Genomic DNA, 120,788 nt, shown 5'->3' with positions numbered 1-120,788 from the left:
TATTCAAATGGCGCTAAGTGTTGACATATTTGTATTTATTTGATCGCGATCTGCAGGTGCAGCATATGGAAAGCCAATGAAATGCGAACTCTAAACGGTTAACAGCCCGTTAACAGTCGCCTGTTAAGTTAACATTCAATAAACAGCTCCAACTTGTTTCAGTTATGTTGTGTTAAAAACCTGTTTTCGGAACTCTTCTTCTTTGTTGTGGTTTTTACAGCTTCTCAATTGTTTTATTGGTTAGCGTGTTTTGTTGCTCTTATTGTTGTTGTTGCATTGTTGTTATTTTTGTTGTTGCTGGTGTTATTTTTTTTTCTTTTATTGCTTCGCAGTGCTGGCGAGCAAAGTTAAGCTAAGCACTGGGGCCCCTACTTTTTGCCGCATTAAATGAATGAAGTTGCAGAAAGGCAGGTTACTTGCATTATGCGTTGCTTAGCTGCGAGTCCGTTTTCTGTCTTTTTTGTCTGTCTTTGCTTAGTTTTTTTTTTTTTTTTTTTTTTTTTTTTTTTTTTTTGTCTTTTGCTGCCAGTCTATTTAATACTTTGCCACATTTTTCTTAAAATGGCCAAGTATTTGGCTATTGCAGTTGTGCTTCAACATTTGCATAAATCACAGCCACATGATTGTCATTAAACACCTGTATAGCTGTGTGTATGTGCACATAGACATACCTATATATGTACATATATATAAGTACATGAATATTGCGAATGGTATCAAATATTTGCACGTCTAGTCAAGCTTGACATCTATATGTATGAAATGACAAAAAATGTTTAACATAATAAATACGTGCAAAAATATATACATATGTATGAACATATTAAGCTTTTTAGACAGTCTCTATCGCATACCATATATAATCTATAAAACATAATTTAATAAATTCAGCTTTCATCTAAATTAGAAATAATAGTTCTTGCGCTTAGTCAACGCCAGCCGCTGAAGCCATTTACTTAGTTACCTTTTATACGCTCGCCTGTCTTCTGCCGAAGATGAAGCCATGCTTATTTTTTTAATGGCCTACGAAGTTAAGGCCATAACCGGATCGGCAACGCCGATGAGCAGGTGTCGATGCTAATGCAACGCATTTTCTCTAAAATATGCCAAGCCATTAATGTGACGATTAAAACATTTGTCTAAATTAACTTATCGCCATATCACTTGATTAGCCTGAATCCACCTATGCTACCTAGGCTATTCAAACACTTTCCAGTGACACTTCAATTAACATTATGTTGTAGTCTTAATCGTTAAATGTATGTTAACATAATGTTAGTCGTTTAAGTTCTCTTAACATCAAATTATCTAAACTGAGTTGTTGCTGTGATACTTATAGTCGCTATTTGGGCCACTTAAGAACGACGATCGGTAGCCCCTGGTCTAGTATTTGCATGTTGTTCTGCTCAAGTGAAGGGGCAGAGCTATTTAAATACGATTCTTAAATTCCATTTGCCAATGTGTGGGAATGGTAACAAACACAATCCAGACATATTTTTTTTTCCTTATCATATGCAACAAGCAATTCGAAGCATTCGCGGACTTGTTTAGCACGCCTGCTGCTGCTGTAGTGCAGCTGAATAATCCTTTACGATTCGATTTGAAAAGCCTCGCTCGGTCGCTAGCTCGCTCGCTCGCTCATATAATGACCACAGAGCTCTAGCCTCAGCCTCAGCCATGGAGAGCAATCAGTGGGCAAAGATCAATTACATACAATGGGTCTGCATTGACGGTGACGTATGTTGCGCAAAGGCTATTAACTTTGCTTAATTGAATTAGATTTCGTGTAGGGATAAATGAAAGACACCCTACCATAGAATGTTGCATGGCAGTCAATGCCTTGACTTTCCATTACTCAAATGGGGAGAACTTCTTCCGACATATTTCCACTGCTCGAACACATGTGCATGTGCGCATAGTGTATACCGCCGTCGAGCAGCCTCCAGAGAAGTCGCTGGGATTTCTTGGCTGCTATTTAAGTTGCTTAGCCCAACACCCCGGATAGCTGTGCGCTGTGCGCCGTTGCAAGAGCGTATTACTTGTAGGAGTTTGCATGTTTTAAAACAATTTTAATTGCCTTTGCGTGTTTAGTGATGTTTTGATACGTTTACTGTATTTAGAACAGACTACAGAAACCGAACTGAAGCGCTCTCGTTTTGCTTTATTAAATGGATACTCTTAATTTTTACCCATTTGATTATATCATACAATTTAAGTCTTATTTCCAAATGAAATCATATCTTTTGAATATATAATTAAAATATTTGAATGAGCTATATTTTGTAATTAACAACTTATGTGCAATCCACCTGAATCCATCTCCGAAAATGGACTTTCACGACTTCTTAAGCATTTAGCACTTGATCTGTTTGTAATATAATAATAATTATTTTTCTTCAATTATGAATCAGGAAATATTATGTCTACTTTAAATTTTAATAATTTCCTTTTTCGCTTAAACTTTAAAAGTGTTCTTTTTATTAAGAAAATTTAAACTATAAAATACGTATAATACATGTGATGTCAGTGCCATTTAATAAAGATAAATTTATATACGTTATTCACCAACGTCGCAAAGTCTACGTTTACTTACGTTGAAGTTGGTATTTTTACCTTTATAAGAATGATCCAATTTCGAAGCTATCGACCAACCACCACATAAAATTTAACAGCTGGTTGGCATTCCAAATAGAGCTGACAAAATATCGATATTGGTCCGTTTCGATACTGTCGATTGTTTAACAGTATCGATAATATCGCTACCAAAAAACTATGAAATAAGTAATTCATATATGTTCTTTTATTTAACTTAAGGCAAGATAAAAATTAAAATGAATCAAAGTAAACAAACTGAACAAAAACTTTGATCGTATAAACTACAAACTATAAGTTCAGTATATATATATACTGTCGATGACTGCAATATTCGATTGTTCTACAATAAATATTCAATAGTATTCGGCCATACTATCGAATATATTCAATATAAAAAAATTAAATTAAATAAATGCATATGTAACAAATAAAATAAAGATTTAAAATTGTTTAACGTAATGAGATGCTTCGAAAACAAGTTTGAATTAAATTAAAATAAAATCTATGGCTTTCAGTCTTCAGCCAAGAATCCAGAACTATGATGAAGTAAAAGGAGCATCCTTTGCTTTTAAGGCAGCTCATCGTTCCGTTTTTAGCTGTCCAGCTTTGCTGAACGATCGCTCTGACTCCGTGGATGAAGCAAAAATGCAAAAAAAAAAATTGGGAATAACGTCTATTATTTTACTTTCGTTATGCTATCTTTTGAACTAATTTCAAATTGCAAATTTATTGCTTCATTAAGAACGCTACTATGGACTTGCAGTTCAGCTTAATACAATCTTGCATAGGGTAAATGCATTTTTTAAAGCAGTTCACACGCTTTGATTATTGAGCTTAAATTATCTGTAAAAATTGCCGTTATTTGTTTGACAAATAAATTTGTCATTATGACATTAGAAAGGGTAATCCACGAGGGTAATTTGTAACGACGATCGCGTAGTTTTATAAAGTCGCGAAACTCGGAATCCTCAAATGCATCCTTCCTTCGTCACCAACACCAACGAAAATTTACCTTGAAATAAATACTTATTTTCATACTTTAATTGCCTCTAACATACATATTAACAATTCTCTAGTGACGAATGTGACATTCGTACATAAGTCGCTTTTTAAATGAAATAAATATAATGAATAGCTCTTTTTTTCCAGTTTTAATCTGGGTCGAAGGTGACATGTCGAACGCAAACGTTCACAATTACCATTTTATTGACTTGTATTTTTAAACATTTTAAATTAGATATCCAAACTAAGTATGTATTAGATTGTATTCTCAAATATTTGAAAAATTCATAAAACAAATTTTTGCTTAATTTTTTATAATTTCATGATTTTTTATTGCCCCTCAAAGTCTAACCTTGTATGAATGCAAAATAAGTTATCTTGGAAAAATTATGGTTTTAATTAGATAATAATAAAAATGTTTATATATCAATTTGAAAGATAAATTGTTTATTAAATACAACTATTAATATGAAAAAACCCTATAGATTTATAAATAACATTTGATTTCAACTAAACCATTTGCCGTTAAAAATAGTCATGCTTCTAAGCCAACGTAATAAAAAAATATTTCAGACATATGAAATCTTTCCTTTAACATTAAAAATATTTAAAAAAATATAAATTACAAAATTAAAATGAAAATTTTATGTTATTATTTTCTTTACTTCAAACATATAATCATTTCATACCATCATATTCAAAATCACATTTCAGATACACTTATCTTGCGCAAAGAAATACATCAGTGTTAAAAGTATTACTTTATCTTGTACCACAAGGCACAAACTATACAAAATATATAAAAACTAATATAGTTTACTTTTTACTTGTATATAAAAATGTTTTAAACTTTAAATTTAAAGTTTAAATTTAAAATTTAAAATTTAAAGACATAATCAGAAATATGTAATATTTGAATTGAAAAGCAATTGGCTAACACTAAACGCCTTATAAAAATGCAATTTTTTAAAATCAAATAAAACTATATTGTGCTATTAAAAAACAAAAGACTTTCTTTATATTACATTTTATATCATAGGATCGATCGATTTATTTTTGAGATCAACTGAAATCGAAAAATTGAAAAAAGTTGTAGCGAAAATAGAAATCTCCTTGTTAGAAATATTGTGGTCCTGAAAAGGACCGATTTGTTGGATGTTGCTTGTAATATATACAAAACAGAATAGCGAAGCAATTTAAGCGCGCTCGCCACGGATACGTCTAGCCAGTTGAATGTCCTTGGGCATGATCGTGACGCGTTTGGCATGAATGGCGCACAAATTTGTATCTTCGAATAGGCCAACCAAGTAGGCTTCGCTAGCTTCCTGCAGAGCCATTACAGCTGAGCTTTGGAAACGAAGGTCAGTCTTGAAATCCTGAGCGATTTCACGGACTAAACGCTGGAACGGCAACTTGCGAATAAGCAATTCTGTGCTCTTCTGGTAACGACGAATTTCACGCAGAGCAACTGTACCAGGGCGATAGCGATGAGGTTTTTTCACACCGCCAGTAGCTGGCGCACTTTTACGTGCTGCCTTAGTAGCCAACTGCTTACGAGGAGCCTTGCCTCCAGTAGATTTCCGAGCGGTCTGCTTTGTACGAGCCATTTTTCACAATTCAACCTTACACTGACACAATTCAAAACACAATGATCGGTCGAAATTATTCCACATTCTTATATAGAAAAGTGGTGGTGCGTTAGAAAGAGATCGACATATTCATGATCGACAAATAGTGATCGTGTTACTCTACTCTGCTGTTGTAAATGTTGCAAGGGTAGTGTGTGAGCGGGATGCAAGCATTATGTGCTCTCTCAAGTTTTCGGATATCTCGGTATAAATAGCAGTGAGTCTGGTCATAGGCATTAGAGTCAGTGCTGTCATAATTTTTCGAGCAAATAGAGCCAGATTGGCAAAAAAAAGAAGCTAAAAGAAGCTAAATTCAGGAAAAAATAAGCCAAAATAAAAGCTGGGTTTAAAAAACACTATTTTCTTAATTAAATTCATTTATGATTATTCATTTGTTTTTAATTGTTTGATTCCTTCAACTATATCTCCACTTTCAAGAGAAATATTCAAATCAGGAACGTCGAAATCATCACTCCACTCTCAACAGAGACGTATTTAATAACGACACCTAAGACCATTAACGTAGAAATTATAGATATATGTATATGCATATACATATATACAAATTATAAAGTATTCAATCTTTTAAAGAGAGGTCAGGTGTTTAATAAATAATTGTTATTTACCAAGCCGCTTTGTCACTTGATTTGTCCAAAACCAAAATAAATTTAACGCTTCCAATCTTATTTCTTCCAGAAAATGAGGAGCCAACGAATGTTTAATTATGTTGTACATTTAGTACGGTGTAGTTTAAATCGCTAAACGCTCATGCAGTCGCATAATTTTGTTTGGCGGAGAGTTACTAGGTTGTTGATGAGAGCAATTAATGTGTGATTTGCCACATAGAGGAAAAGTGCTGTTGGTTGTTGCTGTGGTTTTTGTTGGAGTTTGCCCAAAATCAATTTTTTCTTTCTGTGCCCATCCAATTCGTGCACGTTAGTGTTTTTTTGTTGACACACGAGACCTGTTGCTCATACCACGAAATGATTTCTATAGATTGTATGATATAAAATCATGTATCGATACTTGTATTCATGATTTTTTGTGTTGACAGCGATAAGAACAAAATAAATCAAAATAAGTAAATGAAAATTAAATAAAGCTAAAATAGAGCTAAATTAATTTTTTTAAAGCCAGAATTCCCGCAACCCGCCGTTTTCAAATTTTTCCCGCATTGGGACTTCAAATAAAGCCAGATCTGACGGGAAAAAAGCTAAAATGACACCCCTGATTAGAGTATTTCTGACATTCGTGAAGTGCGTATATATATATAAAAAGTGAAAAATGACTGGTCGTGGTAAAGGTGGCAAAGGCTTGGGTAAAGGAGGTGCAAAGCGTCATCGCAAAGTGTTGCGTGATAATATCCAGGGTATCACGAAGCCAGCTATCCGTCGTTTAGCTCGTCGTGGTGGCGTGAAGCGAATCTCTGGACTAATCTATGAAGAAACCCGTGGCGTTCTCAAGGTCTTTTTGGAAAATGTTATTCGCGATGCTGTCACATATACCGAACATGCCAAGAGGAAGACAGTCACAGCCATGGATGTTGTCTATGCATTGAAGAGGCAAGGTCGTACACTGTACGGTTTTGGCGGTTAAGAAAAAACGAGTACAACAAGCAACTTATTTTCACAACAATCGGTCCTTTTCAGGACCACAAATATATTCCATTAAAAGAGCTGGAAAATATGAAATTCAATAACTATTCGATTCTCGTTAATAAAACTCAGAACACGCGATAAGTGCAGCATCTGTTGTTATTTAGCTCGAAACAGTTCTCGGCCTTATCGAAGTGAAGTATTTGTTGCTAATTATTTTTCTGAATTGTGAAAAATGATAAAAACAGTGTGGAATGGAATGGCACGCAAGCCAAGTGGAAACAAGTGAATTAGTGAAGAAGAAACAAGTGAACTAAAAAAGCAAAGACACAAGCTGTGAAGTGCAGTGAAAAAGTGGCATGGACAAGAAAGAAAAAAGGAAGCACACACTAAAAATACAAAATAAAGAACGTGATAAAAAGGTCTGCCGGCAAATCTGCCGGAGCCTACAAAAGAAAAGAAAAACAGTGCCTGTGCATATGCACGAAATACAAAATCTGTGCATAAATAAAAACGAAAAAAACAAAATGTCAGAAAAACATAATACATCTATGTCATCACTAGATGAATATCTAGATGACGAAAGTGAGTCAGTGATGCAATATGATGACAATTATGAAAATTATGAAAGTGAACAAATCACTTTAAACAGAAAACAACATGCGCAAATGATGGAAGAACTCATTCTAACAAGAGAACAGATAAAAATACAACAACAAGTGATCCAACATCAAAAAGAACAATTACAAATCTTCAATAATATAGCAAATATGCAAACAAACACAACAAGCAACAATGAAAATCAAAATCAAAATCACAACATAAACAACATACTACAGGGCAACAAATTTGCCGCTCTATATCAACACGAAGAAGACGATAAAAACATCAACAACGACATTGAATACCCACCACTGGACACAGCCTCCAGAACCTCGAAGAAACAAAAAAGGAAAGCGACATCACCAGTATCAACAGCAACAAAAAACAAAAACAAGAAGCAGCAAAACACCCCCCCAAAAGCAGATGACAACAACGACGACAACAATGACGACAACAACGACGACAACAACAACAACATCAACAACGAACCAACGCAGACAACCAACATCAAAATTCCGGCCATCACAATCTATAACACGACCCCCAAGGAAATGGAAGATATGCTACTGCCCAAGATACCAAAAAGTAATTATAGACTAAATATAATAAATAAAAACATAATCCTAGTTAATGTATATAACTTAACAAACTTTATGCATCTCAAAGAAATGCTAACAAATAACAACAAAAACTACTACACATATACCCCTAGCTCCCTCAAACCTTACAACCTCATAATAAAAAAACTACCCCCAGCATGCTTTACACAAGCAGAAGTAAAAACAGCATTAATAGAAGCAAACAATGAAATAGAAATACTAACACTAAAACCATTTAAAGACAAATTCTGGCTACTCCAAATTAAGAAATCCCCAAACATAAAACAAATATTTAATATAAAAAACATACTAAACTGTAAAATAGTAATAGAACCATTTAACACACACAACAAAATACACCAATGCCACAATTGCCAAAGATATGGACATGTTGCAAGTAATTGCAAAATGCCATATCGATGCATGAAATGCACCAGCACACATAGCCCAGGCAACTGCACAGTAACCAAGGAGGACCCAAATAGCAAAGTAGTATGCGTCAACTGTAAGGGAAACCATACAGCAAACGCCAAAGTATGTCCAGTCAAAATAGAAATACTAAATAAATTACTAGCTAAGAAAACTAACACAATAACAATAAACAAAGCCACAACAGCCTTAAATAGCCCCATTCAACAAAACCTCAAATTTTCATCCCTATTCACAACACCAAGTCCACAAACCAATAGTCAGGCACTCCCAAGCAATATAACAATAACCAACCAAAAACTTAGAGAGCACATAGCAAAGAAATTAAATACCCAAAAACCCACCCTCTCATTAGATGGACTAAATAGAGACATGGAAACCTTCTTTGGCAAAAACATATTAGACTGCATTCATATAATGCAAAAACTAACTAAAAAATACCCCACAAATAATACAATAGACCCAAATGAAAATAATAAGATCAAACAAGCCCTATTGCTAGATTTCCTAATTGAAATAGCACAATGAATAGTAAAATAATTTTTCAAAACGTTAACTCATTAATCTCTGTACACAAAAAACACGAACTGAACATATACTTAAACAAACACAAGCCCATTGCCATGCTAATTGCGGAACATAGAACAAACACAAAAAACACACCCATCCTCACAAACTACCAATTCATTAGACAAACATTACACGCATCACATGCAAATATAGCAGCCCAAAGACGTAATATTGCAGACCCCGGCACCTCTGTAGCCATATGCCTGAAAAACGGACTGCAATATAAAATAATAGATATTCCACAGCTTCAATACATTGAAGCTGTGGCAATACAAATATCACTCCGAATCCCAAATAACAATATACAGCACCTTATATTAGCATCCCTATACAAACGCCCAGGCAATCCACTATTGCTTAATGACCTTAAACTAATTAAGGACACATTAAACAGTAGCAATGGTAAAATAATAATAGGATGTGACCTAAACGCAAAACACCCAACCTGGCACCTACCAAACCGCAATCCAAAACATTCAAATAATCAGGGAATCACATTATACAATTGGTTACTAAGCGAACCAAACTTTATAATCCACCCCCCAATAGAACCAACCCGAACAAACAGTAAAACAGCCTCCTCCATAGACTTCTTTATAACATCCACAGACCTAGCCATAACATCCCACAACATCTGCCACACTACTAATGACTTTCCCTCTGACCACCTAGGGATACAAATAAACATACAAACAGATCAAAAACACATACTAAAAAATAAACCAGAAATAACCCACAACTATAATAAAATAAACACACTAATGTGGAATAAAATAATATTAGAAAACTTAAACCCAATACAAAAAAACAATAACCTAACTACACGAGAAATCGATGCATACATAGAAAATCAAAGTACAGCATTCAACATAGCAATAAACTCCCCAATAGCCATCCCAAAAATCAAAACCCTCCCTACCAAACCAAATCCTACAATAAAACTAAGCCCACACTGCCTAGCACTAATGAAACATAGGCAAAACATTAGAAACATACTGCACAGACGACTACTACACTTAACAAGTAACGAAAAGGCCTACCTGCGTAATCTAATAAAGAAACTCAAATTCGAAATAACTAAACAAATTGAAATAAGCAACATGATAAACATCGAATATAAATTAAAACAAATAGACATCTGTAAAATAGGATTAAAAAAACTGCAACAGTTAAACCCCCAAAAACCAAAAACACAAATCCTAAAAAATAATATCACATTAACAACAATAGAAAAGAACAAAATAGACTTACAAATCCCAACAGAATGAAAAACCACATTTGAAAAAATAAATGCATTAGCTTGGCAATACGAACAAGTACATAGACAAAACGATACAATAAACAACAACCCAACACACAACCAACACACTAGACACATTAACAATAAAATCACCCAACTAACAGAAACACATACTAGTCCAATAGTCCAATTTACAACAACGCAAAGCGCAGAAGGCAATTGGGCAGGTGCCCAAGAAATTGGATTCACCAATGCAGTCCAATTGCTAGAATGGCTACGTTCCAAAAATAACAAAAAAACTGCGGGCCCAGACGGTACCAGCAATTTCCTCCTAAAACACTGCAACCTCCTAGTACTAAAACATATTGCAATTCTTTTTAATCACTGCTTCAATATAAACTACTTCCCGGTTGCCTGGAAACGTAGCAAAATCATACCAATACCAAAGCCAAAAATGGATCCCCATAATCTAAAAAGCTATAGACCAATATCAATCCTGTCCGCTATCAGTCTGCTATTTGAAAAAATGTTACTACAACTAATAAAAAAACACATAGAAACACACCAAATACTCAAACCATTCCAGATAGGCTTCAGAGAAAACCTATCAATTACCAACGCACTCTCAATAGCCAACCTTTTCATACATAACAATATTGCACAAAAACGAACCGTAATAGCCTGTGCACTAGACATGGAGAAGGCATTTGACACAGTATGGACGAACGGACTCGTTTACAAAATGGACAGACTACATTTCGACAAGAACATAACACGGACAATACTTAACTACCTGACAGATCGCACCTTTTACGTAATAGGACCGGGCGGTACAGAGAACTCAATGATAAGAACAATAGCAGCAGGTGTCCCACAGGGCTCACTACTAGCACCCATCCTCTTCAACATATACCTAGCAGACATACCAGAATACATACATCCCCCTAATATGAGAAATACCCCACGCATACAACCTATCATCTATGCAGATGACATTTTATTACTATCAGCAGGTGCATGGGCAGCGACAGCCGAAATGAACCTGAACAGATATCTAACCCAATTAAACAACTACTTCATAACTTGGAAAATAAAAATAAATAATGAAAAAAGCACTGGTTGCATATTTAAAGGACCTAAAATAAAAAGTGTCAAAAAAAATGCACGAAACTTCACACCCAAAATATACATAGACCAAAATAGCCAAATCAATATAGAAACGGAATTAAAATACTTGGGCGTCATCTTTGACACAAAACTCAAATTTCAAAAACACATAGAACACATACTAAAAAAAGCAAAAACACAATTCCGTAGCATAGCCCACATCTTCAAGCAATTAGAGACTACCCCATACTTGCCAAATAGAAAACTAACTAAAATACGCACATTAGCATATAAAAAAATCATACAACCTGTCCTAACTCATGGTTACGTGGCTTGGTTCAATATAAAATCCAAACAAATGGAACAGCTAAGAATATTTGAAAGAAAAATGTTGCGGTACACAATAGGGAAAAGCGCACGCAACCCCCACACCCAACATTACATACAAAACTCTAAGCTATACAAACAAACAAAAATGAAACGCATAGACGTACATAATTTTAACATACTAGAAAAATTCATAGAAAAAAACCGAAATTCTACAAACCATCTAATCCAAAGCAGCATAGAACAGAAAAGAATTCCCTTCATACTTCGATCTGAACTATTGACAATAAACCACATAGATAGCCTAAAAGGAAATGGAATAATATATGACTCGAATAATAAGCTTATATTCTATCATAGAAAAAACCTATCCATCAACCCAAACGATGGACTTGTGTATAACACTGATCAATAATTAGATTACATTATATTACATTATTAATTAGTTTTAAATAGTCATTAACAGTAGGAGTAAGTAGTTATCTAGTTGTAAGTAGTAGTAAAAAAAAAAAAAAAAAAAAAAAAAAAAAAAAATATATATAACTAATAATCTAGGTTTTTATTTCTATTAGAGACTTTCCTAAAACATACATAAAATCTAAGCAAGCTTCCAAATATAACACACTTATGAATCTCAAACACAAAACAACATGTAAACGAAAAAGATTCTGGCCTAAAAAGCTTAAAGCGAAAGGCAATACATAATCAAATCCTAAATTAAGAGTTATCTTGTATTAGTCACACAAGAATAAACCTATAATTAAGTACTACAAATTGTTAGTATTAAGATACCACTTTGACAATAAAAAGATAAAAAAAAAAAAAAAAAAAAGAAGATTTCTGTCAAACATTTGGGAAGTGAGTAAAAGTGAACTTGAGTGAATAATACAATAATAATAATGCCGCCTAAGACAAGTGGAAAGGCAGCCAAAAAGGCTGGCAAGGCCCAGAAGAATATTACCAAGAATGATAAGAAGAAGAAGCGCAAGAGGAAGGAAAGTTATGCCATCTATATTTACAAAGTGCTAAAGCAGGTCCATCCTGACACTGGAATCTCGTCGAAAGCAATGAGCATCATGAACAGCTTCGTGAACGACATTTTTGAGCGTATTGCTGCTGAGGCCTCTCGTTTGGCACACTACAACAAACGTTCAACGATTACCAGTCGGGAAATCCAAACTGCAGTCCGTCTTCTGTTGCCCGGAGAGTTGGCCAAGCACGCTGTCAGTGAAGGAACCAAAGCAGTAACCAAGTACACTAGCTCCAAGTAAATCTTACCTCGGTGTATGCAAAAGGCCCTTTTCAGGGCCACAAATCTTTTTTCAAAGAATATTAAATATTTCAATGAATATTCTTACTGTGACAAAATGTACCAAATGTGCCAACAATGCCCAACAAGAACGAACAACTATCAAATCTAACTCTCTGTGAGTATAGAGCAATATTCTTATCACAAAAACTTTTTTTTTGTATTTTTATACCCTGAACCCATTTTCAATGGGAAATCAGGGCAGAAAGAGGCGTGGCAGACCCCACAAAGTATATATATTCTTGATCAGGGCGACGAGTTGAGTCGATTTGGCCCTGTCCGTCTGTCCGTATGTTTGAACGCGTCGATTTCAGAACATATAAGAGCTAGAGACTTAAATTTGTTTTAATGTTCGTATTTACAGCGTGGATATCACTAAAAATCGATAACTCATCCCGTTCTTTTTTTTTTCGATAAAAAACCTTATCGAAAATCAGTTATTAAATTATATCTCCTACATCTTTAAAGATAGAGTCTCCAAATTTTAAATGTATACTTGTATGCATTTTATACAATTTCGGTTTTTGATCAAATTTACAGCCACCCCCTCACCCACATTTTTGCAAAAGGCGTATTTCAAATACTAGAGACTTGTATTTTGGTAAGTGCACGCATTGCATTGATATAATCACGATTTGAAAGTTTCATGACGATCGTATGCCCACAAAAAAAGATATTAAACAATTAAGTTCTCATAGTAAGCGCACACTGCAGCCCATGCGTTTTGCTTGTGTGTATGTGTTTGTGTATGTATGTGTGTGTGTGTGTGTGTGTGTGTGTGTGTGTGTGCGAGAAAAATTATTAAAATAGTTATAGCTTGAAAGGTTCAGGGGATCTCGTAGTCGAGCAGTCTCGACTAGAGCTTTCTTACTTGTTTTATCTTCTGATCTTTAGAGTAACGAACGAACTTCGATTATAATTTAATAAGTTTTGTTTAAATTGGCGTTCTTTTTCATTGGCTTATAGATACGCTTATGAAAGTATTTTTTCTCTGAGAAATATGTAATAGTAGTCCTGAAAAGGACTTTGATTAATTGCGAATTTCATAGTTTTGAAATTTCTGCCGAGTAATTCCGAAGTGAAATTACTTCTTTGTTGCGGACGCAGCTTTTGCTTTTGGCTTCTTAGCAGCTGCTTTTTTCGGTGATGCTGCCGAGACAACCTTTTTAGGCTTAGCACTTGTAGTTTTAGGTTTCGGTGTTTTTGGCTTTGCTGCGCTCGACTTTGCCGCCTTTGCTGTTGTGGGCTTTGCTTTAACGGTTCCTACTTTCTTTGCATCTTTGGCCTTCGCTTTCTCTGCTTTCTTTTTGTCGGTACTCTTTTTGGTCACCACAGCCTTTGATAACTTCTTATCAGCAGCGCCCTTAACTTTTTTGGTGGCAGATATACTCTTCTTTTTGGCTGCTGTCGATGCAGTTACCTTCTTAGATTTCTTCTCTATAGAGGATGCCTTTGGCTTGGGCTCCTTTTTAGAAGATGCCGACAGCTTAAATGAACCAGATGCACCCTTCCCTTTTGTTTGGATCAACTTTCCACTCGCAACCGAATTCTTCAGGTACTTCTTAATGAATGGAGCCAGCTTCTGGGCATCGCACTTGTAAGTGGCACTGATATATTTCTTAATAGCCAAGAGGGATGAGCCTCCACGTTCCTTTAGATTTTTTATCGATGCATCCACCATCTGCTGAGTTGGTGGGTGTGTTGGAGGGACCGCTGCTTTCTTTGCCTTAGATACGGATGCAGATGCTGGCTTTTTAGCAGCCACCTTCTTCTCAGCTGAGGCTGTTTGGGGAGTCACGGGGGACGCGGATACTGCAACTGCGGAATCAGACATTTTGTATTATTCACTTTATAACAAACGAAACAAAACGTTTTATTTTTTGTTAATTGGAAAATATTATGAATTTTGGTGACCCGTTTGAATGAGAATCGAGGAGGAAGGCCGAACGAGAATGTTTGTGCCATTGAATGTACGATACGCAAAAGTTTACAATTACCATTTTATTGACTTGTATTTTTAAACATTTTAAATTATATATCCAAACTAAATATGTATTAGATTGTATTCTCAAATGTTTGAAAAATGCATAAAACAAATTTTTGCTTACTTTTTTATAATTTCATGATTTTTTATTGCCCCTCAAAATCTAACTTTGTATGAATGCAAAATAAGTTATCTTGGAAAAATTATGGTTTTAATTGGATAATAATAAAAATGTTTATATATCAATTTGAAAAATAATAGTTCATTAATTTGTTCATTAAATACAACTATTAATATGAACAATCCTTAATAGATTTATATATAAAATTTGATTTCAACTAAACCATTTGTCGTTAAAAATAGTCATGCTTTTGAGCCAACGCAATAGAAAAATCATTCGTAAAAATAAAGTCTAATAATAAAAATGTTTATATATCAATTTAAAAGATAATAATTTATTAATTTGTTAATAAAATACAACTATTAATATGAAGAAACCCTATAAATAACATTTTATTTCAACTAAACCATTTGTCGTTAAAAACAGTCATGCTTTTGAGCCAACGCAATACAAAAATCATTCGTAAAAATAAAATCTAATAATAAAAATGTTTATATATCAATTTAAAAGATAAGAATTTATTAATTTCTTAATAAAATACATCTATTAATATGAAGAAACCCTATAGATTTATAAATAACATTTTATTTCAACTAAACCATTTGCCGTTAAAAACAGTCATGCTTTTGAGCCAACGCAATACAAAAATCATTCGTAAAAATAAAATCTAATAATAAAAATGTTTATATATCAATTTAAAAGATAATAATTTATTAATTTCTTAATAAAATACATCTATTAATATGAAGAAACCCTATAGATTTATAAATAACATTTTATTTCAACTAAACCATTTGCCGTTAAAAACAGTCATGCTTTTGAGTCAACGCAATACAAAAATCATTCGTAAAAATAAAATCTAATAATAAAAATGTTTATATATCAATTTAAAAGATAATAATTCATTAATTTGTTAACAAAATACAACTATTAATATGAAAAAAGCCTATAGATTTATAAATAACATTTTATTTCAACTAAACCATTTGCCGTTAAAAATAGTCATGCTTCTAAGCCAACGTAATAAAAAAATATTTCAGACATATGAAATCTTTCCTTTAACATTAAAAATATTTAAAAAAATATAAATTACAAAATTAAAATGAAAATTTTATGTTATTATTTTCTTTACTTCAAACATATAATCATTTCATACCATCATATTCAAAATCACATTTCAGATACACTTATCTTGCGCAAAGTATTACTTTATTTTGTACCACAAGGCACAAACTATACAAAATATATAAAAACTAATATAGTTTACTTTTTACTTGTATATAAAAATGTTTTAAAGACACAATCAGAAATATGTCATATTTGAAATGAAAAACAATTGGCTAACCACTGTAACACTAAACGCGTTATAAAAATGCAATTTTTTAAAATCAAATAAAGTTATATTGTGCTATTTAAAAACAAAAGACTTTCTTTATATTACATTTTATATCATAGGATCGATCGATTTATTTTCGAGATCAACTGAAATCGAAAAATTGAAAAAAGTTGTAGCGAAAATAGAAATCTCCTTGTTAGAAATATTGTGGTCCTGAAAAGGACCGATTTGTTGGATGTTGCTTGTAATATATACAAAACAGAATAGCGAAGCAATTTAAGCGCGCTCGCCACGGATACGTCTGGCCAGTTGAATGTCCTTGGGCATGATCGTGACGCGTTTGGCATGAATGGCGCACAAATTTGTATCTTCGAATAGGCCAACCAAGTAGGCTTCGCTAGCTTCCTGCAGAGCCATTACAGCTGAGCTTTGGAAACGAAGGTCAGTCTTGAAATCCTGAGCGATTTCACGGACTAAACGCTGGAACGGCAACTTGCGAATAAGCAATTCTGTGCTCTTCTGGTAACGACGAATTTCACGCAGAGCAACTGTACCAGGGCGATAGCGATGAGGTTTTTTCACACCGCCAGTAGCTGGCGCACTTTTACGTGCTGCCTTAGTAGCCAACTGCTTACGAGGAGCCTTGCCTCCAGTAGACTTGCGAGCGGTCTGCTTTGTACGAGCCATTTTTCACAATTCAACCTTACACTGACACAATTCAAAACACAATGATCGGTCGAAGTTATTCCACATTCTTATATAGAAAAGTGGTGGTGCGTTAGAAAGAGATCGACATATTCGTGATCGTGTTAAATGCTATGCGCTCTTGCTCTGCTCTGCTCTACTCTGCTGTTGTAAGTGTTGCAAGGGTAGTGTGTGAGCAGGATGCAAGCATTATGTGCTCTCTCAAGTTTTCGGTATAAATAGCAGTGGCTCTGGTTATAGGAATTAGAGTATTTGTGACATTCGTGAAGTGCGTATATACATATATACATAAAAAGTGAAAAATGACTGGTCGTGGTAAAGGTGGCAAAGGCTTGGGTAAAGGAGGTGCAAAGCGTCATCGCAAAGTGTTGCGTGATAATATCCAGGGTATCACGAATAGAGCTGGAAAATCATCGATGTTTGTCGCCATCGATGTTTCCGATGTTTTTTGAAGAAAACATCGATGTTACATCGATGTTTTCGATGTTTGCGCGGAATATTCAAAATTGTTGCTTGGTGTGAAATTGTTTATATTCTTTCAGGATACAGAGCTTAATAAAATTAATAATAAACATTTTTGATTTATTTATAAACTTCATTTATATTCAACTTATCGTCTAATTAATAACAAAAACAGTACTTTCATTTCATTTAAAGCATTTAGGATACATAATACATAATAATTAAGTCTATTTGAGATCCATAAGTTTCATGTTTTTATTAAGGAACAATAATTTATTTACTATCCTGGATTTCAAAGAACAGCGGCGATCGGATATAATTTGCCCAGCTTTACTAAAAGTCCGTTCCGACTCGCACGATGACGCCGGAACACACAAAAATTTCCTAGCCATATTTTTCATGGCGTTTGAATCGGTGGGACAGCCCTTAAAATTATTTTTTTTAATTTTGAATTTTAGTAGTTTATCAACAAATTTCATCTTACCTTCCAATATTCCAGTGAATTGCATTCCTCTGGTGCAATAGAATTTTCCAAATGCTGCCTCAAGATGATTATGGCACTACTCTTTGAGGTCGACACTTTGCTTTGTAGCTTATTCTTCATAAACGAAAACCGTACCGGCTCTGGTGTTGTTGGAGTTGGTTGAGAAATTCGCGTTGCTTTGGACATTTCCAGCGACAGCTCATCTTCAAGGGCTTTTGAAGCCTGTTCAGCATTTGAGACAGACAAAAACCCTTCTTTTTTGAAACGAGGATCTATCATTGTTGCAATTCTCGGTATGGTGCGAGACTCATACGAGAAAAGGCGTGCAGGGAAACGTTCTTTCAAAAACTGTATAGCACTTTTAGCCTCTGGCTGATCCTTAATGTGTGAATGAAAAATATCGATAGTAGCAAGCGAACATCGATGTATTTCAAAAATACAAAAACATCGATGTATCGATAGTACAATCGATGTATTTTCCAGCTCTAATCACGAAGCCAGCTATCCGTCGTTTAGCTCGTCGTGGTGGCGTGAAGCGAATTTCTGGACTAATCTATGAAGAAACCCGTGGCGTTCTCAAGGTCTTTTTGGAAAATGTTATTCGCGATGCTGTCACATACACCGAACATGCCAAGAGGAAGACAGTCACAGCCATGGATGTTGTCTATGCATTGAAGAGGCAAGGTCGTACACTCTACGGTTTTGGCGGTTAAGAAAAAACGAGTACAACAAGCAACCTATTTTCACAACAATCGGTCCTTTTCAGGACCACCAATATATTTCCTTAAAAGAGCTGAAAAATATGATTCGATTCTCGTCATAAAGTTTATACTTATCTTTCGCTACTAGTCTAGCTGCAATATATATTGGAACAGACGAACAATGATGTATATATTTTGTATCCGACCAAGAAAGAGTACGATGTATTAGCAGAAAATATTCTATGCACTCAGATCGACCAGCAGGGCAGCCAACTTAGCCTTTTACCGGCCAGATCTGGTCTTTTTCAGAAAAATTTTTAATCTAGCTGCTGGCGGGAAATTTGACATTTTTAAAAATCAAACCATTAAAAAAAATCAAGTCTCTAGCCTCTTATGTCTTCTTAGATCGACGCGTTCATATATACGAACGGACTTAGCTCGTCGCCCTGATCAACAAAATATATCATTTTATACCACAATTTCCCATTTTCAATGGGTTTAGGGTATAAAAACTGAAATGGCTATATTTCTGGCTATTCTTGAATTTGATCTAGCCGTTTCTAGCAGGTTTAAAAGGATAATTTAGTATTTTCTTGCCCGGAAAAGTTGGCAGCACTGTCGACCGTCGACCAGCAGTATTTCAACGTTTCGACACGTGAATGACTATGAATGAAAAAATGACTGTACCTTTGTACCATCACGCATGATTGTTTTATTTGAAATTTTTTTCTTATATTAAATTATATTTGTATATTTATTTAGACTAATACATGAAAAATCGCATCTCTTTTGCATATTTGGTCGTCCTGAAAAGGACGTTTGGTTTTGGTTTAGATGTGCATTAATTCGTAATTTAAGCCTTCTTTTCGGTCTTCTTAGGCAACAGAACTGCTTGGATGTTAGGCAACACACCGCCCTGGGCAATAGTGACGCCCGAAAGGAGTTTATTCAACTCTTCATCGTTGCGGATGGCCAATTGCAGATGGCGAGGGATAATTCTGGTTTTCTTGTTGTCGCGGGCTGCATTACCAGCCAACTCCAAAACTTCAGCGGCCAAATATTCCATAACAGCCGCCAAGTAAACTGGAGCACCGGCACCAACACGCTCGGCATAGTTGCCCTTGCGAAGAAGCCGATGAATACGACCAACGGGAAACTGCAGGCCAGCGCGGTTTGAGCGCGACTTTGCCTTTCCCTTCACTTTTCCACCTTTACCGCGACCAGACATTATATTCCTTTTATTCTTCTTACACTTTTTCACTCAACAAACAAGAATCGAATGCCCAAAACCCGAAAAAATGTCATTTTATACTTTTTTACCTACCTACTTTTTCAGCTAAAGAGGGTGAGTTGTTCTGTGCGCAAACATGAAAACGTTGTTCGAAAAATCCTACAAACGTTAACCAACCTGGCAATTTCTGTCAAATATTTGGGAAGTGAGTAAAAGTGAACTTGAGTGAATAATACAATAATAATAATGCCGCCTAAGACAAGTGGAAAGGCAGCCAAAAAGGCTGGCAAGGCCCAGAAGAATATTACCAAGAATGATAAGAAGAAGAAGCGCAAGAGGAAGGAAAGTTATGCCATCTATATTTACAAAGTGCTAAAGCAGGTCCATCCTGACACTGGAATCTCGTCGAAAGCAATGAGCATCATGAACAGCTTCGTGAACGACATTTTTGAGCGTATTGCTGCTGAGGCCTCTCGTTTGGCACACTACAACAAACGTTCAACGATTACCAGTCGGGAAATCCAAACTGCAGTCCGTCTTCTGTTGCCCGGAGAGTTGGCCAAGCACGCTGTCAGTGAAGGAACCAAAGCAGTAACCAAGTACACTAGCTCCAAGTAAATCTTACCTCGGTGTATGCAAAAGGCCCTTTTCAGGGCCACAAATCTTTTTTCAAAGAATATTAAATATTTCAATGAATATTCTTACTGTGACAAAATGTACCAAATGTGCCAACAATGCCCAACAAGAACGAACAACTATCAAATCTAACTCTGTGAGTATAGAGCAATATTCTTATCACAAAAACTTTTTTTTTTGTATTTTTATACCCTGAACCCATTTTCAATGGGAAATCAGGGCAGAAAGAGGCGTGGCAGACCCCACAAAGTATATACTTGATCAGGGCGACGAGTTGAGTCGATTTGGCCCTGTCCGTCTGTTTGAACGCGTCGATTTCAGAACATATAAGAGCTAGAGACTTCAATTTGTTTTAATGTTCGTATTTACAGCGTGGATATCACTAAAAATCGATAACTCATCCCGTTCTTTTTTTTTTTTTCGATAAAAAACCTTATCGAAAATCAGTTATTAAATTATATCTCCTACATCTTTAAAGATAGAGTCTCCAAATTTTAAATGTATACTTGTATGCATTTTATACAATTTCGGTTTTTGATCAAATTTACAGCCACCCCCTCACCCACATTTTTGCAAAAGGCGTATTTCAAATACTAGAGACTTGTATTTTGGTAAGTGCACGCATTGCATTGATATAATCACGATTTGAAAGTTTCATGACGATCGTATGCCCACTAGACTTGGGTAGCTCATGAGGGAGTGAGCTTAAATGAATGGCTCACTGAACTGAGCCAGTGAGCCAGTTCCTTCTATATGGCTCATTTTGGCTCACTAGCTCATTTTGGCTCACTAGCTCATTTTGGTTGACATTTTTGCTCACTCGCTCATTTTGCGTTCTTCTCAATCACAAAGTTAACGTTTTTTCCCACGAATCGTGTATTTCATCAAACTTTCAATGTCGGTAATTAGAATTCACAGCGAAATTTGGACTCATTTTGAGGACATGGGAACGCAACAGGCTAAATGCAAGATTTGCAAAAGTGTCTTAAGCTGCAAGTCACAAGGCAATTTGAATAGACATTTAAAAACCAAGCATCCAGCAGCTCTTGAGACCGGTATACGAAAAATCGTGGAAGGCTCAGTTGTTCTGGAAAAAACAACAAAAATTCCGGCGAGCAAATCTTCGCAGATTGACAGGCAATTGTCAAAATGCCGAGGAATACATTCATTGAAATGACGACCCCTTAATATGGTGGAACCATTACTATACGCTTATATGTTAAAACGGCTCTGCATAGTCACTACATCTGTGCCCTGTGAGCGCAGGTGAAACAGTGCGAAAGAGAATGTCTTTACTGAAACCGAAGAACGTCGAAAGCCTGATGTTGTTGCATAACAACATGTAAATTTTGAGTAAGTATTTTTTTAATTCACAAACCGTATACTTAATCGATTCCTTTTTTTATAGTATATATAATCTCTCATACTTCCCAATGTGTGGATCTGGAATGCGTTTAATGTCTCATACTTCCCAATGAATGGATCTCGAATGCGTATTTTTTTGTTTTAATTTTCTGTTATATTTTATCTCATAATTTTGTTATTTTTGTATTTTTTATTATTTTCTGTTATATTTTATCTCATAATTTTGTTATATTCCCAATGAAGGGAGCTAAAAAATATATACTTTAAGTTTGTTCTGTTAGTTTTAAGAAACAAATTTTAAATGTGTCATTTTTTTTTTAAGTTTAAATGTAACGTATTTTGACAGTTTTTTGTTCAAGTTGCTTGCGATCACTATCAGCTCACGAGCAATCAGCAGGTGAGCCAGTGAGCCATATGAGTGAGTTGGCTCACTTCACAAAAAAGAGCGAGTGAGCTGGTTCACCTCAATGAGCTGCTTTTACCCAAGTATAATGCCCACACAAAAAGATATTAAACAATTAAGTTCTCATAGTAAGCGCACACTGCAGCCCATGCGTTTTGCTTGTGTGTATGTGTTTGTGTATGTGTGTGTGTATGTGCGAAAAATTATTAAAATAGTTATTGCTTGAAAGGTTCAGGGGATCTCGTAGTCGAGCAGTCTCGACTAGAGCTTTCTTACTTGTTTTATCTAACGATCTTTAGAGTAACGAACGAACTTCGATTATAATTAAATAAGTTTTGTTTAAATTGGCGTTCTTTTTCATTGGCTTATAGATACGCTTATGAAAGTATTTTTTCTCTTGGAAATATGTAATAGTAGTCCTGAAAAGGACTTTGATTAATTGCAAATTTCATAGTTTTGAAATTCGTTTCCGCAGAGTAATTTCGAAGTGAAATTACTTCTTTGTTGCGGACGCAGCTTTTGCTTTTGGCTTCTTTGCAGCTGCTTTTTTCGGTGATGCTGCCGAGACAACCTTTTTAGGCTTAGCACTTGTAGTTTTAGGTTTCGGAGTCTTTGGCTTTGCTGCGCTTGACTTTGCTGCCTTTGCTGTTGTGGGCTTTGCTTTAATGCTTCCTACTTTCTTTGCATCTTTGGCCTTTGTTTTGTCCGCTTTCTTTTTGTCGGTGCTCTTTTTGGTCAGCACAGCCTTCGATAACTTCTTATCAGCAGCACCCTTTACTTTTTTGGTGGCAGATATACTCTTCTTTTTGGCTGCTGCCGATGCAGTTACCTTCTTAGATTTCTTCTCTATGGAGGATGCCTTTGGCTTGGGCTCCTTTTTGGACGATGCAGACAGCTTAAATGAACCAGATGCACCCTTCCCTTTTGTCTGGATCAACTTTCCACTCGCAACTGAATTCTTCAGGTACTTCTTAATGAAAGGAGCCAGTTTCTGGGCATCGCACTTGTAAGTGGCACTGATATATTTCTTAATAGCCAAAAGTGATGAGCCTCCACGTTCCTTTAGATTTTTTATCGATGCATCCACCATTTGCTGAGTTGGTGGGTGTGTTGGAGGAGCCGCCGCTTTCTTTGCCTTAGATGCGGATGCAGATGCAGGCTTTTTAGCAGCCACCTTCTTTTCAGCTGAGGCTGTTTGGGGAGTTACAGGGGACGCGGATACTGCAACTGCGGAATCTGACATTTTGTATTATTCACTTCTTTACTTTTCACTTTATAACAAACAAAACGCAACGTTTTACTTATTGTTTAATTGGAAAATATTATGAATTTTGGTCACCCGTTTGAATGAGAATCGAGGAGGAAGGCCGAACGAGAATGTTTGTGCCATTGAATGTACGATACGCAAAAGTTTACAATTACCATTTTATTGACTTGTCTTTTTGAACAGTTTAAATTTTATATCCACACTAAATATGTTTTAGATTGTATTCTCAAATGTTTGAAAAATTCATAAATTTAGTTTTTACTCACATTTTTATAATTTCATGATTTTTTATTGCCCCTCAAAGTTGAAGTTTGTGTGAATGCAAAATAAGTTATATTGGAAAAACCATGTTTTTAATTAGATAATAATAAAAATGTTAATATATAAATTTAAAAGATAATAATTTATTAATTTGTTAATTGAATGCAACCATTAATATGAACAAACGCAATGGATTTATATATTAAAAATGATTTCAACAAAACCATTTGCCGTTAAAAACAGTGGCACTTTTGAGCCAACGCTAAACAAAAATCGTTCAGAAAAATAAAATTTTCTCCTTAACATTATAAATATAGTAATAAATATAAATTTAAAAATTAGAATGCAAATATTATATTAATATTTTCTTTACTTACTTCAAAAATAAAATCATTTCATACCATCATATTTAACATTACATTTCAGATACACTTATCTTGCGCAAAGAAATACATCAGTGTTAGAATATTATTTTTATCTTATGAGACACACAAGGCACATAAGGCAAAAATTATACAAAATATTTAAAATCCTTTTACGTGTATATCAAAATGTTAAAAAAAAAAAAAAAAAAAAAAAAAACACACACACGATCAGAAATAAGTCAGATCTCAATTGGAATGCAATTGGCTAACTACTGAAAATGTTTAATTTACACCAAACGCCTTATAAAAATGCAACTTTTTTGCTAGTTCAATAAAGCTATATATATTGTTCTGTAAAAATAAATAAATAAATAAAATATTTTCTTTATACGTATAATAGAGTTTTCAATTATGATTTCCACAAAACCATGTGCCGTTAAAAACAGTGGCACTTTTGAGCCAACGCTAAACAAAAATCGTTCAGAAAAATAAAATTTTCTCCTTAACATTATAAATATAGTAATAAATATAAATTTAAAAATTAGAATGCAAATATTATATTAATATTTTCTTTACTTACTTCAAAAATAAAATCATTTCATACCATCATATTTAACATTACATTTCAGATACACTTATCTTGCGCAAAGAAATACATCAGTGTTAGAATATTATTTTTATCTTATGAGACACACAAGGCACATAAGGCAAAAATTATACAAAATATTTAAAATCCTTTTACGTGTATATCAAAATGTTAAAAAAAAAAAAAAAAAAAAAAAAACACACACACGATCAGAAATAAGTCAGATCTCAATTGGAATGCAATTGGCTAACTACTGAAAATGTTTAATTTACACCAAACGCCTTATAAAAATGCAACTTTTTTGCTAGTTCAATGAAGCTATATTTATTGTTCTGTAAAAATAAATAAATAAATAAAATATATTCCTTACACGTATGATAGTTTTCAATCATATTCGAGATATATTTTCAATTTATATATTGTAGGACGATCGATCGATTTATTTTTGAGATCAACTAAAATCTGAAAATAGTAGTTTAAGCGAAAATAAGATTCTCCTTGTTAGAAATATTGTGGTCCTGAAAAGGACCGATTTGTTGGATGTTGCTTGTAATAAATACAAGATAGAATAGCGAAGCAATTTAAGCGCGCTCGCCACGGATACGTCTAGCCAGTTGAATGTCCTTGGGCATGATCGTGACACGCTTAGCATGAATGGCGCACAAATTTGTATCTTCGAATAGGCCAACCAAGTAGGCTTCGCTAGCTTCCTGCAGAGCCATTACAGCTGAGCTTTGGAAACGAAGGTCAGTCTTGAAATCCTGAGCGATTTCACGGACTAAACGCTGGAACGGCAACTTGCGAATAAGCAATTCTGTGCTCTTCTGGTAACGACGAATTTCACGCAGAGCAACTGTACCAGGGCGATAGCGATGAGGTTTTTTCACACCGCCAGTAGCTGGCGCACTTTTACGTGCTGCCTTAGTAGCCAACTGCTTACGAGGAGCCTTGCCTCCAGTAGACTTGCGAGCGGTCTGCTTTGTACGAGCCATTTTTCACAATTCAACCTTACACTGACACAATTCAAAACACAATGATCGGTCGAAGTTATTCCACATTCTTATATAGAAAAGTGGTGGTGCGTTAGAAAGAGATCGACATATTCGTGATCGTGTTAAATGCTATGCGCTCTTGCTCTGCTCTGCTCTACTCTGCTGTTGTAAGTGTTGCAAGGGTAGTGTGTGAGCAGGATGCAAGCATTATGTGCTCTCTCAAGTTTTCGGTATAAATAGCAGTGGCTCTGGTTATAGGAATTAGAGTATTTGTGACATTCGTGAAGTGCGTATATAGTATATACATAAAAAGTGAAAAATGACTGGTCGTGGTAAAGGTGGCAAAGGCTTGGGTAAAGGAGGTGCAAAGCGTCATCGCAAAGTGTTGCGTGATAATATCCAGGGTATCACGAAGCCAGCTATCCGTCGTTTAGCTCGTCGTGGTGGCGTGAAGCGAATTTCTGGACTAATCTATGAAGAAACCCGTGGCGTTCTCAAGGTCTTTTTGGAAAATGTTATTCGCGATGCTGTCACATACACCGAACATGCCAAGAGGAAGACAGTCACAGCCATGGATGTTGTCTATGCATTGAAGAGGCAAGGTCGTACACTCTACGGTTTTGGCGGTTAAGAAAAAACGAGTACAACAAGCAACCTATTTTCACAACAATCGGTCCTTTTCAGGACCACCAATATATTTCCTTAAAAGAGCTGAAAAATATGATTCGATTCTCGTCATAAAGTTTATACTTATCTTTCGCTACTAGTCTAGCTGCAATATATATTGGAACAGACGAACAATGATGTATATATTTTGTATCCGACCAAGAAAGAGTACGATGTCGTATTAGCAGAAAATATTCTATGCACTCAGATCGACCAGCAGGGCTGCCAACTTAGCCTTTTACCGGCCAGATCTGGCCTTTTTCAACTATCAATTGCAGAAAAATTTTTAATCTAGCTGCTGGCGGGAAATTTGACATTTTTAAAAATCAAACCATTAAAAAAAATCAAGTCTCTAGCCTCTTATGTCTTCTTAGATCGACGCGTTCATATATACGAACGGACTTAGCTCGTCGCCCTGATCAACAAAATATATCATTTTATACCACAATTTCCCATTTTCAATGGGTTTAGGGTATAAAAACTGAAATGGCTATATTTCTGGCTATTCTTAAATTTGATCTAGCCGTTTCTAGCAGGTTTAAAAGGATAATTTAGTATTTTCTTGCCCGGAAAAGATGGCAGCACTGTCGACCGTCGACCAGCAGTATTTCAACGTTTCGACACGTGAATGACTATGAATGAAAAAATGACTGTACCTTTGTACCATCACGCATGATTGTTTTATTTGAAATTTTTTTCTTATATTAAATTATATTTGTATATTTATTTAGACTAATACATGAAAAATCGCATCTCTTTTGCATATTTGGTCGTCCTGAAAAGGACGTTTGGTTTTGGTTTAGATGTGCATTAATTCGTAATTTAAGCCTTCTTTTCGGTCTTCTTAGGCAACAGAACTGCTTGGATGTTAGGCAACACACCGCCCTGGGCAATAGTGACGCCCGAAAGGAGTTTATTCAACTCTTCATCGTTGCGGATGGCCAATTGCAGATGGCGAGGGATAATTCTGGTTTTCTTGTTGTCGCGGGCTGCATTACCAGCCAACTCCAAAACTTCAGCGGCCAAATATTCCATAACAGCCGCCAAGTAAACTGGAGCACCGGCACCAACACGCTCGGCATAGTTGCCCTTGCGAAGAAGCCGATGAATACGACCAACGGGAAACTGCAGGCCAGCGCGGTTTGAGCGCGACTTTGCCTTTCCCTTCACTTTTCCACCTTTACCGCGACCAGACATTATATTCCTTTTATTCTTCTTACACTTTTTCACTCAACAAACAAGAATCGAATGCCCAAAACCCGAAAAAATGTCATTTTATACTTTTTTACCTACCTACTTTTTCAGCTAAAGAGGGTGAGTTGTTCTGTGCGCAAACATGAAAACGTTGTTCGAAAAATCCTACAAACGTTAACCAACCTGGCAATTTCTGTCAAATATTTGGGAAGTGAGTAAAAGTGAACTTGAGTGAATAATACAATAATAATAATGCCGCCTAAGACAAGTGGAAAGGCAGCCAAAAAGGCTGGCAAGGCCCAGAAGAATATTACCAAGAATGATAAGAAGAAGAAGCGCAAGAGGAAGGAAAGTTATGCCATCTATATTTACAAAGTGCTAAAGCAGGTCCATCCTGACACTGGAATCTCGTCGAAAGCAATGAGCATCATGAACAGCTTCGTGAACGACATTTTTGAGCGTATTGCTGCTGAGGCCTCTCGTTTGGCACACTACAACAAACGTTCAACGATTACCAGTCGGGAAATCCAAACTGCAGTCCGTCTTCTGTTGCCCGGAGAGTTGGCCAAGCACGCTGTCAGTGAAGGAACCAAAGCAGTAACCAAGTACACTAGCTCCAAGTAAATCTTACCTCGGTGTATGCAAAAGGCCCTTTTCAGGGCCACAAATCTTTTTTCAAAGAATATTAAATATTTCAATGAATATTCTTACTGTGACAAAATGTACCAAATGTGCCAACAATGCCCAACAAGAACGAACAACTATCAAATCTAACTCTCTGTGAGTATAGAGCAATATTCTTATCACAAAAACTTTTTTTTTGTATTTTTATACCCTGAACCCATTTTCAATGGGAAATCAGGGCAGAAAGAGGCGTGGCAGACCCCACAAAGTATATATATTCTTGATCAGGGCGACGAGTTGAGTCGATTTGGCCCTGTCCGTCTGTTTGAACGCGTCGATTTCAGAACATATAAGAGCTAGAGACTTCAATTTGTTTTAATGTTCGTATTTACAGCGTGGATATCACTAAAAATCGATAACTCATCCCGTTCTTTTTTTTTTCGATAAAAAACCTTATCGAAAATCAGTTATTAAATTATATCTCCTACATCTTTAAAGATAGAGTCTCCAAATTTTAAATGTATACTTGTATGCATTTTATACAATTTCGGTTTTTGATCAAATTTACAGCCACCCCCTCACCCACATTTTTGCAAAAGGCGTATTTCAAATACTAGAGACTTCTATTTTGGTAAGTGCACGCATTGCATTGATATAATCACGATTTGAAAGTTTCATGACGATCGTATGCCCACAAAAAAAGATATTAAACAATTAAGTTCTCATAGTAAGCGCACACTGCAGCCCATGCGTTTTGCTTGTGTGTATGTGTTTGTGTATGTATGTGTGTGTGTGTGTGTGCGAGAAAAATTATTAAAATAGTTATAGCTTGAAAGGTTCAGGGGATCTCGTAGTCGAGCAGTCTCGACTAGAGCTTTCTTACTTGTTTTATCTTATGATCTTTAGAGTAACGAACGAACTTCGATTATAATTTAATAAGTTTTGTTTAAATTGGCGTTCTTTTTCATTGGCTTATAGATACGCTTATGAAAGTATTTTTTCTCTGAGAAATATGTAATAGTAGTCCTGAAAAGGACTTTGATTAATTGCGAATTTCATAGTTTTGAAATTTCTGCCGAGTAATTCCGAAGTGAAATTACTTCTTTGTTGCGGACGCAGCTTTTGCTTTTGGCTTCTTAGCAGCTGCTTTTTTCGGTGATGCTGCCGAGACAACCTTTTTAGGCTTAGCACTTGTAGTTTTAGGTTTCGGTGTTTTTGGCTTTGCTGCGCTCGACTTTGCCGCCTTTGCTGTTGTGGGCTTTGCTTTAATGGTTCCTACTTTCTTTGCATCTTTGGCCTTCGCTTTCTCTGCTTTCTTTTTGTCGGTACTCTTTTTGGTCACCACAGCCTTTGATAATTTCTTATCAGCAGCGCCCTTAACTTTTTTGGTGGCAGATATACTCTTCTTTTTGGCTGCTGTCGATGCAGTTACCTTCTTAGATTTCTTCTCTATAGAGGATGCCTTTGGCTTGGGCTCCTTTTTAGAAGATGCCGACAGCTTAAATGAACCAGATGCACCCTTCCCTTTTGTTTGGATCAACTTTCCACTCGCAACCGAATTCTTCAGGTACTTCTTAATGAATGGAGCCAGCTTCTGGGCATCGCACTTGTAAGTGGCACTGATATATTTCTTAATAGCCAAGAGGGATGAGCCTCCACGTTCCTTTAGATTTTTTATCGATGCATCCACCATCTGCTGAGTTGGTGGGTGTGTTGGAGGGACCGCTGCTTTCTTTGCCTTAGATACGGATGCAGATGCTGGCTTTTTAGCAGCCACCTTCTTCTCAGCTGAGGCTGTTTGGGGAGTCACGGGGGACGCGGATACTGCAACTGCGGAATCAGACATTTTGTATTATTCACTTTATAACAAACGAAACAAAACGTTTTATTTTTTGTTAATTGGAAAATATTATGAATTTTGGTCACCCGTTTGAATGAGAATCGAGGAGGAAGGCCGAACGAGAATGTTTGTGCCATTGAATGTACGATACGCAAAAGTTTACAATTACCATTTTATTGACTTGTATTTTTAAACATTTTAAATTATGTATCCAAAATAAATATGTATTAGATTGTATTCTCAAATGTTTGAAAAATGCATAAAACAAATTTTTGCTTACTTTTTTATAATTTCATGATTTTTTATTGCCCCTCAAAATCTAACTTTGTATGAATGCAAAATAAGTTATCTTGGAAAAATTATGGTTTTAATTGGATAATAATAAAAATGTTTATATATCAATTTGAAAAATAATAGTTCATTAATTTGTTCATTAAATACAACTATTAATATGAACAATCCCTAATAGATTTATATATAAAATTTGATTTCAACTAAACCATTTGTCGTTAAAAACAGTCATGCTTTTGAGCCAACGCAATAGAAAAATCATTCGTAAAAATAAAATCTAATAATAAAAATGTTTATATATCAATTTAAAAGATAATAATTTATTAATTTGTTAATAAAATACAACTATTAATATGAAGAAACCCTATAAATAACATTTTATTTCAACTAAACCATTTGTCGTTAAAAACAGTCATGCTTTTGAGCCAACGCAATACAAAAATCATTCGTAAAAATAAAATCTAATAATAAAAATGTTTATATATCAATTTAAAAGATAATAATTTATTAATTTGTTAATAAAATACATCTATTAATATGAAGAAACCCTATAGATTTATAAATAACATTTTATTTCAACTAAACCATTTGCCGTTAAAAACAGTCATGCTTTTGAGCCAACGCAATACAAAAATCATTCGTAAAAATAAAATCTAATAATAAAAATGTTTATATATCAATTTAAAAGATAATAATTTATTAATTTGTTAATAAAATACATCTATTAATATGAAGAAACCCTATAGATTTATATATAAAATTTGATTTCAACTAAACCATTTGTCGTTAAAAACAGTCATGCTTTTGAGCCAACGCAATACAAAAATCATTCGTAAAAATAAAATCTAATAATAAAAATGTTTATATATCAATTTAAAAGATAATAATTCATTAATTTGTTAACAAAATACAACTATTAATATGAAGAAAGCCTATAGATTTATAAATAACATTTTATTTCAACTAAACCATTTGCCGTTAAAAACAGTCATGCTTTTGAGTCAACGCAATACAAAAATCATTCGTAAAAATAAAATCTAATAATAAAAATGTTTATATATCAATTTAAAAGATAATAATTCATTAATTTGTTAACAAAATACAACTATTAATATGAAAAAAGCCTATAGATTTATAAATAACATTTTATTTCAACTAAACCATTTGCCGTTAAAAACAGTCATGCTTTTGAGTCAACGCAATACAAAAATCATTCGTAAAAATAAAATCTAATAATAAAAATGTTTATATATCAATTTAAAAGATAATAATTTATTAATTTGTTAATAAAATACAACTATTAATATGAAGAAACCCTATAGATTTATAAATAACATTTTATTTCAACTAAACCATTTGCCGTTAAAAATAGTCATGCTTCTAAGCCAACGTAGTAAAAAAATATTTCAGACATATGAAATCTTTCCTTTAACATTAAAAATATTTAAAAAAAAATATAAATTACAAAATTAAAATGAAAATTTTATGTTATTATTTTCTTTACTTCAAACATATAATCATTTCATACCATCATATTCAAAATCACATTTCAGATACACTTATCTTGCGCAAAGAAATACATCAGTGTAAAAGTATTACTTTATCTTGTACCACAAGGCACAAACTATACAAAATATATAAAAACTAATATAGTTTACTTTTTACTTGTATATAAAAATGTTTTAAAGACACAATCAGAAATATGTCATATTTGAAATGAAAAACAATTGGCTAACCACTGTAACACTAAACGCGTTATAAAAATGCAATTTTTTAAAATCAAATAAAGTTATATTGTGCTATTTAAAAACAAAAGACTTTCTTTATATTACATTTTATATCATAGGATCGATCGATTTATTTTCGAGATCAACTGAAATCGAAAAATTGAAAAAAGTTGTAGCGAAAATAGAAATCTCCTTGTTAGAAATATTGTGGTCCTGAAAAGGACCGATTTGTTGGATGTTGCTTGTAATATATACAAAACAGAATAGCGAAGCAATTTAAGCGCGCTCGCCACGGATACGTCTGGCCAGTTGAATGTCCTTGGGCATGATCGTGACGCGTTTGGCATGAATGGCGCACAAATTTGTATCTTCGAATAGGCCAACCAAGTAGGCTTCGCTAGCTTCCTGCAGAGCCATTACAGCGGAGCTTTGGAAACGAAGGTCAGTCTTGAAATCCTGAGCGATTTCACGGACTAAACGCTGGAACGGCAACTTGCGAATAAGCAATTCTGTGCTCTTCTGGTAACGACGAATTTCACGCAGAGCAACTGTACCAGGGCGATAGCGATGAGGTTTTTTCACACCGCCAGTAGCTGGCGCACTTTTACGTGCTGCCTTAGTAGCCAACTGCTTACGAGGAGCCTTGCCTCCAGTAGACTTGCGAGCGGTCTGCTTTGTACGAGCCATTCCTCCACAATTCTATTTTACACTCTCACAATTCAAAACACAATGATCGGTCGCCGCCATTCCGTATTGCTTATATAGCAAACTGGTGGTGCGTTAGAAAGAGATCGACATATTCATGATCGACAAATAGTGATCGTGTTACTCTACTCTGCTGTTGTAAATGTTGCAAGGGTGTGTGAGCGGGATGCAAGCATTATGTGCTCTCTCAAGTTTTCGGATATCTCGGTATAAATAGCAGTGAGTCTGGTCATAGGCATTAGAGTATTTCTGACATTCGTGAAGTGCGTATATATATATAAAAAGTGAAAAATGACTGGTCGTGGTAAAGGTGGCAAAGGCTTGGGTAAAGGAGGTGCAAAGCGTCATCGCAAAGTGTTGCGTGATAATATCCAGGGTATCACGAAGCCAGCTATCCGTCGTTTAGCTCGTCGTGGTGGCGTGAAGCGAATTTCTGGACTAATCTATGAAGAAACCCGTGGCGTTCTCAAGGTCTTTTTGGAAAATGTTATTCGCGATGCTGTCACATACACCGAACATGCTAAGAGGAAGACAGTCACAGCCATGGATGTTGTCTATGCATTGAAGAGGCAAGGTCGTACACTCTACGGTTTTGGCGGTTAAGAAAAAACGAGTACAACAAGCAACCTATTTTCACAACAATCGGTCCTTTTCAGGACCACCAATATATTTCCTTAAAAGAGCTGAAAAATATGATTCGATTCTCGTCATAAAGTTTATACTTATCTTTCGCTACTAGTCTAGCTGCAATATATATATTTTGTATCCGACCAAGAAAGAGTACGATGTATTAGCAGAAAATATTCTATGCACTCAGATCGACCAGCAGGGCAGCCAACTTAGCCTTTTACCGGCCAGATCTGGCCTTTTTCAGAAAAATTTTTAATCTAGCTGCTGGCGGGAAATTTGACATTTTTAAAAATCAAACCATTAAAAAAAATCAAGTCTCTAGCCTCTTATGTCTTCTTAGATCGACGCGTTCATATATACGAACGGACTTAGCTCGTCGCCCTGATCAACAAAATATATCATTTTATACCACAATTTCCCATTTTCAATGGGTTTAGGGTATAAAAACTGAAATGGCTATATTTCTGGCTATTCTTGAATTTGATCTAGCCGTTTCTAGCAGGTTTAAAAGGATAATTTAGTATTTTCTTGCCCGGAAAAGTTGGCAGCACTGTCGACCGTCGACCAGCAGTATTTCAACGTTTCGACACGTGAATGACTATGAATGAAAAAATTACTGTACCTTTGTACCATCACGCATGATTGTTTTATTTGAAATTTTTTTCTTATATTAAATTATATTTGTATATTTATTTAGACTAATACATGAAAAATCGCATCTCTTTTGCATATTTGGTCGTCCTGAAAAGGACGTTTGGTTTTGGTTTAGATGTGCATTAATTCGTAATTTAAGCCTTCTTTTCGGTCTTCTTAGGCAACAGAACTGCTTGGATGTTAGGCAACACACCGCCCTGGGCAATAGTGACGCCCGAAAGGAGTTTATTCAACTCTTCATCGTTGCGGATGGCCAATTGCAGATGGCGAGGGATAATTCTGGTTTTCTTGTTGTCGCGGGCTGCATTACCAGCCAACTCCAAAACTTCAGCGGCCAAATATTCCATAACAGCCGCCAAGTAAACTGGAGCACCGGCACCAACACGCTCGGCATAGTTGCCCTTGCGAAGAAGCCGATGAATACGACCAACGGGAAACTGCAGGCCAGCGCGGTTTGAGCGCGACTTTGCCTTTCCCTTCACTTTTCCACCTTTACCGCGACCAGACATTATATTCCTTTTATTCTTCTTACACTTTTTCACTCAACAAACAAGAATCGAATGCCCAAAACCCGAAAAAATGTCATTTTATACTTTTTTACCTACCTACTTTTTCAGCTAAAGAGGGTAAGTTGTTCTGTGCGCAAACATGAAAACGTTGTTCGAAAAATCCTACAAACGTTAACCAAGCTGCCAGTTTCTGTCAAATATTCGGGAAGTGAGTAAAAGTGAACTTGAGTGAATAATACAATAATAATAATGCCGCCTAAGACAAGTGGAAAGGCAGCCAAAAAGGCTGGCAAGGCCCAGAAGAATATTACCAAGAATGATAAGAAGAAGAAGCGCAAGAGGAAGGAAAGTTATGCCATCTATATTTACAAAGTGCTAAAGCAGGTCCATCCTGACACTGGAATCTCGTCGAAAGCAATGAGCATCATGAACAGCTTCGTGAACGACATTTTTGACCGTATTGCTGCTGAGGCCTCTCGTTTGGCACACTACAACAAACGTTCAACGATTACCAGTCGGGAAATCCAAACTGCAGTGCGTCTTCTGTTGCCCGGAGAGTTGGCCAAGCACGCTGTCAGTGAAGGAACCAAAGCAGTAACCAAGTACACTAGCTCCAAGTAAATCTTACCTCGGTGTATGCAAAAGGCCCTTTTCAGGGCCACAAATCTTTTTTCAAAGAATATTAAATATTTCAATGAATATTCTTACTGTGACAAAATGTACCAAATGTGCCAACAATGCCCAACAAGGAAGAACAACTATCAAATCTAACTCTCTCTTTGTGAGTAAAGAGCAATATTCTTATCACAAAATTTTTTTTTTTTTTTTTGTCTTTTTATACCCTGAACCCATTTTCAATGGGAAATCAGGGCAGAAGGAGGCGTGGCAGACCCCACAAAGTATATATATTCTTGATCAGGGCGACGAGTTGAGTCGATTTGGCCCTGTCCGTCTGTCCGTATGTTTGAACGCGTCGATTTCAGAACATATAAGAGCTAGAGACTTCAATTTGTTTTAATGTTCGTATTTACAGCGTGGATATCACTAAAAATCGATAACTCATCCCGTTCTTTTTTATCGACAAAAAACCTTATCGAAAATCAGTTATTAAATTATATCTCCATCTTTAAAGATAGAGTCTCCAAATTTTAAATGTATACATGTATGCATTTTGTACAATTTCGGTTTTTGATCAAATTTACCACCACCCCCTCACCCACATTTTTGCAAAAGGCGTATTTCAAATACTAGAGACTTGTATTTTGGTAAGTGCACGCATTGCATTGATATAATCACGATTTGAAAGTTTCATGACGATCGTATGCCCACAAAAAAAGATATTAAACAATTAAGTTCTCATAGTAAGCGCACACTGCAGCCCATGCGTTTTGCTTGTGTGTATGTGTTTGTGTATGTGTGTGTGTGTATGTGCGAAAAATTATTAAAATAGTTATTGCTTGAAAGGTTCAGGGGATCTCGTAGTCGAGCAGTCTCGACTAGAGCTTTCTTACTTGTTTTATCTTACGATCTTTAGAGTAACGAACGAACTTCGATTATAATTTAATAAGTTTTGTTTAAATTGGCGTTCTTTTTCATTGGCTTATAGATACGCTTATGAAAGTATTTTTTCTCTTGGAAATATGTAATAGTAGTCCTGAAAAGGACTTCGATTAATTGCAAATTTCATAGTTTTGAAATTCGTTTCCGCCGAGTAATTTCGAAGTGAAATTACTTCTTTGTTGCGGACGCAGCTTTTGCTTTTGGCTTCTTTGCAGCTGCTTTTTTCGGTGATGCTGCCGAGACAACCTTTTTAGGCTTAGCACTTGTAGTTTTAGGTTTCGGTGTTTTTGGCTTTGCTGCGCTTGACTTTGCCGCCTTTGCTGTTGTGGGCTTTGCTTTAATGCTTCCTACTTTCTTTGCATCTTTGGCCTTTGTTTTGTCCGCTTTCTTTTTGTCGGTGCTCTTTTTGGTCAGCACAGCCTTCGATAACTTCTTATCAGCAGCACCCTTTACTTTTTTGGTGGCAGATATACTCTTCTTTTTGGCTGCTGCCGATGCAGTTACCTTCTTAGATTTCTTCTCTATGGAGGATGCCTTTGGCTTGGACTCCTTTTTGGACGATGCAGACAGCTTAAATGAACCAGATGCACCCTTCCCTTTTGTCTGGATCAACTTTCCACTCGCAACTGAATTCTTCAGGTACTTCTTAATGAAAGGGGCCAGTTTCTGGGCATCGCACTTGTAAGTGGCACTGATATATTTCTTAATAGCCAAAAGTGATGAGCCTCCACGTTCCTTTAGATTTTTTATCGATGCATCCACCATTTGCTGAGTTGGTGGGTGTGTTGGAGGAGCCGCCGCTTTCTTTGCCTTAGATGCGGATGCAGATGCAGGCTTTTTAGCAGCCACCTTCTTCTCAGCTGAGGCTGTTTGGGGAGTTACAGGGGACGCGGATACTGCAACTGCGGAATCTGACATTTTGTATTAATCACTTCTTTACTTTTCACTTTATAACAAACAAAACGCAACGTTTTACTTATTGTTTAATTCGAAAATATTATGAATTTTGGTCACCCGTTTGAATGAGAATCGAGGAGGAAGGCCGAACGAGAATGTTTGTGCCATTGAATGTACGATACGCAAAAGTTTACAATTACCATTTTATTGACTAGTCTTTTTGAACAGTTTAAATTTTATATCCACACTAAATATGTTTTAGATTGTATTCTCAAATGTTTGAAAAATTCATAAAATTAGTTTTTACTTACATTTTTATAATTTCATGATTTTTTATTGCCCCTCAAAGTTGAAGTTTGTGTGAATGCAAAATAAGTTATATTGGAAAAACCATGTTTTTAATTAGATAATAATAAAAATTTTAATATATAAATTTAAAAGATAATAATTTATTAATTTGTTAATTGAATGCAACCATTAATATGAACAAACGCAATGGATTTATATATTAAAAATGATTTCAACAAAACCATTTGCCGTTAAAAACAGTGGCACTTTTGAGCCAACGCTAAACAAAAATCGTTCAGAAAAATAAAATTTTCTCCTTAACATTATAAATATAGTAATAAATATAAATTTAAAAATTAGAATGCAAATATTATATTAATAATTTCCTTACTTACTTCAAACATATAATCATTTCATACCATCATATTCAACATTACATTTCAGATACACTTATCTTGCGCAAAGAAATACATCAGCGTTAGAATATTATTTTTATCTTATGAGACACACAAGGCACATAAGGCAAAAATTATAAAAAAAATATTTAAAATCCTATTACGTGTATATCAAAATGTTTAAAAAAAAACACACGATCAGAAATAAGTCAGATCTCAATTGAAATGCAATTGGCTAACTACTGAAAATGTTTAATTTACACCAAACGCCTTATAAAAATGCAACTTTTTTGTAAGTTCAATAAAGCTATATATATTGTTCTGTAAAAATAAATAAATAAATAAAATATTTTCTTTATACGTATAATCGAGTTTTCAATTATGATTTCCACAAAACCATTTGCCGTTAAAAACAGTGGCACTTTTGAGCCAACGCTAAACAAAAATCGTTCAGAAAAATAAAATTTTCTCCTTAACATTATAAATATAGTAATAAATATAAATTTAAAAATTAGAATGCAAATATTATATTAATAATTTCCTTACTTACTTCAAACATATAATCATTTCATACCATCATATTCAACATTACATTTCAGATACACTTATCTTGCGCAAAGAAATACATCAGCGTTAGAATATTATTTTTATCTTATGAGACACACAAGGCACATAAGGCAAAAATTATAAAAAAATATTTAAAGTCCTTTTACGTGTATATCAAAATGTTTTTAAAACAAGTAAGAAAGCTCTAGTCGAGACTGCTCGACTACGAGATCCCCTGAACCCTTGGAGTAATAGATAGCTTACACAAGAAACACGCACACACACACACAGGCATACATACACACACAGGCATACATACACACACAGGCATACATACACACACACGCATACAGACACACACACACACGCATACATACACAAACGCATACACACATACATACACATACACACACACACACACACACAAACACATACACACACATACACAAACACATACACACACAAGCACCCACGCATAAACACGCATGGGCTGCAGTGTGCGCTTACTATGCGAACTTAATTGTTTAATAACTTTTTTTATGGACGTACGATCTTCATGAAACTTTCAGATTATGATTATTATGGATATGCATGTAATTGCCAAAGCACAAGTCTCTAGTATTTGAAATACGCTTTTTACAAAAGTGAGGGTGAGAGGGTGAATTTAAGGGTGCGGGGTAAATTTTAACAAAAACCGAAATTGTATAAATTGCATGTAAGCATACATTAAAAATTTGGAGACTCTAGCAATAAAGGTGTAGAAGATATAATTTTATAACTGGTTTTCGATAAGGTTTTTTATCGATAAAAAAAGATCGGGATGAGTTATCGAATTTTAATGATAAACTTGATATGCGCGCTGTAATTACGGACATTTTAAAAAAAATTTGAAGTCTCTAGCTCTTATATCTTCTGAAATCGACGCGTTCATACATACGGACAGACGGACAGACGGACAGACGGACAGACAGACGGACAGGGCCAAATCAACTCAGCTCGTCACCCTGATCAAGAATATATATACTTTGTGGGGTCTGCCACGCCTCCTTCTCCCTGTTACATACATTTCAACAAAACCATTATACCCTGATTTCCCATTGAAAATGGGTTCAGGGTATAAAAACACACGATCAGAAATGTCAGATTGAATCGCAATTGGCTAACTACTGAAATTGGCTAACGCCTTATAAAAATGCAACTTTTTTGCTAGTTCAATAAAGCTATATTTATTGTTCTGTAAAAATAAATAAATAAATAAAATATATTCCTTACACGTATGATAGTTTTCAATCATATTCCAGATATATTTTCAATTTATATATTGTAGGACGATCGATCGATCGATTTATTTTTGAGATCAACTAAAATCTGAAAATAGTAGTTTAAGCGAAAATAAGATTCTCCTTGTTAGAAATATTGTGGTCCTGAAAAGGACCGATTTGTTGGATGTTGCTTGTAATAAATACAAGATAGAATAGCGAAGTAATTTAAGCGCGCTCGCCACGGATACGTCTAGCCAGTTGAATGTCCTTGGGCATGATGGTGACGCGTTTGGCATGAATGGCGCACAAATTTGTATCTTCGAATAGGCCAACCAAGTATAAGCAATTCTGTGCTCTTCTGGTAACGACGAATTTCACGCAGAGCAACTGTACCAGGGCGATAGCGATGAGGTTTTTTCACACCGCCAGTAGCTGGCGCACTTTTACGTGCTGCCTTAGTAGCCAACTGCTTACGAGGAGCCTTGCCTCCAGTAGACTTGCGAGCGGTCTGCTTTGTACGAGCCATTCCTCCACAATTCTATTTTACACTCTCACAATTCAAAACACAATGATCGGTCGCCGCCATTCCGTATTGCTTATATAGCAAACTGGTGGTGCGTTAGAAAGAGATCGACATATTCATGATCGACAAATAGTGATCGTGTTACTCTACTCTGCTGTTGTAAATGTTGCAAGGGTGTGTGAGCGGGATGCAAGCATTATGTGCTCTCTCAAGTTTTCGGATATCTCGGTATAAATAGCAGTGAGTCTGGTCATAGGCATTAGAGTATTTCTTAGAGCTGGAGAACCATCGATAGAGACGGTACTCGATGGTTTTACCAACGATGGTTCAAACCATCGATATTATCGATGGTTCCATCGAAAATTTTTTTATATATTAAAATCAAAAATGTTTATTATTTAAGCGGTCAAAATGGGACCAAACTTCCGAAACGCATTTTTTTCGTTTGCGATCGATGGGAGCAGCGGCGTTAGGTGGACTTGAAGTTGTTGAAGGCGTAGGGGCAACAACATCTTTTTCTAAGAAATTACAGAATACATTACATTACATTACTGGACGTAGCGACAAATTTGTCCATATTAAATGAGGAAATGCCAGTTGATAGATTGATATGGTTCGCTACAGTGTTGAATTGCAATAGTTATTTTGTAAATCTAAAAACAAATAAAATAAGAAGACAAGATTTCTGACTTACGCGTGCACACTTTCCACTCAAATTAAATTGTCGATATATTGACCATCGAGAAATTTCCATCGATGTATCGATCAAATAAAGTTCCATCGATTATATCGATAGTTCCATCGATGGTTCTCCAGCTCTACTATTTCTGACATTCGTGAAGTGCGTATATAGTGATGGCAAAAAAAATTCATTGTTCGATTATTTAATCATATGATTTATTTTAGGTGCTTTAACGATTAATTGCAATTAACCGCTGAAAAATGAAAAAATCGATTAATCAAATGATTTTTTTTTAATGCGCTTATTATTTTTTTTATTTATTTTTTATGAACTCCTTTTAGAAGCAATAATAGCAACAAGAACAGTAAAGAATATACATAAATGTTTATTTATTTAAAATTGAGTTAAGAAATAGTAGTTGTGAAAGGTGCTCTGTTGTTAACCTGTTCCTTTTTTCGGTTAATGTGGCACCCGCCTTGGAAAAAAGACGTTCCGCTGGTACCGAAGTGCCTATTAAGAAACAATACCGACAAGCTATAACATATAGCTTAGGGTATGCAGTACGCATCTCCTCCCAGGCGTTGGCGACATTACGCTTCAAATCAAAAACAGGAGCATTTAAAAAAAGACTGAGCTCGTCTTGAATTTGAAAATGGTTACCGTCTTTCTTACTGGTTTTGTGGGCCAGTGTCTTGTGGTGGGTCCATAAATCGAACTCAACTTCGCTAATAGATGAGCCGTCACTAGTGCTTCCTAAACTTTCATTTATATCTGAAAGCTCCGCCATTTCTTGTCGTATGCGCTTCATAGCCGAAGCCAAGGCAGTATGATCCTGAAAATGCATCCTTTTGAAGCGAGGATCCAGCAACGTTGATGCAGCCAATAAATACGACTGTTCCATGGTACCAAATCGACGATCGAACTGCGCAATTATAGCTGCTTGGAGCTTTTCCGCCGTTGGTGACTTGCAATTTACCATCATTATTTTTTGGCGTCCGCAATGGACAATCGGTATAACAAGGCTCAAAGTAGCGTATTTCTCACCGCTTATCTGAGTGGTCATGGCTTCCAGTGGCTTAAGCAAAGTAAGAATTTCTGTAATGTCATCTTTATCTCTCGTTGATATCATTTGCGGGGCATCTGAAAAATTCAAAACCACTTGGCCGATGTAATAAATCAACTGAACGAAGCGTTCCAACATATAAAATGTTGAGTTCCACCGTGTTTTCACATCCAAAAGAACTTTTAAAACATTTGCCTTTGGGACGCCAGCAGAAAGCTGCAACTGTTGCAAGTTCTCTTTGGATTTTCCACTGCGTCTTAGCCAAACCACTATGTTACGGCATTTGGTAATTAATTCCGATGCTTCCTTTATATCCAAAGCATTCGTGCACACTAAATTTAAAGTATGCGCAAAGCATGGAAGATGTTGGGACTTTCCAAAGCTTTGATGTATTGCTTTAACAATATTTGCGCCATTATCTGTCACCACTGCCGTAACCTGGTTTTTTGAAATTGAAAACTTTTCCAACGCCGTCAATAGTACCTCAGAGATATGCTCAGCAGTATGGGCTTCATATAATTTAAAAACTCCAATTGTAGCTGATATTTGCTTCTTTTCAAACAAACCATGAACAGTTACGCCAATCACACCGGTCAAATTTATGTCAGTCCATATATCTGTTGTTAGTGATAAGCCTGATATTTGACACACCATGTTTTTAAAAACTTGAGCCTGCTTTTCGTACATTTTTTGCATCTCAGCCTTGATTGTGTTCCTTGATGGCACTTTGTAAAGGGGATGATGATCCTTCATCCATTTTAAAAAACCATTTCCTAAATTTATTTTTAATATTAGTGAGACTGTCGTAATATTTATATATTATAAGACATAATTACCTTCCACGTGGGAAAATGGCAAATTATCCATTGCAAGCATCTCGACAATTGACTTTGTCATCTCGGTATGCTTGGCGCCACCCGATGCAAAGCTATGCACGTTTAGAAATGCAGATTGAATGCTTTGCTGCGAATGCACTTTTGGTTGCGAGATTGTGCTGATCATTTCATTGTTGTCCCCCTCAAGTTCAGAATGTTCATAGCCGATTTTTGGGAGCTTAATATTGTTAAATTTAAGTATTTTCATTATTATAGACAACTGAAAACTCACCTTGAGGGACGCGAACTCTTTCGTATGTTTCAGTTTTAAGTGCTGAAACATATTGGTTGTATTTTTACAATACTTCAATTGTTTTTGGCACAATTGGCAATTCACATCCGTGTCATTTAATTTTGAATAAAATCTCCACACTTTACTTAGTTTTGGTGCCATAATGACGCTTCGCCACTAACTTTTGCGCGCCAATGTTGCTTACAGCGATGCGATTTTTTGAGCAAATCATCGATTATCTCGATTATTCAAAACCCATTTTGCGATACAATTAAATCGTGAATTGAAACAAAATAATCGATTATTGCGTATCATATGATTAATCGTGCGTATATATATATAAAAAGTGAAAAATGACTGGTCGTGGTAAAGGTGGCAAAGGCTTGGGTAAAGGAGGTGCAAAGCGTCATCGCAAAGTGTTGCGTGATAATATCCAGGGTATCACGAAGCCAGCTATCCGTCGTTTAGCTCGTCGTGGTGGCGTGAAGCGAATTTCTGGACTAATCTATGAAGAAACCCGTGGCGTTCTTAAGGTCTTTTTGGAAAATGTTATTCGCGATGCTGTCACATACACCGAACATGCCAAGAGGAAGACAGTCACAGCCATGGATGTTGTCTATGCATTGAAGAGGCAAGGTCGTACACTGTACGGTTTTGGCGGTTAAGAAAAAACGAGTACAACAAGCAACTTATTTTGACAACAATCGGTCCTTTTCAGGACCACAAATATATTCCATTAAAAGAGCTGGAAAATATGAAACTCAATAACTATTCGATTCTCGTTAATAAAACTCAGAACACGCGATAAGTGCAGCATCTGTTGTTATTTAGCTCGAAACAGTTCTCGGCCTTATCGAAGTGAAGTATTTGTTGCTAATTATTTTTTTTTTTGAATTGTGAAAAATGATAAAAACAGTGTGGAATGGAATGGCACGCAAGCCAAGTGGAAACAAGTGAATTAGTGAAGAAGAAACAAGTGAACTAAAAAAGCAAAGACACAAGCTGTGAAGTGCAGTGAAAAAGTGGCATGGACAAGAAAGAAAAAAGGAAGCACACACTAAAAATACAAAATAAAGAACGTGATAAAAAGGTCTGCCGGCAAATCTGCCGGAGCCTACAAAAGAAAAGAAAAACAGTGCCTGTGCATATGCACGAAATACAAAATCTGTGCATAAATAAAAACGAAAAAAACAAAATGTCAGAAAAACATAATACATCTATGTCATCACTAGATGAATATCTAGATGACGAAAGTGAGTCAGTGATGCAATATGATGACAATTATGAAAATTATGAAAGTGAACAAATCACTTTAAACAGAAAACAACATGCGCAAATGATGGAAGAACTCATTCTAACAAGAGAACAGATAAAAATACAACAACAAGTGATCCAACATCAAAAAGAACAATTACAAATCTTCAATAATATAGCAAATATGCAAACAAACACAACAAGCAACAATGAAAATCAAAATCAAAATCACAACATAAACAACATACTACAGGGCAACAAATTTGCCGCTCTATATCAACACGAAGAAGACGATAAAAACATCAACAACGACATTGAATACCCACCACTGGACACAGCCTCCAGAACCTCGAAGAAACAAAAAAGGAAAGCGACATCACCAGTATCAACAGCAACAAAAAACAACAAGTAAGAAAGCTCTAGTCGAGACTACTCGACTACGAGATCCCCTGAACCCTTGGAGTAATAGCTATTTCAATAATTTTTCGCGACTTTCAGCTTACACAGGAAACACGCACACACACACACACACACACACACACACACGCACGCACGCACACACGGGCATACATACACACACATACATACACACACATACACACACACACACATACACAAACAATTACATACATATACACATACAAGCATATACACGCATGGGCGGCAGTGAGCGCTTACTATGAGAACTTAATTGCTTAATAACTTTTTTGTGGACGTACGATCTTCATGAAACTTTTAGATTATGATTATAACATGAATACGCATGTAATTGCTAAAGCACAAGTCTCTAGTATTTGAAATACGCTTTTTACAAAAGTGAGGGTGAGGGGGTGAATTTAAGGGTGGGGGGTTAATTTTAACAAAAACCGAAATTGTATAAATTGCATATAAGCATACATTAAAAATTTGGGGACTCTAGCAATAAAGGTGTAGAAGATATAATTTTATAACTGGGTTTCGATAAGGTTTTTTATCGATAAAAAAGATCGGGATGAGTTATCGATTTTTAATGATAAACTTGATATGCGCGCTGTAATTACGGACATTTTAAAAAAAATTTGAAGTCTTTAGCTCTTATATCTTCTGAAATCGACGCGTTCATACATACGGACAGACGGACAGACGGACAGACGGACGGACGGACAGACGGACAGACGGACAGACGGACAGACAGACGGACAGGGCCAAATCAACTCAGCTCGTCGCCCTGATCAAGAATATATATACTTTGTGGGGTCTGCCACGCCTCCTTCTGCCTGTTACATACATTTCAACAAAACCATTATACCCTGATTTCCCATTGAAAATGGGTTCAGGGTATAAAAACAAGAAGCAGCAAAACACCCCCCCAAAAGCAGATGACAACAACGACGACAACAATGACGACAACAACGACGACAACAACAACAACATCAACAACGAACCAACGCAGACAACCAACATCAAAATTCCGGCCATCACAATCTATAACACGACCCCCAAGGAAATGGAAGATATGCTACTGCCCAAGATACCAAAAAGTAATTATAGACTAAATATAATAAATAAAAACATAATCCTAGTTAATGTATATAACTTAACAAACTTTATGCATCTCAAAGAAATGCTAACAAATAACAACAAAAACTACTACACATATACCCCTAGCTCCCTCAAACCTTACAACCTCATAATAAACAAGTAAGCAAGCTCTAGTCGAGACTACTCGACTACGAGACCCCCTGAACCCTTGGAGTAATAGCTATTTCAATAATTTTTCGCGTCTTTCAGCTTACACAAGAAACACGCACACACACACACACACTCACACACACACACACTCACACACACACACACTCACACACGCACGCACGCACACACAGGCATACATACACACATATACATATGAGAACTTAATTGATTAATAACTTTTTTTGTGGACGTACGATCTTCATGAAACTTTCAGATTATGATTATAACATGGATATGCATGTAATTGCCAAAGCACAAGTCTCTAGTATTTGAAATACGCTTTTTACAAAAGTGAGGGTGAGGGGGTGAATTTAAGGGTGGGGGGTTAATTTTAACAAAAACCGAAATTGTATAAATTGCATATAAGCATACATTAAAAATTTGGAGACTCTAGCAATAAAGGTGTAGAAGATATAATTTTAAAACTGGTTTTCGATAAGGTTTTTTATCGAGAAAAAAAGATCGGGATGAGTTATCGATTTTTAATGATAAACTCGATATCCGCGCTGTAATTACGAACATTCTACAAAAAATTTGAAGTCTCTAGCTCTTATATCTTCGGAAATCGACGCGTTCAAACATACGGACAGACGGACAGACAGACAGACGGACAGGGCCAAATCAACTCAGCTCGTCACCCTGATCAAGAATATATATACTTTGTGGGGTCTGCCACGCCTCCTTCTGCCTGTTACATACATTTCAACAAAACCATTATACCCTGATTTCCCATTTTCAATGGGTTCAGGGTATAAAAAACTACCCCCAGCATGCTTTACACAAGCAGAAGTAAAAACAGCATTAATAGAAGCAAACAATGAAATAGAAATACTAACACTAAAACCATTTAAAGACAAATTCTGGCTACTCCAAATTAAGAAATCCCCAAACATAAAACAAATATTTAATATAAACAAGTAAGAAACCTCCAGTCGAGACTGCTCGACTAGGAGATACCCTGAACCCTCCAAGCTGATATTCTAATCATTCTGCACTTCTTTTATGCACACATACATACACATGCATCCACACGCACGCATAAGCCTGCGCTCTGCTAACTGCGCAGTAAGCAGCGACTGCGCTTGGGCTGCGCTGCAGTGTGGGCAATATTATGAGAATTTATTTGTTAAATAATTTCTTTTGTAGACATACGATCTTAATGAAACTTTTAGAGCGTAGTCATATGGTGAATATGTGTGTATATTCCAAAGCCCAAGTCTCTAGTATTTGAAATACGCTTTTTACAAAAGTGATGGTGAGGGGGTGAATTTAAGGGTGGGGGGTAAATTTTAACAAAAACCGAAATTGTATAAATTGCATATAAGCATACATTAAAAATTTGGAGACTCTAGCAATAAGGGTGTAGAAGATATAATTTTATAACTGCTTTTCGATAAGGTTTTTTATCGATAAAAAAAGATCGGGCTGGGTTATCGATTTTTAATGATAAACTTGATATGCGCGCTGTAATTACGGACATTTAAAAAAAAATTTGAAGTCTCTAGCTCTTATATCTTCTGAAATCGACGCGTTCATACATACGGACGGACGGACGGACGGACGGACGGACGGACGGACGGACGGACGGACGGACGGACAGACAGACGGACAGGGCCAAATCGACTCAGCTCGTCGTCCTGATCAAGAATATATATACTTTGTGGGGTCTGCCACGCCTCCTTCTGCCTGTTACATACTTTTAACAAAACCATTATACCCTGATTTCCCATTTTCAATGGGTTCAGGGTATAAAAACATACTAAACTGTAAAATAGTAATAGAACAATTTAACTTACACAACAAAATACACCAATGCCACAATTGCCAAAGATATGGACATGTTGCAAGTAATTGCAAAATGCCATATCGATGCATGAAATGCACCAGCACACATAGCCCAGGCAACTGCACAGTAACCAAAGAGGACCCAAATAGTAAAGTAGAATGCGTCAACTGTAAGGGAAACCATACAGCAAACGCCAAAGTATGTCCAGTCAAAATAGAAATACTAAATAAATTACTAGCTAAGAAAACTAACACAACAACAAAAAACAATAAAACAATAAACAAAGCCACAACAGCCTTAAATAGCCCCATTCAACAAAACCTCAAATTTTCATCCCTATTCACAACACCAAGTCCACAAACCAATAGTCAGGCACTCCCAAGCAATATAACAATAACCAACCAAAAACTTAGAGAGCACATAGCAAAGAAATTAAATACCCAAAAGCCCACCTTCTCATTAGATGGACTAAATAGAGACATGGAAACCTTCTTTGGCAAAAACATATTAGACTGCATTCATATTGTTGAGCTATCGAGATTTTTCGAATAGCTTTAAATTATTAAACGATTGAATTTACTTAATGATTAGTTTATTAGCGATTATTAGAGTTTACAGAGTTTATGTGATAGACGCGAGCAAGCGACTAGGCTGTCGTGCTGTCCGCTACTATGTTTGTAATAGTCAATCTAACACTGCATCTGCTCTAAACAAGAGTTAATTGCATACTAACTACAATGTACGCGAGCCGGCGGATTAAGCTGAGCCGGTGCGTGGGTGAAAAGACAACGCAAAAGGGAGAGCGTGATCTCCGTTATAAATTCTCTTAAATGATAACATATTTTATGAACTGCCGCTCTTAATTACAATGAAGCGATGATTGCTGAGCCCAACATCCTCCCCCCGTTGAAGACTTAGTCTTCAACAGAATCCTTAAGGGGCAGCAAGCACAGCTTATTTGTAGCTCTTCTAATCTCGCCAGCTTCAGTTTTTAGTAGGGCTACCCGTGCAACGCCATCACTTCCAGGGATAAGTTCGATTATTCTGGCTAGTGGCCACTTAAGTGAAGGTAGATTCTCATCCTTCACAAGAACTATGTTGCCAACAGCCAAGCCAGGTTTGGAGGTTCTCCATTTCGCTCGCTGTTGTAACAAGTTGAGATATTCGTCCCGCCAACGAGTCCAGAACACCTGCTGGAGATAGCTTACGCGCTGCCAAGCATCCAAACGATTAAAATTGAGCCCTGTCAGGTTTGGCTCACTGAAGGACGAAGGAGGGCCACCGTTGAGGAAATGCGCAGGAGTCAACACGTCTATGTCTGATGGGTGCTCTGAAATCGAAACTAAAGGGCGTGAATTAACGACAGCAGCGATGTTGCAAACCAGTGTGCGAAGCTCATCGTAAGTTAGGACGGAGGACCCAACACATCGGTAAAAATGATGCTTCGCTGTCTTCACTGCAGCCTCCCACAAGCCACCAAAGTGAGGCGATCGTGGAGGGATGAAATGCCATTCGATTGAGTCTGCCAAACAGAAATCCTTCACAGCCTTCTGGTGGGTGTCTGACAGAAATAGACGCTTCAACTCCTGAAGCTGATTGCGGGCACCAAGAAAGTTTGTGGCGTTATCCGACCAGATTTGACTTGGCTTTCCTCTGGTGCATATGAAACGTTGAAGTGCATGCAAAAATGCCGCGGTAGTTAAATCCTTGACTAACTCCAACCAAATAGCCTTCGTAGCAAAACAAATAAACACACAAACGTAGCATTTCACAGGCGCCTTGTTTCGTGACTCAGGCTTGTAAAAGAAGGGTCCGCAAAAGTCGACTCCAGTCACTCCAAAGACCCGATAGCCGTCGACTCGATCCTTGGGTAGATCTGCCATTATGTGTTCAACGAGTCGAGGCCTTGCACGAAAGCAAATTACGCATCTCTGAATTACACTGGCTACAGTTTTTCTACCACCAATTTGCCAGTATTGGGAACGAACCAACGCTAGCACTGCTCGGGGACCAGCGTGCAAGTTTCGCTGATGGAAATGCATTATGATGGCTCTAGTTACTGGATGAACCTTGGGCAAAATAATTGGATGGCGACTATCAAAATTTAAAGTTGAGTTTTTGAGACGGCCATCGACACGTAGCAGCCCAATTTCATCAAGGAACGGTGACAGCGAGGCTAGACTGCTGGATGACGGAATCATTCCTTTATTTCGAAGAGCATTTATGTCGTCTGAGAGATGTGTTCGTTGAATCATTCTTAACAGTATATGAGTGCCGTACCGGATGTCTGCTAGGGTTATTCCTGGACCATGACTTTTTTTAATAAACTTTGATACGTATGCAAACGTACGCTGCAAGCGGCCGAAAGAATTCACAAACTTGCAGTCCATAGAGACATCATGGACTGCGTCCTTTACAAGAAGCACAGTTCTTCGACGCTCAATTGAAGTTCTTTCTGGAAGTGCTGAGACTGGCCACTGAGATCTGGGCTTGCACAGGAAACCTGGACCGTTGAACCAATGTAATGATGCATTTAAATCCGAGGGCAATGCACCCCGAGATAATATATCCGCGGGATTCAGTGTTGTAGGTATATAGTGCCATTCCATTGCTGATGTGAGATCTTGTATCGTGGCGATGCGATTTAAAACAAAAACGTTAAATCGTCCGGGCTCGTCATTGATCCAAGAAAGCGCAACAGTAGAGTCAGACCAACAATGAAACTCGCCTGCGAAAATGCCTAAGCGAGCCACTTCATTCATTAGACGCGCAAGCAACTCTGCCCCGCATAGTTCCAGCTTGGGAACCGTGAGCGTTTCTAGAGGCGCAACTCGAGACTTAGAGCAAAGCAACCTGCTGATGGTATGCTGACCTCTGGATACAATATAAATGCAAGCTCCGTATGCCTCGATGCTGGCATCGCAGAATCCATGGACCTCAACCTTCGAAATGTCTAGCCATGCAGTGTGACATGCAGACGGGAGACTCTCATCCCAATCAAGTTTATGCCTCCAGAGTTGTTGCAAGAAGATTTTAGCTTTCGTTATTACTGGGCCGACCAGGCCGAGGGGATCATAAAACCTAGCAATAGACGAGAGAACAGAGCGCCTGGAGGGCTTAGAGGCTGAATTCAGGGCTAGATATGAGAAAAGAAGTTGATCAGATGCCAGATCCCATGCAAGGCCAAGTGTCTTTGTAATGTCGCTGCCATCATTGAACCTAATGAGCGATTCCTTGTCGCAGTCTGTTACGCCGTCCAGTACCATGGGATGGCTTGAACACCACTTCCTCAATTTAAGCTTCCCACATGCCAAGATTCCAGCTGTCTCTTGCATAACAAGTCTTGCTTCTTCGACTGAATTTCCTCCACTAATCAAATCATCAACATAGAAATTGCGAAGCAGTACGTCGGACCCGACTGGGAATGCGTTCCTTTCATCTACGGCAAGCTGATGCATGGCGCGCACAGACAAAAATGACGCTGGTTTTGTTCCATATGTTACCGTATCAAGCCTGAAAACTTCCAACTCATCATCTGGCGAATTCCTCCATAAAATGCATTGTAGATAGCTGTCCGGCTCAGGTACTTTCACGCAACGATACATTTTGCAAATATCGCCGGTGAGTGCAACTGGATAAGATCGGAAGCGCAATAATATTTCGACTAATTTTGGCTGAATTACGGGACCTGACATTAGAATGTCATTCAACGAATGCCCAGTTGTTGTAGATGCAGATCCATCAAAGACGACGCGAAGCTTGGTAGTTGTGCTATCATCCTTCAAAACGCAGTGATGAGGAAGAAAATATCTGCATAGATGCAATGAATCTAGAGGAACGAGTGACATATGACCAAGTTCAAGATACTCTTTCAGAAATGCTGAGTATTGAGACTTTATATGCGGCAAACGACTCAATTTCTTCTCCAAATTGAGAAACCGATGTCGCGCTTGCTCATAAGAATCTCCAAGAAGCTCGCAACTAAGCTTAACAGGCAGGCGTACTGTATATTGGCCACTAGCCAATCGATTGTAATACCTCGCAAAATGCGCTTCGCAATCTGAGTCTTCCTTGCTGAACTTTACAATGGAATCGCTGCAGCGCTCAACTTCCCAAAAGCGACGAACTAGAGTGTCCAACTTGATATCAGCACAGGAGTCTGTAATCGGATCCAAAGGCGTCTTTGAAGCTATTAGCACGGAGTTGTGGTTGCGAGCCTCGCCACCTGATACAACCCAACCAAGACGAGTCTTCTGTAACAATGGAAGTCCAGGCATCAACTTGATTTGTCCCACACAGAGCAAATCATAAAACAGGCTAGCTCCGATAAGCAGATCTACTCGTTGCGGCCTATGGAAAGCTGGATCTGCCAGCACTATATTTTGCGGTATGCTCCAATTGCTCGTATTCACATTAGAACTGGGCTGCCTGCCAGTTATATTTGTAGCTACCATAGCCGTTATGCTAGTTGTATATTCAGATGCATGAGCTTGAAGAGTGAGGCAAATGCTGCTGCCATCCATGGCAACATTGGAGTCGCCTACGCCGCATACATATGCAACAGATTTTGTTCTCTTAAGTTGCAGGAGATTCGCAAATCTGGCTGTAATGAGATGTAGTTGAGAGCCTGAATCTAAAAGTGCACGACAAGGAACAAGCTCGCCAAACCGATTCCTTGCCAGAACCACTGCGGTAGCCAGGAGCACAACATCGCTGTGCCGATTCTTGGATAAGAGAGTAGTGGCTGGTGCTGAGGGCTGAGGGATGGTCTGTACTCTTGATGTTGAAGATTGTTGATGGGGCGGAATTGCTGCCTGCGATGTGCTGGAGTGGCCGAGATGAAGAAGCGTATGATGCTTGACTCCACAGACCCGACAACTGCGCGAGCCACATTGTCGCGACTGATGACCTCCCTTGAGACAATTCAAACATAAGCCAGCCTTTCGGACCTCATTCAGGCGAAGACTAGGAGACAAGTTTGCGAATCTTGGGCATTTGTAGATTGTGTGCTCAAGATCATTACAAAAATTGCAACTGTGCGTACTGTGGCCGGTTACGAGAAATGCTGATCTACTGGTAGCAACCTTACTGCAAGAATTCATCGGCTTACTTGACGAATAGTTTGTAAGAGCAAATTTCATCGATTCCAAAGTACGGCAACGAAGCTCAAGAAATGAGGAGACTTCTTCATATCTGGGTATCTGAAGAGCCGTCTCTGAGTTGTCCAATTTCTCTTCCCATTTAGCTTGTGAGGCCTCATCAAGCTTCTGTAGCAGTATCTGAGCAATCATGGCACTGGCTATCTGCTCTGTTGTGCCCAGACTACTGAGCGCACGCATATGGACATTGAAGCTGTCAGATAGCTCACGCAGCTTGGTTATGCATCCATTTTCTACCCTTTTGAGACCTAAGATCTTTACGATGTGGGCCTGGAAGATTAAACGTCGATTATCATATCTCTGCTTTAATAAATTTATGGCAATTGTATAATTATCATTAGAAATTTCCAAAGAGCGAACCGTATCCAACGCTGCGCCATCGAGGCAGGACCGGAGGTGCTGAAGTCTTTCCATATTGCTGATTTCTGGCCGACTTTCAATGATTGTAGAAAACATTGAGTAGAAATCAGCCCAATTAGCATATCCACCGCTGAACGTAGGTATCTTTAATGGCGGCAACGCAGGTGCAGTCTGCAATCTGGGAGCGGATGCGCGAGGAGGGTCACTTGGACGACTAAACGTGGAACTGTGATGCACTTGAGCAGTACGACTTTGCACTTCGGACATTATTGTTGACTGCATGACCATTATTAAATCATCAAAGTCAGTGCGCAAATTGCTGGACATCTCAGTAAAGTCGAGCTCCTCTAGACTTTCATGGGCCTTGCTAAAAGAGTGGCTTAGCTTGTCGATATGCTCCAGTAGAACATTTAGAGTGCTGTCACTGTGATCGGCAAGAGCATCTGAATCGACCTTGGATTGTAGCTTTTTTACGCGTTCAAACACCGACTGTACCTTGAGCTTATAAAACCGCACGCGATCTTCGGGAGCAACTGCACTAGCATCTAAATTCGCCATGACGAGTACAGCAAGAGTAACACGATAGAGTTCAAAGTCGTTGGTGCGAGCGCGATTGCAAGAGTAAAGTAAATGTATATATGCTATAGCGCAGACACAAACTTGGAATAAGTCGTATTTGTCGAGCAGAGTACTTGCAACTTTAATAAACTGGCAAAGAATTATATTATGATACTCAAATAATATACACGTATGAATTGTTGCACACCGGTACGATTATTATGGACGCGCTCGTATCGCAGCCGTGGCGAAAGAGTGCAATGTCAACGAAGAATAACGGCAAGCATGTAATTACACTGTGCTTATGCAAACTTAATCACTTATAGATTGAAGCTATAGAACACGCAGTCACTAACCATAGACATAGTTCAGAAATTAGCAGATTCTTTATTAGATTGTCATTTGCAGAAGTTTTCGCATGTGTACTACTTTTACGGGCGCCAGTGTATTGCAGACCGAACGAAAGAGTGTCTGGCGAATTGGCAAAGTAACGGCACGCAACTAATCGCTATATACACTGCTTATGTTCACGGGTGTATGTATGTATGTGATGCTGTCAATATATATATATGCAAATATGTAGAAAGAAACGAAAAGAGATCACGTCGGGGTCACCAAATGTTGAGCTATCGAGATTTTTCGAATAGCTTTAAATTATTAAACGATTGAATTTACTTAATGATTAGTTTATTAGCGATTATTAGAGTTTACAGAGTTTATGTGATAGACGCGAGCAAGCGACTAGGCTGTCGTGCTGTCCGCTACTATGTTTGTAATAGTCAATCTAACACTGCATCTGCTCTAAACAAGAGTTAATTGCATACTAACTACAATGTACGCGAGCCGGCGGATTAAGCTGAGCCGGTGCGTGGGTGAAAAGACAACGCAAAAGGGAGAGCGTGATCTCCGTTATAAATTCTCTTAAATGATAACATATTTTATGAACTGCCGCTCTTAATTACAATGAAGCGATGATTGCTGAGCCCAACACATATAATGCAAAAACTAACTAAAAAATACCCCACAAATAATACAATAGACCCAAATGAAAATAATAAGATCAAACAAGCCCTATTGCTAGATTTCCTAATTGAAATAGCACAATGAATAGTAAAATAATTTTTCAAAACGTTAACTCATTAATCTCTGTACACAAAAAACACGAACTGAACATATACTTAAACAAACACAAGCCCATTGCCATGCTAATTGCGGAACATAGAACAAACACAAAAAACACACCCATCCTCACAAACTACCAATTCATTAGACAAACATTACACGCATCACATGCAAATATAGCAGCCCAAAGACGTAATATTGCAGACCACCTCTGTAGCCATATGCCTGAAAAACGGACTGCAATATAAAATAATAGATATTCCACAGCTTCAATACATTGAAGCTGTGGCAATACAAATATCACTCCGAATCCCAAATAACAACATACAGCACCTTATATTAGCATCCCTATACAAACGCCCAGGCAATCCACTATTGCTTAATGACCTTAAACTAATTAAGGACACATTAAACAGTAGCAATAGTAAAATAATAATAGGATGTGACCTAAACGCAAAACACCCAACCTGGCACCTACCAAACCGCAATCCAAAACATTCAAATAATCAGGGAATCACATTATACAATTGGTTACTAAGCGAACCAAACTTTATAATCCACCCCCCAATAGAACCAACCCGAACAAACAGTAAAACAGCCTCCTCCATAGACTTCTTTATAACACCCACAGACCTAGCCATAACATCCCACAACATCTGCCACACTACTAATGACTTTCCCTCTGACCACCTAGGGATACAAATAAACATACAAACAGATCAAAAACACATACTAAAAAATAAACCAGAAATAACTCACAACTATAATAAAATAAACACACTAATGTGGAATAAAATAATATTAGAAAACTTAAACCCAATACAAAAAAACAATAACCTAACTACACGAGAAATCGATGCATACATAGAAAATCAAAGTACAGCATTCAACATAGCAATAAACTCCCCAATAGCCATCCCAAAAATCAAAACCCTCCCTACCAAACCAAATCCTACAATAAAACTAAACCCACACTGCCTAGCACTAATGAAACATAGGCAAAACATTAGAAACATACTGCACAGACGACTACTACACTTAACAAGTAACGAAAAGGCCTACCTGCGTAATCTAATAAAGAAACTCAAATTCGAAATAACTAAACAAATTGAAATAAGCAACATGATAAACATCGAATATAAATTAAAACAAATAGACATCTGTAAAATAGGATTAAAAAAACTGCAACAGTTAAACCCCCAAAAACCAAAAACACAAATCCTAAAAAATAATATCACATTAACAACAATAGAAAAGAACAAAATAGACTTACAAATCCCAACAGAATTAAAAACCACATTTGAAAAAATAAATGCATTAGCTTGGCAATACGAACAAGTACATAGACAAAACGATACAATAAACAACAACCCAACACACAACCAACACACTAGACACATTAACAATAAAATCACCCAACTAACAGAAACACATACAACTAACTAAAACAAACATACATAATTTACAACAACGCAAAGCGCAGAAGGCAATTGGGCAGGTGCCCAAGAAATTGGATTCACCAATGCACTCCAATTGCTAGAATGGCTACGTTCCAAAAATAACAAAAAAAACTGCGGGCCCAGACGGTACCAGCAACACTGCAACCTCCTAGTACTAAAACATATTGAAATTCTTTTTAATCACTGCTTCAATATAAACTACTTCCCGGTTGCCTGGAAACGTAGCAAAATCATAGCAATACCAAAGCCAAAAATGGATCCCCATAATCTAAAAAGCTATAGACCAATATCAATCCTGTCCGCTATCAGTCTGCTATTTGAAAAAATGTTACTACAACTAATAAAAAAACACATAGAAACACACCAAATACTCAAACCATTCCAGATAGGCTTCAGAGAAAACCTATCAATTACCAACGCACTCTCAATAGCCAACCTTTTCATACATAACAATATTGCAAAAAAACGAACCGTAATAGCCTGTGCACTAGACATGGAGAAGGCATTTGACACAGTATGGACGAACGGACTCGTTTACAAAATGGACAGACTACATTTCGACAAGAACATAACACGGACAATAGGACCGGGCGGTACAGAGAACTCAATGATAAGAACAATAGCAGCAGGTGTCCCACAGGGCTCACTACTAGCACCCATCCTCTTCAACATATACCTAGCAGACATACCAGAATACATACATCCCCCTAATATGAGAAATACCCCACGCATACAACCTATCATCTATGCAGATGACATTTTATTACTATCAGCAGGTGCATGGGCAGCGACAGCCGAAATGAACCTGAACAGATATCTAACCCAATTAAACAACTACTTCATAACTTGGAAAATAAAAATAAATAATGAAAAAAGCACTGGTTGCATATTTAAAGGACCTAAAATAAAAAGTATAAAAAAAATGCACGAAACTTCACACCCAAAATATACATAGACCAAAATAGCCAAATCAATATAGAAACGGAATTAAAATACTTGGGCGTCATCTTTGACACAAAACTCAAATTTCAAAAACACATAGAACACATACTAAAAAAAGCAAAAACACAATTCCATAGCATAGCCCACATCTTCAAGCAATTAGAGACTACCCCATACTTGCCAAATAGAAAACTAACTAAAATACGCACATTAGCATATAAAAAAATCATACAACCTGTTCTAACTCATGGTTACGTGGCTTGGTTCAATATAAAATCCAAACAAATGGAACAGCTAAGAATATTTGAAAGAAAAATGTTGCGGTACACAATAGGGAAAAGCGCACGCAACCCCCACACCCAACATTACATACAAAACTCTAAGCTATACAAACAAACAAAAATGAAACGCATAGACGTACATAATTTTAACATACTAGAAAAATTCATAGAAAAAAACCGAAATTCTACAAACCATCTAATCCAAAGCAGCATAGAACAGAAAAGAATTCCCTTCATACTTCGATCTGAACTATTGACAATAAACCACATAGATAGCCTAAAAGGAAATGGAATAATATATGACTCGAATAATAAGCTTATATTCTATCATAGAAAAAACCTATCCATCAACCCAAACGATGGACTTGTGTATAACACTGATCAATAATTAGATTACATTATATTACATTATTAATTAGTTTTAAATAGTCATTAACAGTAGGAGTAAGTAGTTATCTAGTTGTAAGTAGTAGTAAAAAAAAAAAAAAAAAAAAAAAAAAAAAAATATATATAACTAATAATCTAGGTTTTTATTTCTATTAGAGACTTTCCTAAAACATACATAAAATCTAAGCAAGCTTCCAAATATAACACACTTATGAATCTCAAACACAAAACAACATGTAAACGAAAAAGATTCTGGCCTAAAAAGCTTAAAGCGAAAGGCAATACATAATCAAATCCTAAATTAAGAGTTATCTTGTATTAGTCACACAAGAATAAACCTATAATTAAGTACTACAAATTGTTAGTATTAAGATACCATTTTGACAATAAAAAAAGATAAAAAAAAAAAAAAAAGACAAGTGGAAAGGCAGCCAAAAAGGCTGGCAAGGCCCAGAAGAATATTACCAAGAATGATAAGAAGAAGAAGCGCAAGAGGAAGGAAAGTTATGCCATCTATATTTACAAAGTGCTAAAGCAGGTCCATCCTGACACTGGAATCTCGTCGAAAGCAATGAGCATCATGAACAGCTTCGTGAACGACATTTTTGAGCGTATTGCTGCTGAGGCCTCTCGTTTGGCACACTACAACAAACGTTCAACGATTACCAGTCGGGAAATCCAAACTGCAGTCCGTCTTCTGTTGCCCGGAGAGTTGGCCAAGCACGCTGTCAGTGAAGGAACAAAGGCAGTAACCAAGTACACTAGCTCCAAGTAAATCTTACCTCGGTGTATGCAAAAGGCCCTTTTCAGGGCCACAAATCTTTTTCCAAAGAATATTAAATATTTCAATGAATATTCTTACTGTGACAAAATGTACCAAATGTGCCAACAATGCCCAACAAGGAAGAACAACTATCAAATCTAACTCTCTCTTTGTGAGTAAAGAGCAATATTCTTATCACAACATTTTTTTTTTTTGTCTTTTTATACCCTGAACCCATTTTCAATGGGAAATCAGGGCAGAAGGAGGCGTGGCAGACCCCACAAAGTATATATATTCTTGATCAGGGCGACGAGTTGAGTCGATTTGGCCCTGTCCGTCTGTCCGTATGTTTGAACGCGTCGATTTCAGAACATATAAGAGCTAGAGACTTCAATTTTTTTAATGTTCGTATTTACAGCGTGGATATCACAAAAAATCGATAACTCATCCCGTTCTTTTTTATCGACAAAAAACCTTATCGAAAATCAGTTATTAAATTATATCTCCTACATCTTTAAAGATAGAGTCTCCAAATTTTAAATGTATACTTGTATGCATTTTATACAATTTCGGTTTTTGATCAAATTTACCACCACCCCCTCACCCACATTTTTGCAAAAGGCGTATTTCAAATACTAGAGACTTGTATTTTGGTAAGTGCACGCATTGCATTGATATAATCACGATTTGAAAGTTTCATGACGATCGTATGCCCACAAAAAAAGATATTAAACAATTAAGTTCTCATAGTAAGCGCACACTGCAGCCCATGCGTTTTGCTTGTGTGTATGTGTTTGTGTATGTGTGTGTGTGTATGTGCGAAAAATTATTAAAATAGTTATTGCTTGAAAGGTTCAGGGGATCTCGTAGTCGAGCAGTCTCGACTAGAGCTTTCTTACTTGTTTTATCTTACGATCTTTAGAGTAACGAACGAACTTCGATTATAATTTAATAAGTTTTGTTTAAATTGGCGTTCTTTTTCATTGGCTTATAGATACGCTTATGAAAGTATTTTTTCTCTGAGAAATATGTAATAGTAGTCCTGAAAAGGACTTTGATTAATTGCGAATTTCAGTTTTGAAATTTCTGCCGAGTAATTCCGAAGTGAAATTACTTCTTTATTGCGGACGCAGCTTTTGCTTTTGGCTTCTTAGCAGCTGCTTTTTTCGGTGATGCTGCCGAGACAACCTTTTTAGGCTTAGCACTTGTAGTTTTAGGTTTCGGTGTTTTTGGCTTTGCTGCGCTCGACTTTGCCGCCTTTGCTGTTGTGGGCTTTGCTTTAATGGTTCCTACTTTCTTTGCATCTTTGGCCTTCGCTTTCTCTGCTTTCTTTTTGTCGGTACTCTTTTTGGTCACCACAGCCTTTGATAACTTCTTATCAGCAGCGCCCTTAACTTTTTTGGGGGCAGATATACTCTTCTTTTTGGCTGCTGTCGATGCAGTTACCTTCTTAGATTTCTTCTCTATAGAGGATGCCTTTGGCTTGGGCTCCTTTTTAGAAGATGCCGACAGCTTAAATGAACCAGATGCACCCTTCCCTTTTGTTTGGATCAACTTTCCACTCGCAACCGAATTCTTCAAGTACTTCTTAATGAATGGAGCCAGCTTCTGGGCATCGCACTTGTAAGTGGCACTGATATATTTCTTAATAGCCAAGAGGGATGAGCCTCCACGTTCCTTTAGATTTTTTATCGATGCATCCACCATCTGCTGAGTTGGTGGGTGTGTTGGAGGGACCGCTGCTTTCTTTGCCTTAGATACGGATGCAGATGCTGGCTTTTTAGCAGCCACCTTCTTCTCAGCTGAGGCTGTTTGGGGAGTCACGGGGGACGCGGATACTGCAACTGCGGAATCATACATTTTGTATTATTCACTTTATAACAAACGAAACAAAACGTTTTATTTTTTATAATTTGGAAAATATCATGAATTTTGGTTACCCGTTTGAATGAGAATCGAGGAGGAAGGCCGAACGAGAATGTTTGTGCCATTGAATGTACGATACGCAAAAGTTTACAATTACCATTTTATTGACTTGTATTTTTAAACATTTTAAATTATATATCCAAACTAAATATGTATTAGATTGTATTCTCAAATGTTTGAAAAATGCATAAAACAAATTTTTGCTTACTTTTTTATAACTTCATGATTTTTTATTGCCCCTCAAAATCTTGCTTTGTATGAATGCAAAATAAGTTATCTTGGAAAAATTATGGTTTTAATTGGATAATAATAAAAATGTTTATATATCAATTTGAAAAATAATAGTTCATTAATTTGTTCATTAAATACAACTATTAATATGAACAATCCATAATAGATTTATATATAAAATTTGATTTCAACTTAACCATTTGTCGTTAAAAACAGTCATGCTTTTGAGTCAACGCAATACAAAAATCATTCGTAAAAATAAAATCTAATAATAAAAATGTTTATATATCAATTTGAAAAATAATAGTTCATTAATTTGTTAATTAAATACAACTATTAATATGAACAATCCCTAATAGATTTATATATAAAATTTGATTTCAACTAAACCATTTGTCGTTAAAAACAGTCATAATAATAAAAATATTTATATATCAATTTAAAAGATAATAATTCATTAATTTGTTGATAAATACAACTATTAATATGAAGAAACCCTATAGATTTATAAATAGCATTTTATTTCAACTAAACCATTTGCCGTTAAAAACAGTCATGCTTTCATTCGTAAAAATAAAATCTAATAATAAAAATGTTTATATATCAATTTAAAAGATAATAATTTATTAATTTGTTAATAAAATACAACTATTAATATGAAGAAACCCTATAAATAACATTTTATTTCAACTAAACCATTTGTCGTTAAAAACAGTCATGCTTTTGAGCCAACGCAATACAAAAATCATTCGTAAAAATAAAATCTAATAATAAAAATGTTTATATATCAATTTAAAAGATAATAATTCAATAATTTGTTAACAAAATACATCTATTAATATGAAGAAACCCTATAGATTTATAAATAACATTTTATTTCAACTAAACCATTTGCCGTTAAAAATAGTCATGCCAACGTAATAAAAAAATATTTCAGACATATGAAATCTTTCCTTTAACATTAAAAATATTTAAAAAAATATAAATTACAAAATTAAAATGAAAATTTTATGTTATTATTTTCTTTACTTCAAACATATAATCATTTCATACCATCATATTCAAAATCACATTTCAGATACACTTATCTTGCGCAAAGAAATACATCAGTGTTAAAAGTATTACTTTATCTTGTACCACAAGGCACAAACTATACAAAATATATAAAAACTAATATAGTTTACTTTTTACTTGTATATAAAAATGTTTTAAAGACACAATCAGAAATATGTCATATTTGAAATGAAAAACAATTGGCTAACCACTGTAACACTAAACGCCTTATAAAAATGCAATTTTTTAAAATCAAATAAAGCTATATTGTGCTTTTTAAAAACAAAAGACTTTCTTTATATTACATTTTATATCATAGGATCGATCGATTTATTTTTGAGGTCAACTGAAATCGAAAAATTGAAAAAAGTTGTAGCGAAAATAGAAATCTCCTTGTTAGAAATATTGTGGTCCTGAAAAGGACCGATTTGTTGGATGTTGCTTGTAATATATACAAAACAGAATAGCGAAGCAATTTAAGCGCGCTCGCCACGGATACGTCTGGCCAGTTGAATGTCCTTGGGCATGATCGTGACGCGTTTGGCATGAATGGCGCACAAATTTGTATCTTCGAATAGGCCAACCAAGTAGGCTTCGCTAGCTTCCTGCAGAGCCATTACAGCTGAGCTTTGGAAACGAAGGTCAGTCTTGAAATCCTGAGCGATTTCACGGACTAAACGCTGGAACGGCAACTTGCGAATAAGCAATTCTGTGCTCTTCTGGTAACGACGAATTTCACGCAGAGCAACTGTACCAGGGCATTAGCGATGAGGTTTTTTTCACACCGCCAGTAGCTGGCGCACTTTTACGTGCTGCCTTAGTAGCTAACTGCTTACGAGGAGCCTTGCCTCCAGTAGATTTCCGAGCGGTCTGCTTTGTACGAGCCATTCCTTCACAATTCTACTTTACACTCTCACAATTCAAAACACAATGATCGGTCGCCGCCATTCCGCATTGCTTACATAGCAAACTGGTGGTGCGTTAGAAAGAGATCGACATATTCATAATCGACAAATGGTGATCGTGTTACTCTACTCTGCTGTTGTAAATGTTGCAAGGGTAAAGTGTGAGCGGGATGCAAGCATTATGTGCTCTCTCAAGTTTTCGGATATCTCAGTATAAATAGCAGTTAGTCTGGTCATAGGCATTAGAGTATTTCTGACATTCGTGAAGTGCGTATATATAATATATACATAACAAGTAAGAAAGCTCCAGTCGAGACTGCTCGACTAGGAGATACCCTGAACCCTCCAAGCTGATATTCTAATCATTCTGCACTTCTTTTATGCACACATACATACACATGCATCCACACGCACGCATAAGCCTGCGCTCTGCTAACTGCGCAGTAAGCAGCGACTGCGCTTGGGCTGCGCTGCAGTGTGGTCAATATTATGAGAATTTATTTGTTAAATAATTTCTTTTGTAGACATACGATCTTAATGAAACTTTTAGAGCGTAATCATATGGTGAATATGTGTGTATATTCCAAAGCCCAAGTCTCTAGTATTTGAAATACGCTTTTTACAAAAGTGTGGGTGAGGGGGTGAATTTAAGGGTGGGGGGTAAATTTTAACAAAAACCGAAATTGGATAAATTGCATATAAGCATATATTAAAAATTTGGAGACTCTAGCAATAAAGGTGTAGAAGATATAATTTTATAACCGGTTTTCGATATGGTTTTTTATCGATAAAAAAAGATCGGGATGAGTTATCGATTTTTAATGATAAACTTGATATGCGCGCTGTAATTACGGACATTTTAAAAAAAATTTGAAGTCTCTAGCTGTTATATCTTCTGAAATCGACGCGTTCATACATACGGACGGACGGACGGACGGACGGACGGACGGACGGACGGACGGACGGACGGACAGACAGACGGACAGGGCCAAATCAACTCAGCTCGTCGCCCTGATCAAGAATATATATACTTTGTGGGGTCTGCCACGCCTCCTTCTGCCTGTTACATACTTTTAACAAAACCATTATACCCTGATTTCCCATTTTCAATGGGTTCAGGGTATAACAAGTAAGAAAGCTCTAGTCGAGACTGCTCGACTACGAGATCCCCTGAACCCTTGGAGCAATAGATATTTCAATAATTTTTCGCGTCTTTCAGCTTACACAAGAAACACGCACACACACACACACAGGCACGTACGCACACACAGGCATACATACACACACACGCATACAGACACACATACACACACACAAACGCATACATACACAAACGCATACACACACACATACACATACACACACACATACACAAACACATACACACACATACACAAACACATACACACACAAGCACCCACGCATAAACACGCATGGGCTGCAGTGTGCGCTTACTATGAGAACATAATTGTTTAATAACTTTTTTTATGGACGTACGATCTTCATGAAACTTTCAGATTATGATTATAACATGAATATGCATGTAATTGCCAAAGCACAAGTCTCTAGTATTTGAAATACGCTTTTTACAAAAGTGAGGGTGAGGGGGTGAATTTAAGGGTGGGGGGTAAATTTTAACAAAAACCGAAATTGTATAAATTGCATATAAGCATACATTAAAAATTTGGAGACTCTAGCAATAAAGGTGTAGAAGATATAATTTTATAACTGGTTTTCGATAAGGTTTTTTATCGATAAAAAAAGATCGGGATGAGTTATCGAATTTTAATGATAAACTTGATATGCGCGCTGTAATTACGGACATTTTAAAAAAAATTTGAAGTCTCTAGCTCTTATATCTTCTGAAATCGACGCGTTCATACATACGGACAGACGGACAGACGGACAGACGGACAGACGGACAGACGGACAGACGGACAGACGGACAGACAGACGGACAGGGCCAAATCAACTCAGCTCGTCACCCTGATCAAGAATATATATACTTTGTGGGGTCTGCCACGCCTCCTTCTCCCTGTTACATACATTTCAACAAAACCATTATACCCTGATTTCCCATTGAAAATGGGTTCAGGGTATAAAAAGTGAAAAATGACTGGTCGTGGTAAAGGTGGCAAAGGCTTGGGTAAAGGAGGTGCAAAGCGTCATCGCAAAGTGTTGCGTGATAATATCCAGGGTATCACGAAGCCAGCTATCCGTCGTTTAGCTCGTCGTGGTGGCGTGAAGCGAATTTCTGGACTAATCTATGAAGAAACCCGTGGCGTTCTCAAGGTCTTTTTGGAAAATGTTATTCGCGATGCTGTCACATATACCGAACATGCCAAGAGGAAGACAGTCACAGCCATGGATGTTGTCTATGCATTGAAGAGGCAAGGTCGTACACTGTACGGTTTTGGCGGTTAAGAAAAAACGAGTACAACAAGCAACTTATTGTCACAACAATCGGTCCTTTTCAGGACCACCAATACCTTAAAAGAGCTGAAAATTGTGAAATTCAATTATAATTGCCCTTAATATAGACCCGCTATAAAAGTTCTCTAGCTGCGAAATAAATGAGAACAGACGAACGATGATGTCCATATTTTTTGTATCCGCCCAAGAAAGAATTCGATGTAGTTCAATTAGCAGAAAATGTAATTCTTGTATGTATTCAAAGAATACTACACACCAAATTTGTAATTTAGAGACCAGAGACCAGCGACCAACTTTTGAACATGAATGATTATAAATAAGACTGTACTATACTGTAAATGACTGTACAGTGACGGTAGTCACACATGTGACATGTCTGCATATTTTGAATTGCTCACTTATTACTTATTAAATTATATTTTTAGACTCATTCACGAAAGTGAAAGAGTATATTGGTTTTGTGCAATGTCCGTATGAACGCAATCTATTTCGGCGCTATTGAAGCTAGAGACTTGAAATTTGAAACACATACTCGTGTATATCTCCGATTTATAGTGTTAAAATTTTCCCGATCCGCCCACTAGGGGTGTGGCAAATCGGAAAATGTATTTTCCGATATACCAGAAATCATGTTTGTTGAAGAGCTAGAAAGCTGAAATTGGTTTGTAGGTCCGCGTCAACCACATAAAATCACGAGCTATGGCGGATATATCTCCGCCCGTTGGGGCGTGGCAAATCGGACGAAACTGTATCTCCTAAAGTTATAAACCTAGAATGCTGAAATTTTGCACGTAAGCTGATGTTTCAATTCTATAAAGATAGGGGAAAAATTATATCTACGCCTACTAGGGGCGTGGCAAATCGGACCTGAAAATATAGTGATTTTTCGAATTCGGCTATTGATGCTAGAGAAATGCTGAAATTTGGTATATATACGTGGGTTGTCCACCCAAGTCCAGCGAGCTATGATAGATATATGTATGTCCGCCCATAGCGGACGTGGCAAACCGCAAAAGTTTATATCTCCTACAGTTTAAGAGCCAGAAGCTTCAAATTTGGATAGTTGAGTTACTGGTAGCCTCCTCTATCGATGCCCAAAAAATAATTTTTAATCCTCTTTAGGGGCGTGGCATATTGAAAAATACCTTATAATTTTCACATTTTTGGAGCGTAAGAATTCAAATTTTGCATTTAGGTAACCGGTTGCTCGTTCTAAGAACTGGCTAAAAATGAGGAGTCTACGGCCACTAGGGGCGTGGCAATCGGCATTTACAGTGCCCGAATTGCGACATTTATGTATATGCGTCAGCCATCTATTTATGCATTTGTACATATAAATAAGCTTAATAGATATTCATAATACGAAAAGAAACATTTTTATGAATTAAAAAAAATATAAAAGAAGCTAAAATAACAAGTAAGAAAGCTCTAGTCGAGACTACTCGACTACGAGATCTCCTGAACCCTTGGAGTAATAGCTATTTCAATAATTTTTCGCTTCTTTCAGCTTAGACAAGAAACACGCACACACACACACACACACACACACGCACGCACACACAGGCATACACACACATACATAAATACACACACACACACACACACACACACACACACACACACACACACACACACACACACACACACACACACATACATACATACATACACACACACACACACACACACACACACACACACACACACACACAACCGGTTACATACATATACACACACAAGCATAAACACGCATGGGCGGCAGTGAGCGCTTACTATGAGAACTTAATTGCTTAATAACTTTTTTTTGTGGACGTACGATCTTTACAAAAGTGAGGGTAAGGGGGTGAATTTAAGGGTGGGGGGTTAATTTTAACGAACACCGAAATTGTATAAATTGCATATAAGCATACATTAAAAATTTGGAGACTCTAGCAATAAAGGTGTAGAAGATCTAATTTTATAACTGGTTTTCGATAAGGTTTTTTATCGATAAAAAAGACCGGGCTATCGATTTTTAATGATAAACTTGATATGCGCGCTGTAATTACGGACATTTAAAAAAAATTTGAAGTCTCTAGCTTTTATATCTTCTGAAATCGACACGTTCATACATACGGACAGACGGACGGACGGACACACAGACGGACAGGGCCAAATCAACTCAGCTCGTCACCCTGATCAAGAATATATATACTTTGTGGGGTCTGCCACGCCTCCTTCTCCCTGTTACATATATTTCAACAAAACCATTATACCCTGATTTCCCATTGAAAATGGGTTCAGGGTATAATAAACAAAGGCACAACAGCCTTAAATAGCCCCATTTAACAAAACCTCAATTTTTCATCTCTCTTCACAACACCAAGCCCACAAACCAATAGTCAGGCACTCCCAAGCAATATAACAATAACCAACCAAAAACTTAGAGAGCACATAGCAAAGAAGTTAAATAACCAAAAACCCATCCTAAATAAATAAAGATATGGAAACTTTCTTTGGCAAAAACATATTAGACTGCATTTATATAATGCAAAACCTAACTAAAAAATACCTTACAAATAATACAATAGACTCAAACGAAAATAATAAGGTCAATCAAGCTCTATTGCTAGATTTCCTATTTGAAATAGCACAATGAATAGTAAAATAATTTTTCAAAACGTTAACTCATTAGTCTCTGCACACAAAAAACACGAACTGAACATATACTTAAACAAACACAAGCCCATTGCCATGCTAATCGCAGAACACAGAACAAACACAAAAAACACACCCATCCTCACAAACTACCAATTCATTAGACAAACATTACACGCATCACATGCAAATATAGCCCAAAGACGTAATATTGCAGACCCCGGCACCTCTGTAGCCATATGCCTGAAAAACGGACTACAATATAAACTAATAGATATTCCACAGCTTCAATACATTGAAACTGTGGCAATACAAATATCACTCCGAATCCCAAATAACAATATACAGCACCTTATATTAGCATCCCTATACAAACGCCCAAGCAATCCACTACTGCTTAGTGACCTTAAATTAATTAAGCACACATTAAACAGTAGTAATAGTAAAATAATAATAGGATGTGACCTAAACTCAAAACACCCAACCTGGCACCTACCAAACCACAACCCAAAACATTCAAATAATCATGGAATCATATTATACAATTGGTTACTAAGGGAAACAAACCTTATAATCCACACCCCAATAGAACCAACCCGAACAAACAGTAAAACAGCCTCCTCCATAGACTTCTTTATAACATCCACAGACCTAACCATAACATCCCACAACATCTGCCACATCACTAATGACTTTCCCTCTGACCACCTAGGGATACAAATAAACATACAAAAATAAACCAGAAATAACTCACAACTATAATAAAATAAACACACGAATGTGGAATAAAATAATATTAGAAAACTTAAACCCAATACAAAACAAGTAAGAAAACTCTAGTCGAGAGTGCTCGACTAGATACTACCCTGAACCCAACAAATAAAAATGCCCATTTAGTATGGCTGCAATTTCAATTTCGATGTATTTAAAAATATAAATAAAATACTAAACTCATTTAATAAAATATAAAAATATTTTGAAACAATTAAAAAAGTTAACATCAGTTGCACCGATCGGGATTCGAACTACAACTTCTCGATCGAGCGTCATGCAGCTAACACACTAGAACTAGAACACTCCTGCTAGTGGCGCTGGCAAAACTCAAATAGATTTACTGCTGCTGCACCATCTACCAAAACTAAACGAAACTAACAGCTGATGTGATTCAACGAATGTTTTTGTTGTTAACAACAATAGAAAAGAACAAAATAGACTTACAAACCCCAACAGAATTAAAAACCACATTTGAAAAAATAAATGCATTAGCTTGGCAATACGAACAAGTACATAGACAAAACGATACAATAAACAACAACCCAACACACAACCAACACACTAGACACATTAACAATAAAATCACCCAACTAACAGAAACACATACTAGCCCAATAGTCCAATTTACAACAACGCAGAACGCAGAAGGCAATTGGGCAGGTGCCCAAGAATTTGGATTCACCAATGCACTCCAATTGCTAGAGTAGCTACGTTCCAAAAATAACAAAAAAAACTGCGGGCCCAGACGGTACCAGCAATTTCCTCCTAAAACACTGCAACCTCCTAGTACTAAAACATATTGCAATTCTTTTTAATCACTGCTTTAATATAGACGATGACGAAGTCAGAAGGAAAGGAAGTGCACTGTTTGCTTAGCGATCTGTGGAAATAAGAATTTATTGTAAACTGGTCTTAAGCCAATTAAATTTAAAAACTCACCAAAGACAAGCCCACAATAGTGGCCCCATTGATATTAGTGGCTTCACAAGTCGCTGATCGTCGTAAAGTGCAGTGAAAATAATTTTTGCTGACTATTTGCAAAGTAGGGCTTCGCTGCCCGGCTTGCATGTGCAAGCAAAACAGCTGTTTTTGCATCTCCAAGCGACTGATCGCGAAAGCTCGTTAAAGCTTTCTGAGCTTTAAGCTCAACTTACAAAAGCTGCCAGAATGGTTCTTGACCAAATTCTTCGGGATGCACTCTTGAAAGCTGTCAAAGAACCTTCAAACCCTGAAATGGAAATAACTTTGCAGCCTACAGTGCAGGTACCCAAAAGCGATCCTCCTAGCGCAAATGGAGCAATGCGCTTTCAAAATGTTGAAATTAAGCGCAAAAATTCTCAAATTAAGCGCAAAATAATTTCTACTGCCTCTCCTACTCTTACGAAGAAAAAATCTAACCTTGGCAAGAATAGTGAAAGCTCTAACATTCTACAATCTGCCTATAGCGGCAGCTCTAATCGATTTGGTTTGCTTGCGCAAACTCCAGTGGATATGGATGCTGAGGACAGCACTGATTTGATGTGCGAGCTGGTTAGCACCAGCAATCAAGCTGCTATTGCTGCGTCGATGCGGGCTGCTGCCATAGTCGGCAGCTCTGACGCCCCCATTAAGGCACAGCCAAACCCCCCACCAATTGTGATGGAAGGCATCAATAATGTAAATTTATTGATGCAAGGCATAGAAAAAGTAGCGGACCTGAAAAATGTCGAGGCCAGGACTTCTTTGGGTGGTGTCATGAGGCTTTACACGGCTGATGCTGCTACCTTTCGCAGCATTGTTAACTGGCTGGAGAATGAGCAGTATGAGTTCCACTGCTACCAATTGAAAGAAGACAGGCCGGACAGAGTCTGCGTTAAAGGCTTGCACCATAGCACCTTAATTAGCCAGATTAAGGAGGAGCTAGGCAAAATTGGCCACAATGTCATTGATGCCCATACGCCACAACGACGCAGTGAGCCAGGCACTCCTAAAGATTGCCCAGTTAACATGTTCTTCTTGAACATCGCTGCCGCTGCCAATAATAAGGCGATCCTGGCAGTTAAGACACTCTGCCGTACGAGAGTTTTAATTGAACCGCTTCGTAAACGGACTGCCGTAGTGCAATGCCACAGATGCCAGCAGTTCGGCCACACGGCTAAGTATTGTCGCAAGACGCACATATGCGTGAAATGTGCCGGAGAACATCCTTCCAAAGACCGCAGTCGACCACGCAATGAGCTTTGCACCGGCTTCTACTGTGGGGAGCAACACCCTGCAAACTATTCGGGATGCTCCAAGTATCAGGCGTACCTACAACGTTCCAGACCCAGAATTGGAGTTGGTGGCAGAAGCGTGAGCAATGAGCGACCCCTAGCTATTCCTAGAGGCAGACCGGTGGCCACTCCTCAAAGCGGGGTCTCATATGCGGATGTAGCTAAGCAACAGCAGCAGCAGGCCCAACATCAACAGCAACAGCTGCCGCTTAAGGACAGAAGCCGCAGCCGCCAAAGGACAACGAGGGATCCACATCATCCGATGGCCAGCGGCAACTTTGATGCCATATTGCAAGCGCTTAACGAAAGCATTAGCTCTCTCCGCTCACTCCAAGAGAAGCAGATGGAGCTAATGATGATGATGCTGAAACAGCAACAACAACAGACGCAGCCATTTACATACATAAACACACACAAGCATAAACACGCATGGGCGGCAGTGAGCGCTTACTATGAGAACTTAATTGCTTAATAACTTTTTTTTGTGGACGTACGATCTTTACAAAAGTGAGGGTAAGGGGGTGAATTTAAGGGTGGGGGGTAAATTTTAACGAAAACCGAAATTGTATAAATTGCATATAAGCATACATTAAAAATTTGGAGACTCTAGCAATAAAGGTGTAGAAGATCTAATTTTATAACTGGTTTTCGATAAGGTTTTTTATCGATAAAAAAGACCGGGCTATCGATTTTTAATGATAAACTTGATATGCGCGCTGTAATTACGGACATTTAAAAAAAATTTGAAGTCTCTAGCTTTTATATCTTCTGAAATCGACACGTTCATACATACGGACAGACGGACGGACGGACACACAGACGGACAGGGCCAAATCAACTCAGCTCGTCACCCTGATCAAGAATATATATACTTTGTGGGGTCTGCCACGCCTCCTTCTCCCTGTTACATATATTTCAACAAAACCATTATACCCTGATTTCCCATTGAAAATGGGTTCAGGGTATAATAAACAAAGGCACAACAGCCTTAAATAGCCCCATTTAACAAAACCTCAATTTTTCATCTCTCTTCACAACACCAAGCCCACAAACCAATAGTCAGGCACTCCCAAGCAATATAACAATAACCAACCAAAAACTTAGAGAGCACATAGCAAAGAAGTTAAATAACCAAAAACCCATCCTAAATAAATAAAGATATGGAAACTTTCTTTGGCAAAAACATATTAGACTGCATTTATATAATGCAAAACCTAACTAAAAAATACCTTACAAATAATACAATAGACTCAAACGAAAATAATAAGGTCAATCAAGCTCTATTGCTAGATTTCCTATTTGAAATAGCACAATGAATAGTAAAATAATTTTTCAAAACGTTAACTCATTAGTCTCTGCACACAAAAAACACGAACTGAACATATACTTAAACAAACACAAGCCCATTGCCATGCTAATCGCAGAACACAGAACAAACACAAAAAACACACCCATCCTCACAAACTACCAATTCATTAGACAAACATTACACGCATCACATGCAAATATAGCCCAAAGACGTAATATTGCAGACCCCGGCACCTCTGTAGCCATATGCCTGAAAAACGGACTACAATATAAACTAATAGATATTCCACAGCTTCAATACATTGAAACTGTGGCAATACAAATATCACTCCGAATCCCAAATAACAATATACAGCACCTTATATTAGCATCCCTATACAAACGCCCAAGCAATCCACTACTGCTTAGTGACCTTAAATTAATTAAGCACACATTAAACAGTAATAATAGTAAAATAATAATAGGATGTGACCTAAACTCAAAACACCCAACCTGGCACCTACCAAACCACGACCCAAAACATTCAAATAATCATGGAATCATATTATACAATTGGTTACTAAGGGAAACAAACCTTATAATCCACACCCCAATAGAACCAACCCGAACAAACAGTAAAACAGCCTCCTCCATAGACTTCTTTATAACATCCACAGACCTAACCATAACATCCCACAACATCTGCCACATCACTAATGACTTTCCCTCTGACCACCTAGGGATACAAATAAACATACAAAAATAAACCAGAAATAACTCACAACTATAATAAAATAAACACACGAATGTGGAATAAAATAATATTAGAAAACTTAAACCCAATACAAAACAAGTAAGAAAACTCTAGTCGAGAGTGCTCGACTAGATACTACCCTGAACCCAACAAATAAAAATGCCCATTTAGTATGGCTGCAATTTCAATTTCGATGTATTTAAAAATATAAATAAAATACTAAACTCATTTAATAAAATATAAAAATATTTTGAAACAATTAAAAAAGTTAACATCAGTTGCACCGATCGGGATTCGAACTACAACTTCTCGATCGAGCGTCATGCAGCTAACACACTAGAACTAGAACACTCCTGCTAGTGGCGCTGGCAAAACTCAAATAGATTTACTGCTGCTGCACCATCTACCAAAACTAAACGAAACTAACAGCTGATGTGATTCAACGAATGTTTTTGTTGTTAACAACAATAGAAAAGAACAAAATAGACTTACAAACCCCAACAGAATTAAAAACCACATTTGAAAAAATAAATGCATTAGCTTGGCAATACGAACAAGTACATAGACAAAACGATACAATAAACAACAACCCAACACACAACCAACACACTAGACACATTAACAATAAAATCACCCAACTAACAGAAACACATACTAGCCCAATAGTCCAATTTACAACAACGCAGAACGCAGAAGGCAATTGGGCAGGTGCCCAAGAATTTGGATTCACCAATGCACTCCAATTGCTAGAGTAGCTACGTTCCAAAAATAACAAAAAAAACTGCGGGCCCAGACGGTACCAGCAATTTCCTCCTAAAACACTGCAACCTCCTAGTACTAAAACATATTGCAATTCTTTTTAATCACTGCTTTAATATAGACGATGACGAAGTCAGAAGGAAAGGAAGTGCACTGTTTGCTTAGCGATCTGTGGAAATAAGAATTTATTGTAAACTGGTCTTAAGCCAATTAAATTTAAAAACTCACCAAAGACAAGCCCACAATAGTGGCCCCATTGATATTAGTGGCTTCACAAGTCGCTGATCGTCCAGTGAAGGTAAAGTGCAGTGAAAATAATTTTTGCTGACTATTTGCAAAGTAGGGCTTCGCTGCCCGGCTTGCATGTGCAAGCAAAACAGCTGTTTTTGCATCTCCAAGCGACTGATCGCGAAAGCTCGTTAAAGCTTTCTGAGCTTTAAGCTCAACTTACAAAAGCTGCCAGAATGGTTCTTGACCAAATTCTTCGGGATGCACTCTTGAAAGCTGTCAAAGAACCTTCAAACCCTGAAATGGAAATAACTTTGCAGCCTACAGTGCAGGTACCCAAAAGCGATCCTCCTAGCGCAAATGGAGCAATGCGCTTTCAAAATGTTGAAATTAAGCGCAAAAATTCTCAAATTAAGCGCAAAATAATTTCTACTGCCTCTCCTACTCTTACGAAGAAAAAATCTAACCTTGGCAAGAATAGTGAAAGCTCTAACATTCTACAATCTGCCTATAGCGGCAGCTCTAATCGATTTGGTTTGCTTGCGCAAACTCCAGTGGATATGGATGCTGAGGACAGCACTGATTTGATGTGCGAGCTGGTTAACACCAGCAATCAAGCTGCTATTGCTGCGTCGATGCGGGCTGCTGCCATAGTCGGCAGCTCTGACGCCCCCATTAAGGCACAGCCAAACCCCCCACCAATTGTGATGGAAGGCATCAATAATGTAAATTTATTGATGCAAGGCATAGAAAAAGTAGCGGACCTGAAAAATGTCGAGGCCAGGACTTCTTTGGGTGGTGTCATGAGGCTTTACACGGCTGATGCTGCTACCTTTCGCAGCATTGTTAACTGGCTGGAGAATGAGCAGTATGAGTTCCACTGCTACCAATTGAAAGAAGACAGGCCGGACAGAGTCTGCGTTAAAGGCTTGCACCATAGCACCTTAATTAGCCAGATTAAGGAGGAGCTAGGCAAAATTGGCCACAATGTCATTGATGCCCATACGCCACAACGACGCAGTGAGCCAGGCACTCCTAAAGATTGCCCAGTTAACATGTTCTTCTTGAACATCGCTGCCGCTGCCAATAATAAGGCGATCCTGGCAGTTAAGACACTCTGCCGTACGAGAGTTTTAATTGAACCGCTTCGTAAACGGACTGCCGTAGTGCAATGCCACAGATGCCAGCAGTTCGGCCACACGGCTAAGTATTGTCGCAAGACGCACATATGCGTGAAATGTGCCGGAGAACATCCTTCCAAAGACCGCAGTCGACCACGCAATGAGCTTTGCACCGGCTTCTACTGTGGGGAGCAACACCCTGCAAACTATTCGGGATGCTCCAAGTATCAGGCGTACCTACAACGTTCCAGACCCAGAATTGGAGTTGGTGGCAGAAGCGTGAGCAATGAGCGACCACTAGCTATTCCTAGAGGCAGACCGGTGGCCACTCCTCAAAGCGGGGTCTCATATGCGGATGTAGCTAAGCAACAGCAGCAGCAGGCCCAACATCAACAGCAACAGCTGCCGCTTAAGGACAGAAGCCGCAGCCGCCAAAGGACAACGAGGGATCCACATCATCCGATGGCCAGCGGCAACTTTGATGCCATATTGCAAGCGCTTAACGAAAGCATTAGCTCTCTCCGCTCACTCCAAGAGAAGCAGATGGAGCTAATGATGATGATGCTGAAACAGCAACAACAACAGACGCAGCAGCAGGGGCAAATACTGAATTTGCTCACAGCTCTTCAAGCGCAGAAGACACCATAATGATGCCGCTGCGCATCCTTGTGTGGAACGCCGATGGTGTTGCCACGAATCTGCAGGAAATAGATTGTTTCGTGCGGCGACACGAGATTGATGTCTTGCTGATCAGCGAGACACACTGCAAGGAGCTGCAGGCACCAAAAATATTTGGCTTTGAGGCATACACTGCTAACGACCCGAGTACCGGCAACGCCAAAGGAGGAGCTACTATTTTAATCCGGTCTACTCTGGTTCACTTCCCGCTAACACCAATAGCCACCACAAAAGTACAGCTTGCGTCAGCAGTTATCCAAACGGATCTCGGCCCTATCAACTTTGGGGCAATTTACTGTCCACCGAGGTTTGTCTGGACTGCAGATGAGTTTGAGGCGATTCTGGAGCAGCATCGTTTTAAATTCGTCATTGCCGGAGACTGGAATGCGTCCCATTGGCTTTGGGGAGCAGGAAAGTGCAACCAAAGAGGCCATGCGCTTGGAAACCTCGTCCTGAGCTCAGAGATTAACGCTCTGGCGACAGGGGAAGCTACGAGCTATCCGTACGGCAGCAGAGGCTCACCAGGCTACATTGATTTTGTTCTGTTGTTGTTGAATGGCCTCTGGCACAGCGCCCCGGCGACCTGCAGCCGACAGGATTCCGGTAACCAGAGAAATTCTGCTGCTCATTGCCGAAAAGAGGCGCATACGCGCTAGATGGATGAGATCTTGTCACCCCTTGGACAAAGCCGAGTGGAATCGAGTAAGGAGTAGGCTCCGCCATGCACTCGCGGAGCACAAATCTGCATGGTTTGATGAGAGACTTGCCAATACTGGGGTTGCAAGTGACGCAATGCACTCTCTCTGGAAGGCCACGCGCGGTGTTAAAAGGCGTTGCGTAAGGAAAGCGCCTCTGGCCGACAGTAACGGGACATGGTGTCGGACGGACTTGGAGCAAGCAGAGGTGTTTGCTGCACATCTTGCCGAGCGCTTCCAGCCATTCAATCTGGCCAGCCTGCAAGAAGTCCAGGATACTGACGACCAGCTGACTCAAGCGCTTCAAATGGATCTGCCTATTGAGCCATTCGACCCAAGTGAGGTAGCGGAAGTTATTGCAAGCCATCTGCAATGCCACTCTGAAGGCATCGCCCAGACATGTGGTTTGCTTCATAGCGTTGGTGTTCAATGCTATAGTAAGGCTGCAATACTTGGATTAATCACCATGATCCACAAGCCGGAAAGAGAACCATCTTCTTTCAGGCTGATAAGTCTCCTCCCTTCGATATCGAAGGTGTTGGAAAGACTTATTGCTGTTCGGCTGGTGAGGATTATGGAAGTTCGAGGAATTATCCCAGAGCACCAATTTGAATTCCGTGCTGGTCACAGCACAGTGGAGCAGCTGCATAGAGTTGTCGACCAAATACTAATGGCGTACGAGAACAAGGAGTATTGCAACACACTCTATCTGGATATCCGGGAGGCGTTCGATCGAGTGTGGCACACCGGAATGCTGTTGAAAATCAAACGGAGTCTCCCTGAGTCATTTTTTGGACTGCTCAGGTCGTATCTTGAGGGAAGGCGATTTGCGGTACGCTTCCATACGGCTATATCCACTGAGCGCGATGTGGCAGCTGGTGTACCACAGGGTAGTGTCCTTGGCCCTCTGCTTTACTGCCTGTACAGCCACGACATGCCACAGCCTGATAGCAGCCTGTATGGTGCATCAATGCTGGCCACCTTCGCAGATGAAGTATGCATTACATACAGGTCCCGATGTGAGTACGATGCAGCGGATGGCATCCAAGATTTTGCGATAAAATTTGCGGACTGGGCGGAACCGAATCCGTCATAAAAATGTTTTAAAGACATAATCAGAAATATGTCATATTTGAATTGAAAAGCAATTGGCTAACCACTGTAACACTAAACGCCTTATAAAAATGCAATTTTTTAAAATCAAATAAAGCTATATTGTGCTTTTCAAAAACAAAAGACTTTCTTTATATTACATTTTATATCATAGGATCGATCGATTTATTTTTGAGATCAACTGAAATCGGAAAATTGAAAAAAGTTGTAGCGAAAATAGAAATCTCCTTGTTAGAAATATTGTGGTCCTGAAAAGGACCGATTTGTTGGATGTTGCTTGTAGTATATACAAAACAGAATAGCGAAGCAATTCAAGCGCGCTCGCCACTGATACGTCTGGCCAGTTGAATGTCCTTGGGCATGATCGTGACGCGTTTGGCATGAATGGCGCACAAATTTGTATCTTCGAATAGGCCAACCAAGTAGGCTTCGCTAGCTTCCTGCAGAGCTATTACAGCTGAGCTTTGGAAACGAAGGTCAGTCTTGAAATCCTGAGCGATTTCACGGACTAAACGCTGGAACGGCAACTTGCGAATAAGCAATTCTGTGCTCTTCTGGTAACGACGAATTTCACGCAGAGCAACTGTACCAGGGCGATAGCGATGAGGTTTTTTCACACCGCCAGTAGCTGGCGCACTTTTACGTGCTGCCTTAGTAGCCAACTGCTTACGAGGAGCCTTGCCTCCAATAGATTTCCGAGCGGTCTGCTTTGTACGAGCCATTCTTCCACAATTCTATTTTACACTCTCACAATAGGGTTGGCAAAATATCGAGATATCGAATTTTTGCTTGTTTGTGGCAATATCGATAGTTCCCGCCCGATCTATCGATAGTAATGGTCATTTTGAAAAATTTTGCAACATTCCATTTAACAAGAACTCGAGATAGAAATTTGGTTAATAAGCTTGTTGTTAAACTTTTTTAAGTAAACATTTATATTAGTTTAACGACCGTTTGTTCTGGTGATTTTTAATATGGATCAATACGTATTTAATCTGAAGAATAAGGGTAATTACATTATTTATTTATTTAAAATCCAAATTTCTAATACGTTTGCATATGTGTAATGCATATACATACATGCACATATGTATATATGTATATAGATGACAAGGAAGATGAAATCAGCCATTTCGATGAAGAAAACACTGCAGTGAAAAGGCAGAGAGTTGGAAAATCTAAAGTATGGACATTTTTCAAAAAATCAATAGATGGTAAAACAGCAAAGTGTCTGCAATGCGGAAAAATTTATAAAACTAGCGGGAACACTTCCAACCTCTACGACCATTTGAAGCGGTCGCATCCAACATTAAATGTAAGCGACTTGCCAAATTCCTCGGCCAAGATTGATCAATTTATTAGCATTAACTATGATTCGACACCCAAACGTAACTCAGACCTTAATGAAGCAGTTATGAAATATATTGCTAAAGATATGCGTCCGTTTTCAGTAGTCGAAGATAGTGGATTTAGAGCTATGCTTCATGTATTTGATCCACGGTATAAATTGCCATCACGTGCGACCATGCGCAATGTACTCATGGCAAGGCAAGTTGAGGAAAAGACCGCAAAATTGTTTGAAATTTTAAAGCACGTGAAGCATTGTGCCATTACGACTGATCTTTGGACCTCTCCAGCTAATGAGACGTATTTAACAGTCACTTGCTCATTTATCTCAAAGGACTTCGATCTGCGCACAGCCGTGTTATCCACAAATAAGTTAGATTCAGAGGCAAATCATTCTTCGCAGAACATTGCGGAATCGCTAAAAGCTATTTTTTTTAAATGGAACATATCTTCAAAAGTAATAGCTATAGTAACGGACAATCCAAGCGCAATGATAAAAGCATGTGAGCTGTTGCACAAACGAAATATACCATGCTTTGCACACACAATAAATTTAGTTGTGCAAGATTGCCTAAAACTGCATTGCTTGGCTTTTTTATTATCTAAATGTAAAAGCACTGTAACATTTTTTAAAAATAGTACAATTATGTACAACAAACTTAAAGAAGCCCAAAAAAAAAAAAAAATACAGCCTCAAACAGGAAGTTCCCACCCGTTGGAACAGCGCCTATTACATGATAGATCGAATTTTAAGTATGTATGATGCTATCAATAGTGTATTTTTGATGGTATCTAAAGCACCACCTCCGTTTACTGCGGACGAAATTGACCTTCTAAAGGATTTGGCAAAGCTACTGTCTCCATTTGAGAGTGCCACAAAATAGATCTCATCAAGCACCACAGTGACCATATCCCTTAAAATTCCGATCACTTGTGGACTAATGCACAATTTAGATAAAATTAAAAATAATTTAACCACAACAGAAGGATTGGAAGCGTACACATGCTTAATCGATGGTATCAAAAATAGGATGTCTAATTATGAAGAGCGTTCTCTGCCACGAATCGGTACATTGCTAGATCCACCATATAAAAAGCAAGGCTATCGTTCACCTTTAAATGCTGTTCAAGGGGAAAAGCTTCTCGAAAATGAACTCGCTTCCCTAGATTCCCTTGATTCAGACCAACCAGAGCCATTAACGCTCACTGAAAGAACCACGAAGACTAGCCAAACTCTCTTTGAATTTGTGCAAAATAACATTCAAGCCGTGCCTCGGACTTAGGGTCAAACGCTATATTGGAGCTTCGTCAATACCTTTTAAAGATGAATTCAGAAGAAGACGTGGATCCTTTAAAATATTGGAAGGTAATTGTATTAATTTTTTAACACATTTTAAAATTAAAATACGTTTATTAATTTTAGTACAATGAAGGTGCACTAAAAGTTCTTGCGGAAAAATTTTTATGTGTACCAGCTACTTCGACGGAATCGGAGAGGATGTTCAGTAAGGCTGGGCTTGTTATAAGCAATCGACGGGCTTCCCTAAAGGCAAACCATGTTGATATGCTTCTATTCTTACAAAAAAATGACTGGATTAATTAAAGTTGCTTAGTTCTATTTTTTTTCTTTTCAAGAAGTCTAATGGATCTCATTTGTTTGATATAGTTTGTAATTTATAAGAGATTTGAAGTGCTTTGTAGTTTTTAAGAAACTTACAGTGTTTTGTAGATTATAAGAAGTTTGTAGCTTATAAGTTTATTGGATCAAAGTTATCTTTTAGTTTATTTACTTTGTTATAAAGTTCAACGAATGAATTAAATTTTGACTAATTATAATTTAATATTATTTATATAACCTATTCGATTTGCCTTGAGTTAAATAAACGTACTTTGTTCAAATATTTGAGTTGTTCCATCAATAACACTTTTTTAGCGATAGTATCAAATTTTCTTTCTTAAAATATCGAAAATATCGAATGGGACCACTATCGATATTTTGCCAGCTCTATCTCACAATTCAAAACACAATGATCGGTCGCCGCCATTACGCATTGCTTATATAGCGAACTGGTGGTGCGTTAGAAAGAGATCGACATATTCGTGATCGACAAATAGTGATCGTGTTACTCTACTCTGCTGTTGTCAATGTTGCAAGGGTAGTGTGTGAGCGGGATGCAAGCATTATGTGCTCTCTCAAGTTTTCGGATATCTCGGTATAAATAGCAGTGAGTCTGGTCATAGGCATTAGAGTATTTCTGACATTCGTGAAGTGCGTATATATATAAAAAGTGAAAAATGACTGGTCGTGGTAAAGGTGGTAAGGCTTGGGTAAAGGAGGTGCAAAGCGTCATCGCAAAGTGTTGCGTGATAATATCCAGGGTATCACGAAGCCAGCTATCCGTCGTTTAGCTCGTCGTGGTGGCGTGAAGCGAATCTCTGGACTAATCTATGAAGAAACCCGTGGCGTTCTTAAGGTCTTTTTGGAAAATGTTATTCGCGATGCTGTCACATATACCGAACATGCCAAGAGGAAGACAGTCACAGCCATGGATGTTGTCTATGCATTGAAGAGGCAAGGTCGTACACTGTACGGTTTTGGCGGTTAATAAAAAACGAGTACAACAAGCAACTTATTTTCACAACAATCGGTCCTTTTCAGGACCACAAATATATTTCCTTAAAAGAGCTGGAAAATATGAAATTCAATAACTATTCGATTCTCGTTAATAAAACTCGGAACATGCGATAAGTGCAGCATCTGTTGTTATTTAGCTCGAAACAGTTCTCGGCCTTATTGAAGTGAAGCATCTGTTCCTAATTATTTTTCTGAATTGTGAAAAATGATAAAAACAGTGTGGAATGGAATGGCACGCAAGCCAAGTGGAAACAAGTGAATTAGTGAAGAAGAAACAAGTGAACTAAAAAAGCAAAGACACAAGCTGTGAAGTGCAGTGAAAAAGTGGCATGGACAAGAAAGAAAAAAGGAAGCACACACTAAAAATACAAAATAAAGAACGTGATAAAAAGGTCTGCCGGCAAATCTGCCAGAGCCTACAAAAGAAAAGAAAAACAGTGCCTGTGCATATGCACGAAATACAAAATCTGTGCATAAATAAAAACGAAAAAAACAAAATGTCAGAAAAACATAATACATCTATGTCATCACTAGATGAATATCTAGATGACGAAAGTGAGTCAGTGATGCAATATGATGACAATTATGAAAGTGAACAAATCACTTTAAACAGAAAACAACATACACAAATGATGGAAGAACTCATTCTAACAAGAGAACAGATAAAAATACAACAACAAGTAATCCAACATCAAAAAGAACAATTACAAATCTTCAATAATATAGCAAATATGCAAACAAACACAACAAGCAACAATGAAAATCAAAATCAAAATCACAACATAAACAACATACTACAGGGCAACAAATTTGCGGCTCTATATCAACACGAGGAAGACAATAAAAACATTAACAACGACATTGAATACCCACCACTGGACACAGCCCCCAGAACCTCGAAGAAACAAAAAAGGAAAGCGACATCACCAGTATCAACAGCAACAAAAAACAAAGACAAGAAGCAGCAAAACACCCCCCCCCCCCCCCCCCCCACCCCAACAACGACGACAACAACAACAACAACATCAACAATGAACCAACGCAGACAACCAACATCAAAATTCCGGCCATCACAATCTATAACACGACCCCCAATATAATAAATATATAAATAACATAAAAAAAACATAATCCTAGTTAATGTATATAACTTAACAAACTTTATGCATCTCAAAGAAATGCTAACAAATAACAACAAAAACTACTACACATATACCCCTAGCTCCCTCAAACCTTACAACCTCATAATAAAAAAACTACCCCCAGCATGCTTTACACAAGCAGAAGTAAAAACAGCATTACTAGAAGCAAACAATGAAATAGAAATACTAACACTAAAACCATTTAAAGACAAATTCTAGCTACTCCAAATTAAGAAATCCCCAAACATAAAACAAATATTTAATATAAAAAACATACTAAACTGTAAAATAGTAATAGAACCATTCAACACACACAACAAAACACACCAATGCCACAATTTCCAAAGATATGGACATGTTGCAAGTAATTGCAAAATGCCATATCGATGCATGAAATGCACCAGCACACATAGCCCAGGCAACTGCACAGTAACCAAGGAGGACCCAAATAGTAAAGTAGAATGCGTCAACTGTAAGGGAAACCATACAGCAAACGCCAAAGTATGTCCAATCAAAATAGAAATACTAAATAAATTACTAGCTAAGAAAACTAACACAATAACGAAAAACAGTAAAACAATAAACAAAGCCACAACAGCCTTAAATAGCCCCATTCAACAAAACCTCAAGTTTTCATCCCTATTCACAACACCAAGTCCACAAACCAATAATCAGGCACTCCCAAGCAATATAACAATAACCAACCAAAAACTTAGAGAGCACATAGCAAAGAAGTTAAATAACCAAAAACCCACCCTCTCATTAGATGGACTAAATAAAGATATGGAAACTTTCTTTGGCAAAAACATATTAGACTGCATTCATATAATGCAAAAACTAACTAAAAAATACCCCACAAATTATACAATAGACCCAAATGAAAATAATAAGGTCAAACAAGCCCTATTGCTCGATTTCCTAATTGAAATAGCACAATGAATAGTGAAATAATTTTTCAAACTCATTAGTCTCTGTACACAAAAAACACGAACTGAACATATACTTCAACAAACACAAGCCCATTGCCATGCTAATCGCGGAACATAGAACAAACACAAAAAACACACCCATCCTCACAAACTACCAATTCATTAGACAAACATTACACGCATCACATGCAAATATAGCCCAAAGACGTAATATTGCAGACCCCGGCACCTCTGTAGCCATATGCCTGAAAAACGGACTACAATATAAACTAATAGATATTCCACAGCTTCAATACATTGAAACTGTGGCAATACAAATATCACTCCGAATCCCAAATAACAATATACAGCACCTTATATTAGCATCCCTATACAAACGCCCAAGCAATCCACTATTGCTTAGTGACCTTAAATTAATTAAGCACACATTAAACAGTAGTAATAGTAAAATAATAATAGGATGTGACCTAAACTCAAAACACCCAACCTGGCACCTACCAAACCACAACCCAAAACATTCAAATAATCAGGGAATCACATTATTCAATTGCTTACTAAGCGAACCAAACTTTATAATCCACCCCCCAATAGAACCAACCCGAACAAACAGTAAAACAGCCTCCTCCATAGACTTCTTTATAACACCCACAGACCTAGCCATAACATCCCACAACATCTGCCACACTACTAATGACTTTCCCTCTGACCACCTAGGGATACAAATAAACATACAAACAGATCAAAAACACATACTAAAAAATAAACCAGAAATAACTCACAACTATAATAAAATAAACACACGAATGTGGAATAAAATAATATTAGAAAACTTAAACCCAATACAAAAAAACAATAACCTAACTACACGAGAAATCGATGCATACATAGAAAATCAAAGTACAGCATTCAACATAGCAATAAACTCCCCAATAGCCATCCCAAAAATCAAAACCCTCCCTACCAAACCAAATCCTACAATAAAACTAAACCCACACTGCCTAGCACTAATGAAACATAGGCAAAACATTAGAAACATACTGCACAGACGACTACTACACTTAACAAGTAACGAAAAGGCCTACCTGCGTAATCTAATAAAGAAACTCAAATTCGAAATAACTAAACAAATTGAAATAAGCAACATGATAAACATCGAATATAAATTAAAACAAATAGACATCTGTAAAATAGGATTAAAAAAACTGCAACAGTTAAACCCCCAAAAACCAAAAACACAAATCCTAAAAAATAATATCACATTAACAACAATAGAAAAGAACAAAATAGACTTACAAATCCCAACAGAATTAAAAACCACATTTGAAAAAATAAATGCATTAGCTTGGCAATACAAACAAGTACATAGACAAAACGATACAATAAACAACAACCCAACACACAACCAACACACTAGACACATTAACAATAAAATCACCCAACTAACAGAAACACATACTAGTCCAATAGTCCAATTTACAACAACGCAAAGCGCAGAAGGCAATTGGGCAGGTGCCCAAGAAATTGGATTCACCAATGCACTCCAATTGCTAGAATGGCTACGTTCCAAAAATAACAAAAAAACTGCGGGCCCAGACGGTACCAGCAACACTGCAACCTCCTAGTACTAAAACATATTGAAATTCTTTTTAATCACTGCTTCAATATAAACTACTTCCCGGTTGCCTGGAAACGTAGCAAAATCATAGCAATACCAAAGCCAAAAATGGATCCCCATAATCTAAAAAGCTATAGACCAATATCAATCCTGTCCGCTATCAGTCTGCTATTTGAAAAAATGTTACTACAACTAATAAAAAAACACATAGAAACACACCAAATACTCAAACCATTCCAGATAGGCTTCAGAGAAAACCTATCAATTACCAACGCACTCTCAATAGCCAACTTTTTCATACATAACAATATTGCAAAAAAACGAACCGTAATAGCCTGTGCACTAGACATGGAGAAGGCATTTGACACAGTATGGACGAACGGACTCGTTTACAAAATGGACAGACTACATTTCGACAAGAACATAACACATAACACAATACTTAACTACCTGACAGATCGCACCTTTTACGTAATAGGACCGGGCGGTACAGAGAACTCAATGATAAGAACAATAGCAGCAGGTGTCCCACAGGGCTCACTACTAGCACCCATCCTCTTCAACATATACCTAGCAGACATACCAGAATACATACATCCCCCTAATATAAGAAATACCCCACGCATACAACCTATCATCTATGCAGATGACATTTTATTACTATCAGCAGGTGCATGGGCAGCGACAGCCGAAATGAACCTGAACAGATATCTAACCCAATTAAACAACTACTTCATAACTTGGAAAATAAAAATAAATAATGAAAAAAGCACTGGTTGCATATTTAAAGGACCTAAAATAAAAAGTATAAAAAAAATGCACGAAACTTCACACCCAAAATATACATAGACCAAAATAGCCAAATCAATATAGAAACGGAATTAAAATACTTGGGCGTCATCTTTGACACAAAACTCAAATTTCAAAAACACATAGAACACATACTAAAAAAAGCAAAAACACAATTCCATAGCATAGCCCACATCTTCAAGCAATTAGAGACTACCCCATACTTGCCAAATAGAAAACTAACTAAAATACGCACATTAGCATATAAAAAAATCATACAACCTGTCCTAACTCATGGTTACGTGGCTTGGTTCAATATAAAATCCAAACAAATGGAACAGCTAAGAATATTTGAAAGAAAAATGTTGCGGTACACAATAGGGAAAAGCGCACGCAACCCCCACACCCAACATTACATACAAAACTCTAAGCTATACAAACAAACAAAAATGAAACGCATAGACGTACATAATTTTAACATACTAGAAAAATTCATAGAAAAAAACCGAAATTCTACAAACCATCTAATCCAAAGCAGCATAGAACAGAAAAGAATTCCCTTCATACTTCGATCTGAACTATTGACAATAAACCACATAGATAGCCTAAAAGGAAATGGAATAATATATGACTCGAATAATAAGCTTATATTCTATCATAGAAAAAACCTATCCATCAACCCAAACGATGGACTTGTGTATAACACTGATCAATAATTAGATTACATTATATTACATTATTAATTAGTTTTAAATAGTCATTAACAGTAGGAGTAAGTAGTTATCTAGTTGTAAGTAGTAGTAAAAAAAAAAAAAAAAAAAAAAAAAAAAAAAAAAAAAAAAATATAACTAATAATCTAGGTTTTTATTTCTATTAGAGACTTTCCTAAAACATACATAAAATCTAAGCAAGCTTCCAAATATAACACACTTATGAATCTCAAACACAAAACAACATGTAAACGAAAAAGATTCTGGCCTAAAAAGCTTAAAGCGAAAGGCAATACATAATCAAATCCTAAATTAAGAGTTATCTTGTATTAGTCACACAAGAATAAACCTATAATTAAGTACTACAAATTGTTAGTATTAAGATACCATTTTGACAATAAAAAAAGATAAAAAAAAAAGACAAGTGGAAAGGCAGCCAAAAAGGCTGGCAAGGCCCAGAAGAATATTACCAAGAATGATAAGAAGAAGAAGCGCAAGAGGAAGGAAAGTTATGCCATCTATATTTACAAAGTGCTAAAGCAGGTCCATCCTGACACTGGAATCTCGTCGAAAGCAATGAGCATCATGAACAGCTTCGTGAACGACATTTTTGAGCGTATTGCTGCTGAGGCCTCTCGTTTGGCACACTACAACAAACGTTCAACGATTACCAGTCGGGAAATCCAAACTGCAGTCCGTCTTCTGTTGCCCGGAGAGTTGGCCAAGCACGCTGTCAGTGAAGGAACAAAGGCAGTAACCAAGTACACTAGTTCCAAGTAAATCTTACCTCGGTGTATGCAAAAGGCCCTTTTCAGGGCCACAAATCTTTTTCCAAAGAATATTAAATATTTCAATGAATATTCTTACTGTGACAAAATGTACCAAATGTGCCAACAATGCCCAACAAGAACGAACAACTATCAAATCTAACTCTCTGTGAGTATAGAGCAATATTCTTATCACAAAAACTTTTTTTTTGTATTTTTATACCCTGAACCCATTTTCAATGGGAAATCAGGGCAGAAGGAGGCGTGGCAGACCCCACAAAGTATATATATTCTTGATCGACGAGTTGAGTCGATTTGGCCCTGTCCGTCTGTCCGTATGTATGAACGCGTCGATTTCAGAAGATATAAGAGCTAGAGACTTCAATTTTTTTTAAATGACCGTATATACAGCGCGGACGACGAGTTTGCTTTTAAAATTAGATAAATCATCCCGTTATGTTTTTATCGAGTAAAAACATTCATGTTCAAGTCAGATGCCACTATAGCTAATTGTGAATGATTTTTCTTTTTTTTTTTTTAATTTCTAAAATATTCAATATAATATGATAATATATACATTTCAACAAAACCATTATACCCTGATTTCCCATTGAAAATGGGTTCAGGGTATAACAAACATATCACCCGTACAATACATAGCTATCTAAACAATCGGACATTTCAAGTAATCAGTCCTGACGAATCCGAAAGCTCAATAATAAGAAATATAGCAGCAGGCGTCCCACAAGGATCCCTACTATCCCCTCTTACTTTACAATATTTTCCTATCTGACATCCCTGTATACATACCACATCCAAACTTCAGAATCTTACCCAACATCCAACCATTAATATATGCTGATGACATCCTTATACTATCCTCTAATGCCTGGCTAGCAACAGCCGAAATAAATCTAAACCACTATTTAACACAACTAGTCAAATACTTCACGTCTTGGAAAATAAAAATAAACTCAAACAAATCAATGTGCTGCAAACTAACTGGCCCAAAAATAAACAAATTACATAAAAACGCAAAAAACTTCACACCAAATATATACATAAATAATACACAAATAAAAGTAACAAATGAAATAAAATACCTAGGCGTAATATATGACACCAAATTAAAATATCAGAAGCACATAGAGTACATAATAACTAAAGCAAAAAAAACAATATTTCTGTATAGCTCACATATACAAACAAATACAAAATCAACAACACCCTCTGAACTCCCTGAACGCTCAAATTACCAAAATCCGTACCCTCACTTACGAAAAATGAATTCAACCCATGCCAACACATGGCTTTGCAGCATGGTTCAACATAAGCTCTCAACAAATGGAACAATTAAGACTTTTTGTAAGAAAGTACTTCGATACTCAGTAGGAAAACTAGCATATTATCACCAAAGACGTTACATACCAAACGATAAACTTCACAAAATAATAAAAGTAAACAGAATAGATAGACAGAACTTCCAAATATTAGAAAAACTCATAGAACGAAGTAACAATAGATCAAACCAACTAATAAAAAGTAGCCTAACCCAAAAAACAATCCCGATAAGGCTACTCTACATGAATACATAACAGTCAACTATATAAATAATCTGAAACAATTAGGCATTATATATGATTCACATAAAACCCTAATATATAATCACAGAAAAATAAACGCTATCAACCCAAACGATGGTCTTGTATTAAACATCAAACAATGAATTCTCAACAATCATATTATAAATTACCTGTCTGAGTTTGTGTTCACCCAACAATCTACAATCAACAATCGTCATAACTCATCCTAAGCAAATTAAGCTATTAGGTAAAATAGTTATCTGCAATACCAGAAACTAGTAGATAACCTATCACTATCGCAAGGTATAAATGTTGGGCTATCCGTTATAAGATAGCCTTTTTCAGACCGTAATAAAACCTTTTATATGTTTATTTAGGTTTATTGAATAAGTAAAAATCCATAAATATAATCTTTTATTGACACCTACCACCTAAAAAATAGTACATATATAAGGCCGTTACGTTCATACAATAAAGTAGTAAGAAAATAGCACTTGAAAATAGAGCAACGAGTCTCGTCTTTCACTATTTGATACTCATCTCCGTTGTCCAACTGGTTCAAGTACTTGTTGTGACGCCCGTAGTCACTGGTTCTGTACTAGAGGCTTACAATTAAACACAAACACAACTACCTAGTCTTGGTTTTGTACCAAGGTCTAATAGATACTCAACATTTTGGAGACCCCGACGTGATGGAAGACGAATGAACAAATACACTTGACTGTGTTGGTGTTTAGTTTTGTATTGATCTTTTTTCTTCTGAGCCTTGGTTTATATACCCAGACTCATGCATTATTTCAACCCTTAAATCTAGTGCGTCTACGATCGTACGATCTTCGTATATTCATATGTTCCCATACTTATCATATTTCTATGCATGTGCATGAACAACGAATCTTTAGAAATCATAGCGTTCATTTGGCGAACCCTATTTCTAAAGCAACCGGTAGACTTGGTCAACTTAACGTCCAACATCTTCATAACCAAACAAAAACACAGTGGATTCATTTGGCGAATCCTATATCTTCGAAGTGATCAACAAGTGATCAAACTAAGCGCTGAATCGGCCTCAACTCAATCAACCAGACTCACCAGGAGCATAATCTTGGCGACAAGTCAGCATAGGCATCAGCACCACAGCATCATTCTGATTCATCAAACATCAGAAACAAGAATTAAAAAAAAAGAAACGAATTAATAAAAAATAGAACAAATAAAAATTTATAATGGAGGGTTTAATTAATAACCAAACCACGCTTAGTGAGGAGATCCAAGCTCTAATTAGGAACTATAAAAAAGATCCTCAGAAACGGAGGTCAAATGCAACATACTTCCATAATAAGGCTGCTCATTTAAATCAGCTCTGGACTGCTTTCAATCAAGGAAATGAAAAAATAAGGAATCTAATGACAGAAAATCCTGTGGAGAATTCTTATGTAAGGGAAGGTTACTTCTCAAAGATCAAGGACATTGTAATTAAATATCAGGAGGAATTTTCCAAAAATTTGAACGAGCTAAGCCCTTCAGATACAGCACGTTCGGACTTGATACCTCTCCAAAGGCATCAAACCGCGTTACTAGCAGCGCTACAATGAATGATTGGTCAGATAACACAAGAGTCACAGGCCCGATTCAGGCCCCTTGTAAAAGAATATTGGGAAAAAATAAACCATATTCACTTCGAGATCTTCAGACTGTTCGAAGATCCAACAGAAAAAAAAGATTCGAAGATACAACATGGAAAATTATTTGAATGCAGAGGCAGCCATATTCCAACTTCTATCCACACCTATTGATGTGAAGCCATCAATTAATGCTGCAGCTGCCCAAACTCAAGTACAACTACTAAAGGTATCCATACCACAATTCAACGGATGCTATTTAAAATGGCAACAATTTTATGATTTATTCACTAAAATGATTCATGAGTCAACATTGCCAACAGTACAAAAAATGTGGTACTTAAAATCGAACCTCTCTGGAGATGCTGAAAGACTGGTTAGACACTTGGATCTAACAGAGTCCAACTATGAAACTGCCTGGACGATGCTGAAGGAGCGTTTTGACAACAAGCGAGTTCTGACTACAACGACTCTACACAAACTTTTGGATCAACCGTCAGTGACAAACGATGCATCATCAATAAAGAGCTACGTTGAGAAACGGCGGCATAGAAGTTAACAATTGGGATCCACTTTTGCTAGTGCTACTGGCAAGAAAATTGGATAGGACTACTCATATACTGTATGAGCAATCCATTAAAGACACAAGAAAACTACAACCCATCAAGGAATTCTTAGCCTTCTTAGAACAAAGATTCTTGGCACTGGAAGCTATAGGAGGGAAACAATACGTCCCCCTAAAGAAAAGCCAAGGATATGCGCGTCTGCCTCAACAGAAAAGAGTAAAGGCTGTCAATTCTGTGATTCAGCAGAACATAGAATTTATCGATGTGACAAGTTCGCGTCAAAATCTGGAGACGCACGTTTAAAATGGGCACTTAACTAAAAACTGTGCCTAAACTGTCTGCGGCCCAATCATATGGCAAAATCATGCTTCCTACGCAACTGCATGAAGTGCAACAAAAAACATAACACGTTGCTACACCTGGAGAACAAAGATGACGTCAAAATAACTGCCGCAGCACATAGTACAATAAATAATTATTTGCTACTCGCCACTGCTCGAGTCGAAGTGCATGGAAACAACGGAAAATATGGAAGTTTCAGAGCACTCCTGGATTCAGGCTCTCAGATAAACATGATCTCCGAAAGAGCTGTAAAAACATTATCACTTGCAGTCAAAAACTCAACCATGCGAATCGAAGGCATTGGAGGAGACCCAAGTTCAATGAAATCAAGGGTCAATGTTCTCATAAAATCTCAAAATGGAAGTTACACGACACAAGTAGAGGCGTTCGTGTTAGAGTCAACAGATCAACTTCGACAGTCGCCACATGCTCTGTAGCAACTACAACTGATGACCAGACTAATCTATTGGAACGATTTTTGAAACTGGATAATCTGGAAACAACACAGCCCTATTGGACACCAGCAGAGTCACACTGTGAAACACATTTTAAAGAGAATATACAAAGGGCAGTTGACGGAAAATTGATAGTAAAATTACCTTATTCTGAAGATGTGTCAGAACTGGAAGAGTCCCGGGAGTTAGCTATAAGGCGTTTCTTAGCATTGGAAAAAAGACTGTGCCGTGATCCAGACCTACAACGCAACTACGTGGAATTCATGAAAAATTACGAAAAACTCGGCCACATGAAGGAAGTAACACCGCAGATGGTTCCGAAATCGCATTATTTTCATAGCGCTTGCATATAAGTTCCCACGCCGAATTGTAGCTAGCAGATGATCCACTTAACAAATGGCTCACTACCATTTGGGCATCTCCTTTGAGACATGATTTCAGGTAGTTCAGCTTCCTTGTTTCGCTGATATCCTTCCTTTTGTGAATCATGTCGGAGAACAAATTGAAGAACGTTGGCCACTCTTTGAGACTTCCATTAAATTGAGGAAGATCCGTTTTCGGTAGCTCTGGAACTTCTTCCTTTCTGATATGCAAGTCGTGTAATTTTCTGTCAAGTCTAGATAACAGTTCATCGACGTTGCATTCCAGTTCTTCTATTTCGTCGCTGCAGGAGGAATGCTCTCCATATCTTGCCTCTAAATCTGCTAGCGCTGACTGGACTTTTTTCCATCGGAAGGATAATCTGCCTTTATAGGCAAGAATTTCTTCGCTGTTGTTGCTCTCCAGGATAGCAGTTACTTCTGCCATTTCTTTCCTTACTTTTTGAGCTTTTTTGTCCACAAGTTCTACCAGATAATCCATTGAGATTGAACCACTTCTTGAAAACAGTACAGTAATTTTTTGTTCCCTGGATACCTCAGTTTGCATGCGCCAATTCTTGCTAGTGGATGGTTTGTCGGTATCTATATCGAGGTCGGCAGCTTCGACCTTCATCAGGAGCTCTTTGTAGATCCTGACTTTTTCCATCAATTCATCGTATATATTCTGTGTACAATACGGATGATAGTTTGGGACACCGAGTTTAATTAGCGTCGAGTGATTGGCAGTGAATTTTTCTGCAAACCTATCTACGACTGCTAACGCATCCTTATCAGCTATGGCCTTTAAAATGGTGTCATACAAATTTGATTGCTTCTTTAGCGTTTCCATAACTTTTCCTGACAGCATCTTGTTGCGGTTGTTGTAGTTTTTGTATATTAGTTGTCACTTTTCTCTTTGGATTAACCCGTTGGAGGTGTTTTTGTTTTGATCGCCTTGTTGATCTTGCTGTGCCTCTACTCACAGCGTGGAGTGGTAAGCCAAAGAAGAAGCAACTTTTCTTATTTAATATACAACTGTCACAACATTTGGTATTTGGTAGACTTGTGGTACGGATCGAAGGACCATGAACGAATACGCTTGACTATGTTGGTGTTTAGTATTGATAGTATAGTATTGATCTTTATTCTTCTGAGCCTGGGTTTATATACCCAGACTCATGCATAATTTCAACCCTTAAATCTAGTGCGTCTATTGCTGAGTGTGTAAGGCTCAGCATTGGTCTATTACATATTCTTATCTTATCGCAGAGTTTTTAAGGCTCCGCGTGGGTCTATTAGCTATTCGTATCCTATCGCTGAGGTTGTAAGGCTCAGCGTTCTTCTCTTACATATCTGACTCTGGGGTTGCAAGGGTTGGTGTCCATTTGTCTATTTATAGAGTCCGTACATGTGACCCTTATCTTTTCCCAGCGCACTACCTGCTAGTCGTTGAAAGCGTCGGAGGCATGTATACGATCTTCGTATATTCATATGTTCCCATACTTATCATATTTCTATGTTCATGCATGTGCATGAACAACGAATCTTTAGAAATCATAGCGTTCATTTGGCGAACCCTATTTCTAAAGCAACCGGTAGACTTGGTCAACTTAACGACCAACATCTTCATAACCAAACAAAAACACAGTGGATTCATTTGGCGAATCCTATATCTTCGAAGTGATCAACAAGTGATCAAACTAAGCGCTGAATCGGCCTCAACTCAATCAACCAGACTCACCAGGAGCATCATCTTGGCGACAAGTCAGCATAGGCATCAGCACCACAGCATCATTCTGATTCATCAAACATCAGAAACAAGAATTAAAAAAAAAGAAACGAATTAATAAAAAATAGAACAAATAAAAATTTATAATGGAGGGTTTAATTAATAACCAAACCACGCTTAGTGAGGAGATCCAAGCTCTAATTAGGAACTATAAAAAAGATCCTCAGAAACGGAGGTCAAATGCAACATACTTCCATAATAAGGCTGCTCATTTAAATCAGCTCTGGACTGCATTCAATCAAGGAAATGAAAAAATAAGGAATCTAATGACAGAAAATCCTGTGGAGAATTCTTATGTAAGGGAAGGTTACTTCTCAAAGATCAAGGACATTGTAATTAAATATCAGGAGGAATTTTCCAAAAATTTGAACGAGCTAAGCCCTTCAGATACAGCACGTTCGGACTTGATACCTCTCCAAAGGCATCAAACCGCGTTACTAGCAGCGCTACAATGAATGATTGGTCAGATAACACAAGAGTCACAGGCCCGATTCAGGCCCCTTGTAAAAGAATATTGGGAAAAAATAAACCATATTCACTTCGAGATCTTCAGACTGTTCGAAGATCCAACAGAAAAAAAAAGATTCGAAGATACAACATGGAAAATTATTTGAATGCAGAGGCAGCATATCTTGCCTCTAAATCTGCTAGCGCTGACTGGACTTTCTTCCATCGGAAGGATAATCTGCCTTTATAGGCAAGAATTTCTTCGCTGTTGTTGCTCTCCAGGATAGCAGTTACTTCTGCCATTTCTTTCCTTACTTTTTGAGCTTTTTTGTCCACAAGTTCTACCAGATAATCCATTGAGATTGAACCACTTCTTGAAAACAGTACAGTAATTTTTTGTTCCCTGGATACCTCAGTTTGCATGCGCCAATTCTTGCTAGTGAATGGTTTGTCGGTATCTATATCGAGGTCGGCAGCTTCGACCTTCATCAGGAGCTCTTTGTAGATCCTGACTTTTTCGATCAATTCATCGTATATATTCTGTGATGATAGTTTGGGACACCGAGTTTAATTAGCGTCGAGTGATTGGCAGTGAATTTTTCTGCAAACCTATCTACGACTGCTAACGCATCCTTATCAGCTATGGCCTTTAAAATGGTGTCATACAAATTTGATTGCTTCTTTAGCGTTTCCATAACTTTTCCTGACAGCATCTTGTTGCGGTTGTTGTAGTTTTTGTATATTAGTTGTCACTTTTCTCTTTGGATTAACCCGTTGGAGGTGTTTTTGTTTTGATCGCCTTGTTGATCTTGCTGTGCCTCTACTCACAGCGTGGAGTGGTAAGCCAAAGAAGAAGCAACTTTTCTTATTTAATATACAACTGTCACAACATTTGGTATTTGGTAGACTTGTGGTACGGATCGAAGGACCATGAACGAATACGCTTGACTATGTTGGTGTTTAGTATTGATAGTATAGTATTGATCTTTATTCTTCTGAGCCTGGGTTTATATACCCAGACTCATGCATAATTTCAACCCTTAAATCTAGTGCGTCTATTGCTGAGTGTGTAAGGCTCAGCATTGGTCTATTACATATTCTTATCTTATCGCAGAGTTTGTAAGGCTCCGCGTGGGTCTATTAGCTATTCGTATCCTATCGCTGAGGTTGTAAGGCTCAGCGTTCTTCTCTTACATATCTGACTCTGGGGTTGCAAGGGTTGGTGTCCATTTGTCTATTTATAGAGTCCGTACATGTGACCCTTATCTTTTCCCAGCGCACTACCTGCTAGTCGTTGAAAGCGTCGGAGGCATGTATACGATCTTCGTATATTCATATGTTCCCATACTTATCATATTTCTATGTTCATGCATGTGCATGAACAACGAATCTTTAGAAATCATAGCGTTCATTTGGCGAACCCTATTTCTAAAGCAACCGGTAGACTTGGTCAACTTAACGTACAACATCTTCATAACCAAACAAAAACACAGTGGATTCATTTGGCGAATCCTATATCTTCGAAGTGATCAACAAGTGATCAAACTAAGCGCTGAATCGGCCTCAACTCAATCAACCAGACTCACCAGGAGCATCATCTTGGCGACAAGTCAGCATAGGCATCAGCACCACAGCATCATTCTGATTCATCAAACATCAGAAACAAGAATTAAAAAAAAAGAAACGAATTAATAAAAAATAGAACAAATAAAAATTTATAATGGAGGGTTTAATTAATAACCAAACCACGCTTAGTGAGGAGATCCAAGCTCTAATTAGGAGCTATAAACAAGTAAGAAAGCTCTAGTCGAGACTGCTCGACTACGAGATCCCCTGAACCCTTGGAGCAATAGATATTTTAATAATTTTTCGCGTCTTTCAGCTTACACAAGAAACACGCACACACACACACACAGGCACGTACGCACACACAAGCATACATACACACACACGCATACACACACACACACACGCATACATACACAAACGCATACACACACACATACACATACACACACATACCCAAACACATACACACACAAGCACCCACGCATAAACACGCATGGGCTGCAGTGTGCGCTTACTATGAGAACTTAATTGTTTAATAACTCTTTTTATGGACGTACGATCTTCATGAAACTTTCAGATTATGATTATAACATGGATATGCATGTAATTGCCAAAGCACAAGTCTCTAGTATTTGAAATACGCTTTTTACAAAAGTGAGGATGAGGGGGTGAATTTAAGGGTGGGGGGTAAATTTTAACAAAAACCGAAATTGTATAAATTGCATGTAAGCATACATTAAAAATTTGGAGACTCTAGCAATAAAGGTGTAGAAGATATAATTTTATAACTGGTTTTCGATAAGGTTTTTTATCGATAAAAAATATCGGGATGAGTTATCGAATTTTAATGATAAACTTGATATGCGCGCTGTAATTACGGACATTTAAAAAAAAAATTTGAAGTCTCTAGCTCTTATATCTTCTGAAATCGACGCGTTCATACATACGGACAGACGGACAGACAGACGGACAGGGCCAAATCAACTCAGCTCGTCACCCTGATCAAGAATATATATACTTTGTGGGGTCTGCCACGCCTCCTTCTGCCTGTTACATACATTTCAACAAAATCATTATACCCTGATTTCCCATTGAAAATGGGTTCAGGGTATAAAAAGATCCTCAGAAACGGAAGTCAAATGCAACATACTTCCATAATAAGGCTGCTCATTTAAATCAGCTCTGGACTGCTTTCAATCAAGGAAATGAAAAAATAAGGAATCTAATGACAGAAAATCCTGTGGAGAATTCTTATGTAAGGGAAGGTTACTTCTCAAAGATCAAGGACATTGTAATTAAATATCAGGAGGAATTTTCCAAAAATTTGAACGAGCTAAGCCCTTCAGATACAGCACGTTCGGACTTGATACCTCTCCAAAGGCATCAAACCGCGTTACTAGCAGCGCTACAATGAATGATTGGTCAGATAACACAAGAGTCACAGGCCCGATTCAGGCCCCTTGTAAAAGAATATTGGGAAAAAATAAACCATATTCACTTCGAGATCTTCAGACTGTTCGAAGATCCAACAGAAAAAAAAAGATTCGAAGATACAACATGGAAAATTATTTGAATGCAGAGGCAGCCATATTCCAACTTCTATCCACACCTATTGATGTGAAGCCATCAATTAATGCTGCAGCTGCCCAAACTCAAGTACAACTACTAAAGGTATCCATACCACAATTCAACGGATGCTATTTAAAATGGCAACAATTTTATGATTTATTCACTAAAATGATTCATGAGTCAACATTGCCAACAGTACAAAAAATGTGGTACTTAAAATCGAACCTCTCTGGAGATGCTGAAAGACTGGTTAGACACTTGGATCTAACAGAGTCCAACTATGAAACTGCCTGGACGATGCTGAAGGAGCGTTTTGACAACAAGCGAGTTCTGACTACAACGACTCTACACAAACTTTTGGATCAACCGTCAGTGACAAACGATGCATCATCAATAAAGAGTTTCCACATTATTCAAGAAACGTTAGCTACGTTGAGAAACGGCGGCATAGAAGTTAACAATTGGGATCCACTTTTGCTAGTGCTACTGGCAAGAAAATTGGATAGGACTACTCATATACTGTATGAGCAATCCATTAAAGACACAAGAAAACTACAACCCATCAAGGAATTCTTAGCCTTCTTAGAACAAAGATTCTTGGCACTGGAAGCTATAGGAGGGAAACAATACGTCCCCCTAAAGAAAAGCCAAGGATATGCGCGTCTGCCTCAACAGAAAAGAGTAAAGGCTGTCAATTCTGTGATTCAGCAGAACATAGAATTTATCGATGTGACAAGTTCGCGTCAAAATCTGGAGACGCACGTTTAAAATGGGCACTTAACTAAAAACTGTGCCTAAACTGTCTGCGGCCCAATCATATGGCAAAATCATGCTTCCTACGCAACTGCATGAAGTGCAACAAAAAACATAACACGTTGCTACACCTGGAGAACAAAGATGACGTCAAAATAACTGCCGCAGCACATAGTACAATAAATAATTATGTGCTACTCGCCACTGCTCGAGTCGAAGTGCATGGAAACAACGGAAAATATGGAAGTTTCAGAGCACTCCTGGATTCAGGCTCTCAGATAAACATGATCTCCGAAAGAGCTGTAAAAACATTATCACTTGCAGTCAAAAACTCAACCATGCGAATCGAAGGCATTGGAGGAGACCCAAGTTCAATGAAATCAAGGGTCAATGTTCTCATAAAATCTCAAAATGGAAGTTACACGACACAAGTAGAGGCGTTCGTGTTAGAGTCAACAGATCAACTTCGACAGTCGCCACATGCTCTGTAGCAACTACAACTGATGACCAGACTAATCTATTGGAACGATTTTTGAAACTGGATAATCTGGAAACAACACAGCCCTATTGGACACCAGCAGAGTCACACTGTGAAACACATTTTAAAGAGAATATACAAAGGGCAGTTGACGGAAAATTGATAGTAAAATTACCTTATTCTGAAGATGTGTCAGAACTGGAAGAGTCCCGGGAGTTAGCTATAAGGCGTTTCTTAGCATTGAAAAAAAGACTGTGCCGTGATCCAGACCTACAAGGCAACTACGTGGAATTCATGAAAAATTACGAAAAACTCGGCCACATGAAGGAAGTAACACCGCAGATGGTTCCGAAATCGCATTATTTCATTCCGCATCACTGTGTGTTGAAACCAGATAGCAGTACCACAAAACTACGAGTTGATTTGACGCTTCTGCTAAATCATCGACAGGCAAGGCCCTAAATGATATACTGTACGCTGGGCCTACGGTACAAAGTGAATTATTTTCAATTCTACTGCGTTTTAGAACTCATAAATATGTTTTTACCGCGGACATTAAAAAGATGTATCGTCAAATACGGATGAACTCAGCAGATCAGTTTCATCAGATGATTGCCTGGAGAAACTCACCTCAGGAACAGTTTAAGTACTACCGACTAAAAACTGTCACATACGGCACAACATCAGCCCCATTTTTAGCGACAAAATGTTTGCAGCATTTAGCAAATTCAAGCAAGGATCAATATCCAGTCGGATCAAAGGCAGTGGAATATGACTTTTATGTTGATGACTTCTTAACGGGAGCAGACTCAATAACGGAAGCCACAAGGGAATAACTGTACGCTTGTTATGTGCGAAATCTAAGGTAGCACCATTATCAAGGCAATCACTGCCTCGTCTGGAACTCTGTGCAGCACTATTAGGAGCGGAACTTACTGCTCGAGTACGAAAGGACCTTAATATGAAGAGTAGCTGCAATCCAGCATATTTATGGACAGATTCAAGAATTGTACTATCATGGATAAATTCACAATCATCAAGTTTGGAAACTTTTGTCGCAAATAGAGTTGCAAAAATCCAGGAATTGACTATAGCAACTCAGTGGCGTCATGTCTCCTCACAAAACAACGCTGCAGATATACTGTCACGAGGAACATTAGCAAAGAATCTGGATTCAATGACCTTGTGGCTACACGGGCCATTATTCCTTCATGGATCACCATCAAAATGGCCAGAGCCGTTCGTCAAAATGCCCAGCGCTAACGAAACATTGCACAGTGGTTTCGCCAGAGGCCAAAAATACAAAATATGAAAGTTAAAATTTTCCAAAAAAAAAATTGAAACCACCTCAGAATAAACCATATTTTTGGTGAACTAGTTTATTTTGCTCAGTTTCAATGGCTCTTTTTGCAAAAATTGTTAAAAGAGCGAAGAACTTGTCGTGCAAATGCAACCCTGCATTGAGCTTGAAGTTAAAAGAAAAAGTAAAAGGCTCAATATAAACAAATATTTTAGTAAAACGATTGAAATCAAAATGAATATTGGAAAGAAAGGTATGTTATTTTATTATACGTGTTTAAAAACGTGTTTAAAAACATTATATTTACTAATAATTCGTTTGTTTTGTCAGTGCCTCCATATGTGTTTTGTCGTCTATATTAATGATTTTCAGGTAAAGTTTTAATTGTGATCCCCCCTTCACCCCCTCTAGCGACTTTTTTTGTGGTATTTATTGATCTTTTAAGATTAAAAAACTTTTAAATTTAGGTGCCAGAATCTGCCAGGCTTCGTGGTAAAGTTCGCAGAACATAGCCTCAAATTTAGACTTTTTTAAGGTTATATGAATGCTTTGTTGTTTTGATTGTGCTGTTGAGTCATAAATGTTTGTAGATATGTGCCGTACTGTCCATTTTGTATTATTTTAACGATGCTTTAATTTGAATCGGATTGTTTTATTTAAATTTTTGCACTAGGCACTTCTGTTCATTGCGAATTTAAACGCATGTATTTGTTTGATTTGTGGTGCGCTGAATCCGGATCAAATGAAGAGAAACCCGCAAAGGCTTGCGGTCTGTTTCACCGTAATATTGAAAGCAAAGGGTGTAAGTTTGACCCGACATTAATTGGGAAATGGGGTTTCGATGGAAGTACCGGCCATAGTGAGTACAAGCAAAATTTTTCAAATGATGATTTGGACGACAAAAGCTTGTTTGTAACATCATATGTACCTCTCCAAATGTTTTCTCAAAGGGACAATAAAATTATTTGGAAAAACCCCCGACCGTCATCGACCTGGTACTGCAGGCCAATAAGATTCCAATTTAAGAAAGAGATAGCTGAATTCTCAATTAAAGAAGAGAGGTATTTTAAGGAACAAATTAGTTTACTAAAGGCAACAGAATTATATGTTAAACAACAAAAAATACTTATCGATCATAGTTTGCATCTCACTATGGTAGACGGTAAAGTGTGTAATGCAATAAGCGAATCATCCTCAGCCAAATGCTATATATGTGGAGCAAAGCCAACTGACATGAATAACGTCTAAAAATGTTTGAATAAAGAAGTTAAGGAAAGATATTATGAATTCGGCTTATCCCCGCTACATTCTTATATAAGATTCTTTGAATACTTTTTGCATGTGTCATACAAATTAGAAGTCAAAATGTGGCAAGCAAGAGATGCAGAAACGAAAGTTAAAGTGTTGGAAAGAAAACAGAAAATTCAATCGCAGTTTCGCGAAAAAATGGGCATTATAGTGGACAAACCTAGAGATGATAGTAGAGGAACGTCCAACGATGAAAATATCGCAAGGAAATTTTTTTCAAACCCTCTTTTAAGTTCCGAAATCACGGGGATAAATGAAAATTTAATTTATAGATGCGCAACTTTACTGCAAGCAATTGCATCGGGCTATAAAATTAATGCTGAAAAATTCAAGATTTTCGCGTTAGGTACAGCTAATGAACTAATAACTGCCTATCCTTGGTATTATTTGCCTGCTACGATACATAAAGTCTTAATTCATGGTGCTGCTGTTATAGAAAATGCTTTATTATCGATTGGCGAGCTTTCGGAGGAAGCTGCTGAATCTAATAATAAAGAAATTAAGAAATGTAGACTGCAGCACAGTCGAAAGGTCTCACGCACTTTAACAAACACAGATGTTATGAATACCTTACTCTTAAGATCAGATCCATTTATAACAGGTCAAAGACAGCTCCCCAAGAGAGATAAGTCGATTTTATTACCATCTGTGCAGGAATTATTAGACAATTCCTTTTAATTTGATATTATTATTTATTTTGTATTAACCAATTGTTATTATTTTTTTAAGTATATATTTTTAATTTGTAAATTGTAAAAAGTAATTATGGCCGCTGCTTCATACAAGCGGAACCAGTGTTTCGTGTTATATTGTTTTTATTTTTATGTTATGTTGTTATTGGTTTATGTTGTATACAAGTCCATCATTGGGATTGATGGTCTGACTCTTGCGATGTTAGAATATTAGGTTGTTCTGTGTATCGTTATGATACCCTTATTTTTAAGCTCATTTAAGAAATTTATGGTGAGATGGTCTGTGGGGCACGCTAAGGGCATTATTTTTTGTTTCTGCTTTTGCAATCCAGGCATTTGACGACAGTAGCAAAATATCGTCTGCGAAAACTAATGGTTGGATGCGTGTTGTTGAGTTTGACCGCTGAACGAATTCTGGGAGGTCAGCCAGGTATAGGTTATATAATATTGGGGCTAGTAAGGAACCTTGTGGGACACCTGCAGTTATATCACGAATGAGTGATGTCTCAGAGCTATTTGAGCAGGCTACATAGAATGTGCGGGAGCTTAAGTAGCTATGTATAATACGTGTAGTATTTATGTTAAAGTTATATTTATTGCTCATTTTGTAGATAGGTCCGTTTGTCCAGACTGTATCAAAGGCTTTTTCGAAATCAAGTGCGCATGCGATGGTGGCACATTTTTTTAAGAGGTTCTATATATGAATGAGTTTGCGACTGCCGGTGAGTTGTTTATAGAGAGGTTGTCTCTGAATCCAAACTGGCTTGAGTATCTCATTCATTTCTATGTGTTTTTTAATCTGCATCATTAGCATTTTTCAAATAAGAGGCTAATGGCTGAAAGTATTGATATGGGCCTATAGCCCTGTAGGCTTTGGTGGTTTTGCTTAGGCTTAGGGATCGGCATTACTTTAATGCGTTTCCAGGCAGTGGGAAAGTAGCCGATATTGTAGCAGTGGTTGAATAGTATTGCAATATGTTTAATTACAATCATATTGCAATGTTTGAGTAGAAAATTACTACTACCGTCAGGACCTACGGTTCTTTTTGCTATTTTTCTGCTTTACCCATTCAAGAAGTTGCTTGCCGTTTGTAAAGCCAAGTTCTTCAGAGCCTTCCCAGTAACCTTCTGCACTGCGTGCGTGATCGAAGGCTACGATATGGTTCGCACTCAAGGGAGATTTCATTAGCTTTGTGGCTTCCCTGTTCACGTATTCGGAATGCTGTCTGAGCAGGGGGCTATTGCTTGACATGGTGTCATTTTGCTTGTGAATTTGCTCAAACGACCATGCAAGTGCATTTAATTTATTGAAATTGGTTTTCAGGATGGGGGAACTTCAATATCTATTTTGCTTTGTTCATCCGTTGTTAAGTGGATGTCTTTATTTAGGGATGCTTGTAATTTTTCTTGTGGGCTTATACCTTTTAGTGTTTTCAAGCTAATGTTGCGGGGGCTGATATGCCTAAGCTTACATTCTATGTGCCCTAGGGCGCTGTAAGCTTTTTTATTTCTCTACGTAGTTCGGACTTTTCATTTGCTGATAGGGAAAGTTGCCGTCTGGTAATGTATCTTTGAATGACTTTTTTGCTTTTTATAAGGTTAAGACATTCTGCAGTGAGTTCAATTCTATTGTTGGGTCTGGTGGGGGAAATTTCGCACTATTATAGGGTCATTGTTCATCAAGCAGTGCCGGCCTAGCTAAATGTTCAATTTAACGGATGGAGTATTAGGTCAGGTTGCCTTTCCAGCCATTTGAGGAGTTGGAACCCGTGAGTGTTTAAGTGGGTCGGGTTGAAATATGGCTCGTTCCAGCTTGGATGCTTGGCATTTAGGTCGCAGCCTATTATTATTTTCCCACCCGCTAAATTTACTGTCTCTTATTTTGTTGAGATCAGTGATAAGAAGGGGGTGGTTTGGACGGTTGGTTTTATAGAGGGATACTGCAATTAGGTGCTGTATGCCTCTGTTTGTGCTCTTATAGGGTATTTTTATAGCCATAGCCTCAATATATTTTAATTGAGGAAACGGGATGGTCTCGAATTTCATGCCATTTTTTGTGCAAATGGCGACAGATGAGCCACAGTTATCGGGATTGGGGCGTTGAGCTTGTTCTAGGTGCTTTGCACGCTCATTTTGTCTAACGAATTTGTAGTTATCGAGATTTGTATAGTGCTTTTTGCTGAGACGGTGCTCTGCAATGAGGATTATATCTGGCCTATGTTTGTTTAAAAAGGTGTTCAATTCGTGTCTCTTGTGTAGAGACACAATAGAATTGATATTTTGGAAAATGATTTTGATGTTAACCATTATTGGGCTATTTGGATAAGGAAGTCTACGATTAAGGCTTGCTTAATCTTCCTAGCTTCCATATCATTTTGTGTTTGGCCTAGGGGGTACTTTTTTATTATTGATTGCATAGTGTCTAAGCACTCAAAGATGTCCTTGCCGAAGATTTCGGAAGAATCTTTATTTAATCCTTCGAGAGTGAAGGTTGAAGGTTTGGGATTAAGCTTCTTTGTCAAGTGCTCTCTAAGTTTTGGGTTTGTTACTGAAATATTTTTTGGGAGCGGGTTTGGTTTTTAGTTTGGGTGGGTGAGGCTTTAAAAAGCGACGAAAATTGAACACCTTCTCTTATATTGCTTATGGGCTTGGTCATATTTACCATGAATTTGGGAGCTGGCTTATTTTTCTTTCGTTCCAAGAATGAAATTCGGATTGGGCAGATTTTTGCGTTAGCCGTGTGCTTGCCTTTGCAGTTCACACACTCGACTTGGCTTTTTACATCATCTTTGATGATGTTACAGTCTCCCGGGTTATGGGTTTTCGTGCATTTTATGCAGCGGAAGGGCACTTTGCAGTTGCTAGCAACGTGTCCGAATCTTTGACTGTTGTGGCACTTGTGAATTTTATTTTTTATTTTTAGAGGCTCAATTATAACTTTACAGTTTAATAGGGTCTTTCTATGGAAGATGGTTTTTAAGTTTGGGGTTTTTGTGAGCTGGACCAGCCAGAAACTATGTTTAAAAGGTTTTATAGCCATTATATGAAGATCGGAAACTGCCTCTTCTAGGGCAGACTTAACCTCCGCTTATGTGAAGCTCTCATGGGGTAATTTTTTAATTAAAACATTATATGGCTTCAGTTGAGTAGGGGTGTACGAAAAGAAGTTCTTTTTGCTAGCTACTAGTAGCGTTTTAACGTTCTTAAAGTCTTCAATGGTGTATACGTTTATGTGCGTTATATTTTTATTTATTATGTTTAATTTATAATTTTCTTTTTTTTTAATGTTGTTGCAACATACCCGTCAGTTCCTTAGCTGGTGTGTTGTAGATGGTTATTGCAGGAATTTTTTGGTTCTTCTTAGGTGAGTCGTCATTGGCGTTGTCAACCTCCATGGTGTCTGTTGGTTTGAGTGGTCCGGCTTGTTTTTGCTTCCTGCCTTTGGTCTTTTTTGAGGGTTTTCCCATTTTTGCGTCCAGCGCTGGGAAGTCTTTGTCCTCGTTTGCGTTAGTCTCATGCAAGTTGTTTGTCTCCTCTATGTTCTCTTCGTTTGTTTCTTCCACTTGCTCTGCTAGCGAAGCAAATCTGATCCCACTCAGCGTCTGTATGACGGCTGTGGTGTGAAGCGGGTTAGATTGATTTAATGTAGTCGTTGTTGTCGTCTTTGGCTTCTTGGGTGTCTGGACGGTAGTTGCTTTTGCTATTTTCTCCCTTAGGTAGGCGAGCTCTTCCATTATTTTGTTAAAATCCTCCTTGTTGATCCACATCATCTTTGAGGTTGATGCTAAGGCTTCGCATTCGTCGTCGGTATACTCATCGAAGCTGAGAGGCGACTCGGATGAGCAACGGCTATGTGTCCTATGGTTTTCCATTTTGTTGCTAGTGTATTTGATTTTCGTTATATTTTTTGGTTTTTTGTTTTGTGCACATTCCGTTTTTAGTTTCTCGTAAGGCACTTGTTGAACATTGTGTTCGAGTCGTAGCAGAAGGCTTGTTTTATTTTTGTGCACTTTTTTGTTTGTTGCTAATTGTAACTTTTTATTTTTATTTTTATTTTTTATGTCCATATCACAAGTAACAGGTTAGCAACTTAAATTGAGTAACTTGCACTACACTTTCAGTCCTTTTCACTGGCACTGACTGGATAGATACACTTTGCACATTTATTTTCAAGCAATCGTCTGCTTTGTGCGAGCCATTCCTCCCCAATTCTATTTTACACTCTCACAATTCAAAACACAATGATCGGTCGCCGCCATTCCGCATTGCTTATATAGCAAACTGGTGGTGCGTTAGAAAGAGATCGACATATTCATGATCGACAAATAGTGATCGTGTTACTCTACTCTGCTGTTGTAAATGTTGCAAGGGTAGTGTGTGAGCGGGATGCAAGCATTATGTGCTCTCTCAAGTTTTCGGATATCTCGGTATAAATAGCAGTGAGTCTGGTCATAGGCATTAGAGTATTTCTGACATTCGTGAAGTGCGTATATATATAAAAAGTGAAAAATGACTGGTCGTGGTAAAGGTGGCAAAGGCTTGGGTAAAGGAGGTGCAAAGCGTCATCGCAAAGTGTTGCGTGATAATATCCAGGGTATCACGAAGCCAGCAATCCGTCGTTTAGCCCGTCGTGGTGGCGTGAAGCGAATCTCTGGACTAATCTATGAAGAAACCCGTGGCGTTCTCAAGGTCTTTTTGGAAAATGTTATTCGCGATGCTGTCACATATACCGAACATGCCAAGAGGAAGACAGTCACAGCCATGGATGTTGTCTATGCATTGAAGAGGCAAGGTCGTACACTGTACGGTTTTGGCGGTTAAGAAAAAGCGAGTACAACAAGCAACTTATTTTGACAACAATCGGTGCTTTTCAGGACCACCAATACCTTTAAAGAGCTGAAAATTGTGAAATTCAATTATAATTGCCCTTAATATAGACCCGCTATAAAAGTTCTCTAGCTGCGAAATAAATGAGAACAGACGAACGATGATGTTCATATTTTTTGTATCCGCCCAAGAAAGAGTTCGATGTAGTTCAATTAGCAGAAAATGTAATTCTTGTATGTATTCAAAGAATACTACATACCAAATTTGTAATTTGGAGACCACCGACCAGCAACCAACTTTTGAGCATGATTATAAATGAGACTGTACTGTACTGTAAATGACTGTACAGTGACGGTAGTCACACATGTGACAGTCTGCATATTTTGAATTGCTCACTTATTACTTATTAAATTATATATCTACGCCTACTAGGGGCGTTGCAAATTGGACCTGAAGATATAGTTATTTTTCGAATTCGGCTATATTTTGGACACTATTGATGCTAGAGGCCTGAAATTTGGTATATATACGCGGGTTGACCACCCAAGTCCAACGAGCTATGGTAGATATATGTCCGCCCATAGGGGGCGTGGCAAACCGCAAAAGCTTATATCTCCTACAGTTTAAGAGCCAGAAATTTGGATAGTTGAGTTACTGGTAGTCCTCTATCTCTATCGATGCCCCAAAAATAATTTTTCAACCTCTTTCGGGGCGTGGCGTATCGAAAAATACCCTGTAATTTTCACATTTTTGTAGCGTAAGAATTCAAATTTTGCATTTAGGTTACCGGTTCCTCGTTCTAAGAACTGGCCAAATATGAGGAGTCTACGGCCATGTGAGACGTGGCAATCGGCATTTATAGTGCCCGTATTGCGGTATTTATATGCGTCAGCCATCTATTTATGTATTTCTTCACATAAATAGGCTTAATGGGTATTGATAGCACGGAAGAAATCATTTTTATAAAATTAATAAAATATAAAAAAGCTAAAATAACAAAAAAATTTGCAATTTACAAAAACGAGTTTTCTGCGGGATTTGAACTCGCACCCAAGCCGAATAGCATGTTCATGTCAAAATAGCTAAAATAAAGATTGCCGGCGCTTCTGCCTACAGCTCCACCGCATCGTTTCGAAGAACAGTAGTTAAAACGAAATCACATTAGTGTTATGACGCCACATAGCAATGAAAAGCCAGTGTAGCGGCTGGAAATTCAAAAACAATGCAATGACAAATCAATCGCAGCGAGATTCTTAGAATATGCTAGAGTACGCATTTATGTGTACATAAAAAATGAGCGCGTGTATAAGGCAGGAATGCTTGATTAAGTGCCATTCATTCAAGCTCCCACCTTCCCAATAAATATATTATAAAATAAAAAACGAAAAATTAAGATTGTATGTCTAGAAAAGAAATTATTCAACAAATAAATTCTTATAATGTTGCCCACACTAGAGCGCAGCACAGGCCAGTCGCTGCTTACTGCGCAGTTGGCAGAGCGCGTTCTAATACGCTCGTGTGTATGTATGTAATGTGGCATGAGAAGCGTTGTCGAGCGGTGTGGCATCCTAGTTACACAATAGCAACAGGATGGCAACTCCATAAAAAGACGAGGGCAGTGATTGAGAAGGCGTTGATGAAACAAGACGTGCTGCTAAGAAGACATTTTAAGAAGAAAGACGTACACGCTGGTGATTAGAAGTCAAGTAGTCACAGTGTTCCAAAGTTGTTAAAGTCTCAATACTCTGTTAATTTCAACCACAAATACTCAATCTAACTAATAAATACACAATTATATACAATATAATTGTTACATGGGGGCTCAACCGCTGAACTGACTAAAAGAGTACGAAAAGTTGTTATATGGACGCTCAACCGATGAACGGCTAAACGGATGAATAAAAAGTATTAACGAAGGAAAATGCAGCGCTCAACCAAGAAGAAAGTCGACAAAAATCAAATGCAACATCGAATGGAGGTGGAAGCAATGAATCGGTCTTTTACGGCAAATGACGAAATTGACACGCAGCAACAGGAAGGTGCAAGAGAGACAAAAGTAATGGGCACAAGCGGCACGCTAAAAAACTCAGACCAAACGCGACATACAGGCGCCGAAGAAGAAGATTCGGGAAGCACACACACAATGGTGCGCAATAGCGAATTAGGTACGCTGATCAGAATGTTAACGACGAAATTTGAAGAGACTGAAAACAATCGAATAAATATATCGGTCGATAGTTTTGCAAAAGTGGTACCAGACTACGATGGAATATCGATACCAATTCGGCAGTGGCTGCAAAACTTTGAAGAAAATGCAGATGCTTATCAGCTGACTGAACAACAAAAATATGTTAATGCACGCAATAAGATGACAGGCACAGCAAAATTATTTATGGAAACCATTACAGTTGCTAATTATGATGATTTGTGTATGGAATTGATAGAGGAGTTTGATCAACAGCTGAGCAGTGCAGAAATACACAAACGTTTAAGAAGTCGTAAAAAGAGGCAAACTGAAAATTTTCATGATTATGTGTTAGAAATGCGTAAAATCGCTGCACTAGGCAAAATCGAAGATGAATCAATTATAAGCTACATAGTGGATGGACTAGAAGTGCGAGATGATTTGAAATATCCATTATACAGTTCAACGTCGTTCAAGCAATTGAAGAAGTGCTATGATTTAATAGATGCTGTGGCCAAAAAGAGCCGTAATAATCGCCGTTACGATGTGTCGACCAGTGATCAAGCCAAAATAAACGACAGAGTGAAAAAAATGCATTGGTTCAATTGTGGATCAACGGATCATAAAAAAGCCGATTGCCAGGCAGGTATTAAATGCTTCAAATGTGGTGGATTCGGACATGTATCGAAGGAATGTTCGGGAGAGATGAAAGCAGTAAACGTAGTCGTTAAAACGTACAACGATAACCGAATGAAGGAAATGCAAATTGAGGACAGCAAATTCAGATGCTTGATAGATACGGGCGCCGACGTATCAATAATGACGCGAGGAAAATACGATGAACTTTTTCAAGATCGTCCGCTTCAGAAACGCTGCGCAAAACTATTTGGACTGGGCAATGTTGCTACGGAGGTACTAGGTGATGTTACTGCCAAGGTCGAAGTGGATGGATTAAGTACAGAACATACATTTTTAGTTGTCCCTAATTCTAAGTTGCAAGTCGATATTCTAATTGGCTATGATTTTCTACAGAAATTCTCAGTCATGTTCAACACTAATGGGTACACTTTTACAGAAAATAGAGAAATAGAGAGCAGCGCTGATAACTACAATATTTTGAATGTGATCAGCTCCAAAGATGAAATAGATGTCGAACCGAGATATGCGGCAGAAGTTGCAGAACTTATAAGGAACTACAAGCCTATAGATGAACCACGGAGGTGTCCAATAAAGCTGTGTATTCTACCAAATGGGCCGAATATCGCGTTTAGAGAGAGTCCCAGTCGATTATCAGCAAGCGAACAAAAATTTGTACAGGATCAAGTCGATGAATGGATGCAACAAGGAATCGTTCGTCAATCTACCTCTGATGTGGCTAGCAGAGTCGTATTAGCTAAAAAGAAGGATGGATCGCACAGACTCTGCATAGATTATCGCAAGCTGAACACGCTTGTGTTAAAGGATAGATTTCCAGTACCAATAGTTGAGGAAGTTTTGGAGAAAATGCAGAGCGCAAAATACTTTACGGTTATGGACCTAAAAAACGGATTTTTTCATGTTGATGTGGACGAAGAAAGTCGCAAGTATACAGCATTTGTCACGAAACAAGGTCTTTTTGAATTTAACAAAGCGCCTTTTGGATTTTGTAATTATCCAGCAGTCTTTGTCAGATTCATAAATTTCATATTTCAAGAATTTATAAATTTAGGAATAATGGAGATTTATGTAGACGATATTGTGGTGTTTGGCTCAACAGCGGAGAAATGCTTGGAAAACGTGAAGATCGTTTTGGAGCAATCACGTCAGTTTGGATTGCAGATCAAATGGTCCAAATGTCAATTTCTTAAGAAAAGAATAAGTTTTCTCGGACATGAAGTAGAGAATGGAGTTGTATGGCCCGGCAAAGAAAAGGTTAAGGCGGTTCAAAAATTTCAATTGCCAAAAAATATTAGAGGCGTGCAGGCTTTTTTGGGACTGACCGGCTATTATAGAAAGTTCATACGTGATTATGCTATAATAGCGAGACCGTTGACGCAGTTGTTAAAGAAAGATGCGGAATTTATTATAGCAGGTCCACAAGTACAAGCGATCGAAAAATTAAAAGAGATTTTGATAAATGAACCGGTTTTAAAAATATTCCAGTTTACGGCAAAAACACAGTTGCATGTGGATGCGTCAAAAGATGGCTTTGGCGCTACACTCTTACAGGAGAATGACGATAAGTGGCATCCCGTTGTTTACTGGAGCAAGAAGACAAGTGTACAAGAAGAAAAATTACTCAGCTATTTCTTAGAGGTAAAAGCGGCCTACCTCGCTACAAAGAAGTTACGTCATTATCTGATGGGAATAGAATTTGTCTTAGTGACAGACTGTGCAGCATTTAAACAGACGGCTGTAAAAAACGATATGCCAAGAGAAGTCGTCCAATGGTTAATGCACTTACAAGATTTTACATTCAAATAGAACACCGCGCAGGAGAAAGAATGAAACATGTGGATAGCTTGAGTAGATATCCAGTAATGATTGTCTCTTCGGAAGTGCACGCTCAAATCTTAAGAGCGCAAAAAAAGGACGAAAAACTAGCAGCAGTATACGAAGTTTTAAAGCATAAGCCGTACGCGGATTTCAAAATTAAAAATAATCTGATTTATAAACAAATGAATGGACTGGATTTGCTAGCAGTACCGAAAAGCATGGAAAAAGAGATAATACGGTCGGCTCACAACTTTGGTCATATGGGTGTTCAGAAGACAAAGCACGCTATACAACAAGACTATTATATTCCACATGCGGATAGAAAAATCGGGCAGTTTATTTCTAACTGCATACAGTGCATCACACACAACCAGAAGCTCGGAAAACAGGAGGACTTTTTACATTGTATTGACAAAGGAGAAGCTCCATTGACCACATTACACGTTGATCATCTGGGATCGCTGGATCCTACATCAAAAAGCTCTAAATACATATTTGCAGTCGTAGATGGATTTTCCAAATATGTTTGGCTATATCCTACAAAGTCAACAGATACAGCGGAAGTTATCAAACATTTGAATTCTTGGGTAGAAATTTTCGGAAATCCACAACGCATAATAAGCGATAGAGGCGCCGCATTCACATCAAAGCAATTTAAGGAGTTCTGTACAAACCGAAAGATAGATCACATCGAGACAACTACAGGAGTGGCAAGAGGAAATGGTCAAATAGAACGTGTTAATCGAGTCATAATTTCTGTTCTCGCCAAGATGTCAGCAACAGAAACATCTAAATGGTATAAATATACATCACAGGTGCAGCAATGTTTAAATTCCCATATGCATTCGTCAACAAAGTTTACACCATTTGAAATCATGTTTGGAGTAAAAATGAGAAACGAGACAGACCCCGAATTGAAAAAAATCTTAGAAGAGGAAATACTAGTATCACTACAAGATGATCGCAACCGTATAAGAGCAGAAGCAAGACAGCAGATACAAGAAGCACAAACCAAATATAAGCGCAACTTTGACAAAAAACGAAAGGGACCACACGGCTATCAGTTGGGAGACCTAGTAGCCATTAGAGTCACACAATTTGTAACGGGCAGAAAGCTGGCAAACAAATATCTTGGACCATACGAAGTTACCAAAGTAAAAAGAAATGGTAGGTATGAAGTAAAGAAGTCTGCAGATTTTTCAGGCCCGAATATGACGTGCACCAGTGAAGACAACATGAAGCTTTGGCGTTATTTGGACTACAACGAAGGAACAGATTCAGAGGAATCATCTGGGGCAGATGATGATCAGGATGACCGAATGTAATGTGGCATGAGAAGCGTTGTCGAGCGGTGTGGCATCCTAGTTACACAATAGCAACAGGATGGCAACTCCATAAAAAGACGAGGACAGTGATTGAGAAGGCGTTGATGAAACAAGACGTGCTGCTAAGAAGACATTTTAAGAAGAAAGACGTACACGCTGGTTAATTTCAACCACAAATACTCAATCTAACTAATAAATACACAATTATATACAATATAATTGTTACATGTATGTGTGTCGAAAAGAAGTGCAGACTAATTAGAATATCAGATTAGAGGGTTCAGGGTATCACCTAGTCGAGCAGTCTCGACTAGAGTCTTCTTACTTGTTATACCCTGAACCCATTTTCAATGGGAAATCAGGGTATAATGTTTTTGTTGAAATGTATGTAACAGGCAGAAGGAGGCGTGGCAGACCCCACAAAGTATATATATTATTGATCAGGGCGACGAGCTGAGTTGATTTGGCCCTGTCCATCTGTATGAACGCGTCGATTTCAGAAGATATAAGCGCTAGACTCTTCAAATTTTTTTAAATGTCCGTAATTACAGCGCGCATATCAAGTTTATCATTAAAAATCGATAACTCATCCCGATCTTTTTTATCGATAAAAAACCTTATCGAAAACCAGTTATAAAATTATATCTTCTACACCTTTATTGCTAGAGACTCCAAATTTTTAATGTATGCTTATATGCAATTTATACAATTTCGGTTTTTGTTAAAATTTACCCCCACCCTTAAATTCACCTCCTCACCCTCACTTTTGTAAAAAGCGTATTTCAAATACTAGAGACTTGTTCTTTGGCAGTTACATGCATATCCATGTTATAATCATAATCTGAAAGTTTCATGAAGAAAAAAAAGTTATTAAGCAATTAAGTTCTCATAGTAAGCGCTCACTGCCGCCCATGTGTGTTTATGCTTGTGTGTGTATATGTATGTAAATGTTTGTGCGTGTGTGAGTGTGTGTATGTGTGTGTGTGCCTGTTTCTTGTGTAAGCTGAAAGACGCGAAAAATTATTGAAATAGCTATTACTCCAAGGGTTCAGGGGATCTCGTAGTCGAGTAGTCTCGACTAGAACTTTCTTGTTTTATTATGAGGTTGTAAGGTTTGAGGGAGCTAGGGGTATATGTGTAGTAGTTTTTATTGTTATTTGTTAACATTTCTTTGAGATGCATAAAGTTTGTTAAATTATATACATTAACCAGGATTATGTTTTTATTTATTATATTTAATCTATAATTACTTTTTGGTATCTTGAGCAGTAGCATACCTTGCTTTTCCTTGAGGGACGTGTTAAAGATTGTGATGGCCGGAATTTTGATGTTGGTTGTCTGCGTTGGTTTATTGTTGATGTTGTTGTTGCTGTTATTGTTGTTGTCGTCGTTGTTGTCATCTGCTTCTGGGGGGGTGTTTTGCTGTTTCTTGTTTTTGTTTTTTGTTGCTGTTGATACTGGCGATGTCGCTTTCCTTTTTTGTTTTTTTGAAGTTCTGGGGGCTGGTGTCCAGTGGTGGGTATTCAATGTCGTTAATGTTTATATTGTCTTCATCGTGTTGATATAGGGCGGCAAATTTGTTGCCCTGTAGTATGTTGTTTGTGTTTTGACTTTAATTTTCATTGTTGCTTGTTGGGTTTGTTTGCATTTTTGTCATATTATTGAGGACTTGTAATTGTTCTTTTTGATGTTGGATTAGTTGTTGTTGTAGTTTTATCTGTTCTCTTGTTAGAATGAGTTCTTCTAACAGTTGTTTTCTGTTTAAGGGGATTTATTCACTTTCATCATTTTCACCATATTGCACCACTGACTCACTTTCGTCATCCAGATATTCGTCTAGTGATGACATAGATGTATTATGATTTTTGGACATTTTGTTTTCTTCGTTTTTATTTTCTTTCCTTTTGTAGGCCCCGGCAGATTCGCCGGCAGACCTTTTTAAGACGTTGTTTGTTTTGCCTTTTTAGTATGTGTCTCCATTTTTTCTTCTTGTCCATGCCACTTTTTTCACTGCACTTCACAGCTTGTGTCTTTGCTTTTTATCTTCACTAATTCACTTGTTTCCACTTGGCTTGCGTGCCATTCCATTCCACACTGTTTTTATAATTTTTCACAATTAAATAAGAACAGATACTACACTTTGATAAGGCCGAGAACTGTTCCGAGCTAAATAACAACAGATGCTGCACTTATCGCATGTTCAGAGTTGATCTTAGCCATAAGGCCAAGGAGCACTATGCCATTTCACTGCTACAACTGGTTGAGAATTATCCACCACGCGAAGTAAGGGAAATATCCTGAACAGAGTTAACGCATATTTTTGTTGCCTACCTCAAGGGTGCATTTATTGCACGTATTGGTGATATAGAATTCGCAAATGGTTTAAGTGAACATTGAGACTAAGTGCAGGACATTTGCATACATAAATTAGTATTGTGAATAGAGGTGGGGAACTATCGATATTGGACGCAGTCGATTTGTGTTGGTTGTTTATTTTGAACCATCGATAGTGTCGATAGTGCCATCGACTAGTGATGTAACTTTGGGTCGAAATTTCGATGTCGACGTTCATCGATGTTTGCAAAATGATAAATCGATGTTGTGTGAAACATCGGCTATAAACATCGATGTATCGATGTTTTCTACCAATTCCCTTATTTTTCGTTAGTTCAATTCTTAAAGGCCTTTTAAATAAATGACTTCTTAGTTTTTATACCCTGAACCCATTTTCAATGAATATCAGGGTATAATGGTTTTGTTGAAATGTATGTATCAGGCAGAAGGAGGCGTGGCAGACCCCACAAAGTATATATTTTCTTGATCAGGGCGACGAGCTGAGTCGATTTGGCCCTGTCCGTCTGTCTGTCTGTCCGTCTGTCCGTATGTTTGAACGCGTCGATTTCCGAAGATATAAGCGCTAGACTCTTCAAATTTTTTTAAATGTCCGTAATTACAGCGCGCATATCAAGTTTATCATTAAAAATCGATAACTCATCCCGATCTTTTTTATCGATATATAAAATTATATCTTCTACACCTTTTTTGCTAGAGACTTCAAATTTTTAATGTATGCTTATATGCAATTTATACAGTTTCGGTTTTTGTTAAAATTTACCCCCCACCCTTAAATTCACCCTCTCACCCTTACTTTTGTAAAAAGCGTATTTTAAATACTAGAGACTTGTGCTTTAGCAATTACATGCATATCCATGTTATAATCATAATCTAAAAGTTTCATGAAGATCGTACGTCCACAAAAAAAGTTATTAAGCAATTAAGTTCTCATAGTAAGTGGTCACTGCCGCCCATGCGTGTGTATATGTATGTAATTGTTTGTGTATGTGTGTGTGTGTGTGTATGTGTGTGTGTATGTATGCCTGTGTGTGCGTGCGTGCGTGCGTGTGTGTGTGTGTGTGTGCGTGATTCTTGTGTAAGCTGAAAGACGCGAAAAATTATTGAAATAGCTAACACTCCAAGGGCTCAGGGGATCTCGTAGTCGAGCAGTCTCGACTAGAACTTTCTTACTTGTTTAATTTATTTACTGAGTAGTTTACTTAACAATATAATTACCAGTTGTGCTTGTCACGTTATCATTACTATTGTAATCTTTGACCATCGGTTTTATCATAGACTTAATTTTTATACTCATTCACGAAAGTGAATCAGTATATTGGTTTTGTGCAATGTCCGTCTTGCTCTCCGTCCGTCTGTCCGTATAAACGCAATCTATTTCGGCGCTATTGAAGCTAGAGACTTGAAATTTGAAACACATTCTCGTGTATATCTCCGATTTATAAAGTGTTAAAATTTTCCCGATCCGCCCACTAGGGGCGTGGTAAATCGGAAAATGCATTTTCCGATATACCAGAAATCATGTTAGTTGAATTTGGTATGTAGGTCCGCGTTGACTACCCAAGATCACGATATATAGCGGATACATCTCCGCCCATTGAGGGCGTGGCAAATCGGCTAAAACTGTATCTCCTAAGCTTGTAAACCTAAAATGCTGAAATTTTGCACGTCAGCTAATGTTATAATTCTATAAAGTCGAAGGACAATTTATAAGATATAGTGATTTTTTAAATTCTGCTCTATTTTGGACACTAGTGATGCCAGAGACCTCAAATATACTCGGGCTGATCACCCAAGACCCAAAAAGCTTTGTCGGATATATGTCCGCCAACAGGGGGCGTGGCAAACCGCAAAAGTTTATATCTTCTAAAGTATAATAGCTAGAAGCTTCAAATTTAGATAGTTAAGTTACCAGTAACCTCCTTTATCGATGCCCAAAAATAATGTGTACGCCTTTTTAGGGGCGTGGCATGTCGAAAAATACCCTGTAATTTTCACATTTTTTGAGGGTAAGCATTCGAACTTTGCAGTTAGAGTACCGTTATCACGGTCTAAGAAGTGACCAAAAATGAGGTGTCTGCGCCCAGTAGGCGCGTGGCAAATCGGAAAACCCTGTATATTCTACAGTATTAGAGCGAAACTTAACTACTAAATTGTTGATGGGATGTGAATGAGTATTCCGCAGTCGGTAATGCCCGACTGCAACGTTCTTACTTGTTGTAATAGAGTTTGAGCATGCCTGAGGGTCTTTAAAATGCAGTTTCTCAAATCTTAGATCAAGTACTGTAGCCATTGCCAGAATTGAGACCTGAAACAAAACATTTAAAATAAAATTTTTTAAGGAATAAATTAATGATGACATTTGAAGCATACCTGCTCTATTGAACCCATACGCTTATCGATTTCAAAAAGCAAGAAGTTCATAGTGTCATTTGCCTCGGGCGTGATGTCATCAACGTTAAGCAATTTTGTTTTTGATATTATTAAGCAACTGTAATTCATTTCCATTTAGCATCTCAACATCGTTGCGAACACTTAAGACAATATTGTTTACGAAATTTTTAAGCTCCAAGTAACGCTCAATCATGTAGTATGTGCTATTCCATCTAGTTGCCACATCTTGGAGCAATACCTTGTCCGTTACTTTTCTTAAGTTGTCCCTGGCAACGCAACTCTGCTTTAAAAAAAGTTACAATTCCCTTTACATTTTCAATGCATGCAGTCTCTTCCACATTTCCAAAAACTTTTCATCCACCCATTTTGTAATTAAATATCGCGACGGTATTTTGTAACGCGGTGCAACCGTATTCATTAAATGTTTGAAGCCTTTGTTTTCGACTATCGAAAATGGTTGCACATCCTTTGATATCATATAAATAATGGCATCGTTGATTATTTTTGTGTTATTCTCGTCGGTGCCATACTCCACAATATTTTGAAAGCTTTTAGCAATGGAAATTTGTGCCACACCCTTAGTATTAGGTACTGCAGGTACTGCAACATTTTGATCTATTTTATGAAGGGACCGCAGGTGGTCCTTCATGTTAGTCGTGTTACCCGCAGTTTTCAAAACTTTGTCGAAAATGTTGCATTTTGCGCTATTTCCATCAATTTTTGTAAAGTGCCTCCAGCAAAAGCTTGTCCTTGTTGTTATTCTAGAATAAATACATTTGTAATTGCAAATAACTATATTTAAATATATTTTCCACAATTTACTTACTTTGGCATTGCAAACACAGGGTAAATAAATAAAACAAATTCGCGAATTTTTCCATGTGGCACTGAAATCATATGTTCTGCAATGTTGTGAAATTTAACACCCGATGTTCTGTCAAACAGTATCGATAGTGCCATCGATAGTGTACCCCAACAAACACATATATTTGAATTGAATATAAGATATATATATTGTTTATCTGATCCAAAAATTACGATTTAAAAATAAAAGAATGTTAATGTTTTTTTCTTTGAGTCGTGTTCGCCTCTCTGAAATAATTTGGCCCGCCTTGCTGAATGCTCTTTCCGATTCTACTGACGTTGCGGGAATGCAGAGGTACTTGAAGAAAAGGCTTCCAATAGAGGAAAAATCATATTGATTCATCTGCAAAATAAATTATATTATTAGGTTAATGAATATAATTATATTGAACTTATAATTCAATTTTAAGCATACCTTCATCTATAACAGAGGGTCCGTATCTTGAGAGACAGTTGGCCTCTCTAGATACTGCCTTTTAATAAGGATTGCATCCACTCGTGAGTTTCCAACTTTAAAGACTCCAACAAGTAAGAAGACTTTAGTCGAGACTGCTCGACTAGGAGATACCCTGAACCCTCTAATCTGATATTCTAATCAGTCTGCACTTCTTTTCCACACACATACATACACACGCACGTAGTAGAACGCGCTCTGCCAACTGCGCAGTAAGCAGCGACTGCGCTTGGGCTGCGCTCTAGTGTGGGCAACATTATAAGAGTTTATTTGTTGAATAATTTAATTTTTTTAATCTTAATGAAACTTTCAGAGCGTAATCGTATGGTGAAAATGTGTGTACATTCTAAAGCAAACGTCTCTAGTACTTGAAATACGCCTTTTACAAAGGGTGTGAATATAGGGATGGGGGGTAAATTTAAAAAAAAAATCGAAATTATATAAAATACATATAAGTCTACATTTAGCTCTAAAGGTGTAGGAGATATAATTAAATAACTAGCTTTCGATAAGGGTTTTAATCGATAATAAAATATCGGGAGTAGTTATCGATATAAAAAGCACAACTTGATATGCGCGTGCTACACACGGACCTAGGAGAAAAAATTTCAAGTCCCTAGCTCTTATATCTTCTGAGATTGACGCGTCCATACATACGGATGGACGGACGGACAGACAGACGGACAGAGCCAAATCGACTCAGCTCGTCGCCCTGATCAAGAATATATATACTTTATACGTCTGCCACGCCTCCTTCTGCCTGTTACATACTTTTAACAAAACCATTATACCCTGATTTCCCATTTTCAATGGGTTCAGGGTATAAAAAGTTTTTGTGATAAGAATATTGTTCTTTACTTACAAAGAGTTAGATTTGGTAGTTGTTCGTTCTTGTTGGGCATTTTTTGTACATTTGGTACATTTTGTCAGAATAAAAATATTCATTGAAACATTTAATATTCTTTGAAAAAAGCCCTGAAAAGGGCCACAATCTTTTGGATGTTCTGCATACACCGAGGTAAGATAATTCACTGACAGCGTGCTTGGCCAACTCTCCGGGCAACAGAAGAAGGACTGCCGTTTGGATTTCCCGACTGGTAATCGTTGAACGTTTGTTGTAGTGTGCCAAACGAGAGGCCTCAGCAGCAATGCGCTCGAAAACGTCGTTCATGAAGCTGTTCATGATGCTCATTGCCTTCCACGAGTTTCGATGGATTTGGGCTCTCATAATTGTTTTTTTTTTCATCTATCGATAATTTGCTACTTGGTGGCGCGAAGAGACGCATGTATGCATTTTCCGGAATATACATATGTATAAACATTAAGTTAATATTATTATATTGTGATGATATTTGGTGGTTCTTCGTAAGAAGAATGTATGGACAAATTTTTAAAGCCATCAATTAAGCATGAAACTGATGTTTAAAGTGC

The 120,788-nt window shown here is 37.4% G+C and overlaps 26 protein-coding genes, 1 long non-coding RNA gene and 9 pseudogenes across 27 annotated transcripts; 19 read left to right on the top strand and 17 right to left on the bottom strand.

Annotated features, from left to right (window-relative positions):
• Window positions 1-4,722: 4,722 nt before the first annotated feature.
• On the bottom strand, window positions 4,723-5,234 carry LOC149270683 (histone H3). Its single transcript, XM_089465911.1, has one exon. The coding sequence runs from the start codon at window positions 5,202-5,204 to the stop codon at window positions 4,794-4,796; it is 411 nt and encodes a 136-aa protein (XP_089322037.1). The 5' UTR covers window positions 5,205-5,234; the 3' UTR covers window positions 4,723-4,793.
• A 240-nt stretch (window positions 5,235-5,474) lies between these two features.
• On the top strand, window positions 5,475-6,883 carry LOC149270682 (histone H4). Its single transcript, XM_089467135.1, has one exon. The coding sequence runs from the start codon at window positions 6,510-6,512 to the stop codon at window positions 6,819-6,821; it is 312 nt and encodes a 103-aa protein (XP_089323261.1). The 5' UTR covers window positions 5,475-6,509; the 3' UTR covers window positions 6,822-6,883.
• Window positions 6,884-6,920: 37 nt separating this feature from the next.
• Window positions 6,921-9,727, top strand: LOC149270681 (uncharacterized). Its single transcript, XM_089467123.1, has one exon. It carries the CDS (start codon window positions 7,180-7,182, stop codon window positions 8,977-8,979), a length of 1,800 nt encoding a protein of 599 aa, XP_089323249.1. The 5' UTR covers window positions 6,921-7,179; the 3' UTR covers window positions 8,980-9,727.
• A 2,791-nt stretch (window positions 9,728-12,518) lies between these two features.
• Window positions 12,519-13,010, top strand: LOC149270680 (histone H2B). Its single transcript, XM_089467131.1, has one exon. It carries the CDS (start codon window positions 12,595-12,597, stop codon window positions 12,964-12,966), a length of 372 nt encoding a protein of 123 aa, XP_089323257.1. The 5' UTR covers window positions 12,519-12,594; the 3' UTR covers window positions 12,967-13,010.
• Window positions 13,011-14,018: 1,008 nt separating this feature from the next.
• On the bottom strand, window positions 14,019-14,898 carry LOC149270679 (histone H1 pseudogene; annotated as a pseudogene).
• Window positions 14,899-16,650: 1,752 nt separating this feature from the next.
• LOC149270678 (histone H3) lies at window positions 16,651-17,185 on the bottom strand. The gene has a single exon (XM_089463181.1). It carries the CDS (start codon window positions 17,130-17,132, stop codon window positions 16,722-16,724), a length of 411 nt encoding a protein of 136 aa, XP_089319307.1. The 5' UTR covers window positions 17,133-17,185; the 3' UTR covers window positions 16,651-16,721.
• A 267-nt stretch (window positions 17,186-17,452) lies between these two features.
• LOC149270677 (histone H4-like) lies at window positions 17,453-18,809 on the top strand. Its single transcript, XM_089462437.1, has 2 exons — window positions 17,453-17,537; window positions 18,613-18,809. The coding sequence occupies exons 1-2, from the start codon at window positions 17,453-17,455 to the stop codon at window positions 18,807-18,809; spliced, it is 282 nt and encodes a 93-aa protein (XP_089318563.1).
• Window positions 18,810-19,593: 784 nt separating this feature from the next.
• LOC149270676 (histone H2A) lies at window positions 19,594-20,064 on the bottom strand. Its single transcript, XM_089463183.1, has one exon. The coding sequence runs from the start codon at window positions 20,023-20,025 to the stop codon at window positions 19,651-19,653; it is 375 nt and encodes a 124-aa protein (XP_089319309.1). The 5' UTR covers window positions 20,026-20,064; the 3' UTR covers window positions 19,594-19,650.
• Window positions 20,065-20,206: 142 nt separating this feature from the next.
• On the top strand, window positions 20,207-20,690 carry LOC149270675 (histone H2B). Its single transcript, XM_089463185.1, has one exon. The coding sequence runs from the start codon at window positions 20,275-20,277 to the stop codon at window positions 20,644-20,646; it is 372 nt and encodes a 123-aa protein (XP_089319311.1). The 5' UTR covers window positions 20,207-20,274; the 3' UTR covers window positions 20,647-20,690.
• Window positions 20,691-21,096: 406 nt separating this feature from the next.
• On the top strand, window positions 21,097-22,805 carry LOC149270674 (uncharacterized). Its single transcript, XR_016268719.1, has 3 exons — window positions 21,097-21,275; window positions 21,574-22,017; window positions 22,073-22,805. It is a non-coding gene; the product is annotated as an uncharacterized LOC149270674 (long non-coding RNA).
• A 47-nt stretch (window positions 22,806-22,852) lies between these two features.
• LOC149270673 (histone H1 pseudogene) lies at window positions 22,853-23,761 on the bottom strand (annotated as a pseudogene).
• A 1,660-nt stretch (window positions 23,762-25,421) lies between these two features.
• Window positions 25,422-25,956, bottom strand: LOC149270672 (histone H3). Its single transcript, XM_089463177.1, has one exon. It carries the CDS (start codon window positions 25,901-25,903, stop codon window positions 25,493-25,495), a length of 411 nt encoding a protein of 136 aa, XP_089319303.1. The 5' UTR covers window positions 25,904-25,956; the 3' UTR covers window positions 25,422-25,492.
• Window positions 25,957-26,158: 202 nt separating this feature from the next.
• Window positions 26,159-26,589, top strand: LOC149270671 (histone H4). The gene has a single exon (XM_089463195.1). It carries the CDS (start codon window positions 26,223-26,225, stop codon window positions 26,532-26,534), a length of 312 nt encoding a protein of 103 aa, XP_089319321.1. The 5' UTR covers window positions 26,159-26,222; the 3' UTR covers window positions 26,535-26,589.
• A 745-nt stretch (window positions 26,590-27,334) lies between these two features.
• LOC149270670 (histone H2A) lies at window positions 27,335-27,805 on the bottom strand. Its single transcript, XM_089470948.1, has one exon. It carries the CDS (start codon window positions 27,764-27,766, stop codon window positions 27,392-27,394), a length of 375 nt encoding a protein of 124 aa, XP_089327074.1. The 5' UTR covers window positions 27,767-27,805; the 3' UTR covers window positions 27,335-27,391.
• A 142-nt stretch (window positions 27,806-27,947) lies between these two features.
• LOC149270669 (histone H2B) lies at window positions 27,948-28,431 on the top strand. The gene has a single exon (XM_089470955.1). It carries the CDS (start codon window positions 28,016-28,018, stop codon window positions 28,385-28,387), a length of 372 nt encoding a protein of 123 aa, XP_089327081.1. The 5' UTR covers window positions 27,948-28,015; the 3' UTR covers window positions 28,388-28,431.
• Window positions 28,432-29,413: 982 nt separating this feature from the next.
• Window positions 29,414-30,277, bottom strand: LOC149270668 (histone H1). The gene has a single exon (XM_089470939.1). It carries the CDS (start codon window positions 30,231-30,233, stop codon window positions 29,484-29,486), a length of 750 nt encoding a protein of 249 aa, XP_089327065.1. The 5' UTR covers window positions 30,234-30,277; the 3' UTR covers window positions 29,414-29,483.
• A 2,173-nt stretch (window positions 30,278-32,450) lies between these two features.
• Window positions 32,451-32,982, bottom strand: LOC149270667 (histone H3). The gene has a single exon (XM_089467036.1). The coding sequence runs from the start codon at window positions 32,930-32,932 to the stop codon at window positions 32,522-32,524; it is 411 nt and encodes a 136-aa protein (XP_089323162.1). The 5' UTR covers window positions 32,933-32,982; the 3' UTR covers window positions 32,451-32,521.
• Window positions 32,983-33,184: 202 nt separating this feature from the next.
• LOC149270666 (histone H4) lies at window positions 33,185-33,615 on the top strand. The gene has a single exon (XM_089467062.1). The coding sequence runs from the start codon at window positions 33,242-33,244 to the stop codon at window positions 33,551-33,553; it is 312 nt and encodes a 103-aa protein (XP_089323188.1). The 5' UTR covers window positions 33,185-33,241; the 3' UTR covers window positions 33,554-33,615.
• Window positions 33,616-34,311: 696 nt separating this feature from the next.
• Window positions 34,312-34,783, bottom strand: LOC149270665 (histone H2A). Its single transcript, XM_089467045.1, has one exon. The coding sequence runs from the start codon at window positions 34,741-34,743 to the stop codon at window positions 34,369-34,371; it is 375 nt and encodes a 124-aa protein (XP_089323171.1). The 5' UTR covers window positions 34,744-34,783; the 3' UTR covers window positions 34,312-34,368.
• A 168-nt stretch (window positions 34,784-34,951) lies between these two features.
• On the top strand, window positions 34,952-35,408 carry LOC149270664 (histone H2B-like). The gene has a single exon (XM_089467057.1). The coding sequence runs from the start codon at window positions 34,993-34,995 to the stop codon at window positions 35,362-35,364; it is 372 nt and encodes a 123-aa protein (XP_089323183.1). The 5' UTR covers window positions 34,952-34,992; the 3' UTR covers window positions 35,365-35,408.
• Window positions 35,409-35,981: 573 nt separating this feature from the next.
• On the bottom strand, window positions 35,982-37,299 carry LOC149270663 (histone H1 pseudogene; annotated as a pseudogene).
• Window positions 37,300-39,851: 2,552 nt separating this feature from the next.
• On the bottom strand, window positions 39,852-40,253 carry LOC149270662 (histone H3, embryonic-like). Its single transcript, XM_089466298.1, is given in 2 exon segments — window positions 39,852-40,031; window positions 40,033-40,253. Coding segments are annotated over 2 exon segments (300 nt in total). The 5' UTR covers window positions 40,218-40,253; the 3' UTR covers window positions 39,852-39,916.
• A 3,125-nt stretch (window positions 40,254-43,378) lies between these two features.
• Window positions 43,379-43,793, top strand: LOC149270661 (histone H4). The gene has a single exon (XM_089463013.1). It carries the CDS (start codon window positions 43,420-43,422, stop codon window positions 43,729-43,731), a length of 312 nt encoding a protein of 103 aa, XP_089319139.1. The 5' UTR covers window positions 43,379-43,419; the 3' UTR covers window positions 43,732-43,793.
• Window positions 43,794-43,869: 76 nt separating this feature from the next.
• On the top strand, window positions 43,870-45,603 carry LOC149270660 (uncharacterized). Its single transcript, XM_089463012.1, has 2 exons — window positions 43,870-44,728; window positions 44,819-45,603. Exons 1-2 carry the CDS (start codon window positions 44,094-44,096, stop codon window positions 44,988-44,990), a joined length of 807 nt encoding a protein of 268 aa, XP_089319138.1. The 5' UTR covers window positions 43,870-44,093; the 3' UTR covers window positions 44,991-45,603.
• Window positions 45,604-48,412: 2,809 nt separating this feature from the next.
• Window positions 48,413-54,921, bottom strand: LOC149270659 (uncharacterized). Its single transcript, XM_089463011.1, has one exon. It carries the CDS (start codon window positions 53,912-53,914, stop codon window positions 48,752-48,754), a length of 5,163 nt encoding a protein of 1,720 aa, XP_089319137.1. The 5' UTR covers window positions 53,915-54,921; the 3' UTR covers window positions 48,413-48,751.
• A 3,326-nt stretch (window positions 54,922-58,247) lies between these two features.
• Window positions 58,248-58,925, top strand: LOC149270658 (histone H2B). Its single transcript, XM_089463016.1, has one exon. It carries the CDS (start codon window positions 58,678-58,680, stop codon window positions 58,879-58,881), a length of 204 nt encoding a protein of 67 aa, XP_089319142.1. The 5' UTR covers window positions 58,248-58,677; the 3' UTR covers window positions 58,882-58,925.
• Window positions 58,926-59,912: 987 nt separating this feature from the next.
• Window positions 59,913-60,943, bottom strand: LOC149270657 (histone H1 pseudogene; annotated as a pseudogene).
• Window positions 60,944-62,484: 1,541 nt separating this feature from the next.
• LOC149270656 (histone H3-like) lies at window positions 62,485-63,155 on the bottom strand (annotated as a pseudogene).
• Window positions 63,156-65,087: 1,932 nt separating this feature from the next.
• On the top strand, window positions 65,088-65,445 carry LOC149270655 (histone H4). The gene has a single exon (XM_089463015.1). The coding sequence runs from the start codon at window positions 65,097-65,099 to the stop codon at window positions 65,406-65,408; it is 312 nt and encodes a 103-aa protein (XP_089319141.1). The 5' UTR covers window positions 65,088-65,096; the 3' UTR covers window positions 65,409-65,445.
• A 12,532-nt stretch (window positions 65,446-77,977) lies between these two features.
• Window positions 77,978-78,801, bottom strand: LOC149270654 (histone H3-like). Its single transcript, XM_089471132.1, has one exon. The coding sequence runs from the start codon at window positions 78,435-78,437 to the stop codon at window positions 78,027-78,029; it is 411 nt and encodes a 136-aa protein (XP_089327258.1). The 5' UTR covers window positions 78,438-78,801; the 3' UTR covers window positions 77,978-78,026.
• A 2,358-nt stretch (window positions 78,802-81,159) lies between these two features.
• On the top strand, window positions 81,160-81,730 carry LOC149270653 (histone H4-like; annotated as a pseudogene).
• Window positions 81,731-81,867: 137 nt separating this feature from the next.
• LOC149270652 (uncharacterized) lies at window positions 81,868-84,516 on the top strand (annotated as a pseudogene).
• A 2,780-nt stretch (window positions 84,517-87,296) lies between these two features.
• On the top strand, window positions 87,297-87,687 carry LOC149270651 (histone H2B-like; the record flags this gene model as incomplete). The annotated part of the gene is made up of 1 exon (XM_089462436.1): window positions 87,297-87,687. A coding segment is annotated over one exon (366 nt), but the record flags the coding sequence as incomplete, so codon positions are not given.
• A 136-nt stretch (window positions 87,688-87,823) lies between these two features.
• LOC149270650 (uncharacterized) lies at window positions 87,824-96,978 on the top strand (annotated as a pseudogene).
• Window positions 96,979-106,737: 9,759 nt separating this feature from the next.
• LOC149270648 (histone H4) lies at window positions 106,738-115,974 on the top strand. Its single transcript, XM_089471137.1, has one exon. The coding sequence runs from the start codon at window positions 106,991-106,993 to the stop codon at window positions 107,300-107,302; it is 312 nt and encodes a 103-aa protein (XP_089327263.1). The 5' UTR covers window positions 106,738-106,990; the 3' UTR covers window positions 107,303-115,974.
• On the bottom strand, window positions 114,329-115,290 carry LOC149270649 (uncharacterized; annotated as a pseudogene).
• Window positions 115,975-120,788: the final 4,814 nt, after the last annotated feature.

This window comes from Drosophila arizonae, chromosome 2 (genome assembly GCF_054131065.1).
Source record: "Drosophila arizonae isolate 15081-1271.41 chromosome 2, UAZ_ARI_1.0, whole genome shotgun sequence".
In the NCBI taxonomy this organism is placed as follows: domain Eukaryota; kingdom Metazoa; phylum Arthropoda; class Insecta; order Diptera; family Drosophilidae; genus Drosophila; species Drosophila arizonae.
The sequence above is the reverse complement of the archived record's forward strand: the minus strand, read 5'-3'. Positions and strand labels throughout refer to the sequence as shown.

What these genes read in the sequence shown, in the direction of transcription:
- LOC149270683 (XM_089465911.1), bottom strand. Translation starts at nt 5,204, where the DNA reads ATGGCTCGTACAAAGCAGACCGCTCGGAAATCTACTGGAGGCAAGGCT.
- LOC149270682 (XM_089467135.1), top strand. Translation starts at nt 6,510, where the DNA reads ATGACTGGTCGTGGTAAAGGTGGCAAAGGCTTGGGTAAAGGAGGTGCA.
- LOC149270681 (XM_089467123.1), top strand. Translation starts at nt 7,180, where the DNA reads ATGGACAAGAAAGAAAAAAGGAAGCACACACTAAAAATACAAAATAAA.
- LOC149270680 (XM_089467131.1), top strand. Translation starts at nt 12,595, where the DNA reads ATGCCGCCTAAGACAAGTGGAAAGGCAGCCAAAAAGGCTGGCAAGGCC.
- LOC149270678 (XM_089463181.1), bottom strand. Translation starts at nt 17,132, where the DNA reads ATGGCTCGTACAAAGCAGACCGCTCGCAAGTCTACTGGAGGCAAGGCT.
- LOC149270677 (XM_089462437.1), top strand. Translation starts at nt 17,453, where the DNA reads ATGACTGGTCGTGGTAAAGGTGGCAAAGGCTTGGGTAAAGGAGGTGCA. An exon ending in GTTGCGTGATAATATCCAGG is followed by an intron (nt 17,538 to 18,612) that starts GTATCACGAATA and finishes TCCGTCGTTTAG; the next exon opens with CTCGTCGTGGTGGCGTGAAG.
- LOC149270676 (XM_089463183.1), bottom strand. Translation starts at nt 20,025, where the DNA reads ATGTCTGGTCGCGGTAAAGGTGGAAAAGTGAAGGGAAAGGCAAAGTCG.
- LOC149270675 (XM_089463185.1), top strand. Translation starts at nt 20,275, where the DNA reads ATGCCGCCTAAGACAAGTGGAAAGGCAGCCAAAAAGGCTGGCAAGGCC.
- LOC149270672 (XM_089463177.1), bottom strand. Translation starts at nt 25,903, where the DNA reads ATGGCTCGTACAAAGCAGACCGCTCGCAAGTCTACTGGAGGCAAGGCT.
- LOC149270671 (XM_089463195.1), top strand. Translation starts at nt 26,223, where the DNA reads ATGACTGGTCGTGGTAAAGGTGGCAAAGGCTTGGGTAAAGGAGGTGCA.
- LOC149270670 (XM_089470948.1), bottom strand. Translation starts at nt 27,766, where the DNA reads ATGTCTGGTCGCGGTAAAGGTGGAAAAGTGAAGGGAAAGGCAAAGTCG.
- LOC149270669 (XM_089470955.1), top strand. Translation starts at nt 28,016, where the DNA reads ATGCCGCCTAAGACAAGTGGAAAGGCAGCCAAAAAGGCTGGCAAGGCC.
- LOC149270668 (XM_089470939.1), bottom strand. Translation starts at nt 30,233, where the DNA reads ATGTCTGATTCCGCAGTTGCAGTATCCGCGTCCCCCGTGACTCCCCAA.
- LOC149270667 (XM_089467036.1), bottom strand. Translation starts at nt 32,932, where the DNA reads ATGGCTCGTACAAAGCAGACCGCTCGCAAGTCTACTGGAGGCAAGGCT.
- LOC149270666 (XM_089467062.1), top strand. Translation starts at nt 33,242, where the DNA reads ATGACTGGTCGTGGTAAAGGTGGCAAAGGCTTGGGTAAAGGAGGTGCA.
- LOC149270665 (XM_089467045.1), bottom strand. Translation starts at nt 34,743, where the DNA reads ATGTCTGGTCGCGGTAAAGGTGGAAAAGTGAAGGGAAAGGCAAAGTCG.
- LOC149270664 (XM_089467057.1), top strand. Translation starts at nt 34,993, where the DNA reads ATGCCGCCTAAGACAAGTGGAAAGGCAGCCAAAAAGGCTGGCAAGGCC.
- LOC149270661 (XM_089463013.1), top strand. Translation starts at nt 43,420, where the DNA reads ATGACTGGTCGTGGTAAAGGTGGCAAAGGCTTGGGTAAAGGAGGTGCA.
- LOC149270660 (XM_089463012.1), top strand. Translation starts at nt 44,094, where the DNA reads ATGGACAAGAAAGAAAAAAGGAAGCACACACTAAAAATACAAAATAAA. An exon ending in ACAGCAACAAAAAACAACAA is followed by an intron (nt 44,729 to 44,818) that starts GTAAGAAAGCTC and finishes CGCGACTTTCAG; the next exon opens with CTTACACAGGAAACACGCAC.
- LOC149270659 (XM_089463011.1), bottom strand. Translation starts at nt 53,914, where the DNA reads ATGGCGAATTTAGATGCTAGTGCAGTTGCTCCCGAAGATCGCGTGCGG.
- LOC149270658 (XM_089463016.1), top strand. Translation starts at nt 58,678, where the DNA reads ATGAGCATCATGAACAGCTTCGTGAACGACATTTTTGAGCGTATTGCT.
- LOC149270655 (XM_089463015.1), top strand. Translation starts at nt 65,097, where the DNA reads ATGACTGGTCGTGGTAAAGGTGGCAAAGGCTTGGGTAAAGGAGGTGCA.
- LOC149270654 (XM_089471132.1), bottom strand. Translation starts at nt 78,437, where the DNA reads ATGGCTCGTACAAAGCAGACCGCTCGGAAATCTATTGGAGGCAAGGCT.
- LOC149270648 (XM_089471137.1), top strand. Translation starts at nt 106,991, where the DNA reads ATGACTGGTCGTGGTAAAGGTGGCAAAGGCTTGGGTAAAGGAGGTGCA.